Source organism: Clinocottus analis, unplaced genomic scaffold, assembly GCF_023055335.1.
Source record: "Clinocottus analis isolate CAN_PGR_092001 unplaced genomic scaffold, fCliAna1.0.p SCAF_16, whole genome shotgun sequence".
In the NCBI taxonomy this organism is placed as follows: Eukaryota; Metazoa; Chordata; class Actinopteri; order Perciformes; family Cottidae; genus Clinocottus; species Clinocottus analis.
The window spans coordinates 3,286,134-3,426,202 of record NW_027175887.1 but is presented as its reverse complement, the minus strand read 5'-3'; the positions used below and the strand labels follow the sequence as shown (position 1 = coordinate 3,426,202).

At 46.0% G+C, this 140,069-nt stretch overlaps 12 protein-coding genes across 18 annotated transcripts in view; 9 read left to right on the top strand and 3 right to left on the bottom strand.

Moving 5' to 3' along the window:
- Positions 1–13,591, bottom strand: part of usp43b (ubiquitin specific peptidase 43b) — a 67,827-nt gene extending 54,236 nt beyond the window's left edge. The window contains exons 1-2 of one of the 2 annotated variants that reach the window (XM_068578985.1): positions 13,262–13,591; positions 5,462–6,396 (exon numbers count right to left, since the gene is read on the bottom strand). In XM_068578985.1, the coding sequence (XP_068435086.1) occupies positions 5,462–6,070 (609 nt within the window). In that variant the 5' untranslated portion in view covers positions 6,071–6,396; positions 13,262–13,591. The remainder of the gene's footprint in view (positions 1–5,461; positions 6,397–13,261) is intronic. The other variant, XM_068578986.1, reaches the window with a different exon arrangement.
- Positions 13,592–34,290: 20,699 nt separating this feature from the next.
- ntn1b (netrin 1b) lies at positions 34,291–71,676 on the bottom strand. 2 transcript variants are annotated; one of them, XM_068579494.1, is made up of 7 exons: positions 71,392–71,676; positions 70,149–71,194; positions 48,410–48,598; positions 44,124–44,273; positions 42,298–42,351; positions 39,973–40,047; positions 34,291–34,643 (listed from the first exon to the last, which is right to left on the bottom strand). In XM_068579494.1, exons 2-7 carry the CDS (start codon positions 71,161–71,163, stop codon positions 34,324–34,326), a joined length of 1,803 nt encoding a protein of 600 aa, XP_068435595.1. In that variant the 5' UTR covers positions 71,164–71,194; positions 71,392–71,676; the 3' UTR covers positions 34,291–34,323. The 2 variants fall into 2 exon arrangements, with proteins under 2 accessions (XP_068435595.1, XP_068435596.1); XM_068579495.1 differs by having other exon boundaries at positions 71,417–71,676.
- A 3,421-nt stretch (positions 71,677–75,097) lies between these two features.
- LOC137786428 (phosphoinositide 3-kinase regulatory subunit 5-like) lies at positions 75,098–82,479 on the top strand. Its single transcript, XM_068578317.1, has 17 exons — positions 75,098–75,206; positions 76,392–76,492; positions 76,587–76,655; positions 76,763–76,901; positions 77,182–77,251; positions 77,805–77,982; positions 78,066–78,237; positions 78,333–78,401; positions 78,507–79,324; positions 79,965–80,090; positions 80,625–80,747; positions 80,963–81,056; positions 81,172–81,248; positions 81,339–81,432; positions 81,520–81,602; positions 81,695–81,813; positions 82,092–82,479. The coding sequence occupies exons 1-17, from the start codon at positions 75,098–75,100 to the stop codon at positions 82,237–82,239; spliced, it is 2,589 nt and encodes an 862-aa protein (XP_068434418.1). The 3' UTR covers positions 82,240–82,479.
- Positions 82,480–82,921: 442 nt separating this feature from the next.
- pik3r6b (phosphoinositide-3-kinase, regulatory subunit 6b) lies at positions 82,922–88,715 on the top strand. The gene is made up of 17 exons (XM_068578315.1): positions 82,922–82,937; positions 83,049–83,141; positions 83,583–83,758; positions 83,923–84,058; positions 84,553–84,622; positions 84,729–84,912; positions 85,467–85,614; positions 85,708–85,800; positions 85,906–86,260; positions 86,381–86,588; positions 86,765–86,875; positions 87,400–87,496; positions 87,628–87,701; positions 87,800–87,890; positions 87,974–88,026; positions 88,169–88,269; positions 88,362–88,715. The coding sequence occupies exons 1-17, from the start codon at positions 82,922–82,924 to the stop codon at positions 88,492–88,494; spliced, it is 2,139 nt and encodes a 712-aa protein (XP_068434416.1). The 3' UTR covers positions 88,495–88,715.
- Positions 88,716–89,935: 1,220 nt separating this feature from the next.
- On the top strand, positions 89,936–92,152 carry mfsd6l (major facilitator superfamily domain containing 6-like). The gene has a single exon (XM_068579457.1). The coding sequence runs from the start codon at positions 89,936–89,938 to the stop codon at positions 91,712–91,714; it is 1,779 nt and encodes a 592-aa protein (XP_068435558.1). The 3' UTR covers positions 91,715–92,152.
- Positions 92,153–93,914: 1,762 nt separating this feature from the next.
- Positions 93,915–102,938, top strand: zgc:171844 (uncharacterized protein LOC100151763 homolog). Its single transcript, XM_068578964.1, has 8 exons — positions 93,915–94,120; positions 96,274–96,394; positions 99,709–99,782; positions 100,583–100,697; positions 101,384–101,454; positions 102,145–102,259; positions 102,522–102,572; positions 102,727–102,938. The coding sequence occupies exons 1-8, from the start codon at positions 94,042–94,044 to the stop codon at positions 102,746–102,748; spliced, it is 648 nt and encodes a 215-aa protein (XP_068435065.1). The 5' UTR covers positions 93,915–94,041; the 3' UTR covers positions 102,749–102,938.
- Positions 102,939–103,878: 940 nt separating this feature from the next.
- Positions 103,879–105,628, top strand: LOC137786997 (uncharacterized). The gene is made up of 2 exons (XM_068579174.1): positions 103,879–105,008; positions 105,494–105,628. Exon 1 carries the CDS (start codon positions 104,006–104,008, stop codon positions 104,864–104,866), a length of 861 nt encoding a protein of 286 aa, XP_068435275.1. The 5' UTR covers positions 103,879–104,005; the 3' UTR covers positions 104,867–105,008; positions 105,494–105,628.
- A 4,175-nt stretch (positions 105,629–109,803) lies between these two features.
- Positions 109,804–116,361, top strand: tom1 (target of myb1 membrane trafficking protein). 3 transcript variants are annotated; one of them, XM_068578477.1, is made up of 16 exons: positions 109,804–109,910; positions 110,714–110,798; positions 110,884–110,962; positions 111,051–111,200; positions 111,338–111,472; positions 111,597–111,731; positions 111,924–112,040; positions 112,232–112,362; positions 112,462–112,504; positions 112,589–112,709; positions 112,819–112,882; positions 113,724–113,793; positions 114,373–114,438; positions 114,848–114,910; positions 115,208–115,247; positions 115,609–116,361. In XM_068578477.1, the coding sequence occupies exons 1-16, from the start codon at positions 109,859–109,861 to the stop codon at positions 115,701–115,703; spliced, it is 1,446 nt and encodes a 481-aa protein (XP_068434578.1). In that variant the 5' UTR covers positions 109,804–109,858; the 3' UTR covers positions 115,704–116,361. The 3 variants fall into 3 exon arrangements, with proteins under 3 accessions (XP_068434578.1, XP_068434576.1, XP_068434579.1); XM_068578475.1 differs by having other exon boundaries at positions 112,229–112,362; XM_068578478.1 differs by lacking the exon at positions 114,373–114,438 and having other exon boundaries at positions 112,229–112,362.
- Positions 116,362–116,693: 332 nt separating this feature from the next.
- On the top strand, positions 116,694–122,507 carry gcat (glycine C-acetyltransferase). Its single transcript, XM_068578926.1, has 9 exons — positions 116,694–117,009; positions 117,882–118,012; positions 118,097–118,198; positions 118,286–118,432; positions 119,652–119,806; positions 120,173–120,255; positions 121,077–121,248; positions 121,717–121,838; positions 122,168–122,507. The coding sequence occupies exons 1-9, from the start codon at positions 116,784–116,786 to the stop codon at positions 122,317–122,319; spliced, it is 1,290 nt and encodes a 429-aa protein (XP_068435027.1). The 5' UTR covers positions 116,694–116,783; the 3' UTR covers positions 122,320–122,507.
- A 1,236-nt stretch (positions 122,508–123,743) lies between these two features.
- On the top strand, positions 123,744–128,752 carry mcm5 (minichromosome maintenance complex component 5). Of its 2 annotated transcripts, XM_068579125.1 has the most exons (17): positions 123,744–124,061; positions 124,442–124,568; positions 124,688–124,816; positions 124,913–125,085; positions 125,200–125,355; positions 125,472–125,641; positions 125,741–125,912; positions 126,021–126,132; positions 126,231–126,374; positions 126,461–126,526; positions 126,605–126,781; positions 126,886–126,998; positions 127,098–127,226; positions 127,361–127,503; positions 127,626–127,753; positions 128,439–128,536; positions 128,625–128,752. In XM_068579125.1, exons 1-17 carry the CDS (start codon positions 123,889–123,891, stop codon positions 128,638–128,640), a joined length of 2,226 nt encoding a protein of 741 aa, XP_068435226.1. In that variant the 5' UTR covers positions 123,744–123,888; the 3' UTR covers positions 128,641–128,752. The 2 variants fall into 2 exon arrangements, with proteins under 2 accessions (XP_068435226.1, XP_068435227.1); XM_068579126.1 differs by having other exon boundaries at positions 128,439–128,752.
- Positions 128,753–128,776: 24 nt separating this feature from the next.
- On the bottom strand, positions 128,777–130,388 carry hmox1a (heme oxygenase 1a). Its single transcript, XM_068579127.1, has 5 exons — positions 130,278–130,388; positions 130,025–130,136; positions 129,712–129,927; positions 129,329–129,601; positions 128,777–129,165 (listed from the first exon to the last, which is right to left on the bottom strand). The coding sequence occupies exons 1-5, from the start codon at positions 130,325–130,327 to the stop codon at positions 129,001–129,003; spliced, it is 816 nt and encodes a 271-aa protein (XP_068435228.1). The 5' UTR covers positions 130,328–130,388; the 3' UTR covers positions 128,777–129,000.
- Positions 130,389–134,408: 4,020 nt separating this feature from the next.
- foxred2 (FAD-dependent oxidoreductase domain containing 2) overlaps positions 134,409–140,069 on the top strand; it is an 11,471-nt gene continuing 5,810 nt past the window's right edge. The window contains exons 1-4 of one of the 2 annotated variants that reach the window (XM_068578641.1): positions 134,409–134,459; positions 137,271–137,491; positions 137,577–137,882; positions 137,977–138,228. In XM_068578641.1, the coding sequence (XP_068434742.1) occupies positions 137,274–137,491; positions 137,577–137,882; positions 137,977–138,228 (776 nt within the window). In that variant the 5' untranslated portion in view covers positions 134,409–134,459; positions 137,271–137,273. Of the gene's footprint in view, positions 134,460–135,305; positions 135,455–137,270; positions 137,492–137,576; positions 137,883–137,976; positions 138,229–140,069 lie in introns of those variants that run through there. The other variant, XM_068578640.1, reaches the window with a different exon arrangement.

Here is a 140,069-nt window from a genome sequence, read left to right as displayed (position 1 = left end):
CTCACACATTGACGAATGCAGAGCCATTTCACGTTTGTAAAATGTGCCTTTGTCTACAAAAAAAACTGGCTTGTAACTCAAAAGTTTTACGGTCCAAAAAAGTGTCGCCTTTCCCCTTTTTTCTCCTTCCCGAAGAATCTACATTTCAGAAAACTCACGACATGCAAAAAGATGTGCAAATAGCATTTCTCTTAGAAGTGGGTTGAGGACTGCTTTAGCTCACACACAGTATCATGTCACTTCAGACGTGAATGGCACCCGACTCAATTAGCCAGGAATTAACCGCATGAACCGCAGCTGGCAGCCTGCAGAAGCGAAGGCAGTGATGAGAGATTATAGTGGAGGGAGCAGCAGACTGTAATCATTGCTCCATAATCCACTAATATGTTATACGCCTCTTATAGCCATTACACCGTAACGTGATGTCGCATGTCTGATGATGAAGTCAGAGGCCTGACACTGAAGAGCTGCTGGTTGATTCCCAAAGAGACGGGCAGAGATTCCTAACGGAGACACACTCTTCTTCGCTCCTTTCACAACCAGCACAGTCGAGTCCTGTCACAGTTGATTTCAAACAAGATCAGTAAACTCGAGTCTACTCTTCTTCTTTGAGATCATTTTAAGAGAGCCACATTTGGTATGAGGAGAGTAATAATCAGGTGGAAACCTCCGGAGTCAGTCTTGAACTTGCATTATTTCTAAAGGCCAGCAGGGGGCGACTTCTTTGGTTGTATAGAAGTCTATGGAAAAACTTCTCTCTATATGTATTACCTCAGTAAACATTGTAAACATGAGTTTATGGTCTCAATCGCTACTTTCAAGTCTTCTTCAATACAGCATGTTGTTCATTTGGTAAATTATGTCTTATTTAGAGTCAAGTAGACCATAAAGCAGAGTATGCTAACTTGTGATTGACAGATTGATACCAGGGAGTTGTCTGTGTTTTCATCTGAGAACTTTAACCCTTTCACTGTGTGTTTTCAGTTCATTAAAGTGAATTAAATATTCTGTCGCCTATAAATGTCTTATTCAGAGTGCTGTTACCCTCTCATGTCACGCGTCTGGATGCAAAAAAAAACAAGATGGCGACATCCAAGAACCAAGATGGCGACGTTCAAAATACCAACTTCATGGTTTCAAAAACCGTCATCCAGAAACCAGGAGGTGTCGTCATGATGATTACGTCCACTTCTATACAGTCTGTGGTAATAACTCAGTGGGAGGAGAGCCGCGTCTTCTAAGTAGTTTCTGAGATGTGGTTCAGTGCAGAATGTGAACATAAAAATGCAGAAAAACTGCTGGTGGAGTCTTGGCAGAGCAATAAGGTTTTATAATCTTCTCCTCTGATCTCTTCTTGGAAGTAAAAGTAAAACTTATTTTGCAGTAAAACAAAAGTGATGTGTGTTGTAATCCAACACACATCACTTCATGATAAACCGGCCATATAATACAGAAGATTAACAAACATGAAGCTACTTCATTAGCAAGACAACTGGACAGCTGTGTGTCTCTGTTGAGCAATGTTGTTATTACATTCAGGACCATATGGAGCCAGATGGACTTTTTTATAAACTGCATGTTTGCACTAATTCTTTCACTTTTGCTTTCAGTCTTATAAAAGGCGACACGTCTCTGATTCAGGGAAGTCTTTGTCTGCTCTGAATTCAAGAACAAGATATTTGCAACCTTGCGTGTGCACTCTCCGGACGTTGTAGATGTATTTTCACACAGATATATTTTATATTTCGTCATACACATAACAAGTCAGACTGATTGGAGAACATTCAACATCGTAGAGCAGATCCTCTTTAAATGCATGTCCATGAAACATTCAGGGTCACTTTGCAGAAATGCTCTGCTATTAAGCATGAGAACCGCGGACACGCACCAACCTAAAGCTGTTGTGCAGCAGAGTAATAACAGTCATTACCTTCAGCCTTTTGAAGGTGGCAATTGTCTCAGAGATATAATTGAGGTGGTGGAGAGAGCCGTGTTTTTAATGCCCTCTGTGGCATATTGGCCACTGGCAAGTTTGTAATGTGTGTAATCATCTCACAAAAAGGATGAAGACAAATTAAGAAACCGCTCTTTCCTCTACATCACTGAGCTAATGCTGTAATTTCCACCATTTACCCATTCCTTTAGAGCTAAGTATTTCCACTGTGCTATCCGTTATTTTAGATAACTATCTGAACTGTTACATTTAGTTATTTACACCATTTATCCAACACTTCTAGCGAACCAGCAATGTTGACCAAACTAAGGGCAAAATGAATCTTGCGTTGTAAAATGTGTTGTTTTGTAGAAAACGTTAACGACAAAAAACAAAAAAAGACAATGCAGTGGCTCTTTTGTGTGCCACTGGCCGGGTACGGATACAAACAAAAGTATGAGTAGAAGAAATTACAGACGGTAAGAAAATATACACAATTAAATGAATTAACAATCTCAATGTTGTTGATATGAGTATATTCTTTCTGGTAAAAAGCAGATATGTAGAATATGTCATTTATTCATTCATAACTTTTAATAAAAGCTTGACATCAGTGTTGTACTGTTGTGAGGTTAACACTGATTTAGGTTCACGCTATTCAGACTTTTCAACTGTATGGCTCAGTTTTAAATCATTTATAAAGTTTAATTACTTTGCTGAAGTAGTTAGAATAGTCACATAAATATTGACATTGTTAACAGGGTAACTAATAATGTGTGTAACCCATTACGTTACTAAAATAACTCTCCCAATACTGCGTACATTGCTTATTCCCTCGGTGTTTGCTCACCACCGTGAGATGTTTTGCACGATTCATTCAGTTGCAGTCGGTCTTCTGTGTCAACACGTAGCGTTTATCTGTTACCGCTGACTCAATTTGTGGAAATCTATTTTTGATCAAATCATAATCTCCTTTTTTTCTTCAAATCAACGGAGCTACTGCACAACGTTTCCACGTACCGCCTGTCGACAGTTCACTGCTGGGAGGGAGTCGCTGCTCAACTCTACATCTTCTGTGAGCCGCCTGTCTGCAACCAGCAACATAGATAATCATTAAAAATCAACATGGAGACGGCAAATATTGACACATACCTGTGAGCATGACCGCTGTCGTCACGACACACATTTAGCCGCCTAAATAGGCCCATCAGTCTCCACTGAAGGGAGGATGGCATTCCTGCGCAGCTCAGCCCACCTCCCTTCTTTCTCTGGCCTCTCGTGTTATGGAAACCGATAAATTGGCCGTTGGGTAACCGTATGAGTGTCAGGCTCTACCCCCATCCCGGCCTCTGTGCAAACACACCATCCTGCCAGGGGGGGCGATGCAGAAAGCACACGGGAACTGTCCAGATCAAAAGATCACATCTGCTACCAGATTGGGGAAACGCAACCCTCCGACTGCGGCGTTACAGACACATCTGGGAGAGTGGGAGCTCAGAGCACAAAGCAGCGCAGCCATTCCTTCTCTTTAGGGAACATCTGTGTAAGCGGCCCGCATCCTTCCACCTCTCTTGTTCTACGATACAGGTGGTGCTGCGATGTGGCGGAGTGCCAGCTATCCCTCAGGACTTTGTGGCTTTTGTTTTTCCTCCTGACGGGGACTCTGCAGCCAACTGACCTGCGAGGAGGCCACTGCTGATTCATTAACTTTGAAGAACTTTTCATCAAAGGGGATGAATCCACATTTACAGAGGAGGTGCACGTGAGCAGCATCTTTTATCTAAAATGGGAAAAAGCGCAGTGCACAGTGTACGCCCTGTTGAAAGGGTAATTGTCAAAACACTTGCCCTTTTATCATTTCTCATCAAAATTCATGTGATGTGAACAGGGGTACTACTGGGAGTGCTTTTAATCTGCTTTACCTGAACCTTCCCGAAAAAAAAAAAAACACACCTGAATTTCACAGGCCTGCAAATATACACGAGATATTCAACTTCCCAGATCAAGAGATTCATTCAGCTTTAAAAGTAAAAGACAATCTGCTTTTGGAGGACTGTTTATAAGGGAGGTAAGCTGTCTGGAGGTCCCAAACTGGGAGCTAATTTTGCCTCTCAGACACAAGACTCTGAGCTATCTGATTATTTTATAATGCCTCCCTTCAGGCAGCTGTGGTATTACTCAACAGGCAATTTCAGAAGGCCTAAGCTGTATGAACTCTGGACCTCCTACATTCACAAACCACAGCCAAGAGGCACATGAATGTGTGTGTGTGTGTGTGTGTGTGTGTGTGTGTGTGTGTGTGTGTGTGTGTGTGTGTGTGTGTGTGTGAGAGAGAGAGAGCTTTAACACAGGAAACATTTAATCACACACAAGGGGGAAGTGTTTAGTGTTCTTCTTTGAATCTATCCGTTTTATCTTGGCTTGATGTTGCCATGTTGTTCCCTTTGATTGTTTGATAAAAATATCTGAGTCTCGTGAGATAAGAGGGATGTGAAAGCGTGGACGTTGGGAGTTATTGGCAGTAAGGATTCTGGTTGACAGGAGAGTCTTTCAGAGAACACAACAGATGGGAGAAAAGTGAAACACAAATAATCAATATTTTGCTAAATTGATTGCATTTCACATGTAGAACAAATATTTAGTTTAGGATTAGACTTCTTTGCTTTTACGCTATATTGAAGTGTGAGGAAAGACATGCAGGTGCCTAAACATGGGTCAGGATATTCCAGTAGCCGTCCTTGTACCGTTTTTTTACAGGGTAATTAGCGTTTCCAAGAATAGATCCATTGTGGAGTTTTTTTTGTTCGCTGCTCCACATTATCTATTTCTTGCCTTGAACTATGGCTCAAAGAAATCCAGAGCTGCAGGCAGATAAACCACAGCTCCCCCTTCCCCTTACTGCCCCTCCAGGCAGAGAAGGAAAGGGTCTCCTGATAGGACCGTACAGCCCCTGATCCTTAGGGAGGGAAGATTAGTAAGTGGGAAAGTGTTACGGTAAATCTTGCCTGAGCCACCACACTTCTAAATAAACACTGGAACACTTTGCCATGCTGTGAGCGGAAATAAAACACTATACTGCAGTTAGTTTAGGAGGCGATGATGAAGTCAAACTCATTGTACAGCTACTGGCGTGTCTATAAAGTCACCAGTCACCAGTTGAGCCCTCAGGCAGACACAGCAGCCCGGTTATCATTTAGCAGGAAAACACTGAAGTCATATGAAAGAAAAGGACGCTACTTATTTGTGAGTCTCTGTGCACTTCATAGTGGTGTTATTGGCGTACAGAGTGCATCACATGTTTGACTAAACAGTAAGATTACTCTGCACTTAAGGTACCTGAGGGACGTATAATGTGAGAGGACGTGTTTAGTTATTGATAACCACTCAAACGGCCCTCATCGTTCTCATATCACCAGCGCTTTGCATCCCAGAAAGGACTCTGTGGCACTACACACTCATCACTGAGCCGGTGTGTCCACCTGTAGCTGTGTGTGTGTTGTGGCTGGTGCGGTGCACACTGGGGGGTACCTTGAAGTCCACAGACAGCTGCGGGGTGTACTCCAGAGTCCACAGAGCCCTGACCAGCGATGCCAACTGCTCCGTGACTTCTCCCTTGGCGAGCCGCGTGTCGTCAGTCTTCACCAGCCCGTTCACGCGGGTCTGGCTCAGGTCCAGCTTGTACCGCTCCAGCCCCAGGTACTCCGCGAGCAGGTCCGTGTTGCTCAGACACTGGACCACGGCGTTCATGAAGCAGGTGTTCCCGTGGTTTTTCAGCCCCAGGACGCCCGGGACTTTGTCTGTGAACTGGTGAAGCAGTTTGTCTCTGCCGACGCACAGGGAGGAAGACGTGCTCGAGGTGTTCTTCACGGCGCGGTGCGCGTCGTCCCTGGTGACCCCCGAGCCGGCGCTGAGGGTGCAAGGTGCGCCGTTCCGGAACCCCCCGTCGTCGTCCTCCGCGTCCCGCGCCTCCGCGTCTCCAAAGTGGGTCAAAGTGCCCAAAGTTTTGATGATTCTGTTCATGAAACTCCCCACGGACTTCAGCGACTTCCTTCGGAAGAGCTTGCCGGATTTGGGCTTCTTCTCTTTGCGCTTCTCCTCCTGCGACGTTTCCTCCTTGCCTCTGCTCTGCTTCTCCATGTTTCTCTGTACTCCCGCGCTCGTCTATTCTCAGACTGATAGTTGTGTAAATTCCGACGCCGGAGTGTCACTTCTCTGCCAGTGGCCCCTGTCCGGATAGCAGCGGTGACACCATGGCGGGGCACGGGAGGCACAACGGCTCACTGTTGTTCCGCCCTGCGCTGACGGAGAACCTTCCTCATCCATCCCAGCACTTACTCAAGCCGCTCATTATCGGTGCGCCGCGGCCGCCGCGAGCAGCATCTCGTCATGCCCGGCACACCACGAGCCGCTCCGGCGTCCAGCTGCAGCACTGCGCGCTCCCGTCCCATCGCTCCAGACTTCGCCTTGGAGAGAGAGGGAGAGGAAAAAAAAAAAGAAAAAAAAAGGCTTGCGATTGTGCGGCTGCCCCCTCCCACTCCTCCTGCACATGGAGGAGATAAGAGAGCAGTGTGCACCGCGGGTTCATGTGGCCAGCGGTCTGGAAGAGTGGCCCACTCACATCATTTACTGCAACTAAAAGTATCAGTGTCGTGGTGTGAAATACACTTAAATCCCATCTGAGTACGAGTAGTATTATCAGAATACTGTACTTCAAAGTATTAAGAGTTTAAGTACTCATGTAGAGATGTTCCCATGACCCCTATTTTATAATTATTCAACAAAGTGCAAGGCTGTGATACAGTATGTGATCCAGTGTGCATACACTATGAGACAGTCAACGCTCAGCTGGGCGTGTGGTGTTCAATGTATGGCTCCAGAAAGTCTCGTAAATAAATGATTCCTTGTCGGCAGAATCGATAGTGCACGTACAGTAAGTCATCGTGATGTGAGAACGGACCTTGGCAATCTGGAAAAAACCCTCTCCCTATGAAACTAATTCAACTAATATCGCTCCATCAATGGAGCTGGCATTATTTTAAGAGGCAAGAAGAGAGCATCTCTTTCATGAATGTGTGGGATCCCCGCAGCCTACAGAGGAAATTCATTCGCTAAACTTTGGAAGGCGTTTATCGCAGGTTACAATGTCCTGGATTATTACTATCATTCCTGGGTTATGACGTATAAGAGAGCGGCACGGCTTATCTGCTTCGCTCACCACACATTATACGTTTATCACACAGGGCTGTCTCACTAACACTGAAGGACTGCAGACTTTTCTTTTTGCAGCAGCGAGCACATAAGCATTACGACTGACCCTCCTCCTCGCTGCTAATACGACCTGAACGAGAGAGAGTGAGCCAAGAAGAGCAGCCTCCTACTCTGCTTCCCTTCAAAGCCGTGCTGATGATGGTATGGAGAACAACCAGCAGGCTCAATTTCAAGGAGGAAAGTCAAGAATGCTTATGAAATATTTTAAGCTGAGAGGTAGAAACAGCCATGGGCGCACACAGCGAAGCCTCCCGAAAACACTTTTTTCCACCAACATCATCTGCCTCCAACACAACAAGGCAAACAATAATCTTCTCTCTCCCACACCATGTACCAAACACACCACCTGTTTGTTCATGGGAGCCAACACAGCAGATGCAAACTACGATCAAGTAGATTGAACTTTCATGAAATAGGTTTCACATTCAAGTCATACCTGCTGTGAGCCGTGTGATATCTACAGTACATGTGGGACTTCTGTATCCAGCGCTGCGCATTTAGATCGCTCCAGCAAGAGGCTCCAATCATCCAGCAAGAACTTGTTAAACTCCTCTGACATGCCTTGGGTCAACTCTCTTTAAATTGATCCTCCTCTCCTGCTTAAATCCACATTTTGAATGACTTGAGCCAACCCAAGCTGTATAAATGTGCCTATTTTTCCACAGTCATTGACAGCTGAAGGGAGTTGTTAGGAAACTACTACAAAGCCATCAACTGGAGTGTTTCACTCTTGCAGGTTTTGATGAAACATACAACTTTTTAACTTCTGCCATATTATAATGACCCCAGGGCACCTCTGAGCTGCTGCCAGCTCTCATATTCAGTAGAGCTGTGCATGTTTGAGAGTTCGTGGCTAAGCAGTAATCTCCTCTGGGTTTGGCAGTTGCCTCCTTTTTATTTTGGCCTCGCTATCAGCTTTGATTTTAAGCTATTTTTAGAGCTAATTTCCATTTCCTTTCCTAAAGTCAAGTACCTTTTAATATTTCTCTTGCGAGGATGATTTCTCCCACCAACATCTAATTCTGTATCACCCATGCAAATTATTCTCTCACTGTGAAAAGGGAGGTGCACCATCGTGAAGACACGCGTCTATGTGTGGCCTATATTTTACTGTCTTTGATGTGAGGGAGCATCTCATGCAAAAGACCAACTCTTTGAACATTAATAATGTGGTACCAACTCAAACTAATAATAATAAAAAACAAAGGAGACGGCAAGGTGTATTATTTTTTGCTGCAGCACACATAATTAGATCAGCGTTGCTCCATGCTGGCCTAATATCTAAGTCGGCCTATAAATGGAGAGGTAATTTGCCCGTGACGTTCTTCTCTTTAAAGAAGAAAATGTCATTCCAAAAGATGAAGTAGGCAACAGAGACCATCTGGTTGTCTGAGTCATATATGCCGTCTGCTCCAGGAACAAGCGCTCCCTTAACTAAAAAAGAACAATGCACTAGCTGTCACACACTGCCGGCTGCTGTGCTATACAGAAAAATATGGCAAGATGCAAGAGCATTCAGTGTGTACATCACTTGTGTTTTGATAATTTAGTACATCAAAACTTAAGGTAATATAGCACAATGAAAGTTAAGAAGTTTCTTTTGGTGGTTCTGAAAAAGCTTCATGTTTCTTTCACTAATAATGATCATAAACTGCATATAAGAAGTAGATGTAGTCACTACGACATCTTTTTTTTGTAGTGACACGAGAGGGTGGAGCTAAGTACAACAGAACGTGGTCATATTTAGGCAACAAGCCCCCCTGGTAGGTAAATTGTAACATTGTGGTACCGACCTGTCAATCACAAGGTAGCCCCGCCCTAAAGCATACCCTACTTTATGTTCCATTTGACTCGGATGAACCATAATTTACTAAATAAAGACTTGAAACTAGAAATTGAGATCATACACTTATGTTTACTGAGGAAATAAATCAAGAGAGAAGTAGAGTCCTTTCTTTATAAACTTAATTACAGCCTGAGGAGTCGCCCCCTGGTGGCCAGTAGAGAGAATGCATGTTTAAGACGCTTCATTATTGGCCTCACTTATCCGCTGGAGGCAGCTGCCTGCTAATGACCTGCCTTGTGTCTGGGAGGTGTAGCGGACAGTGCTGATCAGTGTAATCCTGGACCACCTGACTCCTCACAAAAAGCTCACACAGACAGACAGAGGGAGGAGGAAATCAATACTGCTTCATGTCTTTCCTCACAGCCCTGACTAAATACGATGTTCTACAAACATTTTTGCAGATTTAACAAGACTTTGATTGCCTTCATCAGAACTTAACCATTCCTGTGATGTGAATCAGTCTCAGCAGAAAAGAAACAGACGGGGTTGAGTGGGCGAGTTCTGGCTTCCACCAGGTCCCAGATTATGCAGGCCCCATCTGAGCTGGCAATAACACATTCCTTGTCGATGCCTTTAATCTTAATGCAGTTGGCAGAGGCCTTATGCTTTCTCATGGTTTCCAGGAGCTTGAGAGTCCTGGGCAGGATCTCCCACACACAAGCAAACACGCACCCGCACCTGGACGGAGAAGAGACAGCCATCGGCTTAGCAGCACGCAGGAGGCAACTGAGACAGCAATCCCTCCAGAGACTGTGGAGCCCGGGCTATGGAGCTATTTCTACTCATGGCCTATTTCATCCACAACCGGGCCGACTTTCACTGTATCTCAACTGTTACCAGTTAGAGCAGGATACCAGACACACACATGCAGCAAGGAACCAAACAAGCTTACACTAAACGGCAGCAGAAACACATTTCATTCCCGTCTCACTGGTCTAAAAGTGAAATCATGAAAACCGATTGTTTTGCTGAAGTCCCCCGCTGGGTTCATCTCATTATTCTCCAGCTATCTCAGGTGGTGGCCGTCAGTCCCAAGCTGTGGTGTGTGTGAACAGGTAGCATCCTCTGTGCCGCTGCAACAGTAAACACAGGACTTTTCCATCATTGTTTGGCTGCAAAAAGACAAGTGCTGGCTGCTTGTATTGAGCATATGAATAGATATAATTACAGCTCATAGCATGAGTCAGCATCTGCTCGCACGCAGAGTGAAGAAGTGAAAGATTAACTGCAAAAAGGCAATCATGTCGAGAAGGTCTGGCGCGAATTGGAACGAAAGCTGACGGTTAATGTCTATGAGAAACTCTGCAAAAAGCTATGCAATTGCCAGTAGTGCCACTGTAAAAACACCACACAAAGACAACCACATCATCATTTAGGAAAAGGAGTGTTTCCTAGTTTCAAATCCGAAATAAAGTACTTACTCAGCAACTCCCAATGACTTGTGTTATGGCTCCCTCTACTGGTAGGTTTGAGTCTGTCTCACCACTTTCCATTTAAAGAAGGGACAAAACAACACATGAGTATTACACACATGAAGGTGACACAGATGATCACACTGGCAGCATGCCACAGAACAGTTCACAACACTGTTCTGGCTGGTTGAGATTAACTTGGCCTGTAAGTACCTCGTGCAGGTGAGGATTTCTGCAGAATCATCACATCGACCTATCCCATGCTAGCCTGATCATATACATTATTTATATAATAAAAATACATTATTTACACATTGCAGTAAGATCAACGAAAGACAAACTATGTTCTATATATTTTGGTAACAAATAAGTTTCTCTACTGGGGATTAATAACGTTTTCTAATTTAATCCAAGAGACAGTTTCCTTCCCTTTTAGTACCATGAATGCAGTTAATACTGTGGAGAAAAGAAGATGTTACACTGCTGGTCTTTACAGGGTGTTCTCACTGTGGACATTTTGACTTGTCACAGCAGAAAAAACATACTAGTGTTACTAATACACTAACTACTGTTTTCTACTCAAGTGTCCCAATAGACCATTACAGTTGAAACTGAAGGAGATAAATGGATTTCAGCCATTAAGCATTTTATCGTTTACATCTTTCCTTACTGCGAAATATTAAAATGCGTCCTGTGAAAAAAGCTATTCATTGAAATAGCAAACTTTAATGCCACTTTCCATACAGAGCAGTGAAGCAGCAGTTTGTGTCTTAAATAATTCAGTGTTTGACCTTTAAAACTGTGTCAAAGGCACAGTAACAACAATTCAACAAATCAAATCCCAATGTCCCTGTCATGTTGCCGTTATGGTAATATTCTTCACGTGACCTCCTTCATGACCCCAAACTGACTTTTCCAACGGGGCAGCGACCTTTTGGTCATCTAGTTGAATCCACGATGACGTGGGTTCAGAACAAGACGGTTGGATTCACCGAGCAGCACAACCAAAGCCTGTTTTGAATCCCATTAAAAATGTATTGGATGACGATGATAGCTGCCATGAACTTGGCTGGACATGGGCTGATCTGCAGGGCAGGAAGGGAGGACATTCCTGACTGCAGCCAGGACAAAGCACTCTCCTCAGAAAACCTGAAAAATGAATCACTGTCATAGGTGCTTCCACAAAAGTACTGGCTGTACTTGGACTCAATGGACTGTATTGCATTGAAAACAATTGACCAATGCCTCTCAATGAGCCTTTTTTTCAGGACTCCACCTGACCTTCACCCCCAAAATAATGCACTCCTGCAACTTGGGAGACCATACGGCCTGATCAGCGATGCAACATCTGACAACCATTTGTCCAGTATGTGTGCATTTTTTATCTTAAAGCTGCAACCTCTTTAATTAATTCTCAATAGACAAGAAAGACATTTGGTTCGACTTGCAATTTCAAGTGTCATGTTTTCCATCCTTGGAGCTATGACCATTGAGAAGATTATTAAGATGGTGATACAATTCCATCTTAATAATCCTTAATAATAGTCCTATCCTCCCGAATTTAACATGAATATATTTCACACAACCCCTCCTATCTGGTCCGTCAGATACAGTCTTTGAGGCTCATACCAGCCGATAGCTTTCACCTCAAAGCAGCTGTGAGGAAGATGAAGTTTGAAACACCGAGTGTCAAACAGACAATCAGGTACATTTAGCCGACACATTAAAGAGAGACTTTGAATGCCATATCAATATGATCAATGGCTGCAGGAGTCTGCTTCACCTCACCAACAGCTTTTCATATACAGTATAAAATACCTTCCTTGGCAAACGTTCACAAAGAATCGTGAGACAATTCATAGGAAGAGACGACATTAATATTAATGCCGCACAAAATGAAATCTACATTTTTTCCTGGTACAAGATAATTTTATGTTAACGTATTCAAATCTAATAGGAGAAAAAAAATCACCTTTTAGTTAACCTTGTAATATCTCAAAATATGATGTGCTTTGTTTTAAGCAGAGGTGGAAAATTGTAGAAATGCAATACCCTGTTACAAGTGAAAGTACTGCATTCAAAACTTACTTGTGTAAAAGCACATCATTTATCATTAATATACACAAAAAGTGTAAAGAGTAAACGTTACCTACACCTACTACATCATATAGCTTATTTCAGAATACAATATGTTATTATAGGATTATGATTGTTGGTGCTTTAATATGTAAGTGTCACTTCTGCAGCTTTTGAAGTTGGTGTTAAAGGATTATTGTGTACGGTAGAGTATCTTAATCCATAATAAAACATAATCATCTATTACATTTTCCTGTATATTTTGTATTATTCTTTTTTTTTTAGTACAAATATCCAGTAATTAATGTTGTCAAAGAAATGTAGCCTAGTTAAATGTATAATTATTCCACTGGGATGTGTTGGCTACAAGCTTATATCGTAGCAGAAAATTAAAACACTCAATAAAGTAGCTAAAAATGATCCTTCAGAAGGGTACAATACTAAATAAATGTACACAGTTACATCGCACCACTAGCAGAAAGGGGTCACTCACAGCAAAACAATGGATGACTGAATCAAAGCATGAAGGACTTTAGATAATTACAGCTAAGGTTGTGAGGAGAAACTTAAACTTAAACACAGGACTGGTTTGTTAACGGCGATAACAAATTAATTATCAAGGCAACTAAAAAGCAAAACTATATTTAGAATTGTGCTCGGACGAGTTTCTTGTGCATGTAGGCCCAAATAGGCCCAAGTTAATTAGGGTAATAAAAAAGGCCTTACCTCCCACCGGCTTGTTGACTCTGACGTCATTTCCTGCAGCGAGCACAGCTCGGCGCACCTGTTTTTAATTAGTCTAATAATTAATGCGACGCACCCGTCCACCATTAAACGATGCCGACTGTGCGGCTATGCCATGAAGTTCACGGAAGACATGTTGACGTTATGCCCGTCGGAAAAGCACAGCTTTAAATCTTAAGTCAGGTTAAAGTTAATGGTGGCGGAACTCTGCTGAACTGTGTTAAAAATACAACAATTAACGATATTAACGTTGAACTATTATGTATAAAGTAGCATCCGGAGCAGTTGTGATAAGTGTGACGTCCTACTTTCAATGAGTTGGCGCCTCGCACATGACGTGTCCGTAACCTAGCGACCTCTCCAACGTTCCCGGTCCCTCACGTTAACGCAATGCATGCTGGGACATACAGTATGGACGCTCCCTCCGGAGGAATAATTTTGTCTTCAAATGTAAAATTTGTTCAAAAATGTACAGTGTTTGAACACGCAGATGTTTATATGTGTTAACTGTACTTTTAATTTAAATATTTTTCAAATCTATGATGTAAAGAAAACATTAAAATAACAGATTTAGATAATTTATTTCACACTTATGTTTGTAGGATGCCATTGGGTTCCCTTTAAACAGGCTGAGAAGACTCCATTTAGTAGCCGACAAGATGAGGGTGAGATTAATACATAATCAATGAGCTTTATACATAATCAATCCCAGTTTTCATAAACTGCTGTGTACTGCTGGGTACTTCCACTGATTACTGGTACATTGGCTGCACTCTCCCTGTAACTGTCCACCTCAGCTGTGTGTCATTATAATCACTGATATATTATTAAAATGTTCTAATTTGTTCAACATAAAAAAAGACTCTGAAATAGAAACATCTGACACATTTGAGTGTCAGTGTGTCCTGTAGCTTATAGGAATTTAAACCGATGGCAGAAAAGCCCAAAGAAAATGTCCATCTTCATTCCGTGACAATAACATCACAGTAAGTGACATTTCATTTGATGTGATGAAATTCAGCTGATGTCTTTGCGATGCATTTCAACAGGCCCTCTATGTAAGACGTTGTGTTTTGCATAATGTGCCGTGAATCAGCGCCCCATGACACTCGCACAAAAGCGAGGTTCATGCTAGAGCGGCCGCTGTTCACAGCCGCTCGGCACAAAGGTCTTTATTGGGGTCACATTCAGCTTGGCGGACCACCCAGCTGTGCGGAGACGCATTCATGGCCGCGTACCCCGAGCTTTTTGCCGTCATGACAAATGAGGAAAAAAATAGTCATAATTCTCTCTTGGACATCTATGACCTGTGGCACCTTCCCTGAAAGAGACTTCAGTTACACCCCTCGGTTGACCTCCAGGGTGGCATCTTAGCGGGGTGAATTATGCCAAACATGAAAGGCACACAACTGCAATGCAAAACGCCTTTCAAGCTGCTTGTGTGACACATTAATCTTTGAGTTGGCAGCATGACCAAACAACACTGTCTGCCTTTATGCACAATTCAAAAGTAGACCCATTGTTCCCACCAAAGGTTTAACCGCTTCTGCCCTGCAGATGGCAGTGTTTAGAAGAGAATGACGGCTGCACATGGAAACTCCTCTTGGAAGTGTTCCTGGGAGCTGAGCGTGAAAACCACAGAGGTGGTCCATAATCACCGTGTCGTAGGCTTTGGCACAGCTCATCCTCCTAATTATGAATGACATCAGGCTAATTATTGTAAATTGTGCTGCGAGAGCGTCAGAGTCAGTCCGACACAGCGGTTTGTCTTGAATTGCAGGATGTTGATTGAAGTTTCATCCGTCTTTATTATGATTAAGGAGTGCAAGGACCCAATTGTGTTTTTATGTCGTTTGGGAAGTTGAGTTTTATTAAAACCTGAAATTCTATTTAAATCAAACAATATTTCTGAAGACAAAGTAGAAAACTTTTTTTCTTCTCATTATTTGAAACCTGTTTATGTACAATGAGAAAGCTAAAAGACACAGTGTGGGGTCTCTCCAAGCAGTAATGATATTATTCACGCTTGATTTCCCTAAGCTTTCCTCTCTGTAATACTTGAGTTCAAACCCAATTTCAGAAACAAGGTGCTGATAGAATATTAGTTTGAAAAAAGAAGAAATGACCCATTATTCTAGTATTTTGGCCTCTGCTGGTCTGTGGCAGCACTTCAGTGTGGCCGTGGCCTTTAGATGTGCCTGATTGGCTCAGCCGGTCTGAGCACAAAGCTAATTGGATAAGCTTCTAATCTTCACACCGGCGTTGCACTGCTGGATCCTGGGTGATGGATTGCATAGATAGCCACGGGGCAACACAATTTGATGAATGCAGTTAAACATCCTGCAGGATTTCTCACGGGGAAAACACACTTCTGATTTCAACTGACAGCTTGTGCAACATGCAGGTGGCTTGTGGTGGTTTTTCATTTTTCTAGTGTTGCCTTTTTGTAAAATCGTCGAAAGAAGATGTGACGTCACAAAATCAGCATTTTCAGTCTCTACTTGTTGAAAATGTTTCCCTCTTGGATAAAGGTGTTTATTATTATTGTGACAGCACATAAAGTGTGTGTATAAATATATAATAAATATATTTACTGTTCGCGTTGAACTCTGGTATGCACTTGTTTGCCCTCTGTTTACAAGGTAGTCCATATGATGTAGTGGCAGCGCGCAGCTATGTTTTTGCAAAACCGCAAAATAAGATTTCCCTGATTTCACCTCATTGGCTGAGCTGCGCTCGTTCACCAGCCGTCACTGACAAAACACAGAAATGTTTACGCAGTGAAACCCATGCGTGTAAAACATTGTGATCCATAACTGTGATTACGTCGACAGTGTGTTCTCAGAGAGGGTCTTGTTATGATTACACACTTCATACTCTCTGCTCTCTAAATATTCTATTTGTCAAAACTACGCATATGTTTTTAAGTTAAAACACTAACCTTCTACAAATGTAGATAAATTACAGAGAAAAGGTAATACGTACTGGAAGCTGGCTAATGACTTGTAGCAGGATATCCTGGGGTGGTGGCTCACTGTGTGTGTGTGTGTGTGTGTGTGTGTGTGTGTGTGTGTGTGTGTGTGTGTGTGTGTGTGTGTGTGTGTGTGGAGGAAGTCCACCTGAAGCAAGTCCAAGTAATGGTCGAGGCAGAGTTACCGCAGAGGCAATAAATAGTCTACACACCCTTCCAGAAAGAATCGGTCGAGGTGGCCCTAGTGATAGCTGGGTTATTGTCTGGTATGTGCACTTCCAAATGTTAGACTGGCAATATGTTAAACCACGACAGTGCAACCCAAAAAATATCTCAAGCATCTCTCGGACGTAAATGGAGATACGACCCTGCAACTTCCAATAATTTCACCAGTAAAGCGTGGAGGACTGGTGCTTTACACTGGTATTAAATGTTGTTTAGAGTCTGTGTGCAGGGCCTTAATGGAGCAAGCAAACTACTATTTTCCATGTGAAGATGTCGTGGCGTGATGGCGTCCTGAGCAGAGAAGGAAGTCTCCTTTTCGAGCCCCGTCAGAGTTTGGTTTATGACCAAAGACATGTAAAACTCATACGGAGTGTATTTTGTGTTCGGGGCTCATCATAGCTAAATGCTAATATGCCAACATACTAAACGAAGATGGTTGACATAGTAAACATTAAACCTGCTGAGTGTGCTCGTGTAGCAGAGCCAACATGAGCACATCAAGGCAAGGCAAGTTTAATAGCACATTTCAACAACGAGGCGATTTAAAGTGCTTCACATAAAACCATTAAAAGCAGATTTAAAAACAGTTAAGAAAACATTGAAACAGTCAAGAAAAAATTTAAATTAAATAAATAAAAGTTGCAGTGCAGTTTAAGAAATAAAAATGCTGTAGTGAGATGCAGCAACTGAGTCTGGTTCAATTAAAGGCAACCTCAAACAGAAAAGTCTTCAATCTGGATATAAATCAGCACGTTTAAGTTAGCATGTAGCATTTAATCTAGCCTCATAGCCACGAGCATAGCAGTAGACGTTACACACTTTTATGAAAAACATCCAGATGTTGCTGAGAAACCCCCCCTGAATATGTTCAGCTCTTTACACACGTGCTTCAATATGCGCCTGGCTCTTTGTTTGTGTGTGAGGATATTTACAAGCAAACTGCAGACATAAAAAGTTATGTGCGGCACCGTGTTTCCATTGTGTTTACGCCGCGGAGGTCTTTGAGGTATTTTCCGGAACAAACCCTAAACTTGTCGTTAACGAACGCCGTAACAGACGATCGTTCGGGGCCGTTTGTAAAGAGATCGCCGGTCCAAGTTCACCGGCTCCTCGGCTGCTTTACACTTGGCGTTGGCCCGGGCCGCCGCGGAGCCGCGGCCCTGGAGGGACGCCGCGATTACAAGCTGCTATCTCGCTAAGTAGGGCTCTCGCTCACATTGCAGAGCGGCGACGACATGATAAGTGTTTTCCCGCTCATCCAGGCCTCGTGAATGAGGATGATGACAGCCGTGTGTGGCTGGGGGGGAAACGGTGATAGATTCTTCCTCAGTGCCTTTAAACTTGACACCTACCAGAAATGAGCGTGAGCAGGATCACAGCAATCCGTCCGCATTCCCTCAGTATTTAATTTGGATTTGCGGCGTTTCACGATCAATGGCTGCAGGATTTTTGTGAGGCAAATGAAGATGCATTGTTTCCTGGGGGAGGGATGAGAGGTTATCTCTGCTGCACGCTGCAGAACATCTGATGTAACACAGATAGTATCCTGCTTTCTTAGTTACTTCTTCTTTTTTTTAACAGCCGCAAGAATATAATGTACAGCTGATGATAAACAGCTGACTGCAAATTCTTTAAACAAACCTGCGGACAGTCTATAAATTCAGCCGCATAGTTCGCCCTTTTGACGCCTCCTTAAAAAAACCTCTTTATAATCTCCCTTTGCTCTATTTCATATCTCCTGTCCCCTTAAAAAGGAGCATTTTGTGGACCATGTTTTTACGAGTCCTTCTACTAAAAGAAGACCCCCGTATGCTCCAGCATCCCTGTCCCTCACACCTGTGGAAATATTAAAGGGAACTTTGCACTCCATTAAACGCGAGGCCCAGCGAGGAAGTGGCGGGTTCTGTCATCGGAGTAAATCCTCTACTGGTGGGAAGGCCGTCGCCTGCGCTGGGATCTGCCGCAGCGTGAGTTACTGGCACTCTCCTCTGTGCTGCAGGTGCTGGTTTGTGTAGCGGAGAGCTGCGTGGTGGGAGCTGGCGGAGGTCATCGTAGGGGGTTTTCCACGCGTGGAGTGAGTGATGTTCGATCTAAACTGCAATGTGCAAAGAAGTCAAAGGGAAATAGTTTTGGCCCGAGTGCCGAGGAAAAGAGGCCGTCAACGGTATGCTCCAACAATATTTCCATTAACGACTCCTCATTAAACTCACCTCCGTTTTGAGCCGCTCAGAGAGGCAGTGAGCTCCCTGCATTACCCGTATTAATGAAACACCATCATCTACAACCCTCTATCATATCTTGTTTCTAACTGGCCGCGTCCTGTTGAGGGGATGAGATGTCTTTACAGTGTCAGTGCAGCGCAGAGGTATTCAATCCCAGGCGAGACTTGCTCTTGTTATCTTTAAACTCCAGAGGTAGCGTTCATCCATAAATCACCTGGCCCACAGTGTCTAAACGTTTCGGCTCAACCTGCCTGCGCGGTGGTGGATTTATGATTCTCGAGCACCAGCAGCGGCCTCCTCCGGGGCTCGCCGGCGCTCTCCTGTGCACTTGTGTACATATTTAGAAAAAGTGCGGGGCGGCCGAGTGCTGCTCTGTTGTGGGTCAGGCCACCTGAGCGATCTGCTGTGATGCCGCTGCACCTCTCCGGCTGCTCGATGACATACAACGCTAAAAGCAGAGTGCACACACACACACACACACACACACACACACACACACACACACACCCCTGCAGGAATCCTTTTATATCTGGGAAGAATCAACGTAGAAGCATAAAAAGCAGAGCTGAAACCTGAGGGAGGGCCGGCTGATAGTCGAAGCTGTGCTGTCAAGTCTTTTTTTTTTTTTTTTTTTTCAGTTCCACATTCATCTTGAGAAACTATGTGCTTTCAACAAAGCTTGGCAAAGGGGTAAATAGCAATAAAAGGGGATTGGAGTGTACATGTTTCTCTTGCCAAGTGTTGAGGAAAAAAAAAGATATTCCCCACATTGAGCGTCTGGCAACGGAGCTTTGGCTGGTGATGTCATCTCCAGGTCCACAGTTTCTGTTTGTTTCACCTCCATTATATGTGAAGGTTCAACAGACCTGAATCTCTTGTGGTTTCTACCCTGAGACACATTTTCCCTTGTTTGGTGTCCAATCCAGGCCTTACAAGGCTTTAAAAGAAGAAAGAAGAAAACAAAGAGGGGCATATACAAGCTTCATGCCGCTCTGTGACACGTCTCTGTAATTCTATTAGCAGTCAGGCCTCCTCTCTACTGCCAATCAGGCCTCAGGAAATTAGGATCTGACATGTTTATGAGCTTGGCAGATAAAATGAAAACCTTTCTCTACACAGACAAAGATGGCTGCCACGGAGTGGTGCGGGGACGGCCTATTTCTTTTGTCGGCCAACCCCCGGAAGTTAGCCTCGCACTGGTTTCCTCTACAAACAGCCAATGGGAATTATTGAAGAAAATAATCAATCTGAAGAAGTAAAAAGCTGAGGTTAGACACCGAGGCTGTGAGGACGGTTTGGTTGGTGTGAAGACGTTTAGTCTCCTTCAGCCACTTGAAAACAACCGCTTCTTTTTTTTTTAGAGACGCATAAAAGCTTCAGAATTCACAAGAGGGGTATTTATTGACGCGTTATATGTCCTAGAACAAAACCTTCAGAAGTCTTAAGCTTCGAGACGAGGGAACGGGAGTGCATAAACGCCGACACCTTTCCGGGTTGAAGGACTTGTTTCTGCGGCACTCAATAGCAGATTGAGTTTAGAGCAGAGACCTGGAGGGAAGTGGTGTATTAAAGGCAAAAGATGATTGGTGATAAGGTACAAAGAGGGCAAAGAGTAAGTTGAGCCATATTCTTGGTCAGTCGTTGTGTTGCCGCGTGTGTTTGTTGCTTAAGGACGTCGCCAACATTTTGGCCAATACGAAGCCAGAACAAGCAGTCCGGCTTTTTCCCTCCACAACTTCACACCAGGATGAAAAGAAAACAGTGGAGATCATATCTGGTTTGTCAATCAGCACACTGCATCTGTGCCATTGTGAACTGGGGTTCCTCCAGTGGAAGTAACAGCACACAGACCAGTTTTCCTTTAAAGAGGATGTATGTTTCCTGTCGAGCGTCTTCTTATTTCCTGTGTCGTTGTTGTCGAATCTTCTACTCAAACATTTTCATTGGCCCCAGAGCTGATTTTCATCTCAAAGCGCTGAGACGCGGCGGCGTCCAGGCGACAGCTGGTAGGTAACCTCCACTCCTCACGCATCTCTCCCTCTGCCATCAATTTCCTCCTCTTCTGCCTCGTCTGTCAGCACTTGAGCGGGCAGGCAACGTGACGGACTGTGGCAGCAGTCTCTGCTGTGGGATCAAGTCAAACAGCATCAAACATGATGGACGGGATAGTGAAAAATCATCCTGAATGACATACAGGGCTCCAGACTAACGTTTTACGTTCGGTGCATCCAAAACCAGCAGTGCAGCGGACGAAGAGCAGCGATCAATAGGGCTTTTCATTTTGAATTATTGTATGTTTTAAGATTGTGACGTTGCTCAAGGAGGAGTACAGGATACCTATGTCATATTTATTTTCCCTACGAGAAGAATATCGGGGTCAGAGCCAATCACAGAATGAGTAAAAGTACACACCAACACACACAAATGCTTTTAACAATTGACTAAACTGCAGTGAGCCAGTATGCACAACACAAAGCCGTCACTTTTCCTACAAGGACGAGTGGAAACGTCTGCTTTGATAAAAGCTCGACTGGTTACCGCTGTACGCTGAGGCAGCTCGTGGCGCTGTCACGTCCTCCACATGTTGAAGAGGTGTGAACGGGTTGTCACGGAAGAATGATAAGACACACAGCGTGTCTATTTGTCAAACACATCAGTTGGTCTTCCTCCCAAACGGGGTCGTGGTGGATTGATCTTACTTTGCTCCTTTCCGTACACTAGCGGTAACAATAAATCCTCTATCTCGCAGCGAGATTAATAATTTAAGACTTACAAGCTTCCCATTAAAATATGAAAATACTGACATCGGGGACTTGGCGCAGCAGTCACTAAAGGAGGAGGGGCTTAGCGAACGGCCAACATGTCTCAGAGGAATAGTTCGACCTTTTTGGGGAAGACGCTTCTTCGCTCTCTTGCCGTCGTGCTTTCACGAGGAGTTATGTGCAGGACAGTAGTGCATTTACCTCCTCGGCAGTCCATTCCTTTTCTCTGACATCAAAGCACACCTCGACACCCACCCCGGTGACCCCCCGCCCTGCGGTTGCCTCCCTCCGGCTCTCCGGCCAAGAATCCGACGACGCGGCGGGTTCGAGACGTGGAAGCCGAGGGGTGAGAGCGGCGACCTGTGTGGGATACTTTGAAGTTTCCGCCAGCGCTCTGCAACACGGGGCGAGGAATCACCTGCCATAAAGAGAGAGTGTGCGTAAGCGCCGAGCTATTTGTTCTGGTGCCTGGGTGGTTACGGGTCCCCGGGGAGGGCTGGCCCGGGCCCCTCGTGAGATCACATCAGTTGTGGAGCGGGCGGGAGTCCACCCGGAGGTGGAACTAATGGGCCCATGTGTTCGCAGACACTTCTAAGAGCCAGATGCCGGGAAGAGTGAGAGAGACGTCCATCGAGTTTTTCACAACGCCCCCCCCCCCCCGGAGAGGAGCGGGGAGGGGGGGGGGGGGACCCGGCCGAGCTTCACACGCACGTAGAAATCAGAAAACACGGATTTGACACGGCGCGCTCATTTTGTTTTGCACAGTCAGGAATGCGCTCGACGACACACAGACACCTCCAGTTTGTTGAGTCTACTCGGAGACTGTTTCCACTCTCGCCCCGTTGATGCAGCACGCAAGGTGAACTCGTCTAACGAAGGCGATCGGGCGCTCTCTTCTATCTATTCCATATGATCTGCCCGCCCCAGTAAAAGTCACGAACATCAGACTCTGGTGCCTGCGGTTTCGCCGCATTATTGATGCGGTCCTGACCTCTTCGATCTGACGTCTTATTCAAAGTGGTTAATGATTACCATCTCTCAATGTGTTTCAGCTGTCGCGCCGGTAATCCCCCTCTCCCCACCTCTCACCCTGCTCCACCAGAAGGATTGTTCCTGTGGATGTTAAGGTCCAGACTGTGTTTTGGCCTCGTCTCTTCCTCTAAGCCGACGCAGAAGATGTCCGCCAGTAACTCATCTGTCCGATCTGAGGTAACATCGACTACAAATCCGATGCGGTGATACGGATGTGAAGCACTGATTAGACTCGGCCTCATGAGTAAGTGATCTCAAACTTTCAACACTCAGTATCTCCACACTAGTGGACACTGTGGGATGGTTACAGACTCAATAAAAGATTTAAGGTTTAATAATCAAGATGACGCAAAAGGCCGACCAATGAAAGTTTTATTCCTTGTCTTAAAGCTCGAGTGGGTCACGTATTTAAAGGATCTTTCTGACTAGATTTAGTGACCTTTTAGTGCTGCTATAGCTAACTTTACTTTCACTGGTAAAGACTTGGCGACACTTGCGTGCGTCTGTGCTTTTCAGTTGGATAATAAAAAGAAATATCGCTCAATTTTTTCGCCAATGTCACCCACCCACGCTTTAAGTGGCGATGTTGTAAGAAAGCTCCATGAGAGACGAGTCTCTGCGCTGCCCCCATCCAGTCCAAACCGGAAGGCCGGTGCAGTCCAGAGAGCACAGATAACACAACGCCACCTTCTTCCCCGCCTGCGTGTAACATCCTCGAGTTGTGTCTGGATCAAAGCGCCGGCATCCTGAGCATGAGGGGGTTCACAGAGGGACTGTCTTCCTTGTCAGGAGGGGGTGAGTGAGAGTGAGAGAATAAGGTTGGCCGCTGAAAGCGGCGGAGGCGTTCGGCGGGGAGGAAAAACAAGCGAAGGCGGAGGAAGAGGTCAGCGAGGTCTCTGCAATGATCGCTTAATAACAACAGAGGTGAGAATGAGTCAGAGAATGAGAAGAAGATTAAATGTGACTCAATCCAGAGCCATTGTTTGCAATACAAACTATACAACTTCCAGGTGTGGGTTTTAAGCTTTTCAATGCACACTGGACCGGGGCCCAGCTCCAACAGAGTGCACGTTCATAAGACGATTAAAAGGTGATCAAATAAACTGTTGATGAATAATGATGAATCATTATTAGTTCTATTAATAATTTTGTTTCTCTTTCTAGTTGTTGTTTGTCTCGTTGTGGTCATTTTATGACTTTTTGTGGTGGTTTTCTATTTCTTTGTGGCCGTCTAGAGTCTCTGGTGCTTCATGAGCGTCTTCAAACTCCTTGAGAAATAAGTGAAATATGTGTTTGGCGACTATCATTACGTGTGCAAGATACATTATTTTTACACTTTTAAACTCCATTGTTGGAAAGAACAAAACAATCGTTGAATTCAGCTGTTTCAAACAAACTGAACACTGTTTCAATGATATCATGAAAAGCTGAAAACATATACATATTTACAGAGGATTAATTGTGGCTAATCAGCAGGACATGGCTGTACACGCTGCCCATCAGCGGGCTGAAGGATCCGTTCTCGAATCCAGACGCGCATTGAGATGCACCGACACACTCCGCTAATGACTTCGTGTCATTAGAAGTACTTGCTTTATCAACGTTTCCCTTGATCGCATGACGACAGCTTGTCGGTTGAATTGGCCCGAACGTGGAGTGCTTGTTTTTTTTTTTCCCCCCGAGCAAAACAAATTCGGGTTACCGTGTGCATGCGTGACCCAGCGTGTGTGGCATGTCTTCAATTACTGCCCCGTCGCTGAAGCGTTTCACAGCCCTGGTTTCTTTATCGCTTGAAAAAAAAAAAAAGAAGAAAAGAGAAGAAAACGCAGGTTTACCACCGTCTTTCATCATGGAAAAATAAGCTGTTGTCCAGATGGGAGCAGACGGCACACATCACTCAGGAATCTTAAACGCGATTGGATGAGCAGAGAGCGTGAGTCGAGAGCACTGAGCTGTTTTCCTTTCCTGGCCGCCGAGGACAAGTGCAGTGCCAAGGGCTGGACGGCCATGTCTCCGGTCAGTCACTCGCAGCGGGGATCACAGGGCTTTCCCCTCAGATGGGCCTGGAGGGACATGCTTGATGCTCACTGTACGTTGAAAGAGCCCTTGTAGTTCATTTCATTCAACACTCTGGACGAGAATGAAAGGGTCCGCCCCGAAACACCAAAGTGTTGATGTTCTTCACTGCCAGAGGATAACTGGAGAGACTGAATGTTTTTTATTTTACATTGAAAGTAGCTTGCTACTGGATGAATTGTCATGAGTTGTCTGGTACTTCATGGCGTCAGTGTCTCAGCATTGTTAGCATGCGGACGTTCGTATTTAGCTAACAAGCATTGCCATATTTAGCATATTAGAGTTAAATAAAAGAATAAAAATCAGCTTTAATGGCCACGTACATTTTCACATACATGGAATTTGATGCCGGATTCTGCGCTTCGTACTTCTTTTCAATGCAAGAGCTAGATATAAAAAGATAAATGTAATAGAAGACCAAAAAAAATAAGACTTTAAGGAAACAGAAAAACAGTAACAAGTAGCATCGCTGTATTTAGCATGTTATAACTTAGTTTACATATCCCAGGCCTTCTGGCATGGCTATATAACTGTCGTCTGTATAAGAAGGTTTATGCCAATCCACTATTATGTGCAGCAGGATCTTCTTAGCAGCGCTGTCTTCTCCTTGTCCTTCTGAATTCTCCATTATTATTTTTGACTATTTGAACACAGCCCAAATTTACAATATATATTCTCTTTTGATAAAGATATATGTACATCATCCTCTGCGCATAAAGCCAATAAGCACTTAGACGTGTTCACACTTCTGCAGAATACCACGATGGCTTCGGCATGATCGTGACAGACCACAACATTAAAACATGCCCCGGTTCATGTGAATTCTGTTCAACATTATTTGAAAAACAGCCAACAGAAAACAGTCGAAACTCAAATAATGACCCTCACGACGGTGCAGCGAGAAGCCCAAGGTCGCCATCCTGAAGGTGGATGCCGTGTGTGTAAATGGATTTCCTCGCGGCCGGCCGTCTGACCCCGGTCCCCCTCCCGTGACCCTGTGGATGATTGCTGCGACTGAGGCGCGTTTGATCCCCGATGCTGATGCTGGGCTTTTGATGGCCGCCCCACTTTGATGCCGCGACAAGATTGAATCCGGCCGCCCTCTGTGACACACACACACACACTCACACACACACACACACACGGTTGACCAAAAGGCACCATCAGACCTCGTATCTAAACAGGAGGTGCCGTATCCCTCTCCTCTCTTTGATCCCGAGTACTGACATTTGTCATATCGCTGACATTCTGCGTCCACTATTTAATGGCAGGTGAGGTGGGATTTGGGCTATTAAAGAGAGATGTTACATTTTATTACCTGGCGCTGTATTCGTTTTATTCCTGTTGACACAGATCTGTTGTCCCCGGAGATGTTTCACTCACAGGAAATACAGAAAAGTCGCGGCCTCGCAGTAAAACACAAGTCCTCTCCTGGAGCTCTCCACTGGCTTTTTAAGCTGCCGTTCTGTTTCCTGACCGTTTGATGTCTTCCTGTATTAATCCGAGCGAGCGAGCGAGCAGCCTGATTTACTAGCAACTCAGGACCGCTTTGCTCCAACTCTGCCTTCGCGGCAACTTCTGCAGGATGGAACAACACGCGGACTAATGGCCAAAGCAGACCCGGACCCTGAAGGCGTACAGCTCGTTGAAAAGACATGCAACTGTTTCTGGTCATATAATCGGAGCATATGAAGACATTTTCATTGAATATGATTCATCGTTAAAGCAAAAGCGCTTCAGACGTGCTGGAAGTGTTAGCTTGAGACCGAGCCCGGCTAGCAGCCCCCCCTTGTTTCCAGGCTTTTGTGCTAAGCTAAGCTAACTGGTGGCTGGCTGTCGCTTCATATTAAATGGATAGACTTTCAAAAGTGGAAGCATATCCCACTTGATCGCTGAAAAACACCCGCAGTTTTGTAAAAGTGTCCCGATTGTGGCCGGTAGTTGAAATATACGTTGGGATATTTCCATCGCAGCCTCTCTCCGGGAGCTGAAGCGAGACGTCCAGAGAGTTACACGTCTGCCTCGTCAACACCAACACTAAATCTGGACATAGGTCAGCGCTCTGTTTTCCTACATCTCTGTCTCACACTCGACCCAGAACTGTCAGCGAGCTTCTCAGAGCTCCGTGGATGGACGAGAGCAAAGAAGGGGGGGGGGGGGAAAGATGGCGATAGGAAAAAGAAGAAGGCGATTGTGAAATGTGGGAGCGAGGAGTGTTTGGCAGGGCTCGTCTTGTTTGCTCAGTAAACCCCCGAGGCCTGTGTTTTTTCGCCGAGGGAAATGCCCGCATTGTTGGGCCCGGAGACCGTGGTTACGGGCCGGGCCGGGGCCCAGCCAGGCAGGTTGGGACAAACAACAAGATGAAGGTCAGCTAATATAGCAGTTAATTCCACTTCCTGGTCCCCATGACACCCAGGCAGGGTTTATTTGAAGATCCCAGACCCTGAAGTCACTCTGCACTTTGTTCAGCCCATGAGTATTTCTGCTCCGAGCCAAACTTTCAGATATTAATGTATTCGGATGAGGAGGAAGGAAGGGAGGGTGGAGGAGAGAAAGGAAAGGGGGATGCAGCCGAGCGGTTAGGAGGAAAATTCCAGGTTTCCGCACGCTTCTCCGTCTCTTTCCCGTATTTGATCTGATTTCTTCCATCATGATAAGAAAAAACCTTACATCCATTTACAAAAAACATATTTACTCCATATGTTTTAACCTAAATAAAGACAACTCGTATAGTGCTAAGTGTTATTGCTATTAGGGCGCGACCTACAGGCGCTTCCTGTGACTGCTTCACAATAAAAGTCCCCCGGATGATTTTAATGTGAACGAGCAGCAGCGGTAGGAAATGTTGGATTTGCATTAGAAGTAACCCGACACAGCTGGAGGAGTGAACAGGAAACAGTGAGGCTCACATGAATGAGATACACTTACAACCGGTAACACATGCTGCGTTGATCGGGATGAAAACGTTGAATCCAGCGTGGAAACGGTAAACTCTGCCACTAAACAATGAGGAATAAGATAGTCATGATCATGGCGCGTAAATCCATTAAAGGCCATCCATTAAACAGTGTTTGACTCGATGAACATCTTAAGGACTGCGACTTTGGAGTCTCATTAAGACCGCAAATGAAATGTGGCACTGCTTTTAGTGGCCTTTTAAACTTTGTTTGGTGTCCTCTTGTCCCCGTTAAAGCCTGGAGGGTGAAAACAGGGCGCTGCTCCGAGGCGACTGAAGGGCTCCCCTCGGGGCGCCGACTCCGTCGAGATCCATCCACTCCGGCGTCCTCCGGGGCCCCGCCGGTGCGCGTGAATGGCCGTTTTTTTTTAAAGAGCCAGTTTATGAGCTGATGGTCCTACTGATCGTTTAACTCGGCCCTCGAGAATGCAGTTGGGACGGAGGGGGGGAGGGAGGGGAGGCACCTGGGACGGGTGAAAAATATAGTCCACACCATCCAAACGCCAAGTGGCTTAATCCTGTATGGAAATGGTAATGAGGAGGGAGAGGGAGAGAAAAAGAGGACTAACTCTGTCTGTGTCCGCTCTCCTATCCAGGATGGGACGGAGGCCTCTCTAGTGGGGCTTCTCCAGGATGCATGAGAAGAGCCTTTGTGCTCGATGGAGGAAGCCAGAAATACAGCTTTTGAACCATGCGCGTTGCGAGAGAGCGAGACATGGAGAGGCCGTTTGGGAGAGAGTGAATGAGTAAGTGAAGAGGTGTGGGGCTGAAGTTGTGTGTATATGTGTGTGTATGCACATGTATGTTTTATTCGGGGTGTTTTTTCGTCCGTGTGTGTGTGTGTGTGTGGGGTGATCACGCAGTGGGCTGATATCAAGTACCTCTTTAAGCTCTCCTTCCTTTCCTCCAAAGGTGCTTCACTCTTTGTTTTCCCGGAGCCCCGCTCCGCTGAATGAAGGCTGGGAAGCAGAAGAGTGGCCTCCAGCTGATGGAGGACATCGGTGACGTGTGAAAAACACGCAGCCGGGGAAGCGCGCTGGCGTCTCGCATTATGTCCGCCAAAAGCCAAATTCCTGAGGTTTATTTCGACGGCATTGATTAGTTTATTCGATGGTGATTTTTGCACGTATTTGCGTGGTTCCCCCTCTCGCTCCTCACGTGAAGCAAAGCAAACAGGGCCTGGAAATACATGTAGTCAGCTGAGAAAACACAGTTATATTGTTCCCTGTTTAGTCGGGGGTGCTTAGGAGCAAACAAAACGGCATCTGTGGGGTGGCTCTAGTTTTTACTGAGGGTTAAGGCAAAGGAGCAGGGGGCCGAGTGGGATTCAGAAAAAACACAAAAGGTCTCGATTGCGTCTAGTTTTCCATCTGAAGTGGCGGCAGAAGAGATCTCGTGCGTGAAATCCAACTGCAACTCGGTTGAAACGGTCGAACCTCCCCGATTAAAGTGACGCTCGGGAAGAAGCGTCGGACTCACCCGTGACTTGAGACGAGAGATGGTGGCGCTAAAGGTCCGCGGCTGCTGGGTAATGCTAATCAGTCCCTCGTGTGATCCCCTCTGGTGTTCCTCCTTCTTCCCAAACAACTAATCCACTTAAGTATCACAGGCCTCTCAGCTCTCTCTCCACAAAAAACAACTAATTTGTGCAGCTCTCAATAATGAGTTTTCTCCCTCCCAGTGTAATAAAACACCAACCATCGTCATTAAAACATTGTTCGGTTACACTGCAGTCAAAGGCCGCCTCGTCAATGCACTGTAATTACCTGCTGAATAGATTGTTATCGGACTATTTGAATCCCTCCTTTTCCCCCTCTTCCCCTCCCGTTGAAGGCTAAATCGGATCTGTGATGGTTCCTGCCCACCGAGGGTCCTTTCTCTCCACCCGTTTGAAGGAGCTTAAGATTTGTCCATAGATTTATGTTTTTAGACCAATTTTGTGCTGTGGGAAATATATTTTTTTCATTTCAGACAGAAGGAATTTCTACAAATTCACCTCCCGGCGCAGAAAGTTTGTAACGTCGTGTTTTTGTAAAACGTTGTGATGGAGCCCACATGGGTCGTCGGTGCACTAAATGTCCCCGCAGGGTTATGAAACGCTGCTGAAGGCTTGGAAGTCGCGTATTCCCCGATGTGGCGTTACACAGCCGCAGCGCTCTCGTAACACTAAACGCTTACCTTGGAAAACCAAGGGGGTAAGGAACAATAGGGAAAAGGCTCTAGATGCCTTTCATTTTTTTACGGGCTCAATCTGACAAAGAAATCAGGGTCTTTTTTCCACCATGTCCTCACCAGCAGACGTAAAGAATATATGTCGTGGGAGTTTCCGTTCCCCCGCCGGCTGTCAGCTCGGCGGCGGGCAGCGAGCCAGCCGGCCACCGCGGCTATAGGACGACCTCGGCCCCGACTTTCCGAGGAGGCCGCTCCCTGTTAACAGGGAGACAATGGCGGGCGGCGCGGCCGGAGGGACGCCTCTGTGCGGAAAGTTCCACGTTGATGCCGCTGCTGGAAACACACACACACACACACACACACACACTCGGGCTCACTTTTGAGCTCGCACGGAGGCCAAACGCTTCGGGTCGTATCGTGTCTTTGAATTTGTTGTTCCAGGTTCTTCTAGTTACAGAACAGAAGTACACACACACACACACACACACACACACACACACACACACACACACACACACACACACACACACACACACACACACACACAGACAGATCTCTTTTCAACTCTCCCATCCCTCCCTAATCTCACAAGAGGAATCGCAGAGGCCTTGTGCATCAGTCGAGGGTTTAACAAGCTGAGGTGTAATTTCTGTTCTTGCTGGCTCTGAATGACGCGGGCATCTCGCTGTCAGGGTGGGGGCACCTGAACGGACACGTTCAACAAGCATCCTCTGGCCTTTTCATGACTTTCTTCCTCCTCTGCCATCTACCGATAGTTGGAGAGTTATTTCTTACGGCCATAATCCCGGTGGCCTCTTCTATTGATGGAGAACGCAGCCTGAACGCTCGGCAGTGACTGTACGATCCCTCCCCCCTCGGAGCGGTCTGAGCGGGCATAGCGGGAGCAGTATATCAATACGCTGACCTGGAGCCAAGACAGATGGACGCTCGTTTGGAGCAGGTTCAGAGCTGTGTGTGTTTGGGTGTAAAGCTCCCCCAGGAATAAGCGAAGGGGTTTCCACTGACGCCAAAACCGCCCAGCTACAACAATAACATCTGCGGTTTGGATCAGACGGGTCGGTGATATCACCCTTCTCCTCAGCAACATGCCGGCATCACAGCGATCAGCGCTTATTGTCTGTGAAGTGTTCGGAGGGCGCGGGATCCAACACGAGTTAGGAGCCGCGCTGCCGGGCTGATGTTCTCTGGCAGAAGCGGATATTTTAATTGAATTACTGTTGGCTTCACTCTTTTTTTTAAATTATTTTTTATGCCTCGCTGACAAGTTTTCCCTTCGGAGAATTCACACATTTTCCTGAGGTTGAAATAAAATAAAGATCAACATTAGAAAGGCATAATAATCTGTTAAAAGTTGTGTTTTTTTTATTTTCTTCAGCATTCACAATGAATCATCTTTTCATGGAGGTTTTTTTTTCTTTCGACAACTTCCACAATTATTGCTGCGGCGTGCGAGGCCGTGCTGAGCTCTGCGTCACTTCAACACATGAGACGCGGTGTAACTTTACATCACAGCTCACAAACTCTGTCATTCGTCTTTTACAGAAGGAGAGAATGAGGGTAACACATTTGCACACCAGTAAATAACAAATTATCGTCAGTGTGTCCTTTCACATCATCTCCTGTTTGTCATAAATGACCAAAGTGTCGCCTCGTTGTGCCCGCTGACCTCAGCTCATCACACACTGTTGTTGTTGGTCTTGGTCAGCTGAGCTGGAGCTCTGATGCTTTTTTTTAAACTTTACTAACTGGCCACGGTGTTCTTTGTTGGTTTGAGAGTGAACGTATATGAAATATGAAATAGGCTCCTGAGGTGTTTATGATCGGGACATGAAAGCTCATCAAGGCTCCTTCCAGTTTTAATAGTTGGATCTTGGACCACGTTGCTGTTCCTCATCGTGTTAGAAAGACAAATGTAACCGTTTCATAGCTCTTAGTCAAACTACTTTTAAACTATATAAATAATGGGCAATATATATTTTTTATGAGTGTCGTGACTTTAAAGGAAATTATACCATAACAAATCTCTTTGTCATATCAACCTGTTTGGCCCACTTTTCACCCAGTAATAATATAATAATATTACTTCCCTTTGTAATTATTAAATAGGCTCTCATTCATTTTAAAAGGTAGTTAAAGTGGAATTTAATGTGTTACCGTAACTCTTTACGTTGCACTTACATACGGTTTATGTACCCAATAACTATTGTATTAATATCCTTTATTCAATCAGTGTCGTCAGGAATGTCCTGGAGGATACGTTGGTTTCCTTTAGGTTATAATTATTCCTGAGAAATTATAATTATGTCGGGTAAACTATTTCTTATTCTGTTGGCTTCTACAATCACAACCCAGAATAACTGATGAAACACTGTTTTGCAGCAGATTGTTTGAGTAAATGTAAAATCGCAGCAGTTTAAATGTCTGCATGTGAGATGTGAAAATATGACACTTTTTGACTTAAGAGAGAGGAAGAATAAAAAGTCAATTCATCTGGGAGCATCAGGTTTTGTCTTTTTTTGTTTACACAGCTTTATTTCAGATGAATTAATTTTCAGTTCTATCAGACTGTTCAATAGCCAAACACGTATCAATACTTTTCATCACAGCCGTCTACAATTCAATGCAAAAAGTAAAAAATAAACGTAAAAACCACAAAAGCCACATTGTTCTCATGTGTCATTAAATATATTCATTTGTGATAAACATAATATATTAGTATTACAAGACAGTACACAACCATTTGCATTGGACACCGCTAAACAACATTTACAAGCCGATGTATAAACATGAGCAGATAATTATTTAGGTATAATATTCATGGAGTCTGGTGGTTACCTTTCTGGGAAATAACAATAAACAGTCGGCACAGATGTGTTGCAGAGACTATAAGTGCGTAGTTGTAGTTTTCAAATACATACAGTATGATGCACAGAGTACTGAGGTGTACTCTTGTATTTGTGTGTGTGTGTGTGTGTGTGTGTGTGCTTCTGTACTGTGTAAACCGAGTCATGTGATCCTCCGGGCGCTCACGTAAACATGAGACATTTCTCTGACATTCATTTATTAAGCCTCTAGTATTTAAAAAAAAACAACAAAAAACTCTGGTTAAGTTCACATGGAGATAGATCGAGTTAATGTTTAACAAAACAACAACAATAACAAAAAGAATACAAAAAAAAGGTAATACTATACAGCTATATAACACGCAGACAATCGGTCGTGCCTTTATGTCGAGTACCAAGTCCTGACACTGAAGTCCTCAGAGATGAGCTCGCTCTGAGGGAACGTCTGACACAATAAACATCTGTGATATTGCATCACTCCACAGGTTATCTTCCCACAACATTGAATACGGTATACAAATCAAATGTGTACACAATTCACAATCATTGTTAGCTTGCAGTCAGCTACAGTAAATGGCGAGCATGCATTGAGTCAGCGGCGCTCGATAGGTCGGAAAATCTCTTTTTAATTGTTTCTTCATTTCTTTTTTTTTTTTTTATCAAAGTGAGACGCTTCACTTCATCCGTTCTCTCACTTGCAAATGTTTGGCATGTCCAACTTCCATTTAGGCTTTTTATTAGAGAACAATGAACCGCCGTCACGAGTGAGGCGAGCAGGGGTTGAACTGTACAGCTTTTCTTTTTGTGTGCATCGATGGTACAGTTTTCTTTTCTTTGTGAACATATCTCATATGTTCTAACACTAGTAAAGATAAGTGCATGGTGGACACGTCTACTCTACATCTAGCCGATGCTACGGCATCATCTACTAAGAATAATGTCTACGTACGCACGTATGGTTACTTTACATGCATCCACATACTGTCGAGACATATGAATAGATATATCTATACATCTATATGTATATAAATATATAGATATATCTGTTCATATCGATAAGCGCTGAGTAGAGACGGGATCATTACTGCAGAGTGAGCGGCGGGTCGTTATGGCGGCAAGATGACACTCATCATGTTTCCCACAGAGTAAATCCACAATTTAGTTTTTCTCACGTTTAGCTGTTGACAGAGTTTATCCAAAGTTTGACAGACCACAGGAGCAACTTATAATACACGAGTGGAGTCCCTCAATGCCACGAGAAAAAAAACAACAAGTCTCTTCGTTCAACGAGACGATGCTTCACACAGCGGAGACAGATCCTCTTATGAATACACAAAGAGTGATACAGTAGATGCATTGCTCTTTAAAACAACTCAACAAGTAAGGGAACAACGAAACAACGGCATCATGGGTAAAATAGTCAGGGTGTGACGTATCTGCAACATTAGGTGCAAACTCTGCAATTACACGGACCATGAAAGACGAACAGAAACAGAACAACTGTAGAACGAGCTCCTTCACAAAACTTCAGAAAAAAAAACAAAAAACACTAAATCTCTTCGCTCCAACTCAGAGCAGCAGCACTCAGTCATTCCCCCATCGCCTCTACTTTCACCTGTGTCTTTCTATCTTGTTATTCTTCCAGTTTATTTTACATTTTTTTCATTCATCCTCCTCTCCTCCTCCTCCTCCTCCTCGCATCCATCCCAGCGGAGACGCTGTTTTCGCCTCCTCCCTCGCCCTCTCGCTGGCCTCCAGCATCTTTTAGCACTTCCCCCTCTTGTCGCGCTGCTGGAACTTCCTCAGCCGGCGGCCCCACAGGTCCTTCCAGGGGATGAGCAGGCTCCCCTTGTCCGCCACCACGCCGCTCTGCCCGGGGGAATCGTCGTCCGTACCCAGGAGCAGGTACTTCCTGCCGGGCTTGATCTTGGGGCATTTGCAGGCCACGTCCTTGGCGCGCACCCACAGCAGCTGGTCGCCGCGGCGGATGCGGTGCTCGCCTTGTTTGTAGACGGAGATGATGTTGACGGTGAACTTCCACCACTCGCCCGCCTTGTCTCCTTTCAGCACGTGCACTTGGACAGCTGGTGGAGAGAGGAGAGAGAAGCCGGGGTTAGACCACCTACATGGACGTGTCATCGTCTAGTGGTGCCCAACCAGAGAGACTTGAACCGCGGGGTCGATCTCGGGGTCGATCTCGGGGTCGATCTCGGGGTCGATCTCGGCTCTCAGTCTCATGATGGACTGGCCTCTGGGGGAAAGAGGCTATATTTCCAATAAAAAGCTAAATCTGGGGATAGCTGGTGAGTTCCCATATTGCATTTCTGCCAGACACACTCAACTCGCCTCTTTTGCCCTCCACACGGATCGTTTACCTGCATTCATCAAAGCCTCCTCAAACGGGATTGGGCAATAGTTCTTGGACGACAAACGGAAAACCAGAACGCTCTGATACCAAAATCTTCCCTCCAGAATCTAGATATGCGAGCAGAATGTGTTTATGGAGATTACCTCTGGTATACTCTGTGTCCCTGGGTAGAAAAGGAAAATGAATGAGCGGCGGCAGCACTTGAACACCACATGCTGCCATCGAGAGATCTCATTAGCTAATGGTAATGAATGTAGATTCATATCATGCCAAGTGGCAGCAGGACAAATAGAAACTAAATGGATCCTGAGAAAATGAGAGACGTATCGTCACATCTATTTTTATGAAGATAATGATGTCGTACCACATCAAATGAACACGTTTGGACCGTGACCTTGTGTCGACATCTGGCCTAAACTACGAGGACAGACGGATGCCAACGCTTTCCTACGGTGTTGTGGAAAAAGGTCCAGCAAAACCTCAAAACCTTCAGCATGAACAGGAGCCAGAATTTGCTGACTGTGCGGCGTGTCGCCGGTCCCTCCCCTCATCACTGACCTTCGACCTTTCCTTGTGATCCTGCGCATGCTCCCTATTACGGCAACTGTTGCCACAGCAAACACAAAGGTTCATGGCGGAGGGCGCGCTGTCATGTGACGGTCAGAGAGGCTTTTTGCTTCAGGTGGCTCAGTTTGAGGAGGAAGACGTCGATAAGAAGTTCTTTCTAGCACACATAAACGGCCAAAATAGTTTGTTTTTTTTTGTTATAGAAAAATGGCCACATCTGCTAACACTATAAATAAACGAATCCTTTCCAATCGGTCTATTAGGTGTGAAGTTGGACTCATCAGAACGCTGACAACCGCAGACCAAACCCGGCCAAACCCTGGTAACTATTGGAACGCCACTTGTTACAGATATCTTTATACCGGGAAATGAGTAAAGCCTCCTCCGTCAGGCGGAGCGGCCATTACCTCATCGCTGTGACTGCTACGAGGGGCGAGCGGCTCGGCAGCGATGGAGCTAATCTGCGCTCGAGGTGAAGTGCTTCACCCCCGTGGGTTTAGCTAGGAATGTGCCATTAACGCCTGAGTGTGCGTGTGGGGGTTCGCCCACGACTGTGAGAATGAATCCAATCTGAAGATTGGATTAGGTGATGGGAAAGACTCGAGTGACAATCAGTTGGACGTGCGGCCTATCTTTTATTTATCTCATCATCTGTTCAACATTACATGTGGTTTCTGTTTGACGCACGCATGAGAACATCCTTCCTTCACACTTCCTTCAGATTGCTAGGTTAAGTTGGCCTTTTCTCCGCCTCGCTGGCTGAACACGATCACTTTCAGTGCTCATGTTCGGTCGTCCCCCATCACTGCCAAGAACCGGAGGAGTGGGGTGTTTGAGTATGTGTGTCAATGCACGGTGTGAGCAAATTGCACACAATTTCAGAAGAAAGAAGGTTTGTTGGGCTTGAGTAGAGCGGGCTCTCACAGCCCCGCCATTCAGCGCAGCGCTCTCCTTCATCCAGACACATAAAGGGTGTGCAGGGAGGGGGGGGAGGCGGGTAAGAGGTGGGGTGAGTTTGGGGGGGAGGGGGCCGCTATTTGTCTTCCCAGCCACAGAAAAACTTCCAGGAGAATCGGGATGTGTTTCCGACCTCATGAGCTGTCCGGGGTTCTGCTCCCAGAGCCCCGTCCAACTCCGCAGCGTGAGAATCCGGCCCGGAGATAGCGCGCTCGCTCCTCTCCAGGCCGAGGAGGCTCGGCCCCAGCGTCCAGACTCCCCGTCCGCGCCCGCCTCTCTCCGTCCTTTCTCTCTCGCTCGAGTGCGTTCTCAGTCTGCTCGGCCCCATCGAAGAGCACACAAATCCGCACCACTCGGGGGTTTTGGGCGAAATGGACACCAGACAGGGAGACACTGAGAGGACAACAATCTATTACGAAGTGGTGCACGCTGACACTGTTTGCTGAGACGGTTGAAAGAGAGAGAGAGAGAGAGAGAGAGAGAGAGAGAGAGGGAGAGAGGCAATGAGTGTGAGATGATCCTGCACTCGCACAATGTCTGCCAGCCGTGGGGCCTCCCTCGCCGCCAAACTTCCAGCTGGGTTTATCTTCTTTGGGTGGTGTGCTGCAGCTTGACACCGCATGCCACCAACAAGCAAAGGGGCTAATGAAATTAGGGCTCGCTTAATTACCGCGCTGAGGCCCCTGTCCCCCGTGGTTATCAGCTGAGTGAATGATCTGGGACCTGTTACCCTTGGGTGAGCACAGAGGGGTGGCCTGGGAGGCCTGGGAGGGGGGGGGGGGTGTTGGCCTTTGAGCGCTATCCCGGAGCGTCGGCAAACACGCGGCGCTTTGATTCATTGTCCCCCCGGTGGCGAGGGAGGGAGCGCGAGGGTGCGTGTGTGCAGAAGGAGGGTGTCGGGCGAGAATATAATCCCTTTGTGTCCTCCATCTCCGTAGCTACGGCGGTGGTGGAAAACAAAAAAATTGAATAAACAAAACATATTTCTTTCTCTCCGGGGGCGTCAATCCGTCACCGTCCGCCTAATTTACCACCTGTTTGTGCCCCGAGGAATGCGCGGTTGCGGGCGCAGCGCACAACTGTGTTTAAACAGAGGGCCCCTTCCCGTGACCCCCAGGGCGGGGCCCCGCACCACCGCTCACACATGGAGGGTGGGGGGGGGGGGTGGCGGGGTTGCGGCCCCCCTAAAAGAACAGAGGCGAGACCCCGAAGCTCCCACAAAAGCGAGGCGACAGGCCTGAGAAATGAATTAGGGCCGAGGCGGAGGGAGCGCATGCTAAGCAACGATGGCGGCCACACCGGCTCAGCAGCGGCTCAGGCCGAATCATCTGCTTCCAGACACGAACTTCACAGAGGAGCAACAGGAAACGCCCGCTTTGCCTGACTCAGCCCGACTGATTTATAGACGCAGAGCCCGTCTCAGCGCCGATGATGAAGATTTAAGTCGGTCGGAATATGAATAATGGCTGCGCTTGGCTTCCTAGCAAAACACAACAAATGGCCTGAATTACTGTCTACTCAGCTGTAAGGGGGAATAAAATGAATTTGGCCAATTTTTTAGCTGGATGTCGTTTTGAAGTCTGTGAAGATGGAGTTTCAGCAATGATGATCTTGAATGAGGGGCCAGTTGGTCATGTCTGAAAGCCATCAACATTGAGGGAGCTGCATGTGTTATAATGGGGAAGAACCTTTATAGCGGAGAAAAATGTAGTTTTTATTTGCAGAGGCACTCTCACTGTGTTTTTAGAGGAGTCAACACTTGTAAAAACCTATCTGAGGCGCGATGTGTGACATTTGATTGAACAGAGGTTCTGTTTTTCTGTGGTTAACAGATGCTGAACCACCGGCAACAGATAAGCTATTATATTGCCGCCCATGATGGATGGTGCGGAAAATCCAAAGAGCGCAGCGGATCATTTGCCGTGTGAGTGGAAGTAGTGGGCCGGTGTAATGAAAACAAGTATTCGACGACCGCCTCAGCTCTCTCCCTCAGTGTGTTCAAGTTACAGGTATGGCACTGGTTTGAGTGTGAAGTGTAAACGTCAGTATCAGCAACCATCAAACTTCCGTCTGGTTCCAAGTTGTTGGTTTGTGAGACGCAGCTGTCTCTGCTTCATTGTGGTGGCACCCAGGCTTTCTTTTTTCCTTCATTATTGCGTCATACCCTGTGATATGATGTTTATTTACCTGGCACTTCACCGTTAGATGTCTTTCAGCTGCGCCACTCGTGCTGTGGATTCGTCGACAACATAATGTGATTGCTGTGTGTGTTTTGGCTTCTCTGGTGTGTTTGGGATTTGCTCTTAAAAAGTCAAGTTTTTTCGCTTGAAATGCCTCAGGCTGACTGTTGGAAAAAGCGTGTGCATCGTTCTTGTGTGGTCTGTAACGTTCAGACCTCCACAATTTTATAACTGACCAGAGATGAGGCATCTTAGGCGATCCTCAGAGGAAAGGCGACACACCTATGAGTGTTTACACATTGTAATCCTCCATCCTGTCCTCAGCTAAAGGAATAGTTCAACCATAGAGACAGAATATCACTCCTATGAGAATTGGAGTACTATTTGACGAGTGCAAAAGAAAATACCTATTGTTGTTCGGCGTTATGGTGGCGACAAACGTCAGTGTAGTCGTGGCTCGCCGGGAAGAGAGCGGACATGACACCAGAGACGAACAGCTAGACAACTTGTCCACCGTCAGAGCGGCGTTGAGACCCAGCGCTGCGGTCCACCAGCTTAGCTAGCTTACGACAGCTAGCTTGTTCACTCCACAGCGCTTTAATGCTACTCCGGTTACAGAAAAAGAGCGATGGCAGCGGGCTTTCCTGTTGCGGCGGTAAGAGTGTGCGGTTGAAGCGTTAAGTTATCCACAGCTGGTTGTCGTCTTTAACAGCTCACCTCGGGGAGAGCGCGAGTTGCCGTGAGTTTATTGCATTCATACGGAAGTTAGATATGATGCAACTCAGCTCTGTGCGGTAAATATGGAGCGGGAGCCAGCAGTCAATTAGCTTAGCTCAGCACAAAGTCGTCCAGGGGGAAATGACTCGCCCGGCTCTCAGAACCGTTAACTCTTCTGATACCGCCATCCTTCTCTTTCATCCGTGTTTCAGACATCACAGGTGTTTTGTCTGGCCTGTCGTGAAAGTGTAGGTTTTTTTCATGCAGTGTAAGCATTTAATAATGTGATTTGATTGAGGGTAAGTGCTACCTTTTGACCTGTTATTTGACACCAGAGAAGGAGCGAGATGTCAATGAAAACACCTGCACTGTGTGATCAGATCAGCTGGATCAACATACAAAATGAGCTGAACGTTGGCCGGCTGTCACTCGTCCAGACTTCAAAATCATCCGCGTTTTGGATGCCGGGAACAGAATCTGAATTAAACGGCGCTTCGGGCTGTGTGAGAGCAGCACCAGGGTGTGGATTGGCTTCGCTCCGGGTCTGATTAATTGAGACATATGACCTCTTGACTGCTGGCTGACGTCTGGCAACGCACATTCCCGCACATTGGACTCACTCACCGTAGTCTTTTTTACAGTATTTCTTCATCGTGATCTTCATCTTTCCCTTGGAGGCTTTGCAGTGAGTCTCACAGTCTACGGGAGAAGAGGTGAAAAGGAAAGACAGAGGCAACGTTAGATGGTAAACTTCACCCTGCGATTCATAAAATGCTCCCATGTGCGTGTCATGAGGTCCTTTTGTGTCACACTATTTGTGCCCCCGGGGTCTTCAAGATGCCTTTAAAGTGCCACTGTGGAACGGGTTATTGCTCACACAGATCCTCCTGTGTCTGTCAACACACTCTTCACTATGCTCCTCCCAACTTTTACACTCCAGCCTGCTCCCTCGTCAGTGTCCTGGCATGCATTGTGTGAGCTGTGAGGGCTGCAGAGGACACCCCTGCACAAAGGAAGGTCACTGGGGGGGATATTAGCCAGCGACCTACGGAAAATTAGCAGGGACCCTTCGCGGCGTCTAATCCACGTGATGGGAGGAGAGCGAATACTGGGAACGCCGGCCGAGGCGGATCGTTCTCGAGGAAGAAGCTCTCGGACTTTTGATGAATGTCTCCGCCGTGTCCCTGGACATGTGTACCTGGACCTGCCAGAGCGCTTTATCGATGGCCGCCGTTGTCGCTCTGTCACTGCGCCCGGTGCCTTTTTTTGTAACGAGGGTGCTGCTGTCGGGACCAGAGGGCCGACTGAAAAATTGAAATCATTTGTTCCCTCCACTCGCCACTGACTGACACAAATTGGAACCAGATCGTCTCTGAGTGTTTCCCTCCCCCGACCCTCACCCCTTCCAGTCCGCCTCTCCCAGAGCAATAAGCCTTGTGCTCTTTTCAGGTGGGGTGGGGGTGGGGGGTGGGAAAGCTGGGCTGGGCCGTCTGAAGAGAAAGGAGGGGGCAGTGGAGAGAGAGAGGGGAGCTTTCAGCTCGCCTGAATATGGACAAACTTCATTATTTCTTCCAGCCCTCTGTCCAGTCTTCCCCTTTCTTCCCCATTATGCTCCGTGTGAATGAGGTTGCCTGGGTAATGATTGAGGAAGAAAAAAACGCCCCTCTCCTCCCTCTCAAAAAAAAAAAAAAAGAGAGCGGTACGGGGACGTGGGATGAGGATCGAATTCATGTATGTAGAGAAAAGCATTTCTGGTGGAATGCCTGGCCGCTTTCTGGGGTGGCGGCAGAAATAAGAAAAGAGGAAATCCCAAAGTAAATGAATTTGACGAGTCCATATCGAGCACGCCTGATTTCCATGTAAATGAAGTGCCGAGGGCCGGGGGGCCGCTTTATCTCCCGCTGGCCCCCCGGGGGCCTTTATCATACCTCCCTTTGATAGCCGACGTTGCCCATTAGCCCCTTTAGCGCAATCGCTGCGCTGGGCCATTACACCCGCGGCGCTCATTAAGGTCCGATCTCCCGCTGCGAGGACAAACGCCCCCCTTTGTGTGCCCCTGCAGCAGTGCCGCGTTCATTCTGCCGGGTCCCCGGGGGACCGCGCTGCTCCTAATTTGGAGGGTGGTGTCTGTGTGGAGTCTCTTGACAGGAATCCAAACTCCGCACAGTCACCAGTCACTATAGTAGGAAGTGGGACTCGCAACAAAGCTGAATGAAGTCAGTGGCGCCACTCTCATCAGACACTGATTGATGATCCGAGGTGACTCAGTCCGTTCCACCAAAGCTGGGTCATGGTGAAAGCTAACGCTGTAATTTAATAAATGCATATTAACCAGCTGAGGCGGCAGCTTTGCGGCCTGTTAGCTGGTCATTTACTTCTCCTCATCGGCCACTGAAGGACGGACAAATTCCACTGGAGCTGCAGGTAGATATTTTTGTTGCACATGCTCTCATGTCAGCGGTCCAACACGGAGACGCTCGTCGGAGCACATGAACAATGGGGTCGGGCCGGGCGTCGCTGTCGGCGCAGCCGGCCTTGATTGAAATACAAACTGGTGCAAATGAAGCATGTAATCAGATTAGGGCTGAGGCCCTGGGGAGGCCGCTGGGCAGGCTGGGACTACAGGCAACGAGGCCACAGGGAGCGCTGGCAAAATATCTGGAGTTTACATCAGCGGCACTCAGACCTCACTGACGTGTGTTTAACTGAGGACTACGACTGCGGAGGGGTGGAAAAAAAACAGGCACGCTGCTCGAAGTGTTGCGTTGGTTTAGTTGCACAGGGATTTAAAAGGATGAAGCAGAGGACATTACAGAAAAGACATAAAACACAATACCACCTCATGCAGGTGAATTGAAAATAAGCATATTAATTAATGTGACTTTTATCCAGGTATGTGTTGCGTTGTTTGATTGTTTAAAAAAGAATACAGCGGGCTGTGTTTCTCACCTGACGGCTCCTCGTAGCTGGTGTAAGTTGCTGTCGGAGATGCGACTGGGATCTCTGTGACAGAGGGGAATAGATTTTACTGTTGTGATCCTATTGCAACGCAATACAGAATAAAACTTACGTGATGGTGGGAATATATGCAGTTCAATTTCCTGGTTATTCTCCACAGAGCAGAATGTAAAAAACCCTCCGAGCACAGATTTAATGGGATGTCTTTTTAATGACGACTGATTTTGACACACAGATGTGCTGAAATACTGTGTAACAAGACTGTGAGTTTTCCATTAATATTCCTCTCCCTCCGGATTGTGGTGTTGTAGGTGCAGCGAGCCAAGGTCGCCGGTCTTGTTAAAGCCGGAGCTGGCAGCGAGTTAGATATCACAAAAATGTAATATCTCGCCATTAAAAAAAAAAAGCCAAAAGGCATTATCTCAATAAATATACATGAAACCAAATATGTTCTTCGAGAACCCCGTTTCCTCCGGCTTTTACACCACATTTGTTACCTTCCCCCGACGCATCGAGGGAAATGCTATTCCCGCGGGTTCACGGGTTCAGATTATCGTTCAAGATTCTGGCCAAACAAGAACACAGACGCCATGTCCAATCGCCACGCAGGCCTTTATCAGGAATGTCAACCCCGGGAACATAGCGGACAGTTGTTGGTGTGTACATGACCTCCCAGACGTCGCCGTTATCTTATCTGACCGCGCCAGCCAGCTACTCCACGCTCCTCGCTAAAGCAGCTGCTAGCGACCCATCTCGGTTTCCGCGAGGCGTCGGCGTTTATTGCCGAGGGCCCGGGATCTGCAGGCAGCAGATACAGCCAATAAATATATCAGCCGTCATTCCCACGGACTCGTTCCGGGGGATTTATTGCGAGAGAGACCGTTAACGGCGTGGAAGGCACACAAGGCCACGTTTATCCAGGTCTGTTTATCCAGGCTGTGTTTTTGAACGGCCAAATATCTGTCCAAAATATCTCAACTATAACACGAGATGAGAGCGAGCCACGAATTCATGCATACCGAGCACGTCCCGTCCGGAGGTTCTCCGAGGGTTTTCGATCGCAAACCGATGGGTGACGTAAGGGTGGCCGCGCCCACGTCCTACGTCCAGTCGATCAGGGGATTAAATGGACGCTATTGAAAGTGAAACATCGGCTGATTTAAAATACGACGCGTCCATTTCATGCCGCGTTCGGGCCGGCTGCACCAGGGGCTTCAGAGGGTCTGCTGCACTTTGAGCAGCGATGCTCCACGTCAACAAGCTGCCAGAACCAAATATTTCTTGTAGACACACATTAATTTGGTTGAACCACTTTCTGGCGTGAGTTCAAAGCTTTTAAGGGAGTAGCTGAAGTTTATGATTTCTAAAGAGTTTATTGTTGCTTCCAGTTTCAACAAACGGTTTAATTATGATTGTTCTATTATTTTAGTGAATACATACATTTTTTTAATGCTTCATGCATCATTTATTACAAAGGGGTAGTCAGAAATCCCCGTGGCTGCACATGCAGAACTGCTTTTTTAAGGGACCCTAATTAATCCTGATGACATCTTCGGGAGTGAGGAACCCGAAGCCTTTCACTGCTGACCTGATGCCTCGTTACAAGGAGATCAAGTCACTAATGAGGTGTTCATTTTAATCCCCCCCCCCCCCCCCCCCTTCTTAATAAATGACTTTATGCACGATGAGGCTACTTGGCAGCCCAAAGGTTTTCTCCTGAAAAGTGTAATAACACAGATTGATATCATGAACATTCATTAAGAAAGCTGCAGCAGTTCCCCCTGTGAGCGGCTGTTGCGTGGACATCGTAGCCTTACTGATGCAGGGCGCGATGGGGGAGCGGCTCTGCTGGTAGCCCTTGGCACAGCGGTTACAGGTGATTCCTGTCACACCGTCCTTGCAGGGGCATTGGCCCGTCGTCTGGTTACACGTCTTCCCCGCCGCTCCGACTGGATGGCAGTCACATGCTGGAGGAGGAGGAGGAGGAGGAGGAGGAGGAGGAGGAGGAAGAGGAAGAGGAGAAGGGAGGGGAAGAACATCAAACTGTGATTGAACCCGAGTAAAGAACTTGTGATTTGAAAATTGAAAACAAGAGTGGTTTGCAAAACCAGCGTCCTCAAAAAATATATATATTGCCTTTAAACGGCGACAGTGTGTGTCTGTCCCGCCCCTCTGCTGACGCTACACATATTCCATACAATAAAAAGACATCGCACGGAAACCTAGCGAGGACCCGCTCGCATTGGAGCAGGCTTTCCTTCCAGACCATCACAGATGGGGAACTGGGCCGCGCACCAGCAGAAAAACCTCAATCAAATTACACTCCCTCCCTCCAGCCGTCGTGACCGCGGGATTCCTCACTCGGTCTTCTCTGGAACAGCAAATAACTTGATTAATTGTCGTATTTCACCCTCGCCGCACTGTATCGCTCCACTGTGTGTAAACGCCAAAAACAATGCATGTGCGTTCTGTGTGTGTGTGTGTGTGTGTGTTTGAGCTTTTCTTGAGAGCGGGCTTTGTGTCCTCCGCGCCGTCGTGATCAGACAGACTGTGTGCTCTTCAGATTGAGTTTCCAATGTGGAGCTTTTTTGGCAAAGAGTTGCATGCAAATACGTCTGAATAATGTTTCCCAATAGCGGACGAGTGGAACGCACTTCAAAGTCTGTTAAAGCTGTTAGTTGGGAGGATCGCACGTTTAAATGTGAGAAATTTGTTCTGTGCGGGTGTGTGCTCTGCCAAACATTTACCATAAAGCCTTGTTTGAAGTGGAAGCCCAGCCTCCTTATTAGCCCTGCATGTGTTATATGGACCAGCAGAGTCATTTCAAATCTGCTTGAAGTGGTCCAGCAGAGTTTTTGGAGTTGCTTTTAGTTGGAATTTATAGAGCTTCATGAACATAACGAGATGCTTATTAAATCTTTTTTTCTTTTAAATCTCCAACATCTTTGTTTTTCTTTTGCCTGATTTATATCGTGAAAGCGTCTTCTAAGTGTATCTGTTGAATTAAAATAACAGTGATTTTTCTTTTTTTTAGGGATCCAGTTAATTTCCTGTGACAATTCATCGTGAACATGTTTCTTGAATAAAATGAGACAAGGCTGTTTTAATGGAAAGTACAAACACAATTAAATAGCCATCAGCTAACAATAAACACATGCACGATGACATCACAGAAATGGAGACGGTTTCTACCATCAAAGTTTTCTTTCGGCTCCTTATCGCCCAAAAATCTGTGAAATGAAAATCAGAAAAATAAACTCTTGTTTGCATGCGCCTGTTTATCCACCTTCAGCTTTTACAAATAATACATCAGGGTGGGCGCCGAACAAGTTAGTCCAGGCATCCATCATTGTCAAGTTGCAGCCTGTGCTGATTTATTAAAGTTTTAGTTTGAATTTGTATCAGCACGCTCATTCGCTGTCTGGCCCAGAGTTAGATGAGAAGATGGAGAGCGCTCACAGAACAAGGAGCGCTCTCCATCTTCTCTGACTTCTCTGATATGGCATGAGCGTGAGGAAATGGAAATGTTCTGCTCCAGATGTAACTAAGCGTCATTGAAAAACCAAAGACATTGGTGGCTGAGTTGCTTTAGCTTAGCAAAGCTTAGCTTAGTAAAGCTTTAAAAGGTGCTGGAAGGTGAATTTATTGTGTATTTTTCTGTGTTTCCTACCACTTCCATCTCAAATGTCCAAAACCACAGCCTCACTTCCTTCACAGGGGGTGCTACAAACTTGGATAGATGAATTGATTTCTACCTGCAGTGGGGGTTTGGTGTGCAGCGGACCGTGTACCAGCTTCGTCCCTGTGGACTCGCTGCGCCTAGTTACAGGCTTAAGCTGCCAAGCGTATGGGAGGAGAGGGGAGGGGAGAGGGGGGGGCGTGTGCACTGTCGTTCTCCAAGAGCCGTGTTTACACTGCGCTTGATGAGGGGTGAAGTTGTTAATCTGGGAAATAAAGCATGAGGCATTCCACGCTGCCACTAGAGACGAAGGTGCAGAGACTTTTTCTTTTTTCCTTTTTCCTGCTAAACCTCCCGACTATTAAGCAAACCGTTAAAGGGTTAAGGAACGGGGAATGAAAGCAGACTTCCTCCCGGCTCCGCTGGCGCGGTGCTGTATTTCCTGTCCAACAACAGCAGAGTGGGATGGTTGGCTGATTTGAACAATAAATATGGTGGGTCCTAACTGATCCCTCACACCGCCCTGTTTTTGTCACCCGAGGGAGGAGGGCAGCAATCAGGCTGTTTAGGTTCGACCCCAGAGCGCCGAGCCGGGTACGTGAAGGGCTGAGGAGAGGGGCCCGGACCCGTCAGCTGTTTGGAAAGACTTCTGCAGAGATCTATGGATGTTGCTCCATCAGGAGAAGTGAGAACCTCTGTGACTCTCACCTGCTCCGCCTCCGTCTCCCCTGAACCCAACACAACTTGTGAAAATGTTTAGGCTGGCAGCAGAGAACCATTTGTCTTTTTGTTTGTCTTTTTTTGTCTTTTTTTTTTTGGCAGTGCGGACAATCTATCACGCTTGTGCTCAGCGCAACACGACCACATGCAGCAAATCGATCCCAGCGCGCTCCGATACAAAATACCCGAATCTGAAAAAGGCTTTTTTGGAGGCCTTGTTGTTTGAGCCTTTTTCTTTCATTTCACGCAAAGCTGAGTGAATACAGATGGGGAGAACCGTTGGGGCATGCATTGGGAAATATCTGTGTCTTAAATAGCCAGCGGTGTACCAAGTATGTGAGGGGCGGGCGGGGGGGCACCGGAGGAGCGGCGTCCCGAGACGCTCAGTTGTCATTAGGATGTGGTGAAGGAGTGTGGTGTAAATGTACAATGGCATGCAGATAAATGAGCATTACAAGTTCCCCCCCATATAAACAGACTTTCACTCCACAGAAAACAGCAATGCTCCCCCCCACAGTCACATAGCCAGAGACATGCATCGATATGCACAAGTATTTTGTGCATCTATGGAATATTTTGCCGGTGTGCGTACAGCCGAGTGACTGAGTGACAGCTCAGGTTGTTTGTTCAGGGCCTCGGATCCTGTCTTTACTCCCTGAGGTGCTGCGAGACAGAAGGAGCCCCAGCTTTTGTCTCCCCACACGTTAATCCTTGGCGGCTTTGGTCTCGAATCTGACGTATGTACTCACACCTGTGTGTGTGTGTGTGTGTGTGTTGTTTTTCCGTGCCTATGTTTTGTAAGTACGAATAGGGGAGAGGGACGATTAGCGACTTGTTTCCACCGCTCCGTTCAGTGGATCGGCTCACACCTCTGTTCTGTTTGTTATGTTTGTCTCGTCAGGGATCCACAGAGGACCCCGAATAGCTCGGGAGCTCCACGGGTCAGCTCCCTGACACCTACACAGGTGGGCGCTTTTCTCCACAACTTTTCAAAGAATTCCTTTAATGCCTGAAGTGTGGAACAGACGGTGGCGGATGAAGAACACGGATCCTTTACTGAAGTAATACACCTTCACCGCGATGGGGAAAGGGCTGCAGTCTAAATCCTGCTTACAGTTACTGTGAGGAACTTTAAACTGGAAATCTGGTGCTCGGAAATATGAGCGCTTTTGTCCACAGGGACCAACGACAAAATCAACACATTGATGTAGTAGCTTAAAGTGAAAGTACACAAGAAGTATCAGCAGAATTGGCTTAATATGTCAAAAGTAAAGTTTAGCTGATTGAGGTGCTAGTATGAATGAATAAACGGTTACGTTTCATTCAATGGTTCTCAATCTAGAGGTCAGGTCACAATCAAAAGGTCCCAATATAAATCTAAATGAGTGTGACATGATTCATGGGAGAAGAAAGAAGAAAAAAGCAACTTATGTTCATATGCTGTGTTCAATTTCTAATCTTTGCTGATTTTTTTCTGGTTGAACTGCGAGCAATTCATACAGTATGTTTACAAGCACTTAATGAACCAGGTCAGTCAGAGAAACGATAACATTGTCCTTAAGTCACACATATGTACTTGGTTACTTTGCCCCACTAGAAATAGAGCATTGGTGTAAAACACAGCTCTTCCATCAGAGGAAAGTAAATACTGGCGACTGTGCACAGACTGTGCTCTAACCTCTGGCACATCCTGTTTCCTGTTACCTTTGCAAGCCCTCCGGTGAGAGATGGACTTGGTCATGTCCCTGTAGTAACCCTCTTTGCAGTAATGGCAGTGGCGTCCGGCCGTGTTGTGACGGCAGTTGAGACAGACGCCTCCACTCCTCCGGCCAGACAGCTTGTACAGCTCCATGTTGAAACGGCAGCGGCGGGCGTGCAGGTTACAGTGGCAGGCTGAGGAGAGAGAGAGAGAGAGAGAGAGAGAGAGAGAGAGAGAGAGAGAGAGAGAGAGAGAGAGAGAGAGAGAGACAGGAGGGGGAGAAAAACGTTGAGAAATTCTGCCTTGACATTTTGCAGATCAGCAAGGCATGAGGCCTTTTAAGTCAAATAAAATGCTCTGTACTCGAGTTGAATCCGTCCCATATGGCACTGTTTGAAAACCACGTAACTTCAGTTTTGTTGATTTTCGTTTAGTTCTCCGGTGGCATGGTTTCATAGTCCCCTGTCTGTTGAGAAACTCCAAACTTTTAACCCAACGCTGTGTCATCGAGCCTCAGAACACTGATGTTTTTCTTAGCTCCTGTAAAGCTGACATTTTGGAAACATGAGCTTGTTATCTGACAGCAATGAACTCCACACACAATGTTTACAGACCTTCCAATTTGCAATTGTGGTACAGAGCCAAGACGCAGTCGCTTGAGTTCCTGAGAAAATATATTTACTCGACACCACAAAGTTTCAATCTTCTGGTTTGAATTTGTCACTTTTAGACAACAGGTTATTAAAACAGATGCCGTGGCTTGGCCTACTTTGGTTTGGCTTGAGAATAATGGAGCCTCAAAAAAGAAACGCCCTGGTTCAGGCTCTCTCTGGCCTGGCCACCTGCTTGTGAATTTAACCTCTGAACCCCGGTGATGTCAGCCAGGAAAACTTTTCTTCCGCTCTCCCACACATCTGAGAGACTGTTGATTTATTGTCATTGCTATTTTTCACTCGTTAATACTGACCCCGAAGTTCATATTCCTGCAGATTTAAGGGCCTCTCATGGAACCCCAGTGGTCAATATTAAATCAAGTGAAAGAAGGTGAAATAATCACTGCGTAATATATTTAATTGGACCACCAACTAAGTAAGAATCAAAGAGAATATTTAGGTTGATCGCTTTACTATAATACGTCATTTTAACGTTTCTATTTTTAGTTAATTTTTAACTAATTACAAACAGTTGTTTTATTTTATTTCCTGTCACTTTGTATGACGGGGATGTTGTCACAACTCCTCCCACCTTCAGGCCTTCTCTTGAGCTAGCAAGCTCAACGCCTGTTCCCAAACTTTAGCTCCTGTTAGCAAGAGCAACAACTACGTCAAAGTAATTATGAATAAATAAATCACCAGCTGCTGAAATTAAACACAGACACAGAAGCTAGCCTAATGTTACACCTCTCCCTTTATTTAGCTTACATGCGTAGCCGGCTAACCAGGCCGGGTTGTGAGATTATTATTCAGCATGAGAGTCACGAGACGTTGTTAGCAGGGTTAGCAGGGTTAGCAGTGTTAGCGGTGTTAGCAGTGTTAGCAGTGTTAGCGGTGTTAGCAGTGTTAGCAGGGTTAGCAGTGTTAGCAGGGTTAGCTCGAGGGCTGCTGTTGGCGAGACACCACGGAGAAAGACTTTGTTCCACTTTGGTCATCATATTGTTGCGTTTCTCTCTGGTAGTTTTTAGAAACTCTGAATTACCCAGCTAGCATTGGCTAGCATTAGCTAATATTAGCTGCAGCCATTTCTACCGCCCCGTCAAGGGTTAGGGTTTTCATAAGCTAAAGAAATATAAAATGTGTATGTACATCAGCCGCTAGAGAGTTGATTCAGAGATACTTTTACATTGTTGTTGTTCTGGTTAAAATGTGGTAACTGACACATGAATAAAGACAGATGTTTGTGTTTATTTGCAGCAGCAGCTACTTATTGGTGGATTCAAAATGACTGGCTAAATCTGGGAGCAGTTGTTGAGCTTACTATCGATGATGCGGAGGACACGTGATCGATCCAAAGTGAGAGGGAAACGTGAACTCCTATGTCGTGAAAAAATGACAAAAAGGGACTTATACATAAAAGAAAAACACCAGATAAAAGCTGCAAGGGTCCACTTTCAAATACTCTAACTAAATATTAGTGTTTTGTGACTTATTATTTCTTAATTTTTCAATATTGATTAATGCAGGGCTCCATACTATCCTCGTGTAAGTGATGTTTTACCTTTTATGGTCACTTCCCTCTCCTTTATTGAGCTGAATCATCAGGCACGTACAATTCACATGAGCAGCCCTCACAGTCCCTCACATTTTGATAATCTCTCCATCAATGCGGCCGTCTTAATGTTATTACAGCGAGATGCTGGCGATAAGACGGTCACATATGCTCCGCGTTCATCAGCGGTCTGAATCACGTACAAACCAACTCACACCTGCCATAAGGGAGCAGAGCTGGCAGGTGGTTGGGATTCAGAAACAATCTTTCTGAATGGGGGGCCCACACACACACACACACACACACACACACACACACACACACACACACACACACACACACACACAGAGAGGTGTTTGGCAGCTGTCACAGGCTTATCTACCATACTACCCTCCCCAGGGCTGATCCAACACACTACACCAAGCTTTGAAGAACTCTCACACACAAATACACACACACACACACACTCACACACACACACACACACACACACACACACACACACACACACACACACACACACTCTCCCGCCTCCCTTTCCCTCTTACTCTTTACTGCTTTCTTATCCCAGATGTTATCTCCACTTAAGGGAAGTGTGAGGGCTTTTCTTTTTTCATGAATAGGAAATGGAATGCTCTTAGCTTTCGGTGCTGAAGAAAGACGATGCTGGTGCTGTACTTTCATCTTCCAAAATATTCAGACACAGGTGTGTTTATTGCAACACTGCAGCAGGGACTCTAATGCACACAATTACTTTTTAAGAACCAGCCCGACACAAAAAGATCAAAAACTCAAGGGAGCTGTAAAAGTTATTTTTCTTGTGTTTCGGCACAAGCAAATCGCTGAAGATTCTTTCGCATGGACCGATTTGAATCTGCCTCTTTGGCGACTGTTAACTTTCAAAGGTAAAAACTAACTTCCTTATGTGTGTGTGTGTGTGTTTGTGTGTGTGGTGAGACAGTGTCATGTGATTAATCAGCGTTATCTCCGCAGCTGTCCCCAGGCCCTTCTGGTGAGCGCTGTGCTGCCTCATGCACACATCAGCGCTCTGCGTCGTCGTTGTCCGGCGGGGACAACAGCTCGAGCGCTGATAGCTCCACGCTTGAGCTACATAAGGAGAAACTCTGCTCAAAGAGCAAAGATATGTACCAGCGATGGATTAAGAGCCTTTCATTTTTTTTAGACGGACACGCGGTGCTGTCAGATGAACGCGTACACCTCTTCCTCAACACCAGAACACTTTTCATTTAAATGTATTTTACAGTGGATGTTACTTCAAGCCCCACTTTGGGGATTTGAACCTTCTGTGTGCGTCACGTGACAAACACGGGTCCAAAGAACACTTTTTCTTCTACACATTAATTGAAAAAGGAAAGGAGCATCTCCAAAATCCCTAAATGACTCTTTAATTATCACATTCGGATCCGGTTCGGAAGTCTACAAGAGTCGTATAAATAAATCGAGAAGTGTAAGAGAGTCTTCAGAGGCTTTTTCAGCGCATGCGCCCGGCTAGCAACTTCATACGGGGGAGTGGGACGCCATCTTTTAATCAAGATCTCCTTAAACATCCATTTAGATCTTTTGGTGTCTTTTTTGTGTGTGCACATTTCTGTGTGCCTTGCACTTAAGAAATCCTAGTACGCTGCGTTTCCTAAACACTAGAAAAACAACGTACGAGCCAAACTTAATTAAAAATACATGTATTACCACAGTGTCATATTCTAGAAACGCCTCAGTGTGCCACACAAAATTGAAATTCTGAACATAAAGTCAGTTCATGAAGGCGTCGTTACTGCAAATCGCCGGTTCGCTGTGATTTTGCACTGGACATCCAGAGGAACAAGGTGTCTTTTCTGGGCCTGCTTTCATTTGCTTTCAAGGGCCCACTTGCAGCGCTGCTATTTCAATCTATTTATGTTCAAGTGCCATCTATCAGGCTTAGTGAAGGAAGCGCTCGTGGTGGGTGTGCATATCGGATGGAAATTACGCATCCCACGACTCGGTGGAGGCGGCTGTTCTTTCTCCCCGCTCCGTCTACAGAGGAGAGCGCTCTTCAGAAACAATCAAACGTCGCTACGCGGTGAAATAATAACCTAATGAAATGCGGTTATTAGAAAACTCGGCGCCGCGGCAGCGGATGTGCGCCGGCCCCGTCAACGGGTGTCGTATGTTTAACCATACAGTCTGAAGAATGCGCCGCCTCTTCGGACGCGGAGAAAGACGGCGTTCCTGCACAATTGTTGTTGATCCAGGACCGACTCCTCTCTCACTGCGTATAATCCGGTGCAGTCACTCATACTCTGACGCCGCGCGCCTGATCAAACACAGCAGCCTGTGTTTGATCGGAGGGAAAGACAACACTTGGGCCTTAACAGATTACGGAGACATATTTCCCCGACAACAGTTGGTTTAGTGGATACTTTGCGTACACGCTGCGCTTGGTGTGCATGTCTCTCTGACAGGTTCAGGTGTTTCTTCGAGGCGGGTGCTTCTCCACGTCTCACTACCTCTTCTGAGGCCTGCATGCAAAGCATAGATTACACAATGCTTGCATAACACCTGTGCTCTATACATGTGGGTGAGGACGAGTGTCAAAAGGGTTCGTTAATGTCCATGAAGTGGGTTCGCATTTTTTAAAATGTATTTTGCAGTTCATGCTTTAGATCACAGCTTGACATTATAGTGGGAATGTTTTTTAGGATACAAATGGAATATTAACTGGAAACTTCACTGCTCTGGCATTTTGAAAGGGATTATTCTAAATAAGTTTTCTCATACCTGAAGCTTTCTCGCACATGTTCAATGCTTTATCGTATCATAAGCAGAATGCTATTTTGTTGAAACAAAAAAGAAATCAACAATTATTCTTTGTTGGGCTTACTTTATTTATCTAAAGTTTCATAATTTCTACTGAATAAAAAACTGTTGAGGTAAGTCAGACTTATTTTACTTAAGTTTCTCATACTTAAAAAGGACCAAGATAATGTCACTCGCTATTTTTATATTTTTATGAATTTAAGGAGGTAAACTAAAGTAAACTTAGGACTAATAGCTGTATGTATATTATATTGTTACCCTTTTCAGTGTAATCGGTTTCCTAGTTTTTTAGTAGATCAACTTATTAAGTACATCCCTATATGTACTAAATCATGACACTTTTAGTGTCAGTAAAAAAGAGAGAATGGAGCTTTGATGGATGAAGTCATGGCTAAATCTTGTGCTTTCAACCAGCATCCTGTAGGCCTTGCTAATCAGGCAATGATTAAGTCCGTTATTATGTTTTATCCTCTGGAAGTAGTTCCTCTGTGGGATTATAAGGACATCACAGAGATTCACTGATCACATCACAATCCCGTAAAATAGATGGCACAAATATATCATTAAAATCCTGGTAAGCTGGACGTAAATCACAAAGGATTTCTGCTGCAAAGGTTCAATAAATCCGTCCGTTTTATGGAACACGGCTATAAAAAAAAAAAGAGGCTGCGCCGAGGCTCTGTTTCTGCCGCACGCCATCCGTGGACTTTCTCTGGCGGCGCACGTTTGTGAACGGTGACGCACAAAAAAATATAAAGGTGAGCTCTTCGATACGCCACGCTGAGCCGCTTCCAGGCCGACGTCCACCAGACGCACGTTTTCACCACAATGAACATTTCGATCGCGCGGCCCTGCAGCAGCTGGGATTTTGATGAGTGCGAGGACAACAACATCAACAACAACAACAACAACAACAACAAAGGACTTCCGGAACGAGCTCTCCAGACGATGAATCCTTTCACAGGTCTCCCCGACTACTGTCGAGGGTTTCACTCGAGGCAAAACAATGTCAACAATGGGAGGAAAAGCAGTTGGAGGGAGATTTCTATCTCACAGAACGGAGCAGGTTTTTACACAACGGCCTTTTTAAAAAAAGGACCGCCTCATCAAGAGCTACCCCGTCCCCTTAGTGACACATGAACAAATAAAACAGCAAAACAATGTGAGCCAATGTTAGGATTATCTAGAAATCCTCTATGATCAAGTTAAAAAAAAAAGACATGGCGGTTGGCAGCAATGGCGGTTATTTCACTTCATCCCGTCAATGCATTTTAGATTTCTTCTGTTATTCGTCTACGATGTCAATTATTGTTTCCTTATTCCTGGACGAGGGTAATCATGAAAATCACTTTGCTGCGGCTTGGCCAATAGTTCTCAGCTTGAGTTCATAGATTACTGAGGACCAGAACGGGTCCAAGGTATGAGAAAGTCCAGGCCGCTTTTTTTCTTTTTTTGGCGGGTAGATTTTTGCAGAAAATAAGCTCTGTGGCAACCACAGGTTTATGATGCTTACTTACGCGTGAATACAATCATCCGAAGTAAAAAGCAAACGCTAGGCTATCAAGAGCTACAGCGCGCTAGCAGGACATCACGTCACCGCCACGAAGCTAAAGGCGTGCTGGTCGCCGTGATGGCGGTTTGTAGTCTCATTCAGCCGCCAGGAGACGCTTAAAATAATCACCAAAGCGGTATTCACTGAAGTATTTGTATGTAGAAGAGCAAAAAGAATAACAATTTTGGAAACTTGTGCTATAAAGTTGCAAGATAAGCGATGTGGAGAATTTCGTTTGCATCTCGACTAATCTCAAGATGGATACGCTTGAGCGGGCGGATCATAGCTAACAGCGCTAACAGCTAGCTACAACGAACAAGCTGACAGAGCTAACTGTATATGTATCTGTGTGTGTGTGTGTGTGTGTGTGTGTGTGTGTGTGTATATGTATATGGCATTCAAGTAAGCATGATGGCGATGCAGTTACTCCAAAGTGGGGCTATTTGCAATTGAGGAGAAGCTATAAACTAACCACGACCTTCAAAAACATTCGTTCAGAAGCCTTAAGGTGACGTGACCGTGTTTATTTGTTTTTTATTCTGACAGGAATCATGACAGCTGTCCTCTTCAGAACTGATATGAAGCACAAAGGCTAACAGAGCAGTTTAGCTGCACCTGACTGCTCGTATGAGGACAGATGCTATCAATCTAATGATGCCATCAAGGCCAATTTGGTGACAACAGCTCTATTCCCTGTGGGGAAGGCGTGTCTCCTCTGCTCCCGTAGACATAATGACCCATCACTCAGCTCACCTTTCACCTCTGAGGAGCTGCCAAACCGCACAAGAGTGCACTTTGTGCCCCGAGACCAGATAAGAGATGAAAACGGCCAAAGCCGAGCTCGTGAATTGAGTTATCCTGGAGATGAAAGGCTATCTAAAGCCATCTCGCTCTTCTGCTTCACCCAGGTCTGAGCACGTTCCTGCGTCTGGGGGAAAAAATATCTTCTGGCCACCATGTTTGTCTAGGAATAAACTCAATTTATGGTTGGTTTGAACAGAAATGAACGTTTTCCTATCATTCCTTTCCCTGACTTTAGCCAACGTGATTCACCACAGATAGGAGTGTGGATGTGAACCCCGTTCACTGCACACAGAAAAACGTTCCCGCTGAGTGAACGCAATCCAGATAGCAATTATATTTCTCACGTAATTGGAGGAAAGAAAAATAAGTGCTCTACCCAAAGATTTAGTCTGCTGCATTCTGGGCTGTGGGCTGCTCTGCTGCGTAGCGAGACCTCTTTAAAGAGACAATCTTGAGTTCAAGCGCTCGCGTTGGGTCCTTGAGAAACACACTAAATACCTGTGGACAAGTTTGACCTCTGACTTCCCTGGAATTTCGCTGAGTATTTTAGGAATAGTCAACATTTTGGTCAGGAACGGCCTTTCGAGCGAGCCCCACGCAGTGTGTGAGTCCGTGTGTGTGTGTGTGTGTGTGTGTGTGTGTGTCCACTCTCTGCAGATCACCTCCCTCAGTGTGGGAACAAGCCCCCCCTCCCTCCTCTGACTTGCGCGTCTCGCCACGCACTGTGCAGTGATGTCATAGGAGGCGTTTTCCTCTCCCTTTTTTTTTTTTTTTTTTTTACAAGCGCAGGCCCTGTGATCTCTGGCGGGGATCAATTAGCCAAGCAATCAGCGCCGCCCCCCCTACGCTTTTGTGTGCGGGCAACTTGCTCGTAAACCGCTCAGTTGCCGGGAGGGAGGAGGAGGGAAGAGGAGGGGGGGGGGTCTGCCTCAACATCAACAGCCACCCATGTCCAGCTGCCGGCTCCGTCTCGGCGTGCTGTACGCCGTTAGGTAATGCGATGTGACATCAGCTCACGCAACGCACCATTAGCGGTGTAATTTAAGACTATTAGCTGGTGTGAGCGGGTCGCAGTAATGAGCCGCCAGCGAGGACGGGCCATTTCAACAGTACTCGTCTCTGGCAGCCCGTAATGATCTGCATACGGCCCGTACAGGCTCAGCGCGCTGCAGCACGGCCCGTGTTTGGTATGTGATGCCTTCACGAGCATTGTGAAACATGTCACAACCCCTACGCAAGTGTGTGAGCCCGGACTAATCTGAACCGTGACCTGTTTTACAGACGAGAAAGCAGAGCCGACAGTCCCTCGCATCAACATGTTGTGATTGCGCAATGAGCAATGAGCAGAGCTCTTCACTCGGCTCTCTAAACAACCGCGGCTACGCGGTGCCAATGATAACACAGCCTCTCTTATGAATAATAATGCGTAATGGCCGGGCCCGTTTGTCCTCCCGTTGCAGGGTTGGGAGCGGTCCAGGAGGGAGGCGGGAGTGGGCGTACCGCCGGTTCACTTTGCTGGAACGTAACGCCGTGTAATTGCAACAATCTCGCCTGGGATCTTTGTTGCGTGTCACCCGTTTTCTATCGGCCATTCGTCTTGTCTTTGTGCGCTCTGAACTTGCCAATTAAAGCAGCGGCGCCATTAGAAAAGGGAAGAAATAGCAGCAAATGGGACAAAGGGGAAACACAAAGAAGAGGGGGAAAGCGGAGCAATGGATGTTAGTGTCGGCTTTCCTTTTTTTTAATTTATATTTGAGCTTTTCCTCAGATGTCCAGGCCTCCTCTCTCCTCCACCTAATTCAACACACAACAGGGGTCACGTGTTGAGCCCAAATCTTGAATTCAGTCTTTTTTTTTTTTAATCGAATGTGAGGTTTGCTTCCTGTGCGACGCGCTGGAGGAAACGAGACTGGACTTAAAAATGTCCAATTAAAGCTTAAAGCTGATGGATTGGTGGAGGAACATCCTGCTGTCGCTGGTTGGCAGGAGCGTTGAGGCGTTGACTGGGGAATACTTCCTCTTTACTGTGTGTGTGTGTGTGTGTGTGTGTGTGTGTCTTTCTCAGCAGTCACACATGCCTGCTGTGACTTTTCTTGAAATATTCTCTTGAGTAATAATCTCGTAAAAGCGTATTCATTTCTGACGTGTCTGTGTGTTTGTGTTTGATGCCTTGTATATTTTCAGTGCTCTGCAGTGCTCCCACAGTGGAGGTGTGGAAACAGGCTTTCCTTCCTCCCGGTTTATGGGAGAGGTGATGGAAAGGTCCGCGGTCATTAAACTCGATAAGCAGATTATTTTCCCTCTTTTCTGTTTGGGGGGGACTGTATGTTTTAAAGTGCGCCGCTCGGATGCAAACTGGTTTACAATGTAAATGCAGCTTTCTACTATAACTATGCTAACGTTTTCACATCGAACGACCGAAACCTTTTTCTTTTTCAAATACTCTTAGCTATTTTAGCTGTTTACCCAATATTTGAAGCTAATGCTAGCACTGTTTAGATTTCTTTCTTGGCAATTTTTGAGGCAAATATTTATTTATGAAGATACACGCCACAATAAAAGTGGATCCACGTTAGCGCCTGATGACCGACGGCCTGTTTTCACTCCCAACTCCTCAAATACCGCCGCTTGCTCAGTGCCACACGGTGTCCAATACGAGCACAGATCAAGCTTAGTCCTCTTAGGGTGGCCGAGTCAAACACACACAGGACTTTCACCCAGGAGGCCGCTGTTTGTGTCGACTCTTATGTTTTCACGTCGGGCGTTAGTCGCGTGAGTTATCAGTCGGTCAAGTTAACAAAAACCCACGATCTTCTGCTTACTCGAACTGAGTGGGTTGGTTGGCTAAACCCAACGTCCTGAGAGGAAAAGACACTTTGCATGCACACACACATTGACCCCTGCCACAGCGTGACCTACAGCGTCATAGTCTGTATGTCGACCAGGACTCGGTATTTGACGAGTCTGGAGTGAGAACGTGTTGAAGTGGAGCTGCTTGTAAATCCCCGTTTTAAAATTTACTCCCAAGTTTAGTTGGTGGAAAAGATGTTATGAGAGTCTCAAGTGTGTTTGTAGTGGAACCATATTTTTCTCTTTTCTACCTTTTGAACCCAGTTCTCCAAATGACAGTAAATTCATTGTGTCTTCATGAGTAATTTGGATGATTGGGGATTTGGGGTTTGAGTGTTGACACAACTCAGAGACATCTGAAAATCGCTCACTTATCTTAACCGAAATCGCCAACTTGAGGCCGACCTGGGTCGTTTTCTCCAGTCGGGAGCTTGCATTTGCAGTAAACCTGAATGCAGCGTAATTGAGCTGGTGGTCAGAGGGGACGTCCTGCAGACTAAACCTGCATGGAAGATCTAAACAGGGCCCGGTTGCTGTGGGACCGTGCTGGCCGGCGCTCGGCCGAGGTCCAAGTCTTCCCCGCGGAGCCGGGAGGTTATTTTAACACTCCGGCGCGTGCAGAGGGGACGAGGGAGATGGAGGCAGGAAGCCACACGGTTGTAAATCAAACCGCTGAGATGACAGTCCATCGTTCTTGTGGCATGTTTATTGTGCTTTTCTTCCCTTCTCTCCGAGGGCCTATTTATAACCAGCCACATCCCCGTGTCAAAGGATATCTCTCCTGTGAGTTCTCAACGTGCATCAAAACTTTTAACCCCCATATCTCCACCATCACGGGTTAATTCCAGTTGTTTCACAATCTGTTCAGCTCATGGAGACGTTGGCTGAGTCCTGACACTCATAATGTTATTTAATAATGTGACACGAGCTCACCTCAGGGGGGGGAAAGGGCACAGCCTAATTTCCTCTATATAGAAAGAGCAATTTAATGGAGTTAATCCTGAATGATTGTTTTCATGGAAACATTGAGCGCTCACTGCGAAAGGTTTTGCCCCAAAGTTTGTCCTGGTTGCTAGGTTTGCCTCCAGGACGCGGCACCGAGCTGAAGAGGAAAAGGCTCGCTTCTTCCTCCAGCTACGCTGTAATGAGTCCAACAAACGTACAGTGGGCGGGGCCTCTGCTGTCAATCAAAGCAGGTGACTCAGCTGTTCATTTCACTTTCATAGATAAAATACTTTTCGAACTGTTCAAAGGGCCGTTGCACAAGTTCTACACATCAAAGTAAGTAAATAGTTTTAAGTTATTATTATATTCAGGAAATCATCAAACTGTTTTTGGGACTGTTTATAGTTACCTTTACTTTTTTTCCGCCATAACATTTGAATGTAATTACATTCTCTGAAACCTCTTTCTGGTCGTTTCCATCGTTGGGGCGGAGCCCGCCGGGCCTGCGCCCCGCTCACATTGTCTTTCAGTCACAGGAAGTGATGCGGCGCCGGCGTTAGCGCTTGTAATTACTCATCGACAGCCTCCCTGATATCGGCCTCACTGCTGAACTCTGCCGCGACACAGACGCTCCAGAGCGACCGCCGACAACACACAGCGGCTTTTACAGCGGAGCACTCGCACGACGCGCTGTAGTTGTCACCATAGTCTACGAAACCTTTTTTGTTTTTTCCCCAGCAGATTTAAATGTTGCAGGGAGTCATGGAACGGTTACAATGAGCTGTTAGATGAAGAGTTGCAGGAGACGGGCTGCAACTTCTCGGCAATGAAAGCAGCTACTGCTTCTGCCCTGCTGTTGTGTGGAAAACTGCAGATGTTTATTAAACTTGCGGTTAGAACCAAACGCGTCTTTGCCAAATCAGGACGAAAAAAACCTAAGACTTGGCAATGCGTGTGACGCAATCTCTGTAATCATAATATTTGCATAAATCAATTGGAATCCTAAGCGCTCATTGCAACCTGTATATTTAACTGAGATCTGGCTCCCCGTGTAGTTATTACAGAGCAGAACAACGTGCTGTAACGCAGCCCAGGTACTTGTCTCACATCACAGCGTACTCTCACCGCTCTGAGGTCATTCTTTCCCCAGCTGCCCGCCCAAATGGGAACCAGACACAGAGTGTTATCTCTGACTCATTATCTGTGTAAATAAACCACATGGCACACAAACACACACACACACACACACGCACAAACACACACACTCATGCACATGTATGCACGCTGTGAGCTTGAGCTTTCCCCGCGAGCAGAGAAAGGGAGGAAACCGCCTCGCCCGCGTCTCCGAGCTGGAGGAGCGGCCTTCTGCTGTTCGGTGCGGGCGGGTGAAGCGGCAGTGAGCCATCTGCTCCACAGTAGCTGTGGCGGACGCGGGAGAAGGGAGAAAGGGAGAAAGGGGAAGGGGGAAGGGACGGGCCTCCCGTCCGCATCCCCACTCGCACTGGAAGAGTTATGGAAGTCTGTAAGGCGGCTTAAGCCTCCGCCTCCATCACAGACGCTCAGCGTACAGAGGGAGGACTGCGATGGAAGAATCCCCGGCCTTCCCCTCCTTTGAGCAGTCGCGGGGTATATTTACAGTCGCGTGGGGAGCGCTGCCCGATAGCCACTGTGTTCTCCCCCCTCCTCCATCCATCCTGCTGGATATCCCCTCAAATCCAATAAGTGGTTCCTCATTCTCTCTCCCGAGGAGAAGCGCTCGCTGGGGTGTGTGAGAGATGGAGGCCGGAGCGCAGGAGGACGCGCACATCCATTACGGGCCGGCGGAGACTCTCGGACAGTTATATGGGAAAATAGATATGAAACGGGAACCAGCGACTCCATTTCCTCTTATCCGAGCCGGGCTTGTTACGTCTGCGCCGTGTTTGTTTTAAAGATAAGCGGCGGTTAACGAAAAAGAGGAGCGGGAGTAATTATCAGCGGGCATTCCTGATGCTCGGAGGAGTGTTAAGCGGAAGTAGCTCCAAGCTGATCGGTTACTGTAAGGATCAAGGCTTAATTCAACTATAACGAATCCAGCTGTCAGTCGGGGCCCTTTGTCTTCTCGTAAAAAAGGCCCCTGTGTCGACGGCGCAGCAGGGAGGATGGTACCAGCCAAAGGAGCTTACGCCTCCACTGCAGAGTCCCTTAATGCTTGTTGGAGGAGGAGGGAGGAGAGGGAAAGGAGGGAGGGGAGGCGGGTGGGGGGTGGAAGTGACACCGAGGAAGTGTGTTGCGAGCGGGGCGTACGAGCAGCGCCGGCTGTGTCGGGTGGCGGCGCAGCAGGGGAGCCGGCCCGGGGGGTCTAAAGCCGAGCCGCGGAGCGTGTCGCCCCGCCGGCCCATTAATCATTCCCAGCCTGCACTGCTCCGGCGTCTCAAAGGGGCTCGACGCGCACTAGGTGGTCCCGATGCCACCCTGGAAGGCCCCGGCAGTGGCGTGGACAGACGCTGGACGCAAAGCGTCTGAGCGCGTGCGTCTGTTTCATCCGGGGCTCAGTGGACGTCGTGGACGAAGCGGATTGAAACAGTTTGAGTTGAGGATCCACTTACTGCACCGACAATGTTGACTGTTGAGTTCAAACAGAGGCCCAACACATGTGGGCTCACAGCTCACAGCTCACACTAACTCGCTGAGTAGATGCACCAGTAGTTATGCTGACACGGGGTGTGACCTATTCTCTTTCTCTTAATGTCACAAAAACATCTGTTTTCCTGTATTTACCAGGGTTGAAATTGTGTAGAAATTAATTAAATGAATCAATTACTCCCCCCCCAGAAAAAAGTGAGTCACATGCCTGTACCCGCTCTTCCCACAGCCAGAAATGCCACAAAACGATCCTTAAAAAATCAAGTAACCGTTAATGGGCCATGGTGGATATGAATAATGAACCGTTTTAACAGAGGGAAAATCAAAGTCAGAAGAGCATTAAGCTGCTTTATTCCACTTTTTAATCTGGAGGTTGTGTATATAACGAGCGGAGCGGTCGAATGTAAAGTTTGTCTGATAAATCGATTTACAAATAATTAAAAACGACCATATGCAGCTCAGAGGGTCCTATTTCCTAATTAAAAAAAAAAAAATGCAACGCATGCATCGGGAAGCGGTCCTTCTGAAAAGAAAGTTGTTTTTTTATGAGTTTTTTTTATTGCAAAGCTATTTGGAAAAGCTCGAGACTCTCTTGGCCCTTCTTACATTTGGTGATGACACAACGCCGGCATCGGCACACACGCAATGCCTCACGCAGTACGTGCGCCTGCAGACATCTCGCCCGCCTGTCAAACGATGAAACGAGACGACCTCTACGTGTGCGGGAGCGATCCTCCGTGTCGTGCGCATGTTGCTCACAGGTCGGCGTGTCGTGCCGTGCGTGGAGGATACGAACGTTGAACCAAAGCTAACGTACTCCTCTCAAAACATTGAGTCACCTCTCCAAACCGCCGTCCACAGCATTTTTCAGTGTGCTCTTAAAAGTCTGAGTGAAACCTTTCTGGCTCGAACCGTCGTGTCTGTCTTGAATTATGAGCTCAACAAAACAAAATCCTCAAAACATGCAGCCTTTACCCAGAGGACACTGGATTGAAGCTGGATTTTGTTTTTTGTTGTAAGACCCCGCCCCCAAATACATCTCTTTGTTTGATGCTCTGGTTGTATACAGTGAAACCTCTTACCAAAGACACAAAAGCTTATGTTGCAAGAAAGACCGGAGGCGACGGCGCAACAGAAAAATGCCAATTTCTGGAGTATTGTTCTCTGTTGGCCATCGTGACAGAGAGGAGAGCACGGCTTCAGGATGCCAGCGCGTGACTGGGACGGCCGAGAGGCCGCGCGACACTTTCTGCGTTTGAAGCTGGAAACAAGAGAGCGAATCACCCGCCACGTTGAGTGAGCCGGACGAGCGCTCCGCCCTCGCCACGGCTCTTTAATTTTATTTCAAAAGGAGCTTTACGCATGTTTTTACCACGTTTCCTTCGAAATGCATGAATTTGTTTTAATTATAGTTGATCCTGTTTACAAAACGTGCTGCGCGGAGCTTTACCACGGAGTAAAAAACTAAATTAAAACAGAAGAGGCCTACGAAACGTGCAAACACAATTCATAAAGCAGACACTATTTAGTTGGGGACTGTATGACTATTAAAGACGTGTCAGAGAAAAGGAGGGTGATGCATTTATTTGGCTTTTTGGTGGAAAGAGGGAGGCCTTTTGTTTTCTCATTCCAGATTTTTACTGTGAGAGAAAAGTGGCGCAATACAGCGCTCACTGCCATACGCAGGCCGACGTGCCCATTAATGAACTTTATCTCTTTCAGGAAGACGCCACACACGTGTCGGACGACAGTTTTTCAAGTTACCGGCTTAAAAAAAGTGACTTTGGTTTTTATTTTGTATCAAAATCGCAGGATGGATCAAACTTTACATAAAGTCAGACCCGAGACACAAACATGGCAATACATGTAACGAATTATCAAATGGTATCCTAAATATAAAGACATTTTGTAGGCTTTGGAAAGTGCTCAATACTAATGCAAAATGAATTCTGTCTAAAACACCACCGTGCTCTTTTTAAAGTGAAAACTCTTAAAATTTAAAAACCGAGTAAAACCCCTTTACTGATACATTCCAGTTCATTATTGTGAAACATGAACTGAACACGGTTGCTAACACGGAGCGCAGACACACACACACACACACACACACACACACACACACACACACACACACAGACGGTCATGAGTAACAGCAACGTTTCCCATAATCCCTGCGTTTGACAACAGTTCCCGTCTCCGTTTCCAGTGTTTCCGTCGCCGTCCCTCCGGCCGCCGCTGCCCCGAGAGTTGCAAGCTTCCTTCGTGGTCATAAGAAAAGCTCCCGTGAGTCTGCTTCTGATTTTTGCTGATGAAAACCGATCGGTTTCATATAGTTTGGCTTCGGTGTCGCCGCCGCCTGCGTTGACTCTCTCTCTGAACTCCCGTCGGTCAAACCGTGTGAGTCCTTCTCTCCGGTGACCTCGAGCTGTGACACGTTGGAGATGACTGAGACTCCACAGTCCCGACGTCTCCTGACGCGCTTCCTGTTTTCTATTATTTAATCTCATTTTCTGAATCAACTTGTGCTCAGGTCTTGCTTTTAGTTGAACTACTGACGGTTGTTTTGGAGAAATAACCCTGTAATCCTTTAAGAGGATCCACACGAGACGCTCACGATCACATTTATTTAGCCTGTGTGGTTCATGTCATTCGGTATAATGTACCTTTCAGCCGTGATGTTAAGCACTGCGTGTCTGTGATTGTCATGCTCAAATTCACCCCCAAAAAGTGTCATTTCTCTTCGCCTTCCAGAGCGAGGTCAGGGGTCGGAGCAGGAGGAGTGGATGAGGCCTCGGTGGCGTGCTCGTGGGTACTTTCCATAACAATCCTGCCTCGCCAACAGACCACCTCGTTCCCTCGACCAAACAAAAGCTCCTCTCGATATCGCACGTAATATCTGCGCCTGCGAGGCGGCGCATTAACTTTGCGACCGCAGCCTGTTGTGATTACTGTAGTGTGCAATATGTTTTGCGCTAATGTATTTATACTTGAAACCCATCAAAACAGAAGTCAGCAAAACAAAGGCAACCACACAGAAATAGCCGCGTCCTCCGGCCGTTGTTGACTAACTTCATGTGCAAAATGGAAAGCCTCACATATGTCTCGGCTTACAAATGAAATGAAAATGGCTGAATGTTCCCCCCCGGCGTCGGCACACCAGGACGGGCCGGAGAATGAGAGAGAGAGAGAGGGAGAGAGAGAGAGAGAGAGAGAGAGAGAGAGAGAGAGAGAGAGAGAGAGAGAGAGAGAGAGAGAGAGAGAGAGAGAGAGAGAAGGGATAACGAAGCAAACCAAAATACCAAATGACGAGCGAGATGGAAGAATATCTCTGACATCATGCTTTACAGAAATGCCTCTCTCCCGTCGCATGGGGCTGAAACGAGACCCAGATGGTGAGGCGGCGGCGGCGGCGGTGGCGGCGCATTCCCCGTCATTACAACCGGTGTCGCTGGGCCCAGGCGGCGGCCACGTGGACGACCAGCGCAGAGACGCTGCCCGCATCATCACGACGAGCATCTCGTGATCGAAGTCACCGCGGCTCAGTCTCGAACTGAACAGGAAGTACGACGTTAGATGTGGAGCGGTTCTGTAAAACACGCCGCGGTAAATGTGGTGTGAGGGTCTGGTTTCTCTCTCTCTCTCTCTCTCTCTCTCTCTCTCTCTCTCTCTCTCTCTCTCTCTCCCTCATAGATGCGAGTGGTGTTGTGGTTCAAAGACAAAAAGGCAGTCTTCTCAAAGCTCTCTGATTTGATGCGTCTAGACTCGGGACTAGCGGTAGGATTGTTCAGTAGCTCAACTACTTTTAAAACATGGGAAATCACAATTGAATCAAACAATATTCAAATATTGAATCAACCGTTAACGCCCGAACAACCTGGATGAGAGTGTGTGGAAGCTCGTCAGCTAGCACGCAGAGACGTCTACACCGTTAGCTAAAGCTACAGGATTAACGGTTGAAATAGTTAGTGAGCTAAAACTAATGGAAACACTGTTGAAACAATGTGCTAAAAGCAACCATTTAAATAGAAAGTAATTGATAATGTATAGTAAGCCAAAAGTAAATGATAAATGTGTTAAAGTGATGGATAAACGATTGACATGCGCTAACAGTCGACCTAACTGGTTACACACTGCAAAATTTTAAATCTAAGTAAGATGAAATATCTTAAATCAAGACATTATACGCTTGTTTTTTGATTGACAAGATATTTGTTCTTATCAGGCAGTTTTTATTTTAGAGCATTTCACTTGTTTCAAGAAGTCTTGGCAAGTCAAATTTTCCTGTTCTGTTGGCAGATAATTTGTCTTACTTCAAGTAATATTTCCCTCATTTTATTACTTTTTTTTCTTGTTTTTGGAAGCTGAATTTTTGCAGTGCAGACGATAGTTTACACGCATGAATAAATAGTAAATGTCATCAAACCTGCTGATTCTTTAAAAACATTGTGAATGTGCTTTTATATCGTTGGCTCTGTTGGTGGAGCCGTTGGAGAGCGGACCAGTATGTGGTGCTCAGACCGGGAGCAGAGCCAGAAAGCAAGCGATACTATCATTTCCTGGTTCACCTTGTGGGCGGCGAACACGTCGGCTCTTCTCCTCAAAGGTTTCTGTGTGGGTTTAATAGAATAAATACTTATCAATAACATACTACAAAACTAAAAGCGCTCTCCGGAGCGCAGGATTCACACATTTTCCATCCAAGACAGGACGGCTCGCTGAAGTGAACTCTCTCTCTTTCATCACAAACACGTCTGAACCCAGATCAGCGGCCGCAAGAAGCGGCGGAAGTGAAAGTTGACTCTGAAAGCAGATGAAAGGCGTCGGAAAACAAGACTGATTGAACCTCCAGCTGATTCTGGCCGTCATGAAGCAGAGCGCCGCATGGCACGCTGACAGCACAAGCACTGATCAAGATGAACAAAGGTGAAAAATTGCACGTTTGAGTGACTAAGGCGACCATTTTCACCTTCCCTCAAAAACCCACTTGGCAAGTCTCAGTTTCCCACAGTTCCCTTCACAGCCCATCAGTCAGGCCGGAGAGGAGCGGGGGCCGGACTGTCAGGGGTCAGCGCCACGCCGAACATGAAGAGAATACGAAGCAGCTGCCTGGGACGGGGGAGCATGACGTGTGTGTGTGTGTGTGTGTGTTCACAACCTTATTCATTTCCTTACATTAATGATTACGGGTCGTGCTCAAACTTTATCGGGCATCAAACAAGAGTAGTTTCCATTTTATGCAAGGACAGGTTCAGAAACGTTTGAGGAGACTTAATGGTGACATTATTAATGGATGACAAATGAACGATGAGTATGAAATAACATCAACTCCAAACACAGCCAGGCCCCTGGACATATGCATGTTGAAGGCCCCCACCCATTTTGCATCTGTTTGTAGTCGTTTTGTGTCTCTTTGTGGTCATTTTGCATCTTTGTGGAGTCGTTTTGTGTCTCTTTGTGGTCATTTTGCATCTTTGTGTAGTCGTTTTGTGTCTCTTTGTGGTCATTTTTAATCTTTGTGGAGTCGTTTTGTGTCTCTTTGTGGTCATTTTGCATCTTCGTGTAGTCGTTTTGTGTCTTTGTGGTCATTTTGCATCTTTGTGTAGTCGTTTTGTGTCTCTTTGTGGTCATTTTGCATCTGTTTGTAGTCGTTTTGTGTCTCTCTGTGGTCATTTTGCATCTTTGTGGAGTTGTTTTGTGTCTCTTTGTGGTCATTTTGCATCTTTGTGGAGTCGTTTTGTGTCTCTTTGTGGTCATTTTGCATCTTTGTGTAGTCGTTTTGTGTCTCTTTGTGGTCATTTTGCATCTTTGTGTAGTCGTTTTGCGTCCCTTTGTAGTCATTTCTCATCTTGCTGTCAGTTTGCATCTCTGTGTGTGTTTTGTGGTCGCTTTCCATGGTCCCCATCCTCCAACTCTTCTCTACATTTTCTTCCAGCTCTAGAGTTGTGTTGGGCCAAACTCGATTGAAACACTGAATCATACCTCTCAAATAAATCAAAGAGCTCCTGACAAAGGATCTGAAACCCCCGGGTCCAAGTAAAAAATAAATGACATGCCTTATGAACACATTTGTAAGTCATGCAACTGCAGCTGATAGGAATGTGAAAGCTGCTGCCAACATAAAGGCCTCTTGACAAAATGATGGCAACCCTGCATGCAAAGTCATGGGAAATGGACTTTGCCTCACTTCCTTGATGCCAGTGAGTGAAAACAATCACACCTCACTCTCTGAACGTCCTACAGCGGGGAGGAGACGTGCAGACAGATCATTAGCACCGACCACTCCTCCCCACTGCCCGGCCATATGGACCCACCGCTCAACGGGAACACCCCCTCCCCTCCGCTGGCCCCGGGTCGTCCTCTTTCATGCTCGTAGATGTCAGGCCACCCTCACTATTTCCTCTTTGGAAGACATGCTCAGTCTGGCTTTTCTGCGGCTTCCTCTGATGACACCGCTCACACAAAAAGGGAGATGGTGAAAGAAGAATGGGGTGGAGGGGGGGGGGGTAACACTGACAGTGAGATGGATGCCACAAGTGACAACCTTTTGTTTTAGTGAAATACACCGAGATGCTGGCTTTGCAGCAGCAAAAGGTGGAGGCCAAGGGGAACAACTTGTTCACTTGTTCCGTTTGGTTAAGCAAACCATGGCACTGTCTGAACTTGTTACTTTTCCAGGTTTGGGTGGCTGTAGCTCAGAGGGGGGGCTTGAGCTGTTGATATAAGCCCCCCCGCACCCTCCACACACACACACACACACACACACACACACACACACACACACACCCTGGTTGAAATAAGTATCACAGCAAATACACTCGCTCGGTGGTGCTGCTGGAATAAAAAAACAAACTCAGATCAGGGCTTCAAATTACCTCTGGCTTTGTCCTCCTCTCTGAATAGTTTACTGGCTCTAAAGTGGCAGTTTATACTCTACGTGCCAAAAATGTCAATAAAACCGCCTTAATCGCCCGTCCAATCTGTAATAGCACCTGCTTATGGAAACACAACACGCCCCTGCAGTCTATCTCCGCGGCTGCAACGCTTCCTTCCCCATAAGAGCGCCACTACAGTCGGAAACGCAGGTCAAAACGCAATTACGCATTCGGACAGGCGCACTTTGTTGAGACGACTTCCGGCCCTTTCTTTTCTCCTGAATGTTGATAAAAATCAGGGGTCAACAAAGTGCACTCATTTGTTAGGCCTTCTGAACAAAACATGGAGCTTCTGAGGTTTGGAAACAACACTTGCATTTTCTTATTCTCTCTCGGCACGGAGGAAACGTGGCCCTGAGCCCTTTATTTGAACATGTTTAATAATAAGTCATGTTAAATTGTGTGCTTTTGAAAAGGCCGATCAGATTTTGATGGATATAATTAAATGTCCTAATAAAATCACTGAATTTAGCAATTTAATTGAGCAATTAGCAGCAATTTATTCCTATGTTCTATTAAATCTTTACCTTTAAATGTATTTTGTGTGAAGTCATGCACTTTACTTTGTTTTGAGCAATTAAAAGTTGTCATTATACCAGCAGGTGGACAGGTTTCTTTTCAACGTGCTAATTTCATTAATTTAATTTAATTGAAATATATAAATCAACCCTTCTTCTGAATATAATATTCTGCATGGTTATTGCCCGTTTAGGTTGTGTGTTTTCAGCTCGAGGCCTTCTTCTCTCTCTCTCTCTATGCCTCATTTATTATATTATATTATATTATATTAATCTGAGCCACAAACATTTCCGTGGAGCAAAATCAAGAGCGTTATCATTTTCAACGAGAGCTGAGTCCACAAGAAATAAAGCAAATCTATAATTACCAAGCGAACAATCATCATGCTGCTGCGTTTTCTTTCTCTCTCCTCAGACATCGAATAATATAATTACACACCAACAGTTGTTTTTTTTACCGCGAAACAAAACCCTCCCACGGTGGACGGACACTCACCGACGCACTCGTTGGCCTCGCGCGCCGTGGCGCGCTGCCACGGCCGGTCGTAGTGGAAGGGCTTGCACCTGTCGCACTCCGGTCCCGCCGTGTTGTGCTTGCACTCGCACACCAGGTTGCCCTCCCGGTCCTTGACGCACTTCGACGCGTGCCCGTTGCACTTGCACCTGCCGCCGACCTGCAGGTCCGACACGGCGTAAAAGTAGGAGTCTCGCGCCAGCTCCGAGTCGTCCTCGTTCTCGTCGCCGAACGTGTGCAGCCGGCTGAAGATCACCTTGATGTCGGTGGCCGTCACCCAGTCCTGCAGCACCGGGGAGTTGTCGAAGTCGTGCGCCGACGGCCGGCCGTCCAGCGTGCTGAAGGCGATGAGGCCGCCCGTCAGAGGGTGCATGTCCGTGTGGGAGTCCGTGCAGATGGCCTCCTGCTCGTTCTGCTTGGTGATCGCGGCCTTGTTCTGCCGGTTGTACATCTTCTTGCACTGGGTCGAATAATACTGGAACGGCACCCACGACTTGCCGTAGTCCATGGACTTGTAGATGGCCATCGACTCCGGTCGGGGCGAGCAGAACTGCAGGCTCACGTAGGTGACCTCGAACTTCTTGCCCAGCGACAAGGTGAGCGTGACGTTCTGCGGGAACTGCGCGTAGTTCTCGGACTGCCAGCAGGTGAGGTTGTGCGGGTTGTTGAGGTCCGTCAGGTACGCGGGGGGATGGGACTTCTTGGGGTCCGCGGCGTCGCACGTGTGGCAGTCCCGCGTCCGCTCCTCGCCCCGCTCGGCCACCACGCAGTACCTGGCCGCGGGGCCGCCGCAGGTGCTGGACACGCGCACGTCCTTGCCAAAGGCGGAGTTGACGAAGTCCGGGATGCATCTCCTCGGGTTGGCGTTCTCGTCGTAGCACGGGTCCGGAGGGGAGGACTGCGCGGCGAACATGCTCAGCCCGTACCCTGCGAAGACCCCCTCGGTCAGCGCCGTGACTGTCACCAGGGTGACCCAAACCTCCACGACCCTTTGCATTGTAGTCCGCGCGCCGCAGGGGACCCTCGCGCTGAAATGGAATGGAGACAACAACAACAACAACACACAATAAATGATGAGAGTTGATGACAGTTGAGTTAATCACGGTCGAGGCAGTAAGTATAACACAGTTACGACAAAAATGATGCTCTGAGAGAGCTTTGGGGGAAAGTTTGACGCACTACAGCGAAGCATGGAACAAACAAAATGTGAATGAAATATTCTTACGAGGCAAAGAAACCCAGGACACTACCTCCAAATAAACCGCTCAGTCTGAAAGTGAAGCGCAACTCCTAAGGATGTGGAGAACAACCTATCCAGTTTACGCACGAAGAAAACAACAACTGCCGCTACACTTCTTCAGCCTTTCACCCCACACACACACACACACATACACCCTTCTTTGATATTCCTAAATATAAATAGGGAATGGCAAAAGCCCAGCTGGCTCCGAGTGTCCCTCTGCCTCTGCCTGTCCTCTCAGTCACACCTCTGCCCACCTCTATCTCTGCCTGTCCCATTCCCCTCTCTGTTATAATGGGGAGAAAAGGGGTCCACTCGTCCGCAGCAGAGGAGTCGGAGCCTGTTGAGCGTCTCTGCGCAGGCAGAGGGAGCGGCGACATCTAGCGGCGGGATGATGGAGCTGCATGTTAAAAAGTACACTGGTTTAGTCCCCACATTGGGCGACCAATAAAGACAATTATGATGCAATGGCATCTTGTGATTTTAAGATACAACAACAAAAAGGTAGTTGTCATTCAACCCATAGCATCTTCATGTTGCAGTGATGAATATGGGCCTCACATTCACGCAGTGTTTGCATAAGAGAAGTCAACTTGTGCACACACTTAGTTGTATATCTAGAGGCACGCTGTTAATCTGAACAAGAGGTAAGTACATGCTGGTGACCCTTAAATAGGCACTCCATAGTCATGAAGTCGTTGTTATTTTCCAAATAACTTTGGCTTAAACTCTCATTTAACAGCAGTTACAAACAAGTTGAACTCTAACAACTATGTTGGCTAAATAGTTTTAAAAAAATCTGCGAGCCGCAGACGGACAAACATCTTCGTGGGAGTGGAAGGTGAGACCTGCTGCTCTGAGCACGTTGCCCTGTGAAAACACACACGATTGTCTTTGCATTGGCACATTAATGTATTTGCCAGTATTTATGTTAAACAGCAGCTTATTACAGACATCAGGGACGTTTTGCGTGCGTACCAGTGAGTTGACATCTATTTGATATGATTGATTGGTTCTATTCTCTCAAAACAGACTGCCATATTCAAACACATGCTGACAGCCTGCAGCATCACATCACCACGTGTGTTGCCCTCTTGGTGTCAAACGGGGTGTGTGATGTAAAAAGACTCCTCCTGAGGCATTAGCAGATTGGCTTACAGTATGTTGTCCACCGCAGCCTCAAAGACTCATTCAGTTCCTGTTTTGCAGCACACGCTCTCTGCCTCTACAGTCGGAGGGTCTATTTTTGAGAAGCACCCAACGCAGGAGGATGTGCTCTCTGTATTGTTTCCCTGCCAGCGCGTCTCAGGCTCAGCTGAGGTTGATCTGGGATGGTCCAAAACGCTGATACCGGCAGCTGGGTAAGACGCATGGCTCTTTCTTCTCCTGCATGTTCAGTCTCTTTTTGTCCTTCTACATGTTTACAGAAGGATCCATGACTCTGTATCCCATGTCTCGTTCATGCTTGTCTCAGGTTGGCCATATTTTGACCATTTCACATGCTTTCTTTCTAGATAGGAACAAACCTCTGTTGCACAACTTCCATCAAATCTAACTGCAAAGTTATCCAAGCTCTGCAGAGTTCCTGTTCCCCTTTTAAAAGCTGCCGGAGGCTGTTAACAGTGCACGCAGAATGACATGAGGTTTGTTTGGCAAAGTCTAGGTAGAGCATTTATTTCTTTATTGAAAGATAAGTATATAGAAGAATGCTCACATTGCATTTATCTTGTTGCTTAAAGGAGACCAACGACAGTGTTGTTTGCATTGTGTAGGGTTTGCACGGCAGCGCTGCACAATATAGCCTGACAACACACAATGGTGTAACACCTGCTTCCTCACAACACAATTGATTGAATAGACTTGCTTGCAGAAGCTGGATATATCAGGTCCTCGTGCTTTAATATGCAGAATGGGAATATAATCATTTCATGCTCTGCAGTTCACAAGCTTCAACTTATTCTGCTGTTTGATTGGTACAAAAATCACGTATAGCGTGTTATTGACCAGCCCAGCCAGTGTTTTGTGTAAACTACTCCACCACAAGGTGAAGTTAGTTACTTCTGCAGGTTCAAATTCAACAAATATGGTGAAAAATATCCACATATGAGCTGCTGAGCCTGAACATTACACGTTTTGACAGCGCGCAAAAACTGAAATTAGCTAACTCGGTAAACAGTTAAAACAGTTAGCTTGAAGTAATAAATAAATGGTTAAAATAGTTAGTTTAAAGTAATGAATACACAGTTACAATAGTTAGCTTAAAGTAATACATAAACAGGTAAAATAGTTAGTTTAAAGTAATAAATACACAGTTACAACAGTTAGCTTAAAGTAATGCATAAACAGGCAAAATAGTTAGCTTAAAGTAATGCATAAACAGTTACAACAGTTAGCTTAAAGTAATAGATAAACAGTTACAATAGTTAGCTTAAAGTAATGCATACACAGTTACAACAGTTAGCTTAAAGTAATGGATGAACAGTTACAACAGTTAGCTTAAAGTAATGCATAAACAGTTACAATAGTTAGCTTAAAGTAATGCATAAACAGTTACAATAGTTAGCTTAAAGTAATGGATAAACAGGTAAAATAGTTAGCTTAAATTAATGGATAAACAGTTAAATTAGTTTGCTATTAAATATTGGTTAAATGTTCAAAACATTCGTCCAAATGCAAACAAGTCCAAACTAATCACTGACAGTTGAATTGCATAAGACATCCTGTAACGCTGCCCACTATAATGTAGGTGTTAGCGGTCAATAACTCAGTAATAACATCAGTGTACGGGTGTCCTGCTCCGCAGTGCAGTGCACACACTCCCTCTGTGTCCTCGCTGCAGCAGAACTTCCCGGAAGGCCTTTTCCTGTTTTGCGGTCCCAGGTGACCCCCGTCCTCCAGTCGTGTCACCACACACACGTTACTCAACACGGGTGACACATCTGCCACAGCTGGGCACAATCGCAGCTTCCGCGTGCACGTCACATCCTGGAAGCCAAATATACTGAGGAAGAAAATATCTATGTTGTTCTGATCATAAACAGGGACGTGTCATGGTGTTATTTATGTTTCCTCTCTCGCTAAATTAATCACAATAGACATTAAAACAGGTCCAGCCCTCAAGGAGATGTAATTGTTTCCAAAATGCTCCATTTATTTGTGGTTTTAGTTGTTTGTCATCAAATGCATACAACCCAAGCAACAGTTGTCATTTGATCTGTGGTGAGCAAATTCATCTTTTTTTTGTTCAAGAAGAACAAAATGGGAAGTTGTCCTTTGATAAGATTCATTTCCATCCCATCTTGAGTCACATGGGATTTAGTTTCAGCGGCCAATTTTAAGAATGAAGTGGAAATAGAGAAGTAGGAGAAGTTGTGGCTGCTGTTTTTTGACCAGCTCATCTCCGGTCCGCTCTGTCAGTCTGTGACTCACAGGTTTCAGTAGGAAGTGCCAACGCTGTATTTTCTGTCCTTTCTGAGCACATTCGTGTTCGCCACTCTGCTTGTTGTTGCTCTGGAGTGTGTTTTCTTTATATTGTCTCCGAGGAGGAACAATAATGATTATAAAGTGTCGGCGACAGCAATAAGAGGAAGTCTGCTGAAGACACATTATATATCAGGGTTTAATTATTGTTTCGTACTTCCTGCTGCTTTACCGCCTGTGATTTTCTCTGGATGTTGTGATGCAGAAGATGATGCCGAAGGTGGAGCAGAGCTCGTGCACGGAGGATCGCATCCAGCATGTCCTCGAGCGCTGCCTCAGTGGTCTGGGTCTCGACACTCCTGACAAACAACTCTGGAACGGTAAGACCAGATCCCGCTCCTTCCTTTAGGTACAGAGAACCAGATGTGTGCTGGAAATGTCACCTGACCTGAGTCCTCAATTCACATCAGGAATATAAATCTGGTAAAAAGATGATATGCTGAATCTGATTGTTGAAATCTGTTTATACATCCGACTAATCGCCTTTTTCACTTCCCCCGTTGATTACTTGCATTAAAGTAATCATTTTTTTTATGGCAATAGTACAAAAAATGTAGGTTCAAACATCCAAATCACGCAATATGTTATTAGATATGTGCTCATTTGCATATTTCAAGAACAGAAATGTACATGTTAGGATAAAGTCAGGATCAAAGTTCTCGTTTAATTTTGCTGAGATGTTAGAAGCAAAGGTTCACACCGAGGGGGATGTTGTGTATCTCTTTGTATCACTATACTTTAGAATATACTCTAACAGCCACAATAAACACCCACAAATCAAATGTTTTTAGGTTTATAATGTTCTATAACAAACTCATCTTGTGAAAACCTTCAGACTGCAGGAGGCAGTGACACTGGAAAGCTTGTTGTACGTCTGTGTGTGGAGATTACTGGCTCACAAACACAAGATGGACGCACACAGTGTCAACAAATTAAACTCAGAGATATCACCATGAGACTTCCCTCATTGATTACTTACATAAGGTGTGTTACAAGTTTTCTGAAATGTCATCTTAAATATGCAAATTTAATGATCTAAAATTAATGTTTGGTGAATTTAGGAGAAATCTCAACGGACAGCGTGTAGTAAAACATGTAAACAATGAGTATTTTGGCTGTTTTCTTTCCACGAGTCTGACAGAAGACTGAAGCAGAAAATAGCATTTTAAAACCGGTCAGTGCATGAAAACATTAGTGTTGCCTGTGGCCTCAAATCATCAGCACAGAAAACCACTCAGGAACAAATTGTCCATCTTCTAGAGACAAATGGGAATTGAAAGTGGTGACACACAGAATGAGGAGTGACAGACGGTCAGGAGGAGTACCATGTTGAAAGACTTCCTTCAGACCTGTTGTGTGAAGGGAGGGCGGCGAAATCGTTCTGTTTTACCTCAACGCCTCTCTGAATACTAGCTGTGAGCAAGTATCTAAATGCTGTTCACTGTCATCAGGATGAAACCCAAAAGCAGAAATAAACCTTTGTGTGTTTGTGTCTTCCTGATCAGCTGGATTGTGCATCAACCGCTGGTGTTTGGAGGAACTTGTGAAGAGAAATCCCCACAACTTCCTCATCCTTCTGCAGAAACTACTGAAGAAAACAACAGAGGTGGAGAGCAGAAAAACAACATCGTGTTCAGCGTGATGTGAGGAGCGACGGCCTTTCTCATCTCATCCCTTTTCTTCTTCCTCGTCTCTTCCAGGTGCTCGAGCAGTGTCGCTATGAACTGGTGGTGCCCCTCACGCTCCTCTTCTCTTCAGCCCTGCTCAAAGTGAGATGTGTAATCCGGAGAGAGAGAGAGAGAGAGAGAGAAGCTCAACCTCTTCCGCTTCGTCCCGTTTCTTGTTTTGACCCGGCTGCTTCTGGTTTCCTCCTCAGGCTCCTCACGTGGCTCCTCACTGCGCCGAGCTGCAGGACGCCTACCTGTTGTTCCACGCTTTCCTGGCCTGGCCCGAGCCGTGCAGCTCTGCCAGTAAACGCCTGCTGAAAGTCATCCAGAGCGAGCTCAGAGCACCAGGTAGCACCGGCGCATAAGCCATGAGCCCGCCGTCACCTCGCTGTTGTCTGTCCAGTAGCCAACGCAGAGTTTACACCAGTGGTTTCCCACCGGGGATACGTCCACGCTAACGGTCACATGTGTAGCATGACGGGTGGTGTTGATGAGCTGGTGCTTGTGACAGGGCTGTGCTGAACATGCAGGCGTTATTAATGGACCAGAGTGACCAGAAGGGGGCAGTGTTTGCCCGCTGAGAAATACTAAACTCATACTGGAGACCACTGTTGTTCTTTTGTTTCAGGTATTTCCTTTCAAAGACTGGTCCGGACGGAGCAGGGCATTGCCCGCGATGTCCACTGCTCCAAAACCATGTGAGTGCATAAAATAAACTGAATATATTTACAAAACATCTTAAGGGGCAGCTCACCCCACCAAGTCCTTTTCCTCCGTAGTGCTATTTATGAAATCTCGGTTGTTTTGGTGTGACTTGTCTAGTTTTGGAGCTGTCGGCCGTAGAGGTGTCACCCTCTCTCCGGTGTGATGGGATTATATTGTAATCTGCTGGTGGTGCTCAAAGTGGCAAAAAAAAAAGTAAAGACACTTGAAAAACTCAACAGCATCGTCTCTTTCCATAAACCTTGACCCGTTTACCCAGATAATCCACACACATCGCTGTGAGCTTCTGTTGTATTTGTCTGACGCTTTGAGCGTCACATAGTCCCTCTATACTGGAGAGATTTACGATACCTCCAATATTCAGAAACTCGCCAAAACAATCCAGATTACATCTCGAAAAATATGTACTTGTGATTTTTGGGCGAACTCTACTTTTAAACGTCCTCATTGCACTTCAGACGCTTTCATAGCTGACATCGCTGCTCTCGTTGTGTGTGTGTGTGTGTGTGTGTGTGTGTGTGTTATTAGAACGGTGCTGTTGGTGAACCCAGACGAGGACGTCCCTCCAGAGGTCCAGTCCGTCTCGGAGCAGCTGAGCCTCGCCCGGCGCTCCAGCAGAGACGTCGCCGTCCTCCTCATCCTGCACTGCTTTCAGGCCGCTCTGGGCGCCGACCGCGACCTGCGGGCGCTCGGCGCTGCCCTCCAGGTGACCGACCCTCACGGATGCCCCACTTCCTCTTCGGTCCATCCTTCCAGTCTAGTTTCTAAACCCGCCTCGTGTTCCTGCAGGCGAAGCGGCCCGAGGAGCTGCAGCAGCTGGCGGAGGCGCTGACCGACCACATGGAGACGGCTGCCTCCACGGCTGATCCCAGGACAGCGAGACAAGCTCTGCAGCGCCGCATGGAGAGGCTCAGAGACGGCCTCGCCGTTCCTGCTCCGACTGACGGCCGCTCAGATACCGGTAAGACAGACAACGTGAGCATGAGGTGGATACATAAATCTCTGGCTTTACAAGATTGCCAGAGCTTCCTCACTGTGAATATGACCTCTCAATAGGGGCTGTTGAGACGTTCCTGCTGCCCTTCCCCAAATGTCACACGTGCTCCTGGGAAAACGACAACTTAGGTGATTAGTCGAGGCGGAACAACTCTCCTGCATTGTTCAGCGGGTGTTCATCTTTAACCGTACACACCTCTTTGTTCTCAAATCTCTCCTTTTCCACTCGTGCAGACTTTCTGAACGGCATTCTCTCCCGCGAGTCCGACCTGGACTCGCCTCCGGACTGTTTCCCTAAAACCGGAACGGATGACGACGACACCAATGACACCAGCGTGGACGAGGAGGACGAGGTGGACCGTGAGTTTCAGAGCCACCGCGTCTCCACCGCGTCCTCGTCCTCCAGGGACTCCGGCTACTCGCTCTCCTCCAGCTGGTCTGTGTTCTCCACGGCGTCCGGCTCCGGCGTGGAAAGCGACCTCAGCGAGGACACGGCGCTCAAAGACACCGCAGAGGGAAGACCGGACGGCCAACCGAAGCTGCGGAAGAAACCCAAGAAGAAGTCCAGATCCATCTTAGGAGTGGAGCGCTTCTCCATGCTCTTCAAGGCTCCTCTCAGCCCCGGCGTTTGCCGGCGGGCCCAGAGCATGGGCAACCGGGACGACTTCACCAAAGACCCTCAAAGCACCGGGCCGCAGCTCAAACCCCCCAGGTCCCCGTCCGGACAAGTCCATCCCCAGGATCCGCTCTCCCCCCGGAAGCACATGTGCGTCCGCAGGAGGCCGATCCTGAGCTGCGACGAGGGCGACGCGGCAGAGTCGCCCACGCTGGTCAAAGTGGTGGTGTTTGGAGGGGACAAAGAGGCTGGCAGGCTGGCCAGGGCCTACAGCGACCTGCAGCGGAAGGAGAGGAGACGCCCCCGACTCACCAAGACGTGCAGACTGCAGTTTTACTTTGTCCCCACCAGGAGGAGGACCACGGGAAGCTCGGGAGGAGGACAAGCGTCCACCGAAGGGCCGACAGGAAGTCACGCTAGAGCGCCGCCCTCCGCGGTGAGAAGCTCTGTCTCTGTCAGAAACGTGTGTGTGTGTGTGTGTGTGTGTGTGTGTGTGTGTGTGTACACACATGTATTTATATACAGTACAACGTTCTAATAACACAGCCTTTGTAATGGCTTTTCTGTTTTACAGGTGAGTTATAAAGCATGCATTAGTGCAACTATTGAAAGAATATATTAATATAGTCATTAATGAAGGGTACGCATTATATCTGCTGTAATAGGTCAGTAATAATAAAGGTTACCAGGTTATTTTGTAATACATTTTAATACGTACATGTGAAAAGTTGTCACAGCAATCCATCACATGTTTAATTGCAAATGTTTAATAAGTTGTTAATAAATCCAAAAGGCTCTGCAGCAGGTCAGAGGTCAAATAATCCATCTGATGAACCAAAGAGCTAAAAAGACGGCATGTTTATTTTTTTTACAGGAGCATAAACACCAGCCAGAGAGATTTGTCACAACTTAGAAACCCAATCTTATCAACTTTTTCACGAGAATTAACAATATGAGCAATAATAACGACTCCTGAGAAAGACACATCGTCTTCACAGACCTGCCGACAGGAAACTCTTTCATTCGCGTTGTTCCTGACTGTGTAATCAACGCTTTGCATTCCCTCCCTCTGACAGGAGGCTAACGGCGGCGCGCTGGAGGGCGGCACCACGGACATCGCCCAGGTGTTGGGCATGATGGACCCCTGGTACGAGAGGAACGTCCTCAGTCTGCTCAGCTTGTCCTCGGACGTCCTTTGTCAGGTACCGTCCATCGCGTCGCCTTTGTCTGGTCCACGCGTCGCAAAATGAGCCAAGAGAGGAGACGATGTAACGACATCTTTTGGTCCACTCTGAGGTTTATTTTAATAAAATGAGATGCGGTCCCTCCTCCAGCTTGAATATTTTCCATACAGTCCCTTAAAGTGGAACGCGAGTGAGCTTTTTCTAAAGACTCACTCGACGTTACTCAATCCAAGATTTTGCCTCTGTGATTTGGTGCGTCACAGTGAAACACAGAGCAGTGGCATGATGTCATTTGAAGATAGAAAAGATGAAAGTTTACAATAAAATATGGGAACCAAACAAATTAGGTTTCGCTCAAATTGTCTCCGATTCCAAAACACATCTATAAGTAAATACAATAACAAAGACATTAGTCAGAGTCCTTATTTGAAAAAAAAGCCCTTTTCATCTTTCTAAAATCTCACCGCACACGGAGGTGACGTTTCACCACTTCGGGATGAATCTGTGCTCCTGTACATCTCACACCGACGGCGTGCTCATCGTTCCCTCCAGACGGCCTGTAAGGACGAGGAGGCAGAGAGCAGCGTGGAGACGCTGCCCCTGCTGGCCGAGCTGCTGCTCTACTACTGCCGACACGCCGACCAGCCGGTTCTGCTGCAGCTGTACCAGGCTGAGGTGAGAGGAACACACACACACACACACACACACACACACACACACACACAGAAAGAGATTCAGAAATATATGTGAGAACTTCTCTTTCGGGTGTCTAAACTCTGGGATGTCGGCTTCCAGGTAGGACACAAACACCTCCTGCTCCACACACACACACACACACACACACACACACACACACACACACCTAATTTTTGTTTCCTTCCCCCGCACAGTTGACCCTGGCTGGAGGAGAGAGGAGGAGGGAAGTGTTCATTCACTCTCTGGAGCTCGGGCACACTGCTGGAGCCAGAGCTGTGAAGGCCATGGGTGAGTCACACTGTGACAGACACACCCAGACAGCCACAGCAGCATAAAGGCACACACACACACACACACACACACACACACACACATTCATGTGTAGTCCAATGTGTCTCTCTAGGCTCTGCCAGTAAGAGGTTTGGCATTGATGAAGAGCGTGAGGCCGTCCCTCTAACGCTCAGCGTTTCCTACAACAAGGTATGCTTCCTGCTTTGACTCCCGCAGAACACAAACAATAACACAACTTGCGCTATTCTCACACCTTCCTCCGCCTCCACCCGCGTACAGGTGGCTGTCAGCGGGAGGAGTCGGTGGATCCAGGGGGAGGTGGTTTGCACGTCGATAAATCTTTACAAAGCCTGCCGCAAACCGGAGCAGCTGAGTGTGTGACCGTCTTTTAATCCTGTCGCAGCAATTGGTACAATTGTTGTAATCTTTTGTCTAAGCACATCTCATCTTGTCCGTCCAGATACAAGAATAGAAAGTCTTCAGCTGACAATGACAGAAGTCCTGAAGAGGCAGAGCTCCAAGTCTAAAAAGGGCTACAACCAGGTGAAGGGTTGGAATTAAACCTTAAAACAGAAGCTTGTGAACACTCGAAGTGCAATCTCCTGACACTCCCTCCTCCTCCCTCCCCCTGGCAGCACATCTCCATATCAGAGGTGAAGGTGGACAAGGTGCAGGTGGACGGGGGAGAGGAGGGGACAACGTTTGCCGTGTGTCTGGATCAGGATGAGAAGAAGTTCATCCAACGTGTCACCAGGTACAAGAGCACCATCACTGACTATCACCTCATCCGACCTTTGAAAGACACCACTGTGAAGGAACCCCATTACAATGAAAATGTCCTAAAGTACACAACCAACACAATCACTGCTGTCTTCTCTTCAACCCAAACACATGTAGAGAAGTGAAAACATACACGAGTCGCCTCTGAACGTGATACATATTTGAACTTCCCTCATGTTAGCAGATCACAGCATGAGCATCATGCCGTCATCAGGCCCTCATGCAGCGATGCCGTCTCTCCTCCGTCTGCAGGTGTGACGTGTCCCCGTGCTGTAAATTAGGAAGCAGTTCGGACTGGAGGTCCTACAAGCCGTCACCGGGCCAGGTCCAGCCCCTGCACCCGTCCTACTGCTCCCTGCTCTGCCTCCCCATCACCTCTTTCTCCGCCTCGTGTCCCTGACACACTTTGCAGGATCCAGGCTCGTTTGAAGCAAAGCAACGCCGGGAGGACGAGAAATTACAGTAGATACTGAACACGGTGCAGGGAAGAACCAGCACGGCGTCAAGCCGTGCCGCATTGTGATGAGATGCAGGAGCGTGTGGCTGTTTAGAGGAATGTTTTCAAGCTTCTCAGACTAATGACTTGACTACTGCTGTGTACGCTCTCCTGACCGCAGAGTTAAATAAGCTATTTATTTTGGTGACGATGAAAACGTGTTGTTGTTGTTTTTTTGGTTTACATTTCTCAGAGTATAGTTCTGTATCGCACAACTGGAATAAAATCACATTCAGTCTCGTGTGTTTAATGTTTGTTTTCACGGTGCAGACACTTCCTCCTGTGAGTCACTCACACCACAAACACAACATGCCAAGAAAAACCTCAGTCACAGGCAGCAGCGGCGGGGGACAGATGAAAGCTACACGGGTAACAATCGATTACTTCAGACGGCGTGACTCAAGGTTTTAAAGGTGCTGTGTCTGTTTTTTTGTGCGGCACACACAATTCGAACATTGTTGACTTTTTGGGAGACATCCAATCCGGTGTTTGGCGGGACAAACTGGCTTCTCTTTCAGTTTTGTTTCCTCTTGTTGGGAGCGAACGCTGCTGCAATCACAAAGCTCCCCTGAGATCCTGAAGGAAGATGGTTGACCCTCCCAGTAAGTGTTGTTTTATCAAAATGACTGTGGGCCAAACTTGTTGAGCGAGTAAAACTTGGAGCCGTAGAATGTGGTTATTAAAACAGTAACATGTCTGATCTTCCTGTTTAGCCCGCGTGGCGTTCTCGTCGGCTGAGTCCAGCCTGTACAACACGGTGCAGGCGCTTCTGAAAGAGAAGAGCGGGCAAAGTGCCTGGGAAAAGGGTAACGTTTGGATGACCGATTTCAAACATACTTATTTTGATGAACCTGTGTCTTTATAGTAGCTTTACAGGTGCTCAGCCAATTAGCTTAGCTTAGCGTAAAGACAGGAAACAAGAGGAAACAGCTAATCCGGCTAAATCTGGAGTTAACAAACTAAGTTTCACTATTGAACACTTCGCATCTTGTTTGTTTGAGGATTTTTTTTCAGACAGTCTGGCTGTTTTCTCGTTGTGTTTATGCTAAGCTAAGCTAACCACCTGCTGGTTGTAGCTTTATTTCAAATTGACAAAACATGTATGGAGGGATATTTACCAAGTGAACAAAAAGAGAAATTATCAACACTGGACTACATTGAAGTAGGATACACAAACTACATACAAACTACATTTCAAACTACATTTCCCAGACCATAAAGCAAGCCACTGTGTGTCTGCTCGTCAGGGCTGATTCGATGGAGTCTTCAGAAGAAGCTGGAGGACAATCCTTCCTGCAGCGTTTCATTGATCCGAGTGCTGGTCAGAGAGCTGGACAAGCTGCTCCAGATTGATAAAGCGCGATCCTCATGCGACACGCATACCATTCCTGTGCTGCACACACTCTACTATGTGGTTATGCAGGTAAGACACACCTGTGGGACTCTAATAGACAACAGCATATGGTTTATAGACACTCTTGGAACAGCGGAGCCCTTTTTTTAGTTGGAAACTAAACAAGTAGAAGCAGAAAAACAGGTAATTGTGCATTATGAGTGGTTTTTATTTTTATTTTGCTACCTTTCCAGTCAGGTGTCACGATTCCGACCAGCGTTTACCAGGCGGTGTACGAGAGCATGATGAAGCTGCTGATATTACCGTCTCCTTACTCCTCCGTGGTCCTGAGCACCCTGAGGTGCATCGAGATGGAGATGACCACGCCAGGTACCGTGCATCAGGGCACACATTTACACAACGCCGGAAACGACGTCATACAAATGTGTCAATAGCTGGCACATTGTGTGTGTTATCACCATAAAGTGTATATGAGATGGTTTTTTTACAAAGCAGACGTGTAGTTTGTTTCCTATAAGTGAATTTATTGGTTATTTAAAAAAAGTATTGATTCAATATGTTGTGTTCATGACGAGGATTGTTAAAATATAATGTACAATCAATGTTAACCTTCTGGTTTCTACATGTGAGTGTCTGTTTGTTTAAATTAAAATCCTTAGGAAGAGAATGAACACATTTTAACACAATAGCATGTCTAAAGAAGGACTCCACACATTGTGTAATATTTGAAGAATCCAATTCAAATCTCCACACACTAGTTAAAAGCATTAAAAGTAACACAAGATGCATGTTGGGAGTTGACGTAATTTGTGATTTAGTGTGATGCAACATACAAACTTGACAGCTGATCCTTCCTCCAACAGGCTCCTTGTATCTCAGGAGAGTCACTGCAGAGCAAAACCTGAAGAACGAGCGCTTCACCTCGCAGGAAAAGTGAGTATGTTTGTGTATGTCGTTTGACTGACAATCAACTGGTATCAAAATGGCGCGGGGTTGAGCAAACTTCATTTGACCTTCCCTGTTCTCTGTGTTCCTGCAGGGTGTTTGTGCTTGCTGACCCGGCTGTGTTTTCTGCTCCGCTGGAAGCAGCAGTGAGATCCCACGTTGAGGCGTCCAGCTTTCTGAAAGACACGTCAACCACGGAGAGAAACGTGCTGCTGCGTGTGCTGCAGACCGGTCTGGGGACGAGCTGCCAGAGCTCCATGTTGACTCCGGCCCTGGAGGTCAGTCGATGGATCAACGTTTTAACTGCCATCGAATTGTTGTCCATGTGTTCATGGTCCCCAGAGGATGGGCCCTTATGACTTTGGAGATCCCTTTACTATATATTTCATGGAACACCAGCAGCATGTCGAAGCGTCAACATCTCAGTGATTGATTTGCACAAATCTGCATTGATTTGGAGACATTCGTGGTTCCAGGGGGATGGATCCTATTAGCTTTAGCGATCCCTGACCTAAAGAGCCTCAGTCGCACTTTGTGTTTAGTGTCGAGTAGCAGAACGTTAGTGTGTTGCCAGAAAGCATGCCAACACGCTGAACTAAGATAGTGAACATGGTAAACATTACACCTGCTGAACATTAGCATGTTAGCATTGCCACTGAGAGCACTTGGCCATGCTAGTGTTAGCATATACGGCTGTGCCGTTTCACAGCTAGCGTGGCCGTAGACTCTTGCTGATAAATACTGAACTAAATACATCGATTATATATTCATCTGCATCAGTATTCCTCATTGTTTTTTTTAAACCAGATCATGTGTCTTCTGTGTATTTCAGGCTCTGGGGGACCACGTGGTGCAGACGTATTTCCAGGAAGTGGTTCTAGCCGTGGAGAAGAGTCTGAACCATGGTGCAGGTGGTCGTGCGAGCTATCTGGACAGCCTGCAACACATTTACAGAGACATCTTGACTGCATCTCAAGAAGGTGTGTGTCCTGCGCTGTGCTGCTGGAGCACAGATTGGCGTTAGCAGGGATCGTGACAGGCTCGCCGTGTTAACCTCCGCCCTGTTTCCTCAGAACGAACCAACCTCGAGCACGCGCCTGTGTTCAACACGGCAATGCCCTACCCAGAGATCAACTTCCTCTTGTGGAAGGACGAAGAGGATCTACGTGAGTCAAACAGAAAAACAAACGTTTCCACTGCTTCATTTTTCCGTCGATAAAAGATCCAGTAGCTGCAGCACAAATGTGCACTAAATATATTGTTTCCAAAAGGGAATCTGCTGGAAAACGTCGCCAGGTGCTGCGGCTCTATCTCAACGACTGTTGATGAAGAAGAGAAGGACAAAAGGGATTCAGTTCACTCTCAGGACAGTGGGATAGAGAGAGACCTGAAAGAGGGTGACTCTGATGACAAGTCTTCAAGTCCTACGTTAACCTTCACACGGAGAAACGCCTTGAAGAACATGAAGACGGCACTTAAACTGAGTCTAATGAGTGAGAAGATGGACGCGTTTCCCGGAGGCTGGCCTTCTTTCAAAGAAGACAGGAGGCGGCACACAGCTCGGGTGGTGGTGCTGGGGGACGACCGTGTGCTGGGAAGACTTAGCAGGGCTTACCACTCGATTCGGTGAGCAGCTGGTTTGTTATGAACCGCCTCCTCCAAATAGTGTGACAGCAAAGTGGTGTATGTTCCTCAAACCTTTTCTGCTTTTCACATTGTGTGTTTCCAACCTATCTCCCTCGACAGAGAGAGAGAGTCAAAGCATCTCATTTCGACCAGGAAGCTGGACCTGCGGTTGTACTACATCCCGGTGACTGACGTGGCGCCCTCGCACCCTTCACCTGTGAGCCCATGTGAGGATGAAGGCCGGTTGTGTCTCGCCTCCTTACTGGGAAGAGTGGATCCGTGGTACAACAGCAACATCAACAGTGTGGGAGCAGCCATCTCCAAACTGGCTGGAAAGGTAACCGTAGAGCCTTCTGCCACGCTGACAACTCTGTTTGAGGGTTTTTTCTGCACGCTAACGTCAGCACTTAACCCGAAGAGGCGGGCCCGAGGTTACAACACAAGCGCAGCCGAGTTGTAGTGAATCTGACACCTTCTTCCTTGTGTGATGCCTCTCCGCCGCAGCAGTCTGTCAACAGAGAGCCAGCGGAGCCAAACGTCTTCCTACTGGACACCCTGTGTTACTACCTCCGCTGTGGGACGCAGACGGTTAACCTGCCGCTCTATTCGGTGAAGGTACGGGGCAGCCATCTTGTGTATCGGCTGTACATTCAAATGTGTGGGCAAGAAAATGTTGAAGACGATATAAAGACGACACAAACCATCAAGACAAGTCCACAAAGGCTTTGACCCTCTTTTAGCTCCCTGCTTTCTTTTTCCAATCAACAAACCCAAAGTTTCCAGCTGTTTTCTGCAAACGCCAGCGTCAAGGACTGAATGAGCTCGCGACTAACTGCTACAGAGACAGATGTCTTCCTTTGGTGGAGACCAAAAACTGAGCTAAAAGGAGAGGGGATGTTGAACTTGCATTCATCAGATGACGAGAAACACGACTCTTAAAACGAATGCTAATGTTGCTACGTGACAGGAGATCATACACATTTATAGTCTATACATTTATACTCTTCAAAAGATGACGTCAATGTCTTTCTACTTAACTTTTTTCCCGCTGCCCTTTGGTGGCCAAAGTAATATAGATTTTACTAGAAATTGTCAGTAATCAATTGATGTTGGACATGCACTTCCTGGTTTGTGTTTAGATGACCCGCTCCAGCTGTGACGTGGTGGAGGAGCTGTTTGTGTCCCACCTGGAGGCCGACGTCCCAGAGTTCAGACACCTTAAAGGGAAGCTCTCAAGTATGTTTCTGAATCTGTGTGTGTGTGTGTGTGTGTGTGTGTGTGTGTGTGTGTGTGTGTGTGTGTGTGTCGATATCGCCATGACTGTGCAAACATTGTAGTTGCTTAACGTGAGCTGTTGTCTTCGACAGAGGAGCCCACGGTACGCCAAAAGAAGCCGTCGGTGGAAGTCTTCCACTCAGTCATCTCAGTCAGTTACACAGAGGTACATTTCTTATTGTTATTATTATTATTATTATTAGCCAATCTCATCACTTTCTGTTCAGTATTTGCACCAACAGCAGGATGTCTTGTACTCAACAGATCTCATTAAGCAAACGAGAAGTGGTAAAGAGAGAAACCCCCATGACGTTCGGCGTGGTGATCACATCCGCGCCGACAGCTGTAACACCAGGTTCACCTTTTGCATTTATATTTAGCTGACAGATTTATGTCGTCGCTAGCAACGCAGTGACTCATCCTTGTCTCTTTGTGTAGGCCAGGATCACCTTACTGTCAAGTTTCACAGTGTGAACCCAGAAAACAACACAGTAAGAAGTTATTCTCTCCTCAAAGTCGTTTTTCAAACACTTCATTACTACTTTTGTTTGAAGTCACATGTATTGTAGCATCGTAAGTGAACCTTTGATGCAAATCGTTCAGCTCTCTAAACCTTTCCCCTTTTGATTATAGACCATCCAAACCCAGAACCTCAGCATCAGGGCGCTGCAGCATCGGACACTCTCTGTGTGTCTGGACCAGGACACCCGCAGTACATACACTGGCATCCAAAGGTCACTTACGACATCGCAGCGCTTCTGCTTTGCATTATCCGCACGCCTTATGCAAACTGACAGTGATGCAATGTGATGTCATTCCTCCACAGGGTAGAAATATCTCCGTGCTTGCACCCAGGATGCGGCATCAGGTCTCGGTCCACGCAAGAGCAGCAGTTTAACAAGTACCTAGACAAAGCCATGCACCTGCCAATCCACACCTTCACTGGTGTGAGCCCCTGAGGGCCGCAAGCGTCCGCTTCAGGTGCTCAGATAATATATATTCGATATAAAGTGTGTGGCAAAATGTAAGTTTGTCGAATGTTTGTATACTTCTTATATATTCTCTTGTATTCTATTTATTTGCATTTCTTTTTATCACAGTAACTCTTCATAATACTGGAATAAAACACATGTATGGAGGAAACCCGTGACGTGGGTTCATGATGTGTGCTGAATTTGAAAACGTGGTGAATAAACAATCCCTATCTGTCCTTGAATGTGTGTCTCCTGTGTGAAGGAATTGGTGGCTTTTATTTGCACAGGGAAAGTTGTTGACATGAACGTGCTCTTTACTCTCGCACGTGGAAGAAGCAGCACGCTGCGTGTCGTCGCTATTGACTTCTGCTAAGTAACAAATACAAAAAAGCAAAATACATTCAGATCAGCGACCCAGCAGTTCAACTTTAAAATGTCTTTTTAGTTCATGTGCCAGTGCAGCGCGCTGTCTGTCTCTCTCTCTCTCTCTCTCTCTCTCTCTCTCTCTCTCTCTCTCTCTCTCTCTGTGGCGCACAGAGGCATCCGCGCCGCTGGGGGGCGCTGTGGTCACGTGACTGCTCCTCCAGGTGGAGGCGGTGGAGCGCGTTCACGGTCCAGACGGTAACAGGTGTCCCGCTGCTCGCAGCACAAGAGACCAAAGAGTCGTGGACGGAATGCAGGAGTTTGAGGTGGAAGATGACCGGTAGACCAGTTTGAGAGCAGCCAACGAGAGGTCAGAGGTCAGAAGGTGAAGTGTGTTTCACGGTTCATTTTATTGTCTTATCTTATAAAGTTGTGACGTGGACTCCACATCCTCCTGGGAACAGTTGCATTCAGCCCCAGGTGATATTTCCGCGTTGAGCCTCGTTATCTGCAGGTTTGGACAAGGAAGTACAATATGGCTGTTTATAGTTCAGCTGTTCCCTCCTTTTGGGAAACATATTTGACATTAATGCATTTAGTTATTTATTTGTGTGTTTTTTTCCACCACCATAAGAACTGTATTGTCTATACTGTGCATGTATTGTATGTATATATAATTGGCCAACAAATCATTTCCAACACAGAGCCCACCAAAATAAAATGTCTTAATTTATGCAGTCATTTATAATTTGTCAGAAAAATATATATATATATTTTTCTTACTGCCTTGTGACTTAAATATGTTCTGGTTTTGACATTTGAAGGTGTGACCTTAACAGCTGGGGGAAGTTTTTTATGACGGATCAAGTTAAATAAAAATAATTAGCAGGTTTTTTGATGATCATAAGTAATTGCAGCCAGAGAAAGAACATTTGTTATTGATAGAAAATAAATCGCATAAGAGGCCAAGTATGGATTATTCTAATGCGCCTGTTCTGTGTCCGTCTCCCAGTCTACGAGGCTCCACGTGACACCCATCGGGAGAGGCCGCCAGCTTCCAACCATGAAGAGGAACAAGCAGATCGACATCAGTCGGGCCGTCGCTCTGGCCGGCGCCTTCAACTTCCTGTGCTCGTGCGCCCGGGCCTGCCTGCTCCCCTTCCTCACCCTGTACTTCAGACAGCTGGGCCTGACCCCCGCGATGACGGGCATCGTCATGGGCACCAAGCACCTCATATCGCTGGCGTGGAGCCCCGCGGCGAGCTCGCTCTCCAAACACTACAACAAGAGGCGCGCGGTCATGATGGTCTCTCTCGTGTGCTCGGTGGCGGCGGCTCTGGTCCTGCTGTTCGTCCCGCTGGTGGAAGTTCCCCCGCTGGCCGGCAGCTGTAACCGGTCTGATCTGAGTGGCGGTCCGACCCAAAGTCCGGGCGGTGACCTGCCTGTCAGCGGCAGCGGCAGCGTTGCACCCTCCGCGTCCTCAGCTAGAACTCAAACTGAAACCAACACAGCTCCAGCCTCCCAGTCTGCAGTCACTTCAACTGCAAAGACCCTTTTCGGTACTAAAACCGCACTTAATGGTCATAATCAGTCCCACCCTCAGCTGAATGCAACAGCGGGGGTCAAAGACGGCGTCGTCGTGTACCACTCCACCCCGTCGGCTCCGGAGAGGAGTAAGAGGTCGGAAGAGCAGCTTGGAGAAAAGAAGGTGGAGGAGGAGAGGGGTTTTCAGTTCCTGGGCAGCCTGAAGGCGATGGACCCTCAACACCAGCTCTTCTTCCTGATACTCCTCCTGGTGTCGGTGTGGGAGTGCGCCTCGGCCCCTCTGGAGTGGACCGCGGACGACGGCCTGTACGAGTATCTGGACTCCGCCGACGCCTCGGACCGCTACGGCAGCACCGGGCTGTGGGGTTTGCTCGGGGCGGCGTGCGGCGTCGGGGGAGCGGGCCTGCTGGTCAGCCGGCTCTGCTGCCTCATCGCCGGCGGGCTCCCGCGGAGCGCGGCGCACTTCTACTGCTACGCCGCTTTGGCGGCGGCGCTGCTCCCCGTGGCCGCCCACCTCCCCCTCCACCTGAACAAGAAGCGGGACCGGGCCAACGGGCTCCTCAAGGCCGCGCGGCTGGTGCGCGGCTCCGCCCGCGCCCTGCTCTGCGCCGTCACCGCCCTGCTGGCCGGGGTGGCGACCTCCGCCGTGGACAACTTCCTCCTGTGGCAGATGCAGGACCACGGCAGCGGCGAGCTGCACATGGGGCTCTCCCTGGCCGTCGCTCTGCTCTCGCAGGCCGCCTTCCCTCTGCTGGCCTACCGGGTGTCCAAGCTCCTCAGCCCGGGGCGGGTGCTCGCCGTCGCGTCCGCGAGTCTCGGCCTGCAGTGCTTCTACTACTCCTTCCTCTGGGGGCCGTGGGCCGCGGCGCCCGCTCAGGTGCTGAGCTGCTTCAGCGCCGGGGCCCTCTGGTGGGCCGTGGGGCTGCAGTGCGAGGACGTGGCCACGCCGGGCGCCGAGAGGAGCGTGAGGAGGGTCTACGCCGCGCTCTCCCTGCAGCTGGGCAGCGGGCTGGGGAGCTTCGCCGGAGGCTTCGTGGCGCAGAGGTTCGGCGTCGCGTGGCTGTTCAGGGGGGCGGCGGTGGGTCTGATGGCGTGGTGCGCCTGCCTGCCCCTCCTCCAGTGGAAGGCGCCGCGCCAGCGCCGGATCAACTACTCTCGGCTTTTGGCGGCGGACGCGAGCGAAGCCAGCGACTCCGACTCTGAGCAGGAGAGAGACTGGCTGGAGAAAGCGATGGACGACGACGGCAGCAGCAGCAGCAAAAACAACAACAACCACGGACGGCGGGTCAACCATTAGCCACGGAGGAGTGAGAGTACAAAAGGACGCTTCAGAGAGAGCAGCAGCCATCGAGAATACCTGCTATCAGTGTGCGAATGACATATTCATATTGAACGCTCATGAGGTTCATTAGAATGAAAGGTCGTGGCTCCGTCAGTCGGCAGCGTCGGCCGTACCGATGCGCTTGAGGATTTCCTCTCTGTGCCACCTGAGCCCTCTCAAATGAACATGACCAGAAGCAATATTGTCTCTCTCGAGAGCAAACACGGAAGCAGGATGAAGAGCGGGCAGAAGGAGGACTCAACAGCTCAGCCTCTCGCTCTGAGCGTCAACACGGGCGTGTGCTCAAGGCCTCCTGTTTGACCACGCCCAGTCTGTTTATCTCCAGCCGACCCCACACACACTGTGTTTCTGTCCCCTGTGTCAACTGATGAAACAGGAGATTCGTGTTGTTTAGCTGCAGGAGGTTCAGCGGCCTCCATCACTTGTCTCATCTGAATTTCAAAGCATTTCCGGACGTTAATTAAACGTGCCGTTTTCTTTCTGCACGTCTCTTGTTGTATTCGAGTCTTCAACCTGTTCCAGACCTGCGAGTGAACTGTATTCCTACTGAAATAATCTGTCCCTCTGAGGAGCATCTGTAATAAATAAATGCACATTATTCTTCTTCTTCATGTTTGATGCCTTCTGACTCACTGCTCATCCGTCTTGGGAGCATTACTGACTGATTTATTAACGTTTCTCTTCCGTCCCGTCGAGCACACTGAACGAGTGCTGGGTGAACGCTTGGGACAGACAGACAGACGGACTCCCAAGAAACATCTGGCGGGGCCCTCGATGACATGAAGTCGTCCCCGGTATGCCGCTGAGCCGCTGAACTCCATCGGGCGAGGCGGTGGGAGGCAGCGCGGCTCTCTCGAGGACGTTGTGGCGGCTAGAGAGCAGCAGAGCGTTACAACAGCAGATGTCTGTTTGAATTTAATCCTTTTACCTGCTTTGAGTCCAGACATTACCGAGATCGGGGGAACGTTCACTTAGGAGTAGTCGGCTTCAAACGTCTCGGATACTGTTCTTCAGTACAAGCTCCATGTTACTTGTACTTGAGGATTCCCATTTGACTTTATTTTTTTTACTCCGTTTCAGTTGTCTGACGGCTTTAGTTGTTTTTAAGATTTCTGTTCTGCTCCTCCCGTCTGGTGAAAACCACGATCCTACGTGGTTCACCTTCTATGTGTTGAGAAGATAACTCTCCAACTTGCTGTGTAAACTATTTAAAATACATTGTCCCAAAGCTGAAAACTGTTTTTCTTTTTGCAGACGCCACAATCATATGATGCATACAAACAGCATATAAACTTATAAACAGCATAGAAAGAAACGTTAAAAAAAACATCTACAACATGCATATGAATGCAGTATAATATTAATCCATATATATATATATGTATATATATATATACATATATGTATATATATATGTATATATATATGTATATATATATATGTGTATATATATGTATATATATGTATATATATATATGTATATATATACATATATATAAGTATATATATATGTATATATATGTATATATATACATGTATACATATATATATATATATGTATATATATACATATGTATATATATATGTATATATATACATGTATATATATATATATATGTATATGTATATATATATGTATATATATACATGTATATATATATATATATATGTATATGTATATATATATATATATATATATATGTATATGTATATATATATATATATATGTATATATATATATATGTATACATATATATATATACATATATATATATATATGTATATATATATATGTATATATATATATATGTATGTATATATATATATATATATGTATGTATATATATGTATGTATATATATATATATATATATATATATATATATATATATATATATATATAACACCATGAAACACGCTCCGTGACTCCTTTTGAACCTTGTGCTCGTTATACTTCCACACTTCACTGCGTGTTGTTCTTTCCGTCAGGAGAGGATCTGACTCCTCCACCTCTGTTTATCTGTCACGCTCCTCCTCTTCAGGAGGAGGTGCGTTACGCGGGTCCACCAGCAGGTGGCGCCTCAGCAGACGTCAGCAGCCTGACATCCCCCTCTGGAGGAGTCCGCTGTGTTCAGCATCTGTTGGCAGCTGCTCAAACCCCCTCACGCGTTACAGCTGCATTAGTCATTACCTGCTGAGCTACATCTTCATTTGGCTGCACAAACATTTCTTTATTTTGGTCCAGAGCTTTTTCTCTTTTCTTTGTTGTTGTTTTTTTACAATATGGAAAAAGAGAGAAGATCCTCCAAGCATTACGGCTCTTTGGAGAAGACGCAGGTGGACAAAGAGACGGAGAAATCAAGTGAGTTTAGAGGCTGAGCTGCGTGTGGATGCTGTTTTGCTGTGAGAAGTGATGGTGAGGAATGAAGGAGGCTGATGTGTCCACTGCAGTAACTTTCACCAGAGAGCATGACATCGTCCTGCAGGTTAAAGTTGTGTGTCTGCAGGGTGTGAGACACCCGCATGGGGGCCAGCAGACCCAGTGTGGCTCCCAGCTGTTCCCATCTTTCAATTGTTGCTCACATATAACGCTGTAGAAGGGAAAAAAATCTGTAATTCCTAACTGTAATTGATTGATTCATATATGGAAATGTCTCCCAACTGACAGAGAATAGTGAAAGCTTTATGTCATAATTTTACCATCACTTGGCACTGTGGTTTGTCCAACAGGTTGTCTGAAATGCACAGATTGTCTAGTTTACTGTCACATCAGACAAAGACAGACGTGTTATTCTCCCATTCGGAAGCTGGAACAAGACGTTTTACTGAAACAATTAAATATCACAATAGCTGAGGATTAATTTTCTGACAATCAACATTATTTGTCTGGTCTCTTTTTAGCTCATTTAAAATAATATCTATATCTGGAGATGTCAACGCCCAGATATACAGAATAAAGATTCCAGTAACGAATGAAACAAACATCGATCAATTAGGCTTGATTTAATTGAATTACTTCCTTTTCCTTTATAATTACGAACAAATTACATATATATCTATTCCAGAAGAATTCCCTTGAAACATAATTCACAGTTAATATGTGGATTATGATAAAAGACACAGACTTTCTGCTGGTTTTGCCTCTATGTGTCGTTCTTTTGTCTGTTTTTTAAAGGCCAGTGGGGCCCCTGACTGTTCGGCCCGTTCAGACATCCACCATGATGATAACACACCTTGTAGCGAGACGATGAGAGAGTATTTGTGTTCCTCAGGGCTCAGCCCTCGGTCCTCTGTTGTTCTGTTGTGTGTCTTTTATGTACCACATAGTGGACTTTAAGTGTGGCTTAAGGGTGGGACAGTATTATTACTACAACAACTGCATTCTCCTGACATTATACGCAGGATTTAAGACGTAAGAAGAACAGTAAACAAAATAAACTGCATTCACACAAACCTGCTTATCACAAGTAAATAAAGTCAGTCATTCTTCCTTCTTATCAAAGAGCCCGCCCGAAGGTTTGGGGCAATAAAGGAACGTGTGTGTGTGTGTATGTGTGTGTGTGTGTGTGTGTGTATGTGTGTATGTGCGTGTGATTGTTGCGTCTTTTCACACAAGGTCAGGTAAGTAAAAGCTGATCTCTGCTGGATGAGTCATCGCTGGCTTGGCGAGGGAGTGGGAGGCTGCAGGGGAAACAGTGCAGCTATCCAGTGATGCTTGAAGGATTACTGGGGAGGGAGATCACATCTTAGCAGGATGGTGAATTTTGAGCCGCGGCACTTTGATTGCTTGAAGCTGAACTCGGATCAGTGCGGGTTTTACTGTCTCATCAATTCGCTTTTGGTGTTTGCCTTTAAGATTTACCTCGTAAGTTTTCAGAGTCTCTCGGGAAACCTTGAGAATCGAGACAGGTGGTTTATTGATCAGAACATAAGAGTGCAATAAATTACTCTAATTTCAGAAAGATGGACATTCACACAAAAGGATTCAGCTTGTTTTTAATCTGCACTTTTCTCAGAATTACTCAGAACCTTATTCAGAAAGTATTGTTCTCACAAAATCAAACTTAATGTGGTAAATTAATTAATGACTAGCTTTATGCTAAGCTAACCGGCTGCTAGTTGCATTTTTTCCAACATTTTTTTTTAACTATTCAGTCGTTTTTTTGCTCAGAAAATCCTGCTTATCTTCTCTGTGGGTTCGGGTGGAGTGTGTGTGGACGCTGCCGGTGGAGCAGAAACAAACCCGCGAGCTTCACAGTGTGTAACTTGTGCAGAAGCACAGGTGTAACGAACGTCCTTCATGTGGGCTCAGCGGGCCAGAGAGTCGGCCCAGCAGAAGGATTCGCCAGCCTCCATTTCAAATGAATTTCACATTTGCTCTGTGGATCATAGTTTACAGAGTGTCCTTGTTGTCCTTTTGATGCTTTGTCACCTGCTTGATGAACGCCGTCACACACAAGGACAAGTCTGTGATGGGAGCCAAATAATCGTGCTTTGGTCTTGCCTGTCTCCCAGCAGAGGATGTCATTTCGATGGCTGACTCCACGATTACCATCGAGAACATTGAAGGAGAGCTGTGCAAAATTGAGCGGATAAGAGACATCCTGGTACGGAGGGAATCGGAGCTGCGATACATGTAAGATCTGCTTCCTCAAGAGCACTAATCTAGTCTGGATTAAACCATGTATGAGTGTTTTCTTTCAGGGATTTGATACTGACACAGTGATGACACAAAACCATAAATAACAATACTTGCATCATGTGACGTTTCACATACAGTAGAGCTCTGCTGGACATCTGAATACTAGATATAGATACTAGATATAGATACTAGATATATATACTGGATATATATACTAGATATAGATACTAGATATATATACTGGATATAGATACTAGATATAGATACTAGATATATATACTGGATATAGATACTAGCTATAGATACTAGATATAAATACTAGATACTAGATATAGATACTAGCTATAGATACTAGATATAAATACTAGATACTAGATATAGATACAAGATATAAATACTAGATACTAGATATAAATATAGATATTAGATATAGATACTATGTATAGATATCGATACTAGATATACATACTATATATATACTAGATACTAAATATAGATACTATAAATATACTAGATACTAGATATAGATACTATATATATATATATATATATATATATATATATATACTAGATACTATGTATAGATATAGATACTATATATATATACTAGATACTAAATATAGATACTAGATATAGATACTAGATACTCTATATATACTAGATACTAAATATAAATACTATATATATACTAGATACTAGATATAAATATAGATACTAGATATAGATACTAGATATAGATATTAGATATTAGATATAGATATAGATACTAGATATAGATACTATATATAGAAATAGATACTAGATATAGATACTAGATATAGATACTAGATATAGATATTAGATATAAATATAGATACTAGATATAGATACTAGATATAGATACTAGATATAGATATTAGATATAGATATAGATATAGATACTAGATATAGATATAGATACTAGATATAGATACTAGATATAGATACTAGATATAGATATTAGATATAGATATAGATATAGATACTAGATATAGATATAGATACTAGATATAGATATAGATATAGATACTAGATATAGATATAGATACTAGATATAGATACTAGATATAGATATAGATATAGATACTAGATATAGATATAGATACTAGATATAGATACTAGATATAGATATTAGATATAGATATAGATATAGATACTAGATATAGATATAGATACTAGATATAGATACTAGATACTGTCCGCTGCCCCTCAGGAAGGGGAGATGATGCTGCGTGACCGTCAGCAACGAGCGCTGTGGGAGAGGCCATGTGCATGACGGCAAAAAGTATGTGAAGAAACCAGCGGTGCTATTCAAGAGCTGAGCAGACACACTGATTTCAAAAGATGCCCTTTACTCCCTTCCCTCTCATCCTTTCCTTTTAATTATGTCACGCTTTATCTGCTGAGGCCATCCTCATTATTTTGACACGCGAGGATGGAGGAGGTGGAGCGGGGGATCGAGGACAGCGACCAGCACGGCACTATGTGACCGTGAGATGAATCAGAGAAAGCAGGATACCTTTGGTTTGGGGGAGTTGTTTTTCTGCGGGAGCCTTCATAACGATTAGTCCGATAAGTGTTGACGGCCTGTCATGTTCTCACTTCCATCCGCGTTCATCTGCATCCAGAAGATGAAAAGTGATGCACCATCCTAATTATAGACTGGTACCCTGCATGTGTTGACATGTGTTATGTCAACGACAACACGGGCGACAAATGGAGCTCAACTACTGCGATAAAACAGATAACAAATGAATAGTTTTGCCGAACAGAATCCATTCAGGGAAATATGCTTTTTTGTTGTTTCCTTGCTGAGAGTTATGAGAAGATGAATACCACTCATGTGGGTACGCTGAAGATGAAGCTCGAGCTAGCAGTCGGTTAGCATAGCTTAGCTTAGCTAACCACAAAGACTGGAAACAGGGAAACAGTTAGCCTGTTTGTCGAATTAGATATAAGATGCAGTGAGATCTAGCTAACTGTTTCCCCCTGTTTCCATTCTTTATGCTAAGCTAACCTGCTCCTGGCTGAAGCCTTATATTTACCGTACAGACGTGAGCGTGGTATCGATCTCCTCTTCTAACTCGGCAAGAAAGCAAACAAGCGTAAATGTGAAACTATTCCTGTTAGTATTCAGCCTTCAGTATTTGGGTTCACATTCATGTGTTTCATTGTTTGAGAGCGATTAACGTCTTCAGCGTCTCTAGCAGCATATGTGCTGAAGGTTAAAACAAAATCTATGTGATTTGGATAGCAGCTATGACAAATGCAGTATGCCAAAAATGCCAGGATGTTCTACTACATCCATTCACGTTTTGGACTGCAAGCCAGTTTGCTCTTCTGATTATTCTGACCCACAGTCCTTTGCACAGCTGGTATATGTGCAAGAGGGTCAAAGTTCAAGCTGCCATGTCAGGTGGAAGCAGTATGTTATTTTGTGTGGGCTTCGATTTTTTATTTAACAGACTTCACAAATTGTCAAAATGAAACTGCAAAAAAAAAGTAACATGCGAGCGGGAAAGCCAAGGAAAGATAAGACAAACACAAACATAACAAATTAAAATAGAAAAACACAAATAAAGACTACAAGGAAAAAGGTGATACATTCTAATTGTGTAATTAAATCACAGGAAATGTTTGCCGAGGAAGTAGCACGCTCCAATTAAATGCGCTTTGCATCCCACAGAAGCAGAAGTTTTGTTTTACCACCTCTGAGCTGACTGCGACACAAACGAGACAACTCCATCGCCAATACTTTTTAGAAAGAAAAAAACCCTCCTGGCAGCGTCTGAGTCATCCTGAGATACATCCTGCTGAAGTGAAGCCTGAACCAACGGTCCTGAGTAAACATTTCTCTCACAGCCATTTCCCTCTTTTTGCCAACTCTGTAATGGCAGACCCCCAATCCCACGCACACACACACAAAAACACACACACTTGTGTGACCGGCGCCTGATGTTTTGACGGCGAAATGAGATCTGATAGTGTGAGGTGTGATTCATTCCCAGAGGGCAGCGTGGCGCTGTTATTCCACTTAATGAACTCCCGGACCTCGCTGTCATCTGAGTCCTGTGATTTTCTGTTTGATAAGCTCCTGCCGGCTCACGCTGACGTGTGTACGTCTACTTAGGAAGGAAATTGGGTTGCTGCTGTTGAATGAAATACAAGTTATGATTTGAAAGCTCCTTGAAAAGTAACAAAAAAAGATGACGTGGGGGACTAGTTTATTAAAAATAAATAGACGCCTGCTTTCCTGCATATATATTGTGATGTGTTTGTTTTCTGCTCAGGATGGATGACATCCAGCTCTGCAAAGAAATCACGAGACTGAAGACGGAGCTGCAGAAACTTGTCTCTATTCCAGGTAAGTTGAAAAGCAGTGACATTATATTCATTCCTTTATGGAAAGTACAGATTATTCATACATGCTAAACATCAGCATGTTAGCATTGTCACTGGGGGAGTGTGTTAGCTTGCCGGGGTTAGCATTGAGCTGTCCCTAAACGCAGCCAAAGATGCTCGAGTCCACAACATACATACACGCTCCGCCCATGTTTAAGTGGTGCACACTTCCTGTTTCCTAATGTATGTTGTGTACACAGATTCATGTTTTCTTTTGGCTCACATTGCATATTTACATCGCTCACAGCTATATTTAGCCTTACAAAACGTTGTTGGTTATGTTAGTTGATCTCGCTGGAGTGTGGCGCTGAGAAAAAGAAAGATCTCAATTATTTCCTGATTTATCCGTCTGAAAAATGCCATTTTAGTGTGATAATGTTGGAAAGATATGTGGCGTGTGAGAAATGAGGCGGGGCAGTGGTGAAAACCATGTGACCCAGAAACAGGGAGCTAAGTCTCATTCCTGCATAGAGAGAGCTTGTCTTGATCAATTGTGTGTGCAATTCATCAGTGTTGCATGTCATTTTGGACCATATACACAACAATAAACAAAAACGTAACATACAAAGCCTGTGAAATATAAATGCAGCAGCAGATCAACACCCAACAGCGACTCAGAAGATTCACTCCACACATAGATTTCACTCCTGCTAAATATTCACAATAATGGTCAATAAATTGGCCAATTTTCTGTTCCATCCTTCTAGTTTATTATTGTAACGCCCGTTGCTGTATTTTACGCGTCATGTGTCTGTTGAACAGACAACGACAAGGCCAAGGAGGACAGGGAGAGGGAGGAAGAGCTGCTGCAGCAGATCAACAAGCTGGTGGAGACCAGAGACTTCCTCGTGGATGATGTGGAGTTCGAGAGGCTGAGGTGAGGTCATCGCATCAATCGACTGAGAAGACTTTGACTCGCCGATGTTCCTTTAAGGCACGGCAGATGTTACAGGGCCGTCTCTTTGAGTTCATGTCGGAAAAAGCGTCCAAAAGGCCTCAATATTTAGATTCTAGTGATTTCCCATTGTTAAAATGAAATTTTGCAATTAGCGTTCAATATGCTAATCGGTCAGAAGCTTTTCTTCACAACTTCAATACCTTACGCGATACACGGTTCTGCGCATTCCCCTCTTTATATATATATATGTCAGGTGGATATATATATATATATATATATATATATATATATATATATATATATATATATTATTGTTTGTGGTGCTAATTTAGCCGTCACTGCTGATAAGCAGCCAGTTGTTGATGAGGAAGAATATCTTTGAGTGACATTTCGTTTGGTCTCAGACGGCTTGCGGGGATGCGAGAGGCCGTTTCCCTCCGTGATTCCTTGTGCACGTGGAAATAGTTTGACAACGGCATTGTGTGCACATGCAGCTGTGAAATCCTCGCCATGCGCGGCCAGATTAAAATCATCTCCTGAGGATTTGTCGCCTCGGTTTCTCGCAGATGCGGCCCGGTGACATTTAACGTGATTGAGAGAATCTCAGAAGCAGAAGTCCTTGACAAGTGAAAAAAAACAAAACAGGGACATATTCTCCTCCACAGGGAACAAGAGGAAGACAGAGAAATGGCCGCCTTCTTACAGTCCAAATTTACCAAGACATTGGCTGCAAAAGGTGAGTCTAAGACGTAAAAGTGCTTTCGATGAGGAGTCCTCTTTGACGCTTGTGTGTGAGAGGATGAAGTTATTTGGTGCAAATACTTTGTTCTGCATGTTCAGTTGTGTCGCCCAACCAAGAACGTTTGATCCAAACACAGCAGAACCGTTGGGCTACGACCCCTGAGCCCCAATTTGGGATCGGTGAGCTGGAAACAGCCTTCGGGCGAACAGTCGTGCGGTTTTCTTCACTTACACATTCAGATCAATATTTAATTTGAATCCCTATTGCTGAAACAATGCTGACCATAAATAAGTGACGGAGAATTAGATTTCATGAAATGTGACAGAAAATTAGCTCATTCTGCGTGCTGAAGCTACGTTTAGCAGCGGGTTAGCGTAGCTTAGCAAAAGACCGGAGAGGTGTTTTATGTGCAGTGGGTTATGTGCCGGACTATTTCTCTAATTGAATCAGATGCCGGGCAACCAGTGGAGCGGTTGATGGTCAATGTCTGTCGGCAGCGTAGCTAACCTCGCTGCGTTTCCTAGCTGTGTTTCCTGTCTTTGTGCTAAGTTAAGCTAACCAACTTTCCGCACGAACGTGAAGAAGAACATTCCCCAAAATGTCAAACCTTTCACTAAAGGCATGTGACTCTAACTGAAGATGGAGAGGATGAGCGTTTACCGTGACGTCTTCCTTTTCAATCAGGTGCTCTGCAGGATCAAACGGTAGCGTCCAAAGCCCAGCAGACGACGGCGCCATTTTTCTCTAAAACCGGACTGACACTACTGAAAGACTGCTGCGGCTTCACCTGCACCGTCATGTAACACTGTCCAGACGATCACAGAAGAGTGTGTGCGCGCGTGTGTGTGTGTGTGTGTGTGTGTGTGTGTGTGTGTGTGTGTGTGTGTGTGTGCGTGTGTGCGTGTGAATGCACATGTGAGCCTCCTCAGTGCTTTCATGTGTATTTTGTATGTCTGCCCTGCAAAGAAAGATGATCTGCATTAATCCACATGCATACTGTAAGAGATGCGTATTGTTCTTATTATATCTGCTGTGAAATATTGTGTTTACATGTCTTGCAGAAGGGACTCTTCCTGGGTCGTAGTTATTGTATTGCTCTATGTCCAATTGAGGTAGTTAGATATTATTACGGCTGCTTCTGACTGTGTAGCTGCTTTCGTACTGTGACAGACTATTATGATATCATTGTTAGGACTGCAGCTAGTGATTACTTTCATTATTGATGAGTACTTTTTCCTTCTTCTTTTGTCATCATACCGTTAGCAGTACATCTGAGAAGAGATGTTGAGCGGTAACGCAGCAGGCCATCGGCGAAATGAAACGCAGAGATCAAAAATGTATTAAAAAAACACATTTTGTTTGGTTATTGAAGCTGTTTTGACAAAAAAAGAGTACATTGATTATTTGAAATGACTTTTCATCTTGTGAGGAAAGCATCTGGAAGATGTTCAAATCAGGGAATAAAATTATAAAACAAATATCCACAATTGTACACTATTTTTTTCAATGTAGTCATGGTTGTGTGATATGTTATGAGCTGTTCCATTCATATCTACACCATCGAGCCCTTACAGCCTCTCACAGACAAACAGTTATCAAGTCTGTAAGTCCCTGAGGGTTCAGGGTGTGAGGGTCTAGGGATCATCCATCATCACTTTAAGCTCTTTGTCCCCATCCTGAGGACCCTGGGGCTTAAAGCAGCAACCTTGGATCCATATCTACTGATCATAAGTGCCTGTATGAGTCCCATAACTTTTGTCTTGGGCCTCTAATCAACCAGCAAGCCGTTGCCTTTTATTTAAGAAAGTACATTGTTCAAGTGTTTAACATAATTCAACAATATTCAGGAACATAATCCATAAATATGAATAAGATGTGTCAAATATGACCCAGAGAGAGAAATTATTAAACTAGATAGATTAGTATCACTTGGTATCTCTGCGCCTTCAACGATGGAGTTGCAAGTACTTTTGATACTTTAATCATTTTACTGTTAATACTTCTTCACTAGCGCGTATGATTTTAAATGAAGGACTTTTTCTTGTAATAGAGTATTTCTAAATTGAATGAATTTATAGTTGAACTTTACAGAAATGTACTTCAATTAATAATGAACAACTTATCAACACTTGTATTAAATATGCTAAAACATAAAAAATAAAGTAATGACCAAAACACTCATCTCACTGCAAATATTTTACCTTTTTGTCCGAATTATTTTAATATACAGCTGTTTCTAAAATGTTTTAAAAATAAACGGGATAAGATCTTTGTAAAATCAAAACACCGTCTTTGCATCATTTAATGCACTTTAAAGTTTTATATTTTCATTCATTCATTCATCTCAGAAACGGAACCAACTGGTTCCCATGGCAGCGAGACAGCCGGCGTGACAGTTGCTGGATGTCTTTGATGCACAAAGGCCACGCCCAAACTCCTCACCGATTGGTTTAGAGCACATGAGGTGGGAACATTGCCATAAAGTCCACAAGTTTGCTTACTCCTGTCGTAAAAGTTACTTCGAAGTTTTACATTACTTTTTGTAATGTCTTCCTGTGCGATGCAGACGAGCCGAATCTCCGAGGAAGTAATGGATCTCACAGAACTTTTCCAGGACCTCACGATAAACCCGGAGATGTCTTCCTGTGTGACGAGGAAGAGAACGTTCTCCGAGGTACCGAACTCTCTGAAGAAGAGGATGAAGTTGAACCGAACGCACCAGCTGGATAGCGCTACTGGTGACGTGCACCGAGTCAGAAAGATATTCCCGAGGATCTCCTACCCGGCTCCTTCCCCAGTGAGCGTGAAATCTCAGGAAAAAAAGAAGAACCCGAAGGGACCAAGAACGAAGATCTGGATCATGGGCTCCGGTTACGTCCTGCGAGCGGAGCGAGAAGCCTATCAGAACTTCGGCGAGAACCTCGGACTTAGCGCCAAAGTTGAGTGGTTTGGCCAAGGAGAAATGCGCTGGAGCGGCGTCCAACAGCGTTTCGACGCAGAGTTGAAAACTCAAAGTCCCCCTGACATTCTGATCATCCACGCCGGTGGCAATGATCTGGGGTTGACGTCTGCCAAGATACTTTCAGCCAAAATAACCAGCGGCCTCATGGCGCTCCACGCAAGGTTCCCCTCGATGACCATCGGATATTCCTGCATCAACGAGCGCCAAGAGTGGAGATACGGACATCCAGAGGGGATGGATTACGACAGGAACACCGTCAACAAGTGCATAAAAGCTGCGGTTGGCAAATTTGGCGGTGAAGTGATAGAGCACCCCAACCTGAGATGTGACGACAAAACACTGTTTCTGTCAGATGGAGTGCACTTCTCCAACTATGGGAATAAAATATTTCTGACCAGGATCCACAGCGTCCTGAAGAAGATCCTTGAGCGACGCCACCAATAGAGCGCCGACGCCTTGCAGCCCGGCTCCCCATGAGGAACTCAAACACATTCATTATTATGAGGATTCATCCATCTTAACGCCTCAGCAGCCGTCAGTGTGAAGTGAAGTGAAGTGAAGTGAAGTGAAGAGATTTCCCTTTTAGGTGCCTGAAACTATGTTGTCCTCTCTTCGTATCGAGTTTTCTTCACACTTATGTGGGGAGTTTTTCACTCGTTTTCATGGAGTTTAGGCTCAGCAATAAAAACACAATAAAATGCTTGGACATTTTAATTTGTAGTCCTGTCAGGTTTGATATTTTAATGTGTAATAAGAAAATGCTACAGTGTGAATTAAGGGACAATCACTGATGAGTTCTCATTTGCATCTGAACATTTCCTTCTGCAACATTTTGCTGGTTTAGTACCAGACTAAGTAATTATATAACTTTTTCTCCACCAGGTGCTAATAAAGCGTCCTGATGACATTATTAATTAAAAAAAAAACATTTGTCGTATTGTATTTATTTAAATTAGATAATATTGTGATTGGTCCAAAAGGTAGGTTTGATTTATCTCTGTGGAAAACATCTGCATTGTGGTTGTCTTTCCAACAGCATAATGACTTTGGTTTCACTCGGTGTCTCTGCAGACTTCAGCGATGGAGTTCCCATGTGGAAAAATCGGATAAATGGAGTGTGTAGTGTGGCGCTAAGAGCCCGGCGTCACTGGTGACGTCACCAACATGCTGAGTGACAGGAGGAGGCTGCCTGTGCCAGGTTGTGGGGGTGTGAATGTTGTATCTGTCTCCATAAAGAAGGTTGTTTGGATATTAAAAGGCTCAAAATTAATGTTTGACTTATTGGATGGTCGGGGGATGGTATACATTAGGGAGAGAAAGCTACCGCGCCATGATCTAGGGGTGGGGTAGTTAGCTGCCAGCTCATATTTTGTATATATATATATATATATATATATATATATATATATATATATATATATATATATATATATATATATATATATATATTGTATTTACAGTCTAAAAACTCACCATCGCAGCCTGGCTTCACCTCTCATCCACATTGCAGCGAGTGATGAGTCATACAGTGAGTTTAGACAGGCAGCCCACAAAAAAGTAGTGCCTCAGAGCATTTTGTCTGGAGACAAGGATTGTTGTCCACATAGCTCTTCTCCTGCAGTAATGTGCTGTTTGCTGGTTCCATCCCTCTGGCAGCCGGTAAAGGCCGTCACAGCTGGCTGCAGATTAACAGACCTGCAATGCTCTCTGCTGGATTACATTTGCAGGCCGAGAAGACTAATCAGGGGGCCACACACTGTGAATGCAGACAAGTTACTGCCAACCGACTCTAATTGGACGCTTGTGGAAAAAAAAAGCTGCTTGCTCTTTGTTGGCTGAGACGTTGAAAAGTCCCTGGAAAGGTGATAAGATGCTCGGCCAATTAAATACTATTTTTCTTCTCTCACATTTTTTGCATATATAGCGTTCACCCTTTTCTGAAAGGCTCTAATGATTGCAGGCTCAGAGCCTGATGCATGTGACATGTTAGGAGCTGCAAAGCCCTCCAGCCGTCTGCAGGGAACGGCAAGCAGAGATCTTTGTGCGAGTGCATGTCGGCCACTGGGAGCTCTGAGAGGAAACAAACACAGGGCACATGTCTTCTCATAGCTATGACTGTTTTTAAAATGAAACTATATTCAAGTCAAAAGCAATCGTAAAACCAAGACAACAACCGCTGTCACATGACCAGACTGTTGGATAGTTTGATTGGACAACTGAAACTCGCTATAAATATGTCAAACCCTTCAAAAATGTAATGTACATATTGAAAAGAATATGCGTGGTATTTTAAAGTGAAATATTCAGCATGCGGTTCAGTTAGACGGCAGATGGCAGAGTCAGTTCATGTTTCCGCTTGATATTTATCGAATGGACGGTGATGATGCGACGTCTCGGACATTTAAACCTGTGGGATGCACAGCGTTCTGACGCTGGCGGTGACGGGGCCATGAAGCGTTGTGTTGATGTACCTCTGAAGACACGTATCCGTACAAACATCTGTATTACTCTCAGTGAGAATGAGATGTTGTCGTCTCTCACTGTGAACCCTGGAGAGACATGAATATATAGATTATTTCCATGATTTCATTTGTGATTTCGTCCATTTAACTTTATTCCTTTAAGTGTTGACCGGAAGAGTCCATCTGCTGGCCTCCACATTAGGAAACTGTCACTGAAGCAGCTCTTTTAAAACAGCTGTTATGGATAATGGTGTTCCTGTTGTTAGTCTCAATAATCCCTCCAATAAAAACATACATATCGATATTAATACCAGTAACACTGGATTTGTATTTGTATACACTCGTGAGCAATGCTGCTGTAATCCAGTAATTTCCCCACTGAGGGACTAATAAAGGATTATTTTACCTTATCTTATCTCATATCTTATCTAAATATTTTACGTTGTGTTGCAGTTTGTCCTCGTGACCAGGCCGTCAGGTCAGCGTCGGGGCAGAAACAGATCCATACTCCGTTAAGCACTTTCAAAATAAAGGTAGTCGGCCTCTTACTGAGCTGTTAATTTTAATTCATCACACAGTTTATACTGTTTACAAACTATATACACACATGCTATTATCATCAGTGCTAACATGACTTATCAAAAGCTCCAAATAACCAACAATTAAATTCAAAACACTTCATATTTCTCCTTAAATATTACTGATTGGTTATGTTTCTTCACACAGTAGCGTAGCAACCACGGAGGCAGACGGTTTAGGTACATTTGCTCACGCCCACATGAGAAAACAACCATTAGGAAGATCATGGAAGACATTTGATTGCAGCTACCTCAAACACGCTTGATGTTTCATACAGTGCAGAGACCAGAGAAGATCTAACGACAAACTCTATCAGATGGACGAGACGAAGGAAAACCAGGCGCGAGAAACCGCCCGGATGGATGTCTGCGCTGCGATCGCCCACACCATGCTTCTTCTTTTAATGGTCAGAGTTGTGTCATCTCTGCTGGCGTAAACAGCGGACTGGGTCTAAACTTTAATCTATTTTTATGATCAAACAAAATGGGCCTCCCCAGTGTCACTGAGAGTCCGCAATGTCGTGGAAATCAGCCAACTAATCGCTGTGTTTTGTTCACAATGCTCCTGGAGGTGAGAACCAACGCTCAGAATAACTTCCCCCACGTCGTCCACCATCTGACCCTGCGTGGTGAGGCCATTACACACCAATTAACTCAAGAACATGCAAAAGCACAATACTCAAATATCGAAGGGTTTGAAACTAGATGTCAACCCAGAGAAGCACACCTTCAGGTCCGTATCATGTCAGTTTGTGTTGTGTCTCAATGCCGCTGGGTACCAATCAAACTTTCAAGTGACGAGAAGCACAAACCAGTTGACACACAATAATCCAGCGCTTCATGGGCAGCTGCTGCCTGCTGCGTCGTTGAGGCTTGACGGGATGTCATCAGATGAGCACGAGGCGGCTCGGGGCTGTCTGACATTGTGAAATGAGAAATCAAACAGTGCACCCGTGTGGCAGAGAAGCCCTCAACACAAGCACGGAGCTTTTAATGTCTCGTGGTGCACAATGAAGGGAATGAACGGTCGCCTTCGAAACAGCAGGTCTCCGTGGCATCGCGTGGTCTTCATCGCACAGTTTGCTCAGTTGTCGTGCAACTTTAGAGACAAAAAGGTCAATGTCCGGATCAGGAATGAGCTGTCGAGCTCAACTTTTACGCCAACGTGTATGAGAATGGGATGTTTGATGAAGACCATGTGATAAGGTTGAGAGCTCCAGAAAAAGGAGTAACTGAGTGAGCTGTTTTTACATATACTGTGTAAATGTACATCTTGTGTTATTGCTACTACATGTCATCACAGTGAAAGACCCTGTTGCATTCTGGGAAATGTAGGATCCAGTGTTGCTGGAGCTTGATCCACACAACAAACATAAACTTAGGAAATCTCAGCCTCTGTTGCTTCATTTTTTATTTATTCTTCTTTTAGGTCCTCCTCTTAACGTTGTCCAACTTTATGGAAAAGTAACTTTAACCCTCAGGTTGTGTTGGCCGCCCTCGAGGCCCCCCAGGCAGTGTAAGTGCATTGTTTTATAACCTTAAAACTTCATCATCTTTCATGATTTAATGAAAATTCCTTCTGAACATGAATTTGAGCCAATGAAAGTCCACTGCAGGAAATTGTACATTACTGGCCACTTTGCAATACTTTCACAGAGAGTTACTGAGACATTTTTCCAGTAAATTATAGTAAAATTGCAGCTGTATAATGTGACTTCACACTCATGCCATCACATGACTGTGATTTAACGATTCGTTTCCTATTACAGCATTGAACTGTGTTTTTTTGTTGTTTTTGTTGTTTTTTACAGTAAAACACCTCTCTGATTAATACAGAAGTTTAATAAATAAATACAATCTATATGTTATATGGTTTATACATGATTGATTATGACAGCTCTTTTCACACAGCACACCTCCCAAAACCCAAACAATAGACTATTTAGGATTTCTGCTAAGAGGTCAGACAAATGGTAATGTGACAAATATAACACAACATGTATGTTGTGTAACAATGCTCATTATCTCATTTCCCCTTTCATGAACTGTTAATACTTTTCTATAGCATGTTTTTAATTAGGGTCTGTGTCCATCTTGGTATAAAAGCTGGATACGTCACCACCTGTGTGAAAATCTTCAGATGACGTCATGTGCCCATCTTAAGTGAAAATATTCCTTATTGTGACGTTGACGTGAAGACAGAAGGTGCTTTCTCTTTCAGCGGGACTACAAAGTGCCAGGATGGGGCGCAGCACTGCACCGACCGGGCTGCTGTCACTTTAACGCGTGACGCAGTTCAACCGGTGCCCCACTTTGTTGTGTGCGCAGCAGCAGCAGCAGCAGCAGCAGCAGTGTGCGGGAGCGAGCGGGCTGGACGCTGCGTACCGGGCCTCAACATGGAGTTTTTAATGGGGAATCCGTTCAGCACGCCGGTGGGACAGCGAATTGGTGAGCGTTTTTATTAAAAATAAAAAAACCTTTCCGCAAATCGTTACATGGTTTTGACCGGATCCTCCAGTCGGGCTCTGTCACCTTTACCGGAGTCATTACGCCGCCCGGCACGCGCATCTCTCCCTCGCGCCGACCGTTTGAAATCACGGCCCACGTTGTTGTTGTTTTTAAATTGCGCGAGCTAACGCGTGTATCATGTCAGTACAGTGACATGGGGAAAATAAGGTAAATGTATTAAGGCTGACAAGAGGAGCGGCGGGTTGCTGGTTTGAGTGACGCGTCCGCTAAAGCAATAGTTGGAGGGAGGCGGGGTTTAGATGCTGCAGGGGTCAACGTGATTGGTTGCTTGTATTGTCTGTGTTCAGCCAGCCAATAGCTGGGCGGGACGGAAAGTGGGCCACAGCCTCCTGACCCAAATTAGATGCACATTCAACTGTAGCTTAATGACTGCTCGTGTGTGTGCAGTTACTGGCCGAGATTAGGAAACGAATAGATAAACAGAAGAAATGATAGTAGAGAGAGTACAACCCATTATACAAACTGTACAGTTTACACAAATGTACATCTGTCATCATTATACAAATCAGAAAAACGGTGTACTCCATCAACTGCTATGTGTTGCTATGCTATGAAGAATATATATATATATATATATATATATATATATATATATATATATATATATATATATATATATATATATATATATATTCCAGATTAAACTGTTGTGACTACACAATACATTTTAGTCTGCAGTTTCATATTATTCAACATTGCATTTTTATTTTATTTTTTTGCAGAGAGTGCGACCGGCTCCAGCATGCCGTCAGAAGACTGGGCCCTCAACATGGAGATCTGCGACATGATCAACAGCTCAGAGGAAGGGTGTGTATGCGTGTTATCTGTCACGTGTGTGTGTGAGTCCTCTGGAGGTTTCACGCTTCTGACTGTTCAACTCTCTGATTTACAGACCTAAAGATGCAGTCAGAGCCTTAAAGAAAAGGATTGTGGGGAACAGGAACTTCAAGGAGGTCATGCTGGCGCTCACTGTGAGTGTCGCTCCCTCTTGGCCCTCATAATCAGTTTGTGTTTACACCCGGATTGAGTTCGAGCTATTGCGTCTCCCCGCTGTCTCAGGTCCTGGAGACGTGCGTGAAGAACTGCGGCTACAAGTTTCACGTCCTGGTGACCACGCGGGATTTTGTCGAGGGGGTTCTCGTCCGGTCGATCATCCCGAAAAACAACCCTCCATTAGTCCTGCATGACAGAGTGCTCAGCATTGTGCAGGTGACTAAAAAAAAAAACCACATTACATGTTTGGCAAGACTGTGGCAGCGTGGTGGGGAAACACGTTGTTGTAATGAGTCTTGGTGTGGTCGCATTGCTCTCATTGTCTGATAGTAATTTGTGTTCGTCTCATCAAGGCGTGGGCCGATGCCTTCCGTAGCTCGCCCGACCTGACGGGCGTGGTGTCCGTGTACGAAGACCTGCGGAGGAAGGGACTCGAGTTCCCCATGACGGAGCTGGACGGCTACTCGCCCGACCAAGCGCCCCAAAAGGTACAAGCCTGGCTGCTGCGCCCACCGACTCACTCGCTGTTTTTCGGGTGCTTCCTGTCATCTTTCTGGTCATTTTTTTCTTTCTTTCTTTCTTGCGGGTCATTTCTGTGCATCTGCCTGCCAGCCTTCGCCTGGGAACGGGCCTGCTGTCACTATTCTTCCCGCCCTGCTCCTCTCTTCCAAACCTCCGCTCATCCCACCGCTGACTTCCGAGCTCAAGCTGGCCCTGGAGGGACACAATGCTTTCACTCCCAGCCAGGTGATGGCCTTGCTGCACTACAGATGGACGTGTCTTGTTTTAGCGCTTCAATTGCATTGTTTTCCTATAAATCACCGGCCTTTGCTGTTGCACAAGTCCCTTTTTATGTACAACTTTGGCCTGCAGCACTTGTACAATCAATACCTGTAGCCTGAAGCTGTGCTTATTCGGGAAATATCATTGATCTCCCAGATAAAACAGCTGAAGACAGAGCTGGGAGTGGTGCGAAGTAACCTGACGATGATGTCAGACATGATGACTCAGCTGGATCCTGTCACGGTAAAACAAGCAGACATGGAGCTGCTGGAGGTAAAAAAAAAACACAGACACACACAGATTTAAATGATGTAAAGTATTCTGTGCAACTCCTTTCCTTCCAGTCGTGTTGAGTAACCGTGCCTTACCCTTAACTGATCTCCTCCTTTTTATATATTTTGTGTTGCATCTGCCCCCGTCAAACCCCCGCCCACACATTCTTTGTCTGATTGTGTCATTAGCAGTTATACACAGTGTGTAAGGAAATGCAAGACAGGATTGTAAAGGTGGTCCCCAAACTCAGTGAAGAGAAGCTGATCGAAGAGTTGCTGGCAGCTAACGATGAGATGAACACCACCTTCACCCGCTACCAGAGGTCGACTCTATTGCACTTACTTGTTGACAAAAATAAGGGGATTAGTGTTTGCCAACAGGTTGTATTTCACCATTTGACGAAATCATTTTGTGTTAACAGGTTTGAAAGACGAATACCCAACGGCCAAAGCACAGCAGAGAAGGTAAGCATGTCGCTCATATTTGAATTGGTTGTTTTTCTCACTTGGCAGCGGGTGAGTCATGGACTTTCACTTTTTGTCCATCAGAGTCACGCGTACGTCAATCTGACGGACTTCGATTTGACACCCGAGTCCGTCAGCCAATCAGGGGTCAGCTCGCTCAGCATGTCAAAAGCTGACAGTTTTTCCAGTCAGATGGCAAGACTTAGTAAGTAGCCCAGTCGAGTGTGTATGAACATCACCGACATGCCGCACATGTTCAGTAGACGCCTCCACTTATTGTGTGCACTGTTAACTTCTCTCTGCTCCTCTTGCAGGTACAAGCGAGTCGGACGACACGTTATCGCACAATATAAATGTCCCAACTCGACAAAAGCCAAGGTACAGGATGTCTGTCAGCCATAAGACCTTAAAGATGGACACAAGTTACAAAAGTTGTAGCCTATGTTTGGTTTTAAGTAAAAGAGTTATTTCAATGAGAGTAAATTACATGAAAAGATTTTATGAAAACGTGTTAGCAAGCAGAGCCGTCCAAAGAGTTAGCTAAAAATAATGAATGATGTTGAGATGGCAAGCTTACCGTGATTAACAGTGGAAGGAGTTGGCTAAAAGTAAAGAATACATAGAGAATAGTTACGTTAGCTAAATGCTATATATTTCAACAGTTAACTAATAATAATGAATACATATTGAAGTTAACGTTAGCTAAAAATAATGAATACAAAGTGAATAGTTAATGTTAGTTACGAGCTAAAGATTTGAACAGTTAGCTAAAGATATTGAATAAGTATTTTAATAGTTAGCAAAAAGTAATAGATATACATTTTAAGTAATAGCTAAATGGTTAAAGTCCCTCTTCTACACTGACAGTTGGCATTAATATCCAATATGTGATTGATATTCTTAAATAACAACACTTCTTCAGGATGAGTTTGTCTGACGGGTACATCAGATAAAAAGTTTTTGCAACCACTATAGTGGAGGCTGCGTAAATAACAAAGCAAATTCTGCTGTTTTGTGATATCAATATGTTACAAATACAATCGTTACGGAGCCGTCTGCAGCTCCGCCTCGAGCAAAAAACTCTCTGGATTTGCCATTTGCAAAAATGTTTTTTTCTTTTGGGAGTTTAATCCCGACTCATTCCCTCAAAGTTTTTTTTGTGTGAACTTCATTATCATCTTACTTGGCGGTTAACCAAAGTACAAATGTTGTGTTTCAGCGAGCAGAGTGACGTCTCAGTGGACGGCCCGGCTCAGGCGCAGGACAGCAGACTACGCAGCGCTGTAGCGGTAAGCAAAGAGGCCGTGACCTTTTCTTGTCCGCCGTGTGACCGTTGATGTGGAAATATTCAGTGTGGAAATTGCTCATTTGGAAACTATTCTAGCTTTTCCAGTGAAAACCCAAAACCATGAATCATACTGTCGTCCGCACATTTGACAGATATAGATAAGATATTCCTTTATTTGTCCCCCAGCGGGGAAATTGGAGGACGGATAAAGTGCACACAAGGGGGTAAAATAAAATAATATTAAAAAAAACATCAAAAAATCCGCAATATTACATATACAGACAGAATAAGATGCATTTAAAAATGTATTTAACTGATTAAAGTGTGTTTGTGGTCAAGTCGACCCAAAGCCGTGAGCCACACGGTGATGAGCTCGCTGTACAGATCTCCATGATATTGTGAACAACGTCTGAGTGGTGTTCTGCATATGGGGGAAGGAGAGATTTCTGCGTTTCAGGTCAAGAAACGGTACAGAACGACTTGGCTCGTAAAAAGCTGCCCGGTTGAGTCCATAAATGTGTGTAATTTTTGTCTCGGTAACTGCTTTCCTTCTAAATGAACTCTCTGTCTGTGCGTGAAGGACGACAGCCCCGCCTCCACCCGCAGCTCCTCACCTAAGTTAGATTGGATGATTAAAAGGGGAATGGTGCGTCTGCGCCTGCTTTCACATTGACTCACCCTCCCACGCCTTGTTGTCGCTTGTTTTTGTCATGAGGTTGCATTTTAATTTGTTTGGTGTGGTCTGTATTGCTTTGGTTTGGATCACGTTTTATGATTTCGATGGTTGAGCTGAAACCAAATGGTTTGCATGTTTTTGTATGTAGTGAAGACAATGTGAGAGGTTTCTTTTGAGTTCTTCAGAAAGCATGACGTATCGTCTGGGTTGCTTTATCGTTATCATACCCGTCATACTTTTTGTTGCCGACGTGTGGTTGTCACTCAGTATTTTTTTTGGTCGGATTGGTTTGGTGGTCTAGTTTCATCTTCATAAAGTTTGACCAGCAGCTCTTATTTTTCTGCTCTGACCTTCCTGTTTCTTCTGCTTTCTTTCTCAGATTCCTATCAACCAGTCCACTGTAATGGATGACATTGAGAAATGGTTGGAGTTGGACGATGAGGTAAATGTCTGGGCTCCAGCAATGTAACATATCCCTTCCTGAAATAACCTGACTCACTTTTGAATCCTCCTTACCCTGAGGAATCTGCACGACTATCAGGGTGTGAACAACGTAACAGCCCAACAGAATGAATCCTGACCACAGAGCAGCGCAATATTACACTTCACAACATATTCTCTTACTAATGATTACAATCAGATGGACAGAAAACTGATTTATTAAAAACAGGCTCCTGTAGAAGTATTAAAGCTGGCAGCTTTTCTTCTATCTATAATATCTTTTCTGTTTGTGACACAGTACGATGACTTTGAGGAATCGGACGGCGTGACGAGTGAAGGTAGGGAAAAATGATAACTTTGTGCTGAATTGACTGGCAAAACATTTTGAGGTTATATTAAACTCTTATTTCAACAAATCGGACTCTCATCTCCTGCTAAATACTCAAGCATTTGACCCGTAGGCGGCACTAGAGTCCACCTGGGGCGCGTGGTGCCACATACAGCACGATTCAGCACAAGAGCTCACCACGGCGCTGCAGTTTTGGAGTACTTTAAAAACAACCGCTGCCATATTTGACTTCTTATGTGTAACAGGGCGTGATTTAAGTAACTTTGTAATGAATAAGTTAGGGGGTAGTTTGACCCAGCACTACTTTCTGAAGTGTTGCCTCTCCTCATCCTGCTTCTCTCCCTCTGCAGAGTTTGACAAGTTTTTGGCAGGAAGAGCGAAAGCAGCCGAGCGCCTCCCATCGGTGAGAGCTTCCCCGCAGGACAACAACTACTCCGAGTCTTAAGCTACGCTTGAAACGCGCCAAACTAACACAGTCATGAAGCTCCCGCGCCATCGGCTGAGAAAGGGACATTTCTTCCTGGTGAACGGGTTGAATGGCACATTCGACATGGGAACCACGACCCATATCTTGCTGTGTGTACTGCTCTTTACTGGGGACCAAGCGTGTGTTTGTTTTTTTAACTGATACAATTATTTGTTTTATGTTTTATGAAGGGGCTGAGGGTTGTACTTGACATTGTTATAAGGGTTTGTCCATGTGTGGAATGCAAACATTTGCACATTTTTATATGGTTACATTCCTGCTGTTGAAGGAGAGCGGGTATTGTTACAGAAGACAACTTTTGCAACATAGATTATGTATTATATTGCTGTTCTATATATATAAATATATATATTGCTAAACATGATGGATTACAGAAAGCGACCCTGTCTAAGTAGAAAACACTGTTAGCTCGTATGTAAGAGAACACTCGCCTGTCTCATTATGAAATAATTGGATGCTTCATATCCTTATTGACGTAGGATGTCAAGGAAAACAGAAGTATGGTTGTAGTTTTTTTCTTTTCTTTTTTTTTTTACATCCAGCGTTCCCTTGTGAAGATGTTTTACTTGAAGTTTAACAGGAGGTCATGACAAATTGTCATATTAAACGTACACTATTAACTGTAAGTCTGGCTGGTTGTATTTCTAATGCTAAAGTATGGATTTGCACGTGTGGGACAAAACAAATTGTGATTGTGCAGCTTTTATACACATCAGTCACTGCAGCTGATAAAGCAGAACTCTGCGGGTTTCACAATTAGTTAGAGGGGAAGTTGTTTCGACAAAAGAAAGTACTTAATGAGAAGGCAAACAAAGTTCGCGTTAGGCAACACGTACCTGTCGTAGAGACTCTCTGAAACCTGATTGGACAGAACAAACCACCCTCGCGAGCGCTCCGGCCTCTGATTGGCCCGCCGCGCACACGCCTCGCTCCTGTGACGTGCCGCGGCCACGTTTCTGCGCGTCCGTTTTCTCCGCCGTTTCTGCAATTCGCCGCAGCGCGTGACAGCTTTTTTTTAAAACGCACGACACCGCGGTCATGTCTCTTGGAAAAGTTGCCCGGAGTTTGGCGAGACCGGTCGGCGGCGCCCTGCGGCCCTCGGCCTCGTCCTCGGCCTCGAGCCGGAGCTACTCCGCTGTGGCGGAAGCCAGGGCGGCGCTGCAGAGCGAGCTGGACTGCATCCGGACGGCGGGGACGTGGAAAGCGGAGAGGATCATCACGTCGAGCCAGGGACCGCAAATCAACGTGGACAGCAGCCGCAGCAGTGAGTGGTGGCAGTTTACACGAGTGACGGTGCATACAACGTGTGTACATATCTAGACAAACATATGTAAGCAGTGGAGCCGAGAAGACGATTCAATAACACGCTGCTCCGTTGGTTTAGACAAGACTGTAGCTACTTTTATTCTTGACTCTTCACTCGAGCATTTTCCTCTTCTTCTCTCCTTCCGTTTCCCCTTTCCGAATAAAACCCCCATGAACATGCACCAAAACACTGCTTCATAGAGAACTGTTTAAATACACAATACAGTAGCGTATACATATATAACACGGAGGCAATGTGACCCGATTGTCCTCAAACGCACCACGCGGAGGACAAACACCGATATAGTTGCTGAGTGTTGTTTTCATTGGGCAGAGGCTCTGCCTCTACGTTATCTTGGTGTTGTGCTTGACTCGTGTTGACTCACACTGACGTTAGATTCATACAAAAAAAGTAACATAATTAGCAAGGTGTCATAAACTTGACTTCTATAGCAGCTTATCTCTCTTATCTTTGCTGTTCTGCCAAGTGGATTTGCCCCCATCCCCCATATGTAATGTACTTAACACACACACACACACACACACACACACACACACACACACACACACACACACACACACACACACACACACATCCCGTTCAATCCACCTGGATGGTGAGCACTCAGTCACCTGCACTGATTTGGTTTCCCACTCGTTGTGCTGCTGTGCCGGCTTCATTGTCACTTTTATTTTGTGCAAATAACCAAACCGAGCTCAGGGTTGCTCTCTGGGGTTGTTGTTGTTGTTGTTTTACTCTTCTGAATTGCACAGGGACCTTGTGACCTTGGTTTCCTGTTCCCCGTCTAAACCCTCTCTGTCATCTCTCAGGCATATTGAATTTCTGCGCCAACAACTACCTCGGCCTGTCCAGTCACCCGGAGGTGGTGCAGGCCGGGATCGACGCCCTGAAGACGCACGGCGCCGGACTGAGCTCCGTCAGATTCATCTGCGGCACGCAGGTACGAGGCCCGGATCGCCACTCGATCGGCACACTGGCGAGCAGGATCGGTAGAGGGTTAATGGGTCCGCTCTGTGTTTTGTAGGATCTGCACAAGAATCTGGAGCAGAAGCTGGCGGAGTTCCACGAGAGGGAGGACTGCATCCTCTACGCCAGCTGCTTTGATGCCAACGCCGGACTGTTTGAGGTACGCTGCGCTTCACGAGGGGGGTAACAGGTCCTGCGTGAGAGAACGACCTCTCCCAATTGTGATCAGTGAAGTATCCTGTTGCAGGTTCTGTTGGGCCCGGACGACGCCGTGCTGTCGGACGAGCTTAACCACGCCTCCATCATCGACGGGATCCGACTGTGCCGGGCAAAGAGGCTGCGCTACAAACACATGGACCTCGGGGACCTGGAGACCCAGCTCAAAGAGGCTCAGGTGTGTGAACATTGCCATAAGAGTCACGTTCTCCATCCTGCCCACAGGTGTATTCATTTGTACATTACAGCAGTTTATCGAAGACTATTTTCATTCACAAAACAGTGGACAGTGTGTTCTCTGTTGTCTCCATACTGACTTTTTTTTGCCTGGGATGTGTTGGGGTCGGCCTCTTTTAGCATTACATCATGTGGGTAGCCCTCGAGTGAATATTTAAGATTCACCTTCTGAAATAAGTCAGCTGGAAACGGGCCCCGGCCTCGGCGTGTTCTTGTCTTGGTGTTTGTGGGAGAGAAAAACTGCTGAAAAATCATTTAATTGCCAACAGTTATGCAAATGTATAAGGGGTGTATTACCATGTCTTTCAAGATTATTGTGAGGACATTTTTAAACAAAAGACAACTATTCATTATTTTTTTCTGACAGAAAAATTAAGATAGATGTAATTGTCATAATTGATGCATTAAGTGCCAGAAAAGAATATTTTAGATAGATATGCTTATAAATATTGATTTGCAACATAGTACATTGCTAAAACATAATAGAAATGTAACCGTTTATTTTGCTAACCAGATATAATGAAAATCAAAAAAATGTAATTTGATTGCTAAGTGTCATGTTCACTGACACGACGAGCTTTCTTTCTCTGGGCTTTGCCTGCAAACCACCACCAGAGGGCGACATCACTCCTCGAGTGTCTCTGGACGCCACCTGCGGCCGCCGCCGGCTCAGTCGAGCTTAATCCACCAAGTCACGGGACAAATATTAGCTTAAAAACAGAGCTACTGAAAGAAAATATGCTTGCAGCTGTTTAAGATGTCACCGAGAAATTAGAAGACCGGTTTGTGTGACACGGATATTGAAAAAGCTGCATAATGCTCAGGAAACAGTCAGTTGCACGTGAACCCATTGTTATACAACATAATTATGAATTCCCCCTTTTTTAGTGTTGTGTTAAGCAACCAAGACCAAGGGAATCAGGCTATCTCCCGAATCCTCACCAGCATTCACTGCATCATTTTCGCTGTATATAAACAGCTTTATTTAACAAAAAATTAAATAAAATGATATAAAGCATCACCACACATACGTTATGGATCTATTCAGACGGGTTCAGACGTGTCCTGCTCATAGCACGGTGCATTAAAGCCATATTCCTGAGGCGCCGGGGTCAGATCAGGGTCACCGTGTTGATTCAGACTCCGTTTTGTCCTCCCAGTCCTCTCGCATGCGCCTGGTCGTGACGGACGGCGTCTTCTCGATGGACGGAGACGTGGCTCCGTTACCGCAAATCTGTGACTTGGCCGAGCGGTACGGAGCCATGGTGTTCATAGACGAATGCCACGCCACCGGATTCCTGGGTCCCCGAGGCAGGTGGGTGAGATCCTGATCGGCGGCACGTTAACGCCGTTTCAAAGGCACCCGAGTGCCAAGTGAGCGCTTCAACATTAGACTTCATTCCTTTTTAAGGTTATGAAATCAGCAAGTGTTGAATAATGCTGCTTTATTCCAGCAGGTTAGTATGACCTCATCTACGTACTGTCCCTTTAAATAGCACCTGATCCAATAACATCACGTATAGGAGAAAAACACATCAGGAGAGTTGAATGTCTTGGATGTGAATGAAATGTTTAACATGATAAAAAACCTCCAGCTTACCGCACTGATGTGAAATTGAGTCTAGCTCAATGTGTGACTATTGGTGAGAAAGCTGACGGTGTTCCTCCTCGTTGTTCGCAGAGGAACGGACGAGCTCCTGGGAGTGATGGACAGAGTCGACATCATTAACTCCACCCTGGGGAAAGCACTGGGAGGAGCAGCCGGTACGTCTCGGCGCAAGCGTCATTTTTAATACGCTTATTCATTGTTCCGGCACAAAGGGACTCTAGAAATGAACTGATTTCATTCGCTACACAGAGTTTAAACCATAACTTTAAGAATGTGTATGCTAATTATGACGCATGAACGCCTAATAAGATTAAAAGAAATGTTTGAAGGGATGACATATTAGACGGATAAACTGCAACTTTACTGGTTAGACAACCTGGAGGCAGGAGTTCTAGTTTAGATTCACGCTTTTTAGGTGCAAAGTTAGATGAGTATTGATACCACTCACGTCTGTCTGGTAAAACCAGTCTGACCCTCGAGGGCTACAGCTCAAACAAACACGATATGAAGACCAGACCCTGTTGTGTTTGCTTTCTAACGAACCCACAACTCCTTGCCTTTTAAAAAAACAACTTATTTTCATCATAAATATCATCAAGACTCTGAGCAAGATTCCCCATCAATGACTCCTCAATTGCTCCCAAAGTTTTTGAATTGTATCGTTCGGTGTCCTCCCATCAACCCACAGACTAATACTCCACATCTTTAAAAAGATTACGATTTTTAGTTTTGAGAAAACGCAACGCTTTCATTTATTTGTTTTAAAAGAAGAGAAAAAGGGGCGTCATGTTTAAAAGGTTAATGACTGCTGCGATATGTCAACCGGAGCTCGGCTGGCGTTGTCAGTCTTTGTGCTAAGCTAACCGCCTCCCAGGATGTCACCTTATATGTATCCTACATACAAGGGAGTTGTTCCAAAAAACAAAACTAACAAGCAAATGTTCTCTTCTCCGTCTGCTACGTTTTGTCCTCTCAGGCGGCTACACAGTCGGCCCTAAGCCCCTCATCGACCTGCTGAGGCAGCGCTCACGCCCGTACCTGTTCTCCAACTCCCTCCCTCCTCCGGTGGTGGGTTGTGCTCTTCGGGCTGTGGAGATGCTGCTGGCCTCCAACGAGATTTCACAGAGCATGGTGGCAAAAACCATGAGGTGAGAAGGGGAGGGGTGTCCTCAGGTTATGTACGTTTGTGGGCGACAGGAAATCCCTCTGGCGAAAACGGTTAAGTCTCTCTTCAAACATTTATTCATGATTTACTTCAGGAACTGGCAAATTCACACAGAGGGAGTGTTGATCATGTGGTAGTGTTATCTAAGTAATCCCCACATTCTTACATTGAGTGTACATCGTTTGGCACAAAAAAGAAAGTTAATTTAGTTCATTGCAAGGCTTTCGGCCACGATAATTGTGTGATTAAAATCTGATATTGTGACGGCTCTTTAATGACATGCAAACACAGGAAATACAGCCAGACTTTGTGACCTCTACTACACGAAACTCATCGAGATATTCCTGTTTTAGCCGCTTCGGAAACTTCTACTGTGACTCGATTTGGACACGGCTTTCCTTCTGTAATATTTTTGTATTGTTTTTGTTTATTTCCTCCGCTATCCGTCCAGATTCAGGAACAAGATGACGCAGGCCGGCTTCACCATCTCCGGCTCGGCTCACCCCATCTGCCCCGTGATGCTGGGCGACGCGCGGCTGGCCTCACTGATGGCCGACGACATGCTGAAGCTCGGTGAGGCAGCAGAGGAAACCACCGGGAACAAAGAGTTGCTCCCAGTCACGAAGATCTGAGAAAATAGTGTCGTTCTCTCAGAACTTTCTCCTTTACGGTTGAAGACGAGATCAAGGCAGAAACTTTTACCTCATTAACTTTCGATCCTATTTCTCCTACCTCTCCGTCAGGGCTGAGATGCTTTGTAAAAAAAACATTTGCTCTTTACAAGGATCTTGTCTTACATGTTAAAAAGGGGGGAATTCATAGAAGGAAAAAAAAGTAACAATTTTGCTCATCGCGCTCTCAAAGTTTTTAATTTCGAAATGCGCGTCTCTCGCCCTCCACAGGGGTGTACGTGATCGGCTTCTCCTTCCCCGTCGTGCCGAAGGGCAAGGCCAGGATCCGCGTGCAGATTTCGGCCGCTCACACGGAGGAAGACATCGACCACTGCGTGGACGCCTTCATCCAGACGGGCAGGAAGCACGGAGTCGTCTCCTGAACGCTCAGGAACCAGAACCACCCAGCACGCCGCGCTGAACCCCGGCGCCGCGCTCGCTCCGGCCGGATTGTGCTGCCTGTCGCGCGAGACCTTTGAACGACAACGCTGGAAATATTAGTTACATTATCAGGTCAACGGATGTTAATGTTATTTTTGCCTTTGCTGAGCAGAATAAAACACTTTTCCTCACGTGTCTCACAGGTGTTTGCATTTTAAGAAAAAACAAATGCTTGTGTGTGTTTTTTTTGGCAATAGGTGGGTTTATTTATTTGGGGTTCAACAGATTGAGGACAGCAACACTTTTCATACAACTCACATGATCATAATTTATTGGAACCGGTGCTCCCCTCGTCTTTATTTTATGTTTTCTAGTGAGATGAAGAGTGAAGGAAGATTTGTTGTTGTTGGTTTTATTCATTTTCAACCCTAATATTTAGGAAATTGGACAGTTCATGATTTGTCAGGTTACAATCGAGCGTGGGTTTTTGAAGCCTCTGATGTATATAAACTGAGAATGAACTTTCCATTGAAACAGAAACCATGTCTTACCTTTTTTCCACTTTGTATTCAGATTAAGGATTTACTTATGTATTATACAAGATTAACATATACCTCCTCGCAAACTCACCATTTAAAGTATCCACGATCTCCTTCAAACATGAGGGCCTCTTGACTCATATGGTAGCTTAGTGTAAGAGTAGCGTGCGTGTGTGTGTGTGTGTGTGTGTGTGTGTGTGTGTGTGTGTGTGTGTGTGTGTGTGGGGGGGGGGGGGGGGGGGGTCATTTTATTTTGAGCTATTGGTCTTAGAAGAAAACTGTATGATCTCTTAGTGATTGTTAGCTTTAATCACACAATCTGTCACTCAACGTAAGAAAAATTAGCCTCTAAATCTGACAGAAGTGCATATTTTTTAAAGTGAGCTCCCTCACAAAACAACGCTACATTTATTAATAATGGTAAACAAATGTTAGAAAATAGTATTAATCCCCAGTGGGGGAACTAATTTGTCCCCAACAAACATCCAAACAGACAACAACAAAGTTCATACTGCACAGCAGACAAACACATTACAAAGAACACCAGAAAATGCCACGTCACCGACATCCGAAAGATGTTCAATCTAAAAAACACAACTAAAGATATTTATTAAAACAAACTGGTGCTGTTGTGCTCCTATTTGTGTCCAACTGTGATCGCACTTTAATGTTGTATTCGTTCTTCTTCGCGGCACATTGTCCCTGCAGTCCGCATGCTTCCTCCTCCTCCTCTTGTTGTATTTTTCGCGCCACCAGTCCTCACAAACCCCGCCCTTCCTCCCGATGACGCGCCTCCGCGAACCCGCTTCGACCAATAGCGCCGGGCGGTGGCGGCTTCCATCCAATCAGAGGAGGGCTGAGGGGCGGGGCGAGGCGCGAGGCGCGGGAAACCGACGGGGAAGAGACTCAGTGTCCGGCCGCTCAACACGCTCACCGAGCAGCACTGACGTTTACATCTTGTTTTGTTCTTTTAATTACGAAAACAAATAGTCCGTTCAGTTCGTCTCGCGCGGTTCACCGACCTGCTTCAGTATGTCTGGCTTTGACGACCCGGGAGTTTACTACAGCGACAGCTTCGGAGGTGGAGACGGACACGGCGGCGATGAAGGCGGACTGAAGAAGACCCAGGTCAAGAAACGGTTCCGGGAGTTCCTCCGCCAGTTCCGAGTGGGAACCGACCGCACGGGCTTCACGTACAAATACCGGTGAGTCCATGAAAAGAGGAGAGGGACTGTGTGGAGGTGTTGAGGTGAAGAGGCGGATGAATCTAATCCGCTCCTCTGATAACCATCACAGACAGACAGGTAACATTACGCAATACAACCTGCCGCTGGATGGACCCCAATATTAAAGGGACAGTCCACCAATTAACATCTGGGATGTGTTCATCACGAGGGGCCACTGCTCAAGCCCCTTGATGATGTCATCAAGGTCCCCATTCAAAGCAGTAGAAGGAAGCAGAGGATTGTGGGAAATGTTGTATCTAGCATTTCTGGAGTGTGACCTACATTAAAGGGCAAAAGTTAAACCCGTCTCACATGACCTGTCAATCACCCAACTATTTAACGCGCCTTTTCTCTATCAGAGATGACCTGAAGAGACACTACACCCTGGGGGAGTACTGGATGGAGGTGGAGATGGAGGACCTTTCCAGCTTTGACGAGGAGCTGTCAGACTGTCTCTACAAGGTGCCCTCCGAGAACCTGCCCATGGTGAGTTTAAAGTGGTGAAACCTCGCCTCCCCCATCGCAAATCTTTCCGTCAAGCTCCTTTCAAGCAGCCGCGATTGCTCTCCTCTTGACCGGTTTGGTCCTGTTTTTTTTCTGTCCAGCTGGAGGAAGCTGCGAAGGAGGTGGCCGACGAGGTGACCCGCCCCCGGCCCGCTGGAGAGGAGACGGTCCAGGACATCCAGGTCATGCTGAGGAGCGACGCACACCACGCCTCCATCCGTGGCCTCAAGGTACCCTCGCCTCCTCTTTTGTGTCGAGTGTGTGTCACAGTTATCGTCGACCGCCCAGATCACACTTTTTTTTTCTTCTTCCTCTCCCACCTGTAGTCGGAGCAGGTGTCCCGCCTGGTGAAGGTGCACGGCATCATCATCTCGGCCACCGCGGTGCGGGCCAAGGCCACCAAGGTGTGTCTGCAGTGTCGCAGCTGTCGCGGCCTAATCAACAACATCCCCCTGCCGCCGGGCCTGCAGGGCTACGCTCTGCCGCGCAAGTGCAACAAGTGAGTGCGACGGTCTGGATCGAGGACCACGGGACCATTTCAAACTCTTAAAGATGCCGAAATTGCTTACACGAGTTTCATTTGTCTTCTTTCCCCGCTTTTCTCTTTTCCCAGCGAGGGTACCGGAGGGGTGAAGTGTCCCGTTGACCCTTATTTCATCATCCCGGACCGCTGCATTTGCGTAGACTTCCAGACTCTCCGTCTGCAGGAATCCCCGGATGCTGTGCCTCACGGAGAGATGCCCCGGCACATGCAGCTCTACTGTGACCGGTAAAGAGCACGCGCAAATGACATGAAGGGCTCTGTTTGTTTTGTTCTTTCTGCTGCTGCACTCTCAGGAATGTAAAGGATTGTGGGTTTAAGCTGTTTCTCCCGCCTTCTTCCAGGTATCTGTGTGACCGTGTGGTCCCGGGCAACAGAGTGACCATCGTGGGCATCTACTCCATCAAGAAGACGGCCGCCGTCAAGGCCAGAGGCCACGAGAAAAGTGCCGGTGTGGGCATCCGGGCGTCCTACCTGCGAGTGGTTGGCATCCAGGTGGACACGGAGGGAGCAGGTACAGCTGACTTTCTGCAAATCAAACGCCAAAGTGTGATTTCTAGCGTGCCGGGGGGAGAGGTTGGACGCTGATGGGTTTTGTTTACCTCCCTTACAGGACGGGGCGCTACTGGATCCGTCACTCCACAGGAGGAGGAGGAACTGAGGGCGCTGTCTGCCACGCCGAACGTCTACGCCTCTCTGGCACGCTCCGTAGCGCCCTCCATCTACGGCAGCGACGATCTGAAAAGGGCCATCACGTGCCTGCTGTTTGGCGGCTCAAGGAAGAGGTGAGGCTACCGGGAGCGCTTTGATTCATCCGTAGACCCCCCCCCCCCCCTCTCCACGCCCGCTTCCTGTTTGGTAACGCTTTTCAATCCCCCCCTCCGTCTCTTCAGGCTGCCCGACGGGCTCACTCGTAGAGGGGACATCAACCTGCTGATGCTGGGAGATCCCGGCACGGCCAAGTCCCAGCTGCTGAAGTTTGTGGAGAGGTGCTCCCCTATCGGGGTAAGTTATCCTCTTCAGTCCGTCACATCGTCACATCGTCACACATTCTGGCCGGCGCGATCGCCCACTGATGCCGAGTCCTCGTTGTGCGCCGGCAGATTTATACCTCGGGTAAAGGCAGCAGTGCTGCGGGTCTGACCGCCTCGGTGCTGAGGGACCCTCACACCCGCGGGTTCATCATGGAGGGAGGGGCCATGGTTCTGGCCGACGGCGGGGTTGTATGCATCGACGAGTTCGACAAGGTTAAAAAAAAACAACAATTCTTGTAAAGGATGTTAAATGTTATCTGTGTCCAAGGATTAAAGACTAAACTACGTTTGTTATTCAGATGAGAGAGGACGACAGAGTGGCCATTCATGAAGCCATGGAGCAACAGACCATCTCCATTGCCAAGGTTTTAACCCGTTTGCTTTTTGTTTTTTTTGTACTGAGCGGTTAACGGGGTAACCTCACACTTTAACCCTCTCGCCAGGCCGGCATCACCACCACCCTGAACTCCCGCTGCTCCGTGCTAGCCGCCGCCAACTCTGTGTTTGGCCGCTGGGACGACACGAAGGGGGAGGACAACATCGACTTCATGCCCACCATCCTGTCTCGTTTTGACATGATCTTCATCATCAAAGACCATCACGACCATCAGCGGGACATGGTGAGACGCACGCTTTCATCTCCACGGTCAAGTTAGCCGCTCAGACTTCCTTTTTGCGAGCAGCGGGAAGATTAACGCTCTCTGTGGCGCGCGTCTGCCCGCAGACTCTGGCTCGCCACGTGATGAACGTCCACCTGAGCGCCCACACGCAGACGGAGGGCGTCGAGGGCGAGATCCCGCTGGCCACCTTCAAGAAATACATCGCCTACTCCCGAGCGTGAGTCTCTCTCACTTACGAGCTGGAGCTTTTTTTCTCTCTCCAGTTTTTTAATCGGGCTCACGAACATAAAACGGGTTTCTGGGTGTTTGCTTGCAGTAAGTGTGGCCCTCGACTCTCCGCCGCGGCCGCCGAGAAGCTGAAGAACCGGTACGTGGTGATGAGGAGCGGAGCAAGGGAGCACGAGAGGGAGTCTGACAAAAGGCCCGCCATCCCCATCACCGTCAGGTACATTTCAAGATGCCGTCTTTTGCTTTGACACGTCAGCGACGCAACACGTCGCCCGACTTTTACTCCCATCTTTGAGACGCGAGGGCTCTTCGGGTGAACGTGTGTGTGTGTGTTTGTGTGTGTGTCCTCAGGCAGCTGGAGGCTGTTGTGCGCATCGCAGAGTCCCTGGCCAAGATGAAGCTGCAGGCTGTGGCTGGAGAGGCAGAGGTGGACGAGGCCCTCAGGCTCTTCCAGGTTTCCACGCTGGACGCCGCGCTGTCCGGCAGCCTCTCAGGTTTGTTTGTTTGTCGACTTCATCGACGCGACAGAGACACGTAGACTCTGTATCTTTTTCGACTGGACACGTAGCAACAACTCTCCATGCTCAACATCTCTTCGGCCCCATTATGTCACCAGGAGTGGAGGGCTTCACCTCTCAGGAGGACCAGGAAATGATCTCGCGCGTCGAGAAGCAGATGAAGAGACGCTTCGCCATCGGCTCCCAGGTGTCCGAGCACAGCATCGTGCAAGACTTCACCAAGCAGGTCAGTCTCACTCGGCCATAATGGGCAACGGGACCTTTGGTTATGCTGTTTATTCTCCGCGGAAGAATCATTATACAGAGGGCAATGCAGTGTGGAGGCGGAGGAAGGAAGTGTCCGGACTGGATGTGCTGTCAATAAACAGTAGAGAACGACGGGTGCAGGTTGAGCCATCACTGGTCTAAACTGTTAATATGTTCTTGTTAACTGAGGAAGACTCACAAGTGGATGTTTTCCATCACATTTGGAGCAACCCGTTGTTGTTCCAAGGGTGCAGTTCATTACTAAAATAAAATAATAATCGATGTGGAAACCCACCGATAGAGGCAGGCGCTCTGTCCTGGTAACCAGTCAAGCAGCCGTGTTTAGTACCGACTGGAGAGGATGGAGGGTTTTATCGCCACGCATGACCGAGTGTTATCGGACACGTGATGATGATAAAACAGGCAAAGAGGCGGCATGTTTGTGGAAAATGTAAGGGGAGCCAAGAAATATGTTTTTGTATTTTACTCCTGTCATGAGCAACTTGCAGGTTAGAGCCTCAAGTGAATCGATGAGTAGGAAAATCACCTCTAGACTTGTTTTAGGAAGACATTTCCGTATCAATTTTTTTGGGGGAAAAACCCTCAACGGTTTTTCTGGAAAAGTTAACCATCGAGCACTAATCTCTCTGTATTCCACCTCACAGAAGTATCCGGAGCACGCCATCTACAAAGTCCTGCAGCTGATGCTGAGGAGGGGCGAGCTGCAGCACCGCATGCAGAGGAAAGTGCTGTACAGAGTCAAGTAGAGCAACACGTCTATCGTATCATATATTGTTGATGTAAATAGTTTTGGGACCGCCTGTTCACGCCACTCTCCGTTTCCCACAAAGGATTGAGTCATGCTAAGGTGTCGGCGACAACCGTCTGAGTACATGAACCAGAATGTGAAGAAACTGTCGCACCGATGTTCTCGAGTTTCTGCACGATGTGTAAAGAATTAAAGTATTTGAAATCATAACGGGACTCGTTTCAAACTGATCCATTGTTTTTTTTATTCGACACAAGTTATTGAAGAGACAGTTTCACAGTGCGGGGTTGTTTTTCAATAAAATCCATCTGAAAGATAAATTGGAAAATCAGTGTTTCAGCCGGTGATTTGACGCTTTTTAAAGATGAGACGCAATGTCCGGTCTCAAATTGTATTTGTTGCGTTCATTGATTAAAGTGCAGTGTGCATGATAATAAAAAATGAAGTGCTGGTAACATTTAGAAAGTGTAGAATCCCAGTCCAATAGTGGCGATGGCCACACACAGTCCCACGGTGTGCATCCTGGGTAAAAATGTCAACCTGGCAGTTTTGAAGTCGCTGCCCGCTGATTGGTCCGCCGCTTCTGTTGTGACACTCAACATTTTCTGCAAGTCATCGAAAACCTGAAGGGGAGGCATGAAACACATGAAGAAATAAACAAAAAAGACAAGTCGACAGATTCAGTTCTCGTTTTTATTTTGGATGCAACTATGAGTCACTGGCGTCACACTGAGGCATGCGGTCGATCTGCCCTTTGACCCCTCGTCCCCCCCTCCTCTCCCTCACCTGGATGTTGAGCTCGAAGGCGGTGACGGCCTCCTGCAGCACCGCCTCCCTCTCCTCCGCCGTGAGCTCGATGGCGTTCATCCGGGCCCTGTACAGCTGCTTGAAGCGGTTGGGGCTGGTGACGCCGGGGAAGGAGAAGAACGACAGCCCCTCTCTGCCGCTCAGCCCGAGAGACTTCTGGGTGATCTTCCCCAGCACTTGACCCCCCGAAAGGTCGCCGAGGTAGCGCGTGTAGGCGTGGGCCACCAGCAGCTCCGGGCTCTCCCTCCCGATCTGTTTAAAAATAACAACGACACCTTTGTGTCCCGGCAGGCTCCCGCTGAATATTCACAGAGCGCTCTCTCTCTCTCTCTGTCTCTCTCTCTCTCTCCATCTCCACTCACCTCTCGCAGCCTCTGTCCATATCTGTGCGTGGCGGCGGGAACGACCACCCGCTCTCTCCAGCCGGGGCCGAAGAAGTGCCCCAGGTCGCGCTCGAGCGTTTCCAGGCGGGCGAGTTCCTGAGGGAAGTATATCGGGGCGACAGCCGGGTGGGAAGAGTTTCTGTCCAGCTCCTCTTCGAGCGCTTTGTAGACCTCGTAGAGGGAACACAGCAGGACCTGAGACCGGAAACCACGGAGGGGGAGGAAAGGATCCACTTATCAGGACAATGTGAACATAAAGGAAGTGACAGCTGATTGTGTGGAGAGCTCGTACCTTGTACTGAGGCAGGGTGATGAGGCCCTTCTGGTAGCTCAGCATCAGCTGGGTGTTTTCTGCCCTGACGTGACAGTCCTTAGTGGCTGCTTTGACCTGCTCTGATAGGTCACTGATGGCAGGACACACACACACACACACACACACACACACACACACACACACACACACACACACACACACACACACACAATGTTTTAGTATTTTACGTTAGAATCACACAGTTTAAATTATCTTTAGAATAAACTCCTACCTGCCAATGTCCCCCGTTTCATTTGTCCGAGCACTCTTCATGGTCTCCATCTGAGCAGACAGGTGATCTGGTTTAGTCAGTAATGTAGAAACACGCCGGTCATGAACTGAAGTCTTCTCTCCTTTAGCCCGGTTGCTCCTCTCGTCAGCTCCGCCGGAGGTAAAAGGTCCAGCGTGTCTTCGCAGCCCTTTTATAAACAGCCGTGGTGTGCTTGCAGCAGCCCAGTTGAAATGGGGAAGCGGGACTGCTGACTCAGCATAACACACACACTCACAGACACACTGCTGAGACTGAAGCGTGACAAAGCAAGTGTGTGAACGTTGTGGGGAAATCCCATTACGTGACATGGCAGAAAGCAAAAGTGTGGCATTGAAGTTGCTCCCTGTGACACAGCAGTCACAGGGTCATGCACTGATAGAGCGTGTGAGCGGTGAAAAGGTGACTTCATCGTATCAATAGGGAGGTTATGAGTTTCTGGGTCTTCATCGTGTGAGGGCTTGGCACTGTGCAGACGGTGGTCTTGCCTGCTGTTGTTAAATCTAACCTATGAGGATAGTTTGGATGCCTTCTTGAATGAAACCACCGCTATGGGCTGTTTTCTAACCACCTTCATGCCTTTTGATGTAAGAACTACAGCTAACTCTGACATGCAGGGACTGAGGTGGAAATGAAGAGTCTCCTCGTGAGAATCAACAGTACTTTGAGCAAGTAAGTCTTTTAACAATTGAATTCAGATAACATATAAAAGAATAAAACAAGGTTACATGTCAATCGCACATGAGCTGTAATGCAGACAGGAGTCGCAGTACATTCATCTGGATGGTCCAGAACGCTCTTCCTCCTCCAGTGAAGAGACAGAAGATTCTGGCATCTTACTCTGTGAATAGTCAACTTACATCCTCTAGAGAAAGCCCCCCTTCTCTGTCATCTGTCATTGATGGACCAAGGAATAGAGACACACACATGGAACAGTTTGCCTTGAAAGGAGCACAGGTCATGTGAAAGTAAACGTCTTGTCTCTTCATTCCTCTCGGACTATTGACCCCAACTGGACACTGATATCCATTTTACATCTGGCACATATCAGTTTCTAAGCTATATATTTTCCTTAAGAATACACATGTGACTTCTTTTTCTCCAACAGTGACCATATCACCGGCACCCATAACCAGAGGCCACCTTTACCAATCTTCACGGCTGCTGCTGTTCTGAGCGTTTGGGTCTTTAGACCCATCTGGATGAATTTAAATGTAATTGATAAACTTCTTCCTGACGTATGACATGATCTCACAGCTACGCCCACATTCCTCTCTCACCAGCTCCAGGAGGCCCAGATCTACGACAGGCTGAGGCAGTAGCTATGGAGGAATAGCTGGCAGCACCACTGCTGGAGAACACTTCCCAACCAATGTACCCAAATCCTTAGTCACCAGCAGAAGCTCTGTGTTGGAGTTTTATCACGTTCCCAGCATGGCTCATTGGCACTTTTCGTTGGATGGTCGTTATGTCCTTGTAAACTGACTCAATATGTCATCATTATTTGTATTTTTCTCAACTCCAATGGAGTTTCCCCCATTTCTACCTGCAATGCCAGAACAGATGTTCCACTACACATCCTTAAATCGTGCACTTGTACCACATTAAATAAGCTAATAGGGAAAAATAATTAAAATACATGTTGTGTATTAGTGTAAAACTACATTTTTTTAAATTATAAAATAGCTTTTTAACCCGCCACCCACAAGTACCTGCCAATGACCGTGATGCTATTGTCAAGTCTTAACTTCATAACTGTGCCACTCCCATCATTTAAACATACCAGTCCCAATGAGTCCACCACATCCTCTATCACTCCATTCCTGTCAGCCCCCCCACCCAGAAAGCACTATGCACATTAAAATCATTATTAACATGACCACCAAGCCTGTAAACATGTTTCTTTATTTAACTGTTCCCATTTTTTAAGCTCCTCCTGCACAGCCATCCCAGTTATGCCATGAATATTTAGATATCTTGCTACACTCTGTTATTACAATCTTCTCAGATCTCCCTTTTGCGTGGCATGTGCACTTAACTACTTCTGCCATGAAATACACAAAGTCTCCTTATCTACTGTCAATAATAGCAATCTTTGCTGCTTCTGCATATGATATGTTCATTTCCACTCGCTGCTGCACTATCACTGCCTCCTTTCTCACCTCACACCCTCAAAGGCCACACCATGTGCACCTCCGCAATTTGCACACTTGAGCTCTGTCTCACTCTCACATTTCCCATACTCATGTTCCCCTTTGCATGCTGCAGCAATGTGTCCTTATTTTTGGCATTTGAAGCACATTAAAAGTGGTGGGACTGTCCCACTTAATTATTTTTTTATTTTCCTAATATCATATCTGTCCTTCAATCTCAAAACTATTGTGAACCCCTCCTTCTCAACAATCTTCCTCCTCATCACCCTGCCTGCAATTAACAAGCTCTGGTTTGCACCATAAGTGCAGTTGAAACCATTCACTTCTTTTCACATGTTAAGTTACAAAAGCTGTACTCCAAACCTTCGCGTCAGATAGAAACACCTTTAAATACTCCTAACATATGGTACACCTTGCAAACATGCATAACAAATCCGAATCAACCTACATACACAGTTTTAGATAATCGACCTCTGACCTCTTTGCTTGGAACAACCCCATGTTGCCACAGCTGACACTATTCTGTGTACCAAAGAGGGAATGGCTCGCTGCCTCCTTCTTCACACCCTGAAACACATCATGCCTCTGGCAAGTAACACAAAATATGACTCTCCGTATTTAATAGCAATAGATTAAGGCCTTAACGATAAAGGTCCCCTGCGTGTGTTTTGTGTGGTGCAGCAGGGCTCTCGGCCTCAGCCCAATTTTGCGCTATCAAATTCTCTAAAGGGTTCATTTGAACTGGCAAAGTTACAGATAACTTGTACTCAATGAATGAATGTTTCTAAACTCATATTGTGGGTACAGGGCATGTCGTGACAATTTGTTCTGGTTAAATCTTGACTCCATGGTTGCTCTGTGATCTTGATCACAGAGCGCGCAATGCATGCCGGTTAGAATTGTGTCGGCTTGCTCCCGGCTTGCTCTGACGTCATGCACACGTGGTCAACGATACTCTCACGAGCGCAAGGCGGCCGTCGATTTCAGAGGCAGGCGCTGCAGCAGCTCTCCACCGGCCCGGCTGGCCCAGTGCATGATGGGAAACGCCTGGCTCCCGCCACATCAGAGAGCTGATTGGCTTTTAGATCCGACAGCGTGTTGTAGAAAATCCTTTTTTTTTAAGTGTAGTTGTAATACTTAACGCTGGATTGTTGACTATCTGTCTCAGGTTTAATCTAAAAACAAATTTTGTGTGGTTTATAATACAAAATCGTATTTGTATAACTGCACATCAAAACCAGTAATATATTTCACAGGCAGACATAAAAACAACAAAGTACGCAGCGACACACACTTTTACATGAATATATATATTTATAATCACATGAATAAATTCAAACATGAACTGAAAACTACAAGTAGACTACATATCGGAACGAACAAGAAGTATTTTATTCCATAACTTCCTGTTAATACTTTGAAGGCAGCTGAAAACTGTCTGCACTGCCACTGTTAATGAAAAGGTGAAATTGATCTCACCGTAACAATATATTTGTTTCACTTGCTGTATCATTTCATTCTGATCACATCTATACCTGTTTCTAAAAGAAGAATTGTAAGGAGACAAGATGGGGAATGACACAAAAATAGTGATGGTTTTAAATATATGTAATGTCCACTTTATGATAAGCACAGTTTTTAAGGGGATAAAAAATAAACAAACAGTGCACGTCAGAGGACTTTTAAATGTACGTTTTCGAAGACCGCAGCGTCATTTTTACTTCCACAAAGGATCTAAATACTTAAACCCGTACTTGCTAATGCACTTAGACACACCATGACTAGAGACAATCATTTGCATGTAACACAAAGTCAACATTCCACCTGCCCCCTGGTAATTTTCAATTTGCCTTTTGTAAACATCCTTGAGGATATGCTGACGCAGTGGACCACTAACTAACACACACCTGCTGCAAACTTCAGAAACCCAGAAGCTGCTGAACAGAAGGACGTGTGCTTTCCTCGTGCTCACCCAACGAACGTCTCCCTGAAGGTGAGTGTGAAGTCTTTATCAACAGCAAAGGAGCAATATACCACAAATATCATTTGTGGAAGTCATTAATACAAAAAAAAAAGTGAAATATGGAATGAGAAAATGTTAAATTCATCAAATCTGAAATAGGTTGAACTGCAAGTAAAACATGAAATGGATATGAATCATGAAACCTGCAATAATGGTGTCATTCAAACACATGGCAACCATTTTGTTAATATGCAAAATGAATATTGAATAATGAATATGATTGTCAAGATTGTATGTTAAATATTATATCCTTATTTTGAACAAAGAGGAAGAGGGAAATGTTACACAATGACAGGCTTCTGAATATGGAGTGAGTATTGTGTCCATAAAAAACATCAGAGAAATAAAGCTCTTCACGTTGAGCTGGTCTTCTTGTCACTGTTTGGTCTTCAGAGTCTTTAACGTCCTCGGACTCGCACAAAAGCCCCTTAAACCCCTTAAAATCTAATTTTGAGGATTTCTAGATGTTTAACCTTCATCGGCTTTTACTGTCGAGGAGCAGATGGAGCTACAATCTTTTAAATATTCTTATGTAGCAATTGTATTCATTTGTTTCGAGTGAAAAGATGAATAACACATTAGGTTCGACGTAAAAGGGGCGCATGATCATATACAATGCCTACGTTTTTCATGGCGTAATTTCACTAATTTCACTAAGTCATCCACCAAAAAAAAAGTGACCCAGCATGCTTACTTGAACGATGAAGGGTTAAAGAGGGGACTTGTTCTACTCGGCTCTGTTCTACGATGTTCTCCAGCGCCGCCCCTCGAGCGAGCGGCCCTCCTTTTGGGATGTTTGTTGTCCAGAAAGGTGAAAGCGGCTCGTGGACTTTTCAGGGTAGGGAGGGGAGAGAGGGCCGCCGCGCGCACGCGCGCAGTAAAATGCAAACTAGTGACCATCATGTAGCCGTCTCGACAGGTACGATAGATGCGCGCGAGGAACCGCCGGAAATAACTGCAACAAGGTAACGTGACGTGCTTGTGTGGGATAACTTCAGCCGACATCGCGTCTCCTTCCAGCGGACGAAGGCGCCCGCCTCGTCCGCTGGAAGGAGACGTACCGTCGGCCTCAGAGTTGGTGGAGTGCCGGGTGCGGGGCTCGTTACCGGAGACCCCGGTCCTGTTTGACGCTGTGAACTCCTGCAGCGAGCGGAGGAGCCGCTAGTTGTAGCTCCTCCAGTTCTCCTCGTAGGAAATGGTCCAGTGCTTAAAAGACGAGGCGAGGAGCAGTGCTGCTGCTAGCCATGTTGGTGCCCGAAGTGCACCTCCTTCCTGGTGCCCCCCGCGGGGGGGGGGGGGGGGGGGGGCAACAAGTGTGTCTCTGCCAGTTTAAATGTTCTTTAACACCAAACCAGCACAGTCTTTTTTTCAGTAAACGCATACATTAAATTAAATAATATGTACAAACCAGAATAGTCAATCTTCTTAAATAAAACAAAGATTTAGAGGACGCAAAGTCGGCTAAACGGCTAAAATACACTTTCAAGTAAAGTGCAAAATCCTCTTTGACCAATTTATCAAAATGAAACTGACTTAATTTTTGAGAGCCATAATGCTATTCTGTATGGATCAAGCATTTCCACCAGTTTTTGGAGGCTCTATAGAGGCACACGTCTGCATTTGTTTGCTGCTAAATCTCTAATTGGGTCATCAGATGAGCTTCTGAGCCACTTCAGCATTGATGCTGGTGACAGCAAGACCACGTAGTTGTTCCTGCCCCATTGTTGAACGCAGGTATTGTTCAATGAGCTTTAGTTTTGAACTACAGCCGCTCAGCAGAGGCGACTGTAGCCGGGAGAGTCGAGGCTCCAGAGCACAGATTACACTAAATGTTATATTTTTCTCTTTTCACGGATACAAATGAAAATGGCTGTGATTGAAATGCGGGACTGAAGCTGTCCGGTGGCGTATATTTGCCGTTTATTTACCAATGGAAAAAAAAAAACATGACTGAAAGGTTTTGAAAAAAAAAAAAAAATCTTAAAATAAAGTACTCATTTTACAAATTTCAATGTAACTTTGTCTTTGCCTTGTAGCTTTTAAATATAGTTAATGCCAGGACATATTATTCTCTTATAAAATGTGTGTAAGGTACTACATCTGTTACTGAACCTCTTGTTTTAGCTCTGTAGTCTCCGTTGACATTACTGTTGGACAGTGAATGAATGTGTTAAAAATGTGATATTGGCTCTTAGATTCTTGTGTTGTGCTTTATCTCATAGCGAAGCTTCACATCAAGCTTTTCATATTGTCTGAACACATGAGACATACAACTTTGGAACTGCCTTTTAAGAAGAATGAACATTTTATACTCTGGTTAAATACTCTGGCTGAAGACTCTGATCTCGCTGTCCACGTTTCTCTTTTTCGAGAACACTTTACCGACTATGCTTTACCGACTATGCTTTACCGACTATGCCGCCTGTCGTCTGTCTCATGCAAGCTTATCCAGTATCATCACTTGATGTGATTTACATGCCTGTGATTGGTCAGTGTTTCCTGGTCCGCTGGACGAGTGCCGAAAAGGCTGGAAAAGATGCGCCGGTTTAAATATTAGCACTCTGATAGTTGAGAATTATTAAAAGTTGACAATCAGTCATAGGTCCAGGATCCGGATTCAATGGCGTCTGGGTTCGGACCGCGGTTCGTCAGCGAGTGACCCGTGCAATAGACAGTTTAATAAAATGATGGAAAAAAATGTCTGTGGCTACAACCACGTTAATTCATCTATTTCCTGACTTATGCTGTCCTCTCACACTTCTACCACATTGCTTCCAACAGGCTATGGATCTAAAGCTCCCTTGGTTGGTCCTTTTCATCCTGATTGGCTGCATCGAATGCTCTCCCGACGACAACCATCACCCCAGCGGCCCCCGCCGCTATGAGTACTGTGTGCTCGGCGCTGGGCCCTCTGGGCTGCAGATGGGATATTTCCTCTCCAAGGCTAAACGGGACTACGTCATCCTGGAGAGGAACTCGAGGCCGGGCAGCTTCTTCAACAAGTAGGGCGCTCCGTGAGGCCACGTTGTACAGTCTGACCCGCCTCGATCACCTTTTCACGGTGCCTTTCTCCGCTGTGTCTTCAAGGTATCCCCGGCACAGGAAGCTCATCAGTATCAACAAGATCTACACGGGAAGCCAGAACCGAGAGTTCAACATGCGCCACGACTGGAACTCGCTGCTGAGCGACAGAGCCGACCTCCTGTTTAAGCAGGTGAGCCGGGATTTCTTCCCGCACGCCGACACCCTCCCTGTCTATCTGTCCATGTTCGAGAAGGAGCTCGGGCTGAAAGTCCGGTACGGCGTGGACATCGGGAGGATCAGGGCAATGTTGTCACCTAGTGGGAGGAGCTACGTCCTGACCGATCAGCACGAGTCTGACTACAATTGCAGGTAGTTTGCCGCGCTGCACCTGAGGTGACGGGCTAACTGTTGTTTGAATCTGGGGAGTGCTTCAGTTCCTCTGTCCTCTCTCTTCCCTCCCCAGCGTCCTCCTGGTGGCCACGGGTCTGTGGGATCCTCAGAAGGTTGAGTTCGTCGGTTCCGAGTTCGTCGAGGGCTACGACTCCATCTCCACCGACCCCGAGGACTACAAGGACCAGACCGTGCTTATTCTGGGCAAGGGGAACTCAGCTTTTGAAACCGCCCAAAATATCTTGGGAAGGACGAAATTGGTGCACATGTACAGTGCCAGCCCCATTCGACTGGCCTGGCAAACGCATTATGTCGGAGATGTCAGGTAGCGTTAAAGATTTAGTTATTTCTGTTGGCGTCACTCTCCTAAATTATAAAATATATATATATATATATATATATATATATATATTTATATATATATTTATATATTTTATATATATATATTATATATATATATATATATATATTTTATATATATATATTTTATATATATATATTATATATATATATATTACATATATATATATATATATATATATATTTATATATATATATATATATTATATATATATATATATATATATTATATATATTATATATATATATATATATATATTTATATTTATATATATTTATATATATATATATATTTATATTTATATATATATATATATGTTTTAAAGGTTTTAATTTGGTACCAATAGTCTGTTTAGCATTTTTTTTTAAATATATATATATATATATATATATATATATATATATATATATATATATATATATATATATATATATATATATATATATATATATATATATATATATATATATATATATATTTCAGTGGCTCAGTGAACCTGGGAGCTATGTTGTCCGGGGCGTCAGCCCCTGGTAGGGTCTCCCAAGGCAAACAGGTTTCGGGGGAGAGCCCAGACTAAGAGCGGTTCAAAAAACCCTGATGGAAAGCAGCACTAACAGCTTAGTCACCTCGCCCGGACAAGGGAAACCGGGGCACCCTCCTGGAGCCAGACCTGGGAGGCGAGCTCGTCGGCGAGCGTCTGGTGGCCGGGCTTTCGCCCATGGGGCCCGGTCGGGCTTAGCCCGAAAGAACAACATGGTGCCGCAGCCACTCCGTGGACCCACCACCCGCGGAGAGGATCATCGGGGTCGGGTGCAATGCAGACCGGGCGGCAGACCAGGCAGAAGACCTGGGCGAGCCGCTCGCCGGCAGCATGGACTAGCTCTAGGGACGTGGAACGTCACCTCGCTAGCGGGGAAAGAGCCGGAGCTGGTGCAGGAGGTGGAACGGTACCAGCTAGATATAGTTGGGGTCACCTCCACGCACAGCAAGGGCTCTGGAACCAAGCTCCTGGAGAAGGGTTGGACTTTGTCCTTTTCTGGAGTTGCCCAGGGTGAGAGGCGCCGGGCGGGTGTGGGGATACTCACGAGTCCCCGGCTGAGCGCCGCTATGTTGGAGTTTTTTCCGGTGAACGAGAGGGTCGCCTCCCTGCGCCTTCGGGTTGCGGCGAGTAAGGCTCTGACTGTTGTTTGTGCTTATGCACCGAACAGCAGCTCGGAGTATCCGGCCTTCTTGGAGTCGGTTGGAGGGGTCCTGGAGAGGGCGCCTCCTGCCGACTCTATAGTTCTCCTGGGAGACTTCAACGGTCACGTGGGTAATGACAGTGAAACTTGGCGGGGGGTGATTGGGAGGAACGGCTTGCCCGATCTGAACCCGAACGGTGTTCTGTTGTTGGACTTCTGTGCTAGCCACGGTTTGGCCATCACAAACACCATGTTTGAGCATAAGGTGGTTCATAAGTGTACTTGGTACCAGAACACCTTAGGCCAAAGATCAATGATCGACTTTGTAATCGTATCATCTGACCTGCGGCCGTATGTCTTGGACACTCGGGTAAAGAGAGGAGCAGAGCTGTCAACTGATCACCACCTGGTGGTGAGTTGGATCAGATGGCGAGGGAGGCGGCTGGAAAGACCTGGCAAGCCCAAACGTGTTGTGAGGGTGAACTGGGAACGTCTAGCTGAGGATCCTGTCCGGAAGGTCTTCAACTCCCACCTCCGGAAGAACTTTTCACGCATCCTGAGGGAGGTTGGGGACATGGAATCCGAGTGGACCTTGTTCAAAGCCTCTATTGTGGAAGCTGCTGT

Excerpts from the sequence above, each read along its gene's own strand:
- ntn1b (XM_068579494.1), bottom strand. The coding sequence starts at position 71,163 with ATGCAAAGGGTCGTGGAGGTTTGGGTCACCCTGGTGACAGTCACGGCG. Across the intron at positions 48,599-70,148 it reads CGAGGCCAACGAGTGCGTCG|CCTGCCACTGTAACCTGCAC; the intron begins GTGAGTGTCCGT and ends CTCTCTCCTCAG. Across the intron at positions 42,352-44,123 it reads CCCCATCGCGCCCTGCATCA|AGATCCCAGTCGCATCTCCG; the intron begins GTAAGGCTACGA and ends CCTCTGTCACAG.
- LOC137786428 (XM_068578317.1), top strand. The coding sequence starts at position 75,098 with ATGCCGAAGGTGGAGCAGAGCTCGTGCACGGAGGATCGCATCCAGCAT. Across the intron at positions 76,656-76,762 it reads TCTCTTCAGCCCTGCTCAAA|GCTCCTCACGTGGCTCCTCA; the intron begins GTGAGATGTGTA and ends TTTCCTCCTCAG. Across the intron at positions 77,983-78,065 it reads CGCTCGGCGCTGCCCTCCAG|GCGAAGCGGCCCGAGGAGCT; the intron begins GTGACCGACCCT and ends GTGTTCCTGCAG.
- pik3r6b (XM_068578315.1), top strand. Across the intron at positions 86,876-87,399 it reads TGCCGCTCTATTCGGTGAAG|ATGACCCGCTCCAGCTGTGA; the intron begins GTACGGGGCAGC and ends GTTTGTGTTTAG. Across the intron at positions 87,891-87,973 it reads GCCGACAGCTGTAACACCAG|GCCAGGATCACCTTACTGTC; the intron begins GTTCACCTTTTG and ends CTCTTTGTGTAG.
- mfsd6l (XM_068579457.1), top strand. The coding sequence starts at position 89,936 with ATGAAGAGGAACAAGCAGATCGACATCAGTCGGGCCGTCGCTCTGGCC.
- zgc:171844 (XM_068578964.1), top strand. The coding sequence starts at position 94,042 with ATGGAAAAAGAGAGAAGATCCTCCAAGCATTACGGCTCTTTGGAGAAG. Across the intron at positions 94,121-96,273 it reads CAAAGAGACGGAGAAATCAA|CAGAGGATGTCATTTCGATG; the intron begins GTGAGTTTAGAG and ends CCTGTCTCCCAG. Across the intron at positions 101,455-102,144 it reads CAAGACATTGGCTGCAAAAG|GTGCTCTGCAGGATCAAACG; the intron begins GTGAGTCTAAGA and ends CTTTTCAATCAG.
- LOC137786997 (XM_068579174.1), top strand. The coding sequence starts at position 104,006 with ATGTCTTCCTGTGCGATGCAGACGAGCCGAATCTCCGAGGAAGTAATG.
- tom1 (XM_068578475.1), top strand. The coding sequence starts at position 109,859 with ATGGAGTTTTTAATGGGGAATCCGTTCAGCACGCCGGTGGGACAGCGA. Across the intron at positions 112,505-112,588 it reads GCCAAAGCACAGCAGAGAAG|AGTCACGCGTACGTCAATCT; the intron begins GTAAGCATGTCG and ends TTTGTCCATCAG. Across the intron at positions 113,794-114,372 it reads GACTACGCAGCGCTGTAGCG|GACGACAGCCCCGCCTCCAC; the intron begins GTAAGCAAAGAG and ends CTGTGCGTGAAG.
- gcat (XM_068578926.1), top strand. The coding sequence starts at position 116,784 with ATGTCTCTTGGAAAAGTTGCCCGGAGTTTGGCGAGACCGGTCGGCGGC. Across the intron at positions 117,010-117,881 it reads CGTGGACAGCAGCCGCAGCA|GCATATTGAATTTCTGCGCC; the intron begins GTGAGTGGTGGC and ends GTCATCTCTCAG. Across the intron at positions 121,249-121,716 it reads ATGGTGGCAAAAACCATGAG|ATTCAGGAACAAGATGACGC; the intron begins GTGAGAAGGGGA and ends CTATCCGTCCAG.
- mcm5 (XM_068579125.1), top strand. The coding sequence starts at position 123,889 with ATGTCTGGCTTTGACGACCCGGGAGTTTACTACAGCGACAGCTTCGGA. Across the intron at positions 126,133-126,230 it reads AGAGGTGCTCCCCTATCGGG|ATTTATACCTCGGGTAAAGG; the intron begins GTAAGTTATCCT and ends GTGCGCCGGCAG. Across the intron at positions 127,754-128,438 it reads TGCAAGACTTCACCAAGCAG|AAGTATCCGGAGCACGCCAT; the intron begins GTCAGTCTCACT and ends TCCACCTCACAG.
- hmox1a (XM_068579127.1), bottom strand. The coding sequence starts at position 130,327 with ATGGAGACCATGAAGAGTGCTCGGACAAATGAAACGGGGGACATTGGC. Across the intron at positions 129,928-130,024 it reads TCACCCTGCCTCAGTACAAG|GTCCTGCTGTGTTCCCTCTA; the intron begins GTACGAGCTCTC and ends TTCCGGTCTCAG. Across the intron at positions 129,166-129,328 it reads CCTTCGAGCTCAACATCCAG|GTTTTCGATGACTTGCAGAA; the intron begins GTGAGGGAGAGG and ends CCTCCCCTTCAG.